Genomic DNA, 123,281 nt, shown 5'->3' with positions numbered 1-123,281 from the left:
GATGGCCTGTGAGAAGGTGTTGGGGTAAGGGTGGCCCCAAAGGCTGAGCCCCCCCCTTCTGCCCTGGCTCCAGCTGGGTGCCCCCAACGCTGGGGTCCCTGGCAAGGTCCTGGTCACTGTGGGACACCATGTCTTCCCCAGCCGCCTGCCTCCCTCGTCTGGGGTGGCTGCTTTGGAGGAGGTGCCCAAGTTTTAGTGACAAATGGTAGGTGAGATGTTTCCAAAATGTTTTCTTCTTTCCTGGAGTGGCAAAACCTCACAGAAAAATAATAGAATAAAAAGATAACTGATTTAGGGAAGAAACAGTGGCAATGACTCCTCGTTCACTGCTGTCAAGTGCACAAAATGAAGCCAGCCGACAAATTACCTCTCTCACTTGGACTTTCTGTCCCACGGGGGTTCATGATCTCATCGTTAATAAGCATCCTGCCTCTGTTTCACAAGTACTAACCAATATTCCTTTCAGATAATTTCAGAGATTAATATAATGTAAATTTAGAGCAATTTGTTCTCAACCTGCATTGAAAGTTTTTGCCCTTTTTTTAGCCCTGGTAAAGGACTTATGTGCCTGAAATTTCATCGTTTGGGTTTTTTTTTTTTTGGTAGGGTTTGCCATTTTTCTCCATCAGTCTCATAAATGCTATTGCTTCATCCCTGCAAGCTTTCTCTCTCCAACACAGCCTAATTGAGGAAGCAGGAAGACATGTCCCATCTATTCTCTGCTTAAACGAGTTTGTAGAGTTCAAGCGAAATAGATTATAGATCCTGGGGCTGAAGCATGGCCTTTAAACTGAAGGTGTCCTTCTATCCATGCCTCCGGATCACCAGATTTCTGTTAATACCTGCTGGTCCAGCTCCTTTCTTGTTCTGGAGATGTATGTGGCTCCAGGACCTGGTGGTCAACATCTCATTTCCAGCTCCGATCCTGATCTGCTGTATGACATTTAGCAAACTTATTTGCCTCCTCTACTCCCTGTTTCACACCACTAGCCTTTTCTCTAAATATCCTAGTTTGCTGGGACAGGCTGGCGTGTTGCTGGTGTTTGCACATCACCCAGCACAGGGTGGGGTGCTGCATGTGTGGGACCTGGACAACGGTGCTGCTGCAAAAGGGTGAAACCCACTGACAGCCCTGAGTTTATTATTATGACCGTGGTGACCTCTGTGTTAGATGGGGAACTCGCTAACCAAGTTGCTTGGTAGCGCAGAGCTGTTACTTAACTTTCTATGACATCCACATCCCTGTCCCATGCCTGTGCCTGGAGCAAGGAGGGAGCAGAAGGTCATGCTTGCGGGTACTTCCTCCCATCTCAAACATAACTATTCACCCGTGCATAACCAGACGTGGGAGATCAGGAGGTGGCCAGTGCTTTTGGGGACCACACACACACGTGCACTCACACATGTGTGCACACAGTGAGGCTGCCGTGACCCACGCAAACAGACTTGCTTCACATGCCTTGCAGGCTGACCTGTGCATCTACAGCACATCCAAGACAACCTCAGTGAGTTGGACCTATCAGCCTCCTCTCGTTTTCATCCATAAAAACACAGGGGCATGGGATAATTCAGGCTGGAAGTGGCCTCAGGAATTTTCTGGTGCAACCTCCTGACATGGGCTTGCACATCCATGTAGCTCATGTCGGGGGGGGGGGGCGGGGATTGCAATAACCCAGCAATTCATTGCTGTTCATCATGGCTGCGGAAATTTAGCAAAAGGTAGCTGACTCAGACAGGTAAATAAAATCTTTTGGAACAGATGATGATGATGATTTTTTTAAAGAACCCAGAAAATGTCTGAGAAACCAGCAAAAGCTGTAGTCTTAACCCAATCTTCAGGTTATCCCAATAACCTTTTATATTAGGAGCAGAGACTATGATAGATGTTTTCCCTCAGTATTTAACATCTCCCCGTATCCTGGGTCCAAAATATCTCAATAGACGTAAGGAGATAGCCTTGTTGACACCACTGGACAACCTCATGCACTTGCAGCGTTTTGAGGAATCATCTAGAAGAGGACCCAAGGCACCAGCCACACTGGGGGCTTTTCCCTCACCAAGGGCTGATGCAGGAAGAGGCCAAGCGAGCGGCCATGTGGAGCCTTGTCTTTGGCATTTGTGCAAGGCCACTTCCCTCTGGAAGAGTCCTTCGCTCCTGCCAAGCGTAAGAGGCGGTGGAGCATGATGTCTGCCGGCTAAAACACGAAGGGAAGCGAGCCAGCTCTCTCATTCACAGAAGCACTTGCATGATTTCACTTACTCTTCAAGAATAGTTACCAACATCTCTGTATTGAGGCCACAGTCAAGCTAAACTGATTGACCTGCTAGTGTCCAAAGGGGAAGAGTTAGAGGTGTTGAATATTTCTGTTAGGACATGGTTGCCACACAGGGCCTAAAGGTTGTGGGCATCACTTGTGTTTTATAAATATGTACAATGCACTCTGTAATGATTTCTCCTTGATACTTGGTTTGCTCCAGGCCTTGTTTTGTCTGGGTTTCGTAGTGGCTTCACTGCAAATGTCAGCAGTTGCTTGAGGACAAGTACTCCGGTAGCTGCTGCCAGTTGCATTCAGTTAAATATTTCAGAATTTAGCTATTCTGTGACCCTACATGGGAGAGGTGTTTTCAATACAGAAATTATTTCTCTGCACTTGATTCTCTTGTCACAAACTATTTCCTCCTCCTCCTCCTCCTTCTCCTCTTCCTCCTCCTCCTCCTCAGTATGGAGATCTTCTGCAGGGTTTCCTGCTGCCCCGGCGGCTCGGATGGGCAGGGGGTGGTATGCGGTGAGCCGGCTGGGGAGGGAAGGGACAGGACCACGCTGCCGATGTGCACAGCTGAGGCTACACCATCCCAGCGGAGGGTTTGGACAATGAGCCCCCACGGTAGGGTCTGGTGAAGCAAGAGCGACCTGTGGAGGGCACGGGCTGGTGGTTGCAGCCTGGACTCAAGAGGACCCCCAGGGATCAGAGGGCAATGCCAGGTGCTGGATCCCAGTCACCCCACCTGCACCAGGGTGCCCCAACCTGCTCCCTTGGATCGTCGGAGGAGAGTGGTCAGCTCGTGGCTCCGGGGTGAACCCCACCGAGGAGCCGGTGGGGCCACCCCCTCCCCAGGCTGGCAGAGGTGAGTGCCTGTGGGGGCGTGGGACTCACGGGGGGCTGCAGGGGAAAAGCATTTGGGGATGTTGTACAACTTCTTATACGGTGTTTTAAGGAGGTTGTGGGAATGTGCAAGACTTGGTATGGGATGTTTAGGGGAAGGATCAAAGGCAGGGAAAGGGAGGGATCAAAGTGGACTGGGGTTAGGATCCAGTGTGAGAAAATAGAGGGAAAAGGGGATAAAAGGGGCTAGTCAGGGTAACTGCTGGCTGGTCAGTACGCTCGTCTGACCAAGCCCTGCACCTGGCACATGATCACCACAGCCAGCCCTACAGTCTTACTAAATATTTGTATGTAATGATGTAAATAATTATTACTACTAATAATACTAATTATTCTTACATTCTTTCCATCCACCTTCTGTGTGGGCACACCCTCTATTCTGAGCTTGTGTGAGAGACCACCAGCAACCTTCAAGCCAGACTAGTGGGCAGCAGCATGAGAGCTGAGTGCCAGCAACTGGAGCTGGACCACAAACCTCAGGGACTGGAGGGTGCCGGTGCCAGCACCTGGGGAAACCAGGCCTGAGGCCAGCTCTGGCACAGACTGAGTAGCTAATGCCAGCCACCGGAGAGACCCCTTTTCCATGTGTGAGTACGTATTTCACTAGCAAACATCGATCTTGATCAGCCAGAGAGGAACAGTACCTGCTGCCCGCGCTGTTCACGTGTGTGCAAGCACTGTGTGTGAGTGGCTACCTTGCAACATAGTCAGCAAACAGTTTTGAACAAGAAGGGTTTTTTTAAAATGTCAAGTGCCCCCTGGACAGCTTGCACAAAAGATGTAGTGTAAAATTTTCTGAAAGAACTTAAGGTGGGGGAGAGATGATCCCCCCAGATCCAACTGGAACCACCAAGGGGTCAGTCGCCATTTGCTATGGGAAGCAGCTCGTGTGGACACCCGACCTCACAGCAGGCAATAACAGCTTTGTTAACGCAAGAGCCTACTTAAAATGTTTTACCTGAACAAACTGGTTTTATCTGAAACACCATTGAAAGCACCACTGAACGTTCCCCTAGCAGAGCTGGGGGGCTGACTTGGTGGGGGTGGTAGGAAGGAGGCAGGGCTGCACTCAGGTGCTTTATTGGCACATCTGCTTGGGAGAGGGACGTCTGACACCATGTCCACCAGTGCCTTTGACTTGAGGAACCTGAGGTGACCAGGCAGCCAAGGAAGTTCATGCCGCAAACTCACCTTTTCAAGCAGGACTTGGTCTCCACAGATGGTTGGCATGGAAGGATGCTCTTCATTGCTCAGGCCTATCTGAATACTTCCAAGGCACTGCTATCCCTCTACTAAATATCCAAATACTTGCAGAAATATGCAGCATCTAAATGACATCATACTTTTCCTGCAGAGATAACATGAGGAGTCTGGAAAGTCAACTTCAGCAGAGTCCCTGGGCTTGGGCTTAGTTTAAATGTGTAAGTAGTCCCAGAGAAGTCCCATAAGATTGTTTATGTGCTTAAATTCCTCACTGGGCTGGAGCCCATGTACCTATTTTCTAAATAAATTCAAAAACGTAGCAGATGTTCCCGCATTGCTGGAAACAATTGATCCCTATCAAGTTTCTATTTACAATTTTAATTTCTATTACAGACACCTATCTATTGTTTTATAAAGTAGAGACTTTTAAAATATTCTTCCATTGTGTAAGAACTAAGAAAAAGTATCCAGTACTTATGCATCCTGCCCAGATTTAAAAAAAAAAAAAAAAGAATTTGTCCAATAAAATATTTGGCAAAGCCAAAGTCTGAATATTTTACATTTTTTTACCTTGGGATATGAGTTTACAGTACACTTGTCTGAGGTGTGTAAATTCAACAGCATAGTAATTGGTTTATTACATAGAAACTGGAGGCTCCAACTTTGCCAAGAATTTTTACTATGTAAATTCTTCACTTTTCTCACCTTCGAAAAGGCCATAAAACCACAGCTCTGCAAATGGGTCTCTGTGAACAAAAGCCCAGCCCTGCCTCACGGTCAGGAGACCCACACGGTGCGGGTGCAGAGCAGGTCCCGTTGTAAAATGGGTCGTTAGTCCAGGCCCATCACTCCAAGGTATTTATAGCCTTAATATAGTCCCCATACTTAGCTTTCTGTTAGGAATGCATAGGCTCTCATCTCATAAAGGGATGGATGCACTCAAATCTGATTTTCTTCTGCAGCTGGTACAGAATCAGGCCCTGAAACCTATTTATTTTGAAATAAACTTGTTTTATTGGGGTTTATTGCAATGAAGGGGAGAAGATGGGATCGGCTGCCGAACTCCCAAATGCAGGGGACAACACCTCTCTAGCTTTCAGGTCTGTGTCCCCAGCTGGGCTGTGAAATACCTCCAGAGGAGGGACAGGAAAAGGACAGCCCTCGGGAGCAGGGCAGGGACAGAGGTGGCCAGGGACACTTGGAGCCTGGATCCAGGTTCAGAACAAACACTGATCTGCTTCTCTGTCCTTGAAGCATCCCAGGAGACATATTGCTGCTTGTTTGCAAGAAAAACAGTTCAAAAGCATCTTCTTCTGAATTGTTTTCTGAAAAAAAGGAAATAATCTCACTGTAGGCAGCAGTTCCTCTGGGTCAGAGCATCAGACCAGGAGCTGGCACATGGGTGGACTGCATCCATGCCTCTGTCTGACCCTCCTGCAAGACCTTGGGTGCTCGATCCTCTTCCGTGGGGCTGTTTCCTGGCTATACTTTAGATGTATGGTCCATGCAGGACGTAAGGGGTAACTGGTCTACTCTGTCCCAGACTGGCAAACTGGTAATAGCGGGTGACGAGAAGGCTGAGGTACTCAACAACATTTTTGCCTCAGACATCACTAGCAACCTTTCTTCCCACACTTCTTGAGTGGATGGACTGCAAGACAGGGACTGGGGGAGCGAAGTCCCTCCCACTGCAAGAGACGATCAGGTTCGTGACCACCTGAGGAACTTGAACATATGTAAGTCCATGGGACCTGATGAGATGCATCCCAGGGTCCTGAGGGAACTGGCTGATGGACTTGCCAAGCCACTCTCCATGATATTTGAAAAGTCATGGCAGTCAGGTGAAGTCCCCGGTGACTGTAAAAACGGAAATATTGCACCCATTTTTAAAAAGGGCAGAAAGGAGGACCCTGGGAACTACCAACCTGTCAGCCTCACCTCTGTGCCTGGGAAGATCATGGAACAGATCCTTCTAGAAGCTATGCTAAGGCACACAGAGGACAGGGAGGTGATTCGAGACAGCCAGCATGGCTTCGCCAAGGGCAAGTCCTGCCTGACCAGCCTAGTGGCCTTCTATGATGGAGTGGCTACATCAGTGGACAAGGGAAGAGCTACAGATGTCATCCATTTGGATTTCTGTAAGGCCTTTGAAACGGTCCCCCACAACATCCTTCTCTCTAAATTGGGGACATATGGATTTGATGGGTGGACCCAGATGGATGAGGCATTGGTTGGATGGTTGCATCCAGAGGGTAGTGGTCAATGGCTCAATGTCCAGATGGAGATCGGTGACAAGAGGCGTCCCTCAGGGGTCCATACTGGGACCACTGCTGTTTAATATCTTCATCAATGACATAGACAGTGGGATCGAGTGCACCCTCAGAAAGTTTGCAGGTGACACCAAGCTGAGTGGTGCGGTTGACATATCTGAGGGACAGGATGCCATCCAGAGGGACCTGGACAAGCTTGAGAAGTGGGCCCATGAGGTTCAACAAGGCCAAGTGCCAGGTTCTGCACCTGGGTCAGGGCAACCCCCGGTATCAATACTGGCTGGGAGATGAAGGGATTGAGAGCAGCCCTGCCGAGAAGGACTTGGGGTACTGGTGGATGAAAAGCTGCACATGAGCCAGCAATGTGTGCTCGCAGCCCAGAAAGCCAACCGTATCCTGGGCTGCATCAAAAGCAGCGTGGCCGGCAGGTCGAGGGAGGGGATTGTCCCCTTTATTCTGCTCTCATGAGACCCCACCTGCATCCAGCTTTGGAGCCCTCAGCACAGGAAAGACATGGACCTGTTGGAGGTCCAGAGTCCAGAGAAGGGCCATGAAGATGATCAGAGGGATGGAACACCTCTCCTATGAAGAAAGGCTGGGAGAGTTGGGGTTGTTCAGCCTGGAGAAGAGAAGGCTCCGGGGACACCTTATTGCAGCCTTTCAGTACTTAAAGGGGTCTTATAAGGAAGATGGGAACAAGCTTTTTAGCAGGGCCTGTTGCAATAGGAGAAGGGGTAATGGTTTTAAACTAAAAGAAGGTACATTTAGACTAGATACAAGGAAGACATTTTTTACAATGAGTGTGTTGAAATGCTGGAACAGGTTGCCCAGAGAGGTGGTAGATGCCTCATCTCTGGAAATGTTCAAGGTCAGGTTGGATGGGGCTCTGAGCAACCTGATCTAGTTGAAGATGTCCCTGCTCATTGCAGGGGGGTTGGACTAGATGACCTTTAAAGGTCCCTTCCAGCCCAAACTATTCTATGATTCTGTGATTCTACCCTGGTCTATCCTCTCCACCTATATTTAGACACCTAAATTCAGCAGACACGGGCTCTTTCCAAGGAGCTTTAAGGCCACTTTCTTCTATCCATGCCTGTAGAGGGAACGTGGGCACTACCTATAGGAGGAATGATTCATTAGTGTCCCAAAGTCACAAATAAAGTATATGCCTAATCCATGGGAGGGACTAGATCCCACCCTGGAGGGAGAACCTGCCTCTTGACATGTGGATCTTCTACACTCTCGTCTACACTCTCTCATAGGAGAGTGTCCATCACACCTGGAGTCATCAGTTAATAGCGGTGTAAACCACCAGTCCCTGATGCTTCTTGTATTTCCAGTGACAAAGTGGGCCCGATATCACGCTTGTCACCTTCATTGGAAGAACTCGCCATCCTTTTGTTGTTGCAAGCACCCTGCTGTTTTTGTTTCTGCCAGTCTCTCGTGCTTTGATCTCCTACCCAGGTGACACTGGAATAACTCAACTCTGCAAGGTGGTTGTGTGTGCGAGACCCAGCAGGCTGGGGTTTGGTTCCAGCAGGCGAGTCCGTGCAGAGAAGCACAGCCATTTTACCATGAATTTCTATACATCTGCAAGTCAAAACGAAAATGAAAATGTCTCTCATCCTACAGCAGTGTACTGGTGTACTGAAAAGGGACTTCAGGACTGGACCACATTTAGAAGGCTCATTCCTGGGATGGAGAAACCCAGCTCTTGCTATCTCCTGAGCATCACATCCCTGCTGGACCCCAGCCAAGCTGTCTGAGTGTTTCCTCACTCAGTGCTTGGAGGGCATTTGGGCGAACACCCAACAAACCCAAGATAACGCATCAGGTTTGAGGCAGGAGGCTGGATTATTTTGATTTATTTTCCTCTCAGCAAATGTGGTTACAAAATAGGTCAGCCCAACTGTTATGGATTCAGCCTGCTCCCTTGCTGATGCTTCATTTCAGCTTTTTTTACGTGGGTGTTACTGATTACATGGAACTGACAAAAGCATGCACCTAAGATTTCTTTTTCTGTCAGCTTAGCTATTTCCAAAGGAAAAAAAATTGCATAGAATGATCTTTTTAAACAGAAAAACAAGCCCTTCTTACAAAGGTGACCTAATTTTTAAAAGAAATAAACAGACAGAACAACAACAAAAACCAGCAAGCAAAAGTTTTGTGTGAAAATCTTGGAAATTCATGATTTTCAATCATGCTTTCATATACCATGAGACTTAAACTAGAGATTTAGTGACACATTGTCATGTGCCCACCATTTTGACTGTTGGCTGAGGAATATCCACGTCCAGCCCAGCTCTAACATCCCCCAGAGGGAGCCGTCCTTGAGAGCCTCCCCGGTGGCCACCAGATCTGGGCGGTTCATTGCTCGTGAACACACAGAAACACATCAAATATTGATGAAACTGATGCTTTTAACAAAATTGTCCAGAGCAGCAACTCTTTCCAGAGGTGGGAAGGTGAGGACAGGGCTGTCCCATGCACCCACTTGGGGATGGGACCATCCATGCGGGAAGAGCCTCCCTGCAGCATCAGGGCTGGAGCCGGCACTGGCTCTGCCTCCCTTCTCCCTCCTCGGGGGCAGCCAGTGGGGACGTGGGAAAGGGGCACCAGCTGTGGTGGCCTTTGCCTCCTTGCACAAGTGACACCTCTGCATTTGCATGTAGGTGAAGTTTTTTGGGTCCACGTCAGCTTTTGGCATCCCGAACCTGCTGGTAGCAGCAAGTTCACCACTGAGCTCTGCCTGCATGAAAAAGGCATCCTGGGCTTTTTTTCAAATCTGCCACCTGCAGCAAAGTGCTGATGAAGAGCTGGCTAAAATTGCAACCAAAGTGTCCCCAGGCCCAGGGCATCCAAAAAGCCCTGGGATCCAGATGTGGATAGGTCTGAACCTACGTACTGCAGGACCTTGTCCTCCTCAGGAGGCCGGGTTGCATACAGCCTGCTGCTTTTCCTGAAGCAATTCAGTTCATGCTTGCTTTGAGTAATTAAATCTCTGCTTTTCAATACAGAGCTTTTTACTGGTTGAGGGTGTGGGGGAGAGGTTTTTATTTGCCTGAATATCAGGAAGTGGATGTGTTTTGTAGGTAACATTGACCCTTATACCAAAATCAGTCCAGAATGATGTTATCTGAGTCCTTTATTTGTAGACTTACCATATGCAATTGGTCTTAACCGGAGTCTGAGCACTCCATGAACACAAGCACGTGTGTATGAAAAGCTCCATATACTTATGCATATGTGTGTATTCATCTATGTGCACAGAGGAGGAACATGCTCAGCATTGCTTATTACTTTCTCTCCCATTCAGAGGTTTGCTCAGACCGTTAGCAAGACCTGGAGGCTGTTGCCCTCCTCCCGCCGCCCCCGACACTTGCACATACACTCTCACAATTAGCAAACAGCACAATGAGCTGTGCGCTGTGGGGTGGTTGCCCAAATCGTTGCAGAGACACTGCTGGCTATGGAAAAGGGCATCAAAGAAAGCAGGCTGGGCTCACAAACAGCAGATAATTTATTTGCAATGAATAATTCATCTAGCTTTTGCTGTGAAGCTGAATTAAATACAGAGCATTAAGCACACCGAGATCCCCAAATAAAGGGCACTATTCACTCTTAGCACAAAGGAATATTATTTACTATCATTAATTAACTTCCGCACAAAGCCACAGCCATTTCTTTAGGTTCTGAGAAGGAGTAAGGGGGGGACGTGAGCACAGAGCTACTATAATTTCCCTTCGGTTTTCTCTCTCTCCGCTGACACACACTGGCTGCCGGCTGAGCTTGGCTCACTACAGCATTTTTGGCAACACCATCCCTGTGCTGGAGCGCAGGCAGGTCGCTCGTTCCAGCAGGGAGGGAGGCACCACTGAACCCACCACCCCCTCACCCCTCATGACCAGGCTGTGCCGGGGGTCCTGCCCACGCAGACACAGTGCCGGGCTCGGAGAGTGGTGGCCATGGGCTCGGAGAGTGGTGGCCATGGGCTCGGAGAGTGGTGGCCATGGGGCAGTGCCCAGGCCTCCCAAGACTGATGCAAAAAGCTGGTAGGTGGTATAAACTGGCATTCCCTGAGCGTGCGCAGCTTAAAGGATTCAGATTGCTCTGAATAAAGCCTAAGGAGGCAGAGATGCGTTTGCCTTTGGGAAATGGGTTAACAGCCTGGATGCTCCATCCACCTAGTGAGAGTAGTTTTTAGCATTTAATGAGCCTGTGTGCTAATTAGTTCTCTGAAGCCTCTCATTTGAAATACCAAGCTTTAGGATAACCAGAAATGCAAATTCTTGGCAATATTGGCAATTATTATTACTGCTGCAGTAATGACTAGAGAGCAGCTCTTTGCAAGCAAAAAGGGAAATACAAGGCTTGTGTCAGGTGGTTACGGAGCTTGTTTTCAGCAGTTCCATTGTGCTCTTTGCAGGTGGTGTTGTAGATCACAAAAAAAGCTGGGTGGAGATTTTTGGCCAAAATATTTTTCTGTTGGAAGACAAGGGTTTAAGTTCTAGTGAAACATTTCATAAATACATATAAATTTTGCGTAATTGTTTCTGTTTAAAAAGTGCTGAAGCCCCGTTCCCTTTATCCATGGAAGTCCACATTTTCTTCTGACATTTTAGATGAAAAAAGCAAAATGAAATTCTATATCAGATCTTGCTTCAATTTATGACATACTTTTAGAAAAGTCAAGAAAAAAGCCCGAAATTCAGTATCTCAGGTTGAATTAAATGTTCCATTTGATTCCATGAGATTTCCTTCAACTTCTCTGTTGGTTGAGAAGCCTTCAAGGCTTTGCAGCCTGAGCGATCTGCTGGGAGGAGGACATGGGGTGGCTGAGCAGGGAACAGAGCCATCAGCGATCACAGAGTGCTACACTGGCCAGCCCGGCCTGAATCTGGAGACACGCCCTGACAGAGGGCAGGACAGGGGGATGTAAAGTGCCTTTTTTAATTGAGAAAATATCTGTCTAAGATATAGCTATAGAAAAAGGCCTGGCTCTCTGCCCTGAGTCCAAGATGGTCAGATAGTCCTCCTGCACTGTGATCTAGACAGCTATCCCACCCTGGATGTCCTACAACCCCTCATGGCTGAACATCATCTTCCTGATATCTTGTTACTACTCCAGTGTCATCAGGTCTTTCTGCATTTATATCTTCCTGTTGGGATTCACTTCAAGATTTAGACTCCTAATTTCAGGTGTCTACGCATGCGCGAGGTGTCCCAGCTCCCACTGCGGTCAGTAGAGCGTAGACAGCGCCTTGGTCAACAGCTAATGGCCTGGAGAGGGGGTTGCCAGGTGAGATACGTTGTGCAAACATCAGTTATTTGAAATGTGCTAGGACAGTGGATGCACCTGCACAGGGCCAGCAGATACCACGCAGGGTGTGCAGCGTCCCTGACCCCCTGGGACAGCATCTGGAGACCAAGCAGGGTCTGCAGTCTCCAATGTGGCACTAGACACCTACACTTTGGCAGCCAGATCCTTTCCTGGTGCTTGCTTTAGGGGAATGGAGTCACGCTCTGGACTCCGCTAACCATGTTGACTGGATCCCCAGCAGCTACTGTGGGAGCTCAGGACTTAGCTCACATGTGCGCACCTGTGTATACACCCCTGAACCTTGGTGGGCACCCAAAGAGCCCGCATCCAGCCTGAATCCCAGCCTGTGATCCCTTTTACCTTAGCATTGTCTGCAAAAGCATCTTCTCAGCACCAATCTCCAAATGGTCTTAAGGTACAGGGGCAAGCTGGGAAGGACAGACCGGCTGGAGCCCCTTCCAGTGCAGACAGCCACGGGGCCCCTCATCTGCTGGTGACTGCTCTCCAAATGCAACTGTTTGTCCATGCCATATTTCCCCTGTTCCCTGTAAGCATGCCATGCTGCTTGGCATCAGAACTCAAGATATAGAGTATCTACTGCCTCCTCCACCTCCTTTTACCCAGGTGACTCTCAGAGTAAGAAATTAATGAGAGGGCAGAAGAGACAGGCAAGAAGCATTTTTTACAATAGATTTTTCTGAATCAAATCATAATTTTTTTTGAATTTCTATGTTTGAATTGGGCAAAGTTTGAGCAGGAGAGAGAAAGGTTCCTGGCCAGCACGTGTGTGCATGCAGGGCAGGAGAGCTCAGCTGGGTTCACCTGGGGAGACCTGCTCTGCTCGCAAAACCATCATTACTCTCCCTCTCAAGGACATTATGGAGAACTTTTCACCAGAACAGTGGCTCGGGCTTTATTAATGAGTTCTGTCTAGTCAAATGAACTCTTCCTCCTTAATTAGGCCATCGAGGAAGTGCTTCTACAATAACCATCAGTCTGCACCCTCAGCAGCCAGTGACGCACCGAACAGCATCTAACAGGGCAAGAAGAGCAAGCCTCTCTCTGCATCAGACAAATTAGCTCAGACAAGGAGAGCGAAGCAAGCTGATCTCGCAATGCTCTAAAACATGAAGGTCAGAGCTCTCCATTCAGCAGCTTGCTTTAGGAATAATTATTGGAGGAGTTGTTCTCATTAACCGTCAGGGACAGATAACCACAGCCCAGCTTGGGATGGGGGATAGCTGATCTCACACTGAGCACACCGGTATGCTGGACTCGTGGTCTTCTCTGGGGGGGTCTTCAAGCCCCTCCATTGTTCCTGCCACCCCGCAAGCTCCCACCAGGTTCCTGCTCCAGAGCAAGCAGTGTGACGAGTGCCAGCCCCCACCTCGACCCAGCATGCTGGCCTGGGGACACAGGGCACCCGTCCCACCACCCCACACACCCCGCAGAGCTGTAGGGCCTCTCAGGAATGATGTCCGTGCCCCCAATTCATGAGCTGGCTCAAGAAAAAGCTGCCTCGCAGCTGAAGGAGCTGCACGACTGGATCCAGCCCATGTTTTTCTCTAAAGCTGTATTTACCTTGAAGCAGTTCATTACACAGCTTTGGACTCCAGCATGGCGTGACAAAAACAAACACTTCACCATGCTGTGAGGCTGTGCTCAGACGTCGGTGAGGGGGAACTGATGCTAACATGCGGCAGAAATAGGGACGTTGCCTCTTGATACTCCTTCTTGAGATGATGCACTATTCTTCTTTTCTATTTCAGAGCTCCTTTTCTTAGATGTCGTTGAAGGGTGTCAGGAAGGACATTTCCATTGCAAGCTGTACTCAACAGCTCCCCACCCAGGAGTATGAGCTGTTTGGGGAAAGGGAAGGGGAAGGGGAAGGGGAAAGGGAAAGGGAAGGGGAAGGGGAAAGGGGAAGGGAAAAGGGAAGGGGAAGGGGAAGGGGAAGGGGAAGGGAGGAAGAGCTAGCTCATGTGGTACGGCTGTGCCAGAGGCAACAGCCAGCAATGGAGGTACAGCTGCTTACTCCTTTGCCTGCCAGTCTTCGTAACTGCCAAAAGTCTTGTTTTCTAAAAGAAGATCATTCCAGGGAAAGTGTCAAATGCTCCTGTAACATGCCCTTAACCAACCACATCAATCCAATTTATGTACATTTCTCAGATCCTTCCCTCCAGAAGAACCACGCTGGTTTCTGGCTGGAGAGTTACCCAAGTGAATCTCTGGCTTTCTCTCTCTCTGCCGTAGGCTAAAGAAAAATTGAGCTGCCATTCTTTCAGCCCATCCCCTCATTAGTGCTCACAAGAGCATGTTTCACCTTCTCAGGGTGGCTGCAGGACTTTCTGTAGCCCGAATGGTTTCTGTGCTCATTAACACCCAGGGTAGAAACTCAGGATTCCAGGGGCAGCGAGCAAAGAGGGTGGGTGCCCCTGTCCCAGCTCTGCTGATTTTATGGGTGCCAGACTTTCTTAACCCCTTTAAATTTAAACTTGGGCTGACACCAGTCAGCCAACATGTGTAGGACAGAGGTGATGTTCATCCATCTAGCAGAGAGGTCCTTCCTAACACGACTCATTATCTGTGGGGTCTAGACATTTACAAAAGCGAAAAGACTTTACTGATGATCCTTGCATGTAGGACAAGAGAATAGACCAGAGAGTAATGGTAGGAGAATCTGGGGCTCAGTACAAGATGTGTGCAGTAATTGAGGGGATACAAACTGCAATACAAACAAGACAAAGCTGCTGAAGGTGCCATGCGTTGGAGACCTAAGGAGGACTGTGGGATAACATGTGCATCTGTAATTTCCACATTCTTCAGACCATCCAGTCATGGCCACCTCAGATTTTCTTCTGAGCCATCCTGCACCCTTTTTACTGAGAATCCAGCCTAAGGAAGTGCTGCAAACCAGGGTCCTGCCATCCACGACAGCCTCAGGGACCACGGTGCAGAGACAGGACATTCATGACTACCGAGGAACAGGCCTTAATGATACAGGAGACTCCCAGTCCTCAGTGATTACTCACAACTCCATAATGATTACTCATTTTGTTTGGGACAATCACACAGGCAGTCCCAATAAGGAGATAGTTATGGCCTTAATGTTTAATGAGTAAACATGCAAAAAATGCATTTTCTTTAGCTGTACCTACATCAGAGAAAAAACGCAGGCTCATTGCAGGGAGTTTCCAAATGCAGCTGTTGCTTTCTTCTCACTAATGAACCAGGTCATTTACACACAGATTGGGTGTCTACTTTATGTCTATTTGTGCCTGAATTTCAAGCTACTAACTGAAGGAGAAGGAAATGACCCACTCTCCTAAAGCCCGGGTGAGATTTCAGCCATCCAAGAATTAGTGTGAGCTTGGTGTTGGGTTTCCTCTACAGTTGAAGTATCATTCAGAGGTGCCTCCTCCCACCCCGAGCTGTTCTTCATGGTGAAATGAATGTCTCCTTCTCCAACCCCCCCAAAAAGTAGTCTTGACTGCTGATTTAGTCCCACCACCTTCCTGCCAGGTGGATGGAGGTACATCAGAAGGTACTTCCAAGTACAGCCAAGTGTACCATGACACCAAGGCTCCCACACAGTTGGTGGGGACTCAGTTGCCAGAGTCTAATCCAGGACACATGAAGTTAGCCTCTGGTGCTCTCTGTTCACCATACACTGAGCTCAGGTGCCTCCAGAGAGCAATTTAGACCAGCTACGCTAGGTGCTAACCCTTCTCGTTCACTGTGCAGGGAACGAATAGCAAAACACCTCCTTGGGATTCACTCCTCCTACCCCTTAAAGGAAATAGCTGGCTTCTGTTGAAAAAGTGAGCGGCTTTTCCAGAGTTACAGGCAACCCTCTGGACTGCAGTAAGCTTAGGTGCGAGAGGACCACCCCTTTCCCCCAGAGCAGGGCATCCCAGCATTCACCCACTCCCAACTTCAGGCACGAGGAAACTGAAGTTCAATCAAGGAGACATCTCCTGAAGTAGGTGCCGTGCCACACAGGAGGCTCAGTGGTTCTCTAGGATTTAGGGGAAATTTAGGCACCTTTAGATGGAATTCAGTTTAAATCCCATTTTAGGTGGGATTTAGAAGGACCAGTTCTAGCCATGATTATCTCTGTTTTACTGTCTGAAGTACACTGAAGGGCAGTCACAAACCCTCTAGACATGACTTAGATGTGGTGGGGTGAAGTAGGAGGGGTTTTTGCCTTGTACACCCCAGAGGTTGCCTAAAGCCAGAAGCACTGCAGCCCACCCATTGGCAGTGGCAGCCATCGCCAACCACGTAAACCCTGCTTTGAACTACCGAGGTGGCCACTGTGTGCACAGGTGCCCTTCGAACCCCTCAAGCTGCCTAGGGGTGACCTTCTCTCAGTCTTGTAGAGGTAAGAGCAAGGTGTGGATGGGTGGGGGGAATTTCACAGGGAGAAACCTGGCATGGAGCAAGGGTCAGGTTTTCTCCTGTTTGTCCTTTCTGGCCCCATACAAGAGCCCCATCATCCCACTGCGCTTCTGAGACAGGGAACAAGCAGTGATTTTTAAGAGTAATTGCCTGCAGGAGATATTAATTCTATTCTTATCCTTCCCTGTAACAAAAGCTTTCCAATAATGTCCTCACCCCTCATCAGCATTACCCACTAAATACATTTAAATAGCACAATTACTGTGTTATCCTTTTTACTCCCTGCTTGCTGCTTGATATTTGGCCCAATAAATAAATGCCACATTTCTATTTCCAACCCTATCATATTTATATGCTCTCAGGACATCTTCCAAAGATCATTTCCCAGGATAGAAAGAGTCTCTGTTGTGAAGAGGACTGTCCTAACCTGGAAAACAAGAAAGCAGCACACACTCACCTCACCAATCAATTGAAAATGCATACTGTACAAAACAAGAGATTATGCATCAGTTTGGGTGGAGCTTCAAATTCCATTTGAACAACAAAGATTAAGTAGAGAGGATGTATTAAGGCACCTAGTTGCGTAGTCCCTGATAAAGCTGGGATTAGTAAATATTTTGAGCATAGAGATCCATCAAATATAAGATGCAAAACCACCCTAAGCCACATCCAGGCACAGCAAACCCTCAGGGAGCAGAAAGATCTGTCAGGAAGTATTGGGCTGGACCTAAGCTATCACCCTTCATTAATGCACACCTCAAAAAAAGAAAAAAAAAAAAAAGGCTGCTACCAGAGATTACAGGGAAAGAAATGAACCGTAAAGGCTCCTCAGATCACCCCTCATCCTGCATCGCCATTATGGACTTTACCAGACAGAAGGTGTCGGAGGGACATATGGACGTAGGTGCCTCAGTGGTCACAAGGCTGGCAGCGTGCCCCCGCGCCGCCCCTGAGCTGCAGGCTCCCACGATGGGCAGGACAAGGCAGGGCAGTGCAGGCAGGGAGGGGTTACACAGCCCTGGGGGCGAGGTGCACCATGTCAAACTCTCTACATGTAGACAACCAAAACGGCCCTTGATCCGCAAATGGAGAGATTAAGAGTCAACCCTTCAGCAGTGGCAAATGGACCTAACTGCAGTGATGCAGCCACAGCCGGGGGGTTTGTACCCTCTGAGGCCCAGCAGAGAAATTCCTTGCCCATGATGAAGATGAATCATGGAAAAAATCCTTGGATGCAGAGCCAGGGGTGATTAAAAATGTCTCTAATCCTCCCACTCTAATTTCCTTAATCTCCCAAGACAAATGATAGCATCTGAGTATTTACATAATTCATGCAGACTGACAGGAAAACAGAAAGACCCATCTTCCCACCCAAGATCATAAGTTTTCTCCTCCTTCTTGGTGTATCTTGAAAAACGTTGGATAATTACAACCTAGCCAAAAGATATAGCCTTGAAATAACTTAGAACTATCTTTTTTACCACAACCTCTCTGGCCCTCCAGGCACCTCCCACCCATTCCACTCTCATCACCAGAAGCAAGATACCTCTTGTCCAACCAACACCAAATGGAGACAGACCTTGCCAAAGCACACACAAAACAGGCTGATACAGCTCTACAATGTGTCCTTATGATAGAAGCACCAAAAGCCACGGGTGATAGTCATGCTCAACCAAAATGCTTTTGTGGAAATTATTTGGGTGAAAACTAAATGACCATTAGACACCAAAACTGACTAACTGGGAAAGCTGATAAAGACCCAGAAGTATCCAGTTACCCACAAGAAACATGAATTCACAGCACTCCATTTCTGGGTCTCAGCTTCTGATTCTCAAGGAATACAACTACCTTCAAAAGGTAAAAGTTGGAAGAGAAATTCATAATTAATTCAGACACTAAATACCATGGACTCCATGAACATGGCTATTTTTCCAGCTGAGTAGTTTCCTAACAATTACTATTTCTCCTTCTCAGCCTTGATCTCTGAAGAGCTTTTTCAGATTTTTTTTTTCTTTCACTAGGACAACAGTTTTGCCTCCTAGAGCAACGTGTCCCTGTGGTGGCCACTCAGCTCACGTCAGGGCAGGACACACTGGGTTCACATATGTCACACCAGAAGCTCAACACTAAGAATAACCCTGGAACTAACTCTTCAACTAAATCATTGCTCCTGGGAATTATATTTATAAAAAACAGCAACAAACCCACTTTCATAGCCCAAGATCCTCCAAGTTAACCAAGCAGATGGGGACAAAATTACTGACTACAGTTTAGGGTAAATTTTAGATTTATTGGCACTTTGACTCTTCATGAACAAACACCATTGAGAAGCAGCAATCTGATCCACGCTTAGTTGTCACTGGACTTTTTCTCTACGAATTGCCTGAATGTCAGCTGACTTTTGCTGGTAGACTTCAGACCAACAGCTCCTTCCTTTAAACCTATTCTTACTGTTTTCACCTCTAATACTTTTTACCGCTTAACTGCTCAGTCCACCTTGTACCCTTCCAGTCTGTGGGTACCAGCAAGTCCCCACAGTGGCTCATGCCCTCAAAGGCACTGGAGACACCATTCAACATGTTGCTAAATCTCTCTGTTACCCTACAGACAAGTCAAGGGTTGTCTAGTGGCTGCCTGCTGCGGACTTACAACCACTCTGCCCCTGGAGCTGCAGCCCCAAGAAGCCCTTGGCCAGGAAGATGGGATCCACACCTCAACTTCTTTTTGTTTTACTTGTCATACTTCTTGGGATATTAGTGGAAAAAAAATGTAATTTTTTTCCCTATAGATAAAGTTGAGAAAAAGTCCCATGTGGGCAATACTCCTGATATCATACTCGATTAAAAAAAATGTTAATGACAACTGTTTTATAATGTACAGGGAATTGTTTAACAGATTAAACCAATGAAGTCTGTGAAAACACACCAAATTTCAATACAATCAATTTCCTCAAAAAATCTGGACAAGTTCTGCAATAAGTTTATCAGATACACTAGAAATTTTACGCAACAAACTTATCAGATGCACAAAGTTTATGCAGTTGCCTAATCAAGTACGCAGGGGGCTGGAGTAGGTGACCTCTGAAGGTCCCTTCCAACCCAAACTGTTCTGTGATTGTGTGACTTCCCAACTCAATATCCTGGGTTTATAGCCCTGTGTCGTCATTTTGGAAAACAATGTAATCTTAGAAAAGATCTTTCAGAGCCTGTGCTATAGAAAGACTTAAAGACAATTTCAGTAATTATCAGATTTGGAAAATTTTATGAACAAGCTTACCAGAATTAAATGGTCTCATGTGTAAACCAACAGAATTGATTTTCTGCACATGCCTTTTAAATGAACAGCTTTCACTGTATGAAGAGCTATAGAAAAAGAAAAATATTCAAATTTCACACTTTTTTTAAGAAAAAAAAGAATTGTTTTAGTCAGCAATTTATTTCACACTTTCCATGAGAAAATAAAAGCAGTAATTGTGAAAATACTGTAGCCTGAAATTCAGTTTGGAAATCAAAAAGCTCCCAGCCAGGACCTCAAGAACTTATCAGCAGTGGGGATTTTTTTCAAAAGCACTAATATCAAGGCTATGAAATTAGAAAAAGAGCACATTGGCATTACAGATGGCATCAGAGCTGCAGATAACCTGGGAGAAAATGGAGAAGCTGGCTCAAGATTTCTGCTGCTTCACCTCTTCAGAAGTAATTATGATAACTTTTTTCTAAGCAGGCTATCAAAGTTATAAGTAATAGAAGCGAGAACCGTGCCTGGCAGAGACAGCACGCAAAGGACGCAGCGCTGGATGAAGCTGTTCAGACATGAGGTTTCTAAGTAGTCACTAAATCGCCTCTTGCTGTACGCTCAGCTATCCAACGTATCTTCAGCACTTTGCAGGAGAAGCTTTGGCGAAAGCCATGCAGCAGAGACATGAGGTTTTCTGGTGTTGCACGGCCCTGAGAACGCGTGCTCCACAAATTCATTTTGGCTGCTCCCCTGCAGCCCCGTGCACCGAGCCGTACCTCAGCGTGGCGCCGGGGACAAGCCCTGAGTTCCCCCCACAGCTCCCGGGGCCCGAAGAGGGGCCACAGCCGGTGCTGGAACACAAGGATGCGGCACTGGAGCCAGGAGCCGCTCCTGCGCCCTTTCCCTGTTTCCTCTGCCAGCTCCTGGAGGGGCTCTTATTTCTACCAGCAGCTTACCCCACCGGGATTCTGGGCATCACGGTGACTGAGAAAGTAGGAGAAAGCTGAGGAATTTAATGATGATTGAAACGAGCACAGTTTGCTTTTAATGCAAATATTGACTTGTGCGGTAAAAAGGAAATTTTTGCAGGATACCTGATGTCCCTCTGACAAAGAAACACCATAAAAAGGACATAAACGGAGCAGAAAAAAACCCAAACCAGATGTACGCACTGAGTGAGTGGAAGTCTTGAGGAGCTGCAGGCGATGGAGCTGGAGGGAAACAGCCAATAAATCAGGGGCTCTCTGGCAGGAGCAGCATAGGAAGTAGAAGAGGAGAGGGTTGGGAGCTCAGCGCACATGCGAGCCGGCCCTGGCTAGGTGCTTTATTTTTGTATCGAAATATTCAGCGTGCTCTGGAAGGAATATTGCTGTTTTCACTTCTGAAATAGTACTGTGACTTGTATCAAATGTAATTTGTTTCAACATTTTTGCTAAACCGAAACATACCAGTCTGTTTATTTTGGAGAGGTGGGGAGCAAGAGGCAAGGATTGGCTAAAGGGTCTTTTTCTTCCCTTGTGTTTACAGAATCAGACCTGCTGTCAGAGCAGCATCCACCCGAATTTGCTGTCAGGAATGAACTCCCTAAATAACGCGGGTCTCCTTTCAGGCTTAAAGGTAACCATGAGTTTTCAGCAAGTGGACCTTCCTGTGTATTTCTGAATGCACTCCAGATTTGAAGGAGCAAAAAAAGCCCTATCGGACTGCAGAAACCATGAACTGCTGACTGCGTCTGCATTGTGCAATATGGCAAGTGCCAGGGCAGTTGTACCTGCACTGATTATTCTGCCGCTCAAGCTCACTTCAGGCTTGGAGCTGGGATTCATTTTTCACTTGCTAGCAAAAAGATTTGGGGAAATTATTTTGCCAGTGAGCAAGAATTTCTGGCACCTGACCCTTGGAGGAAGGTTGATGTTACAAAGTTCCTGGGATCTAGAGCCATTATAGGGGCTCTTCAGCTGGAAGGAAGCAGAAATGGATAAAATGTATTATTTATGGTGAAGGCAGGGCTTTACGGTAAACCAGTAGCAGCCTAGTGCTGGGCGGCTGACAGCACTGATTAACGGGTTATATAAGCAATGAAATACCATAGCAAATAACCTGCGGTTACTCTGTAATTTTATTGTAAGAATTAACTCCTGTTCCCCGGTAATTGGGTTTCCCCCTTCATTTCTGTGTGCTGCTGTAAAGGTCTCTTGATGTCTTGTGTCTCCTTTAGGCATTTTTACCTCTGAAAATAAGTACTGTAACAGGTAAATCAGAAGCTATATTTTCCCATCCTTCTTATCCAGAGACAAATACTTCATAAAATGCAAAAGTGGTAGAGAATAAAGACTGGCAATGAGGTCTTCAGTTAAGGTCATTTCTAATGTGAAGCTCGTGTTCAATGCTCAAACAATGGCTGTTGGAGTTGGAAATACATTTCCTGTACACATCACTCAGCGGAGGAGGATCCCAGTCTCCTGAGCTTCCCTGCCAGGACAACATTCACCCTCAGGGCAGCTCTGCTCTGCTTCCCCAGACCTTTGCCTCAGAGGCTCCTGTGCTGCCTTTCTCCTTGAAGGAAAGCCCCAGAAGGGCAGGAAACTTCAAGGCAAGGGACATTGATTGTTTTTTCTTCTCCATGCCAGGAAGAATGTGTTTTTCCTAATTTTCTGATGAAAAATCCAATGGCTGTGATGATCATAACAGCTCAATTAGGCTGAAAGAAAAAAAAAAAGTGCTGAAATCTGAAGCAGAGACTCTCCTGCTCTGGCTATCCCCTGCTGTGCTCCCTTCTGACAGTCATCAGTCCCCTGGAACAGAACCACACAGCCTGAATGAGCTTCCCCGTCACTCTGAGCTACCATATGCCTTGTCTCTGTGACACCATTTGTTTTCTTTTACAGCTATTTTCATCTGTTGTTAAACATTCCTCTGAGATGAGACCTTCTACCTTTATCTCCAGCCAAAACCCAGCGCTGGCTCCCTGGGTGGTATATGCCTGCCTCTCTCCTGGATCCAAGAGGCTGCAGCTGCATCACTGTGATCTTGCGTCAGCTCTCCCCCTCTCTCTCTCTATCCCCTCCAGTCAGTTTTCTAGGAAGGCAATGCCCTTCTTCCAAACCATTACCAGTAAAGCCTGTGAGCACTCACCAGATCAAAAGCCAGTGCTGGCTTACCTGTGCAAAGCAGGGCTGTTACTTGAGAAAGGGTAAAATGAGAAGGAGCTGCTAACCCACCTCTGAACCTGCTCAGATGCATTTGGATGGAGTAAGAACATCCAACTTGTCTGGATATTTGTTTGATCCAAATCTGGATCCTTAAGGAGAGCCATTTTTGATCAAACACAGCCCGAAGGAGAAACGCCATCTATGGCCTGGCATTTCCTTCAGTGGGACGGGACAGACTTCTCCAAACCCAGAGATTTCAGCCCACCAGCTGCCAGCGGCAGTTTGCTGCTGCCAGGGTGAAGAAAACCGACCCAGCTGTAGCTACAACCTGGGTACAGCTGCCACAGGCGTCTGCAGAGTTCTCTGGAGTATCTGGAAGCAGTTATTTACTCAGCACCAGTGTCCCATGGCGTTATCACTTCTCACGTGTAACGCATCCTCTGTTGCCTGCTGCAGCGCTGGAGAAACCAGGAGCACAGATGCCCTGCCCTGTCATTGAACAGTGTTAGGTTGTACGATTGACAGCTCATCCCTGCGAACACGAAGGAGCAGAGGCACCACGACAGGCAGGAAAACCTCCATAACCTCAGCAGAGCCAGCTGAGCCCCTGATGCGGCTGCTAGCAGCACTGTCACGGGGAGCCACCAGCCCCACGGTGAATGGCAGAGGCTCCCCATCAGCTCACAGACAGAGGGGGTTGCTGCCTGCAGGGGCTTGGGGCTCGCCGGGCAGAGGCCTGGCACCATGTTTTCTGTCTGCGTTGATTGGCATGGCCCATGCACGTGCGTCTGTGCGTCTGTGCATCTGTCTGTCTATGGGACTACATCCTCAGCCTCGCTGCCAGCTGGGCACGGGTGCCCGGAGCCGTGGCAGCCTGGCCTGATCCAGCAATAGCTCTTTTCCACTATAACACGGAACCCACGTTTCTTTCACAGCTGTAGGCATCCCAGCCGGCTCCACAGTAACCGGCTCCGTCCGAAAGCTGTAGCTGCGCTGGGCTCACACGCACCGCTGCTTTTAACGCCCTGCGCTGCTCCCACGGCCAAAGTTGAATCCCCGCGGGCGCTGCGCTGCGGGGATTGACCACCTGGGGTCAGCACCAGCGGAGAGAATTTCAGACCGCATCCTGTTTTCTAGCACAGACGTGCTCTAAAAGAGCCAGAAATGGGAAGGGGAAAGCTCCGCTGTACCTGAGTGGACGTAAGGAAGGTTGTACCAAGTCTGTTCAAAACCCTTTTTATCCTTTCTCCTCTCCAGCAGATGCCAGAGATGCAGCCCAGTGCCTGTTCGGGGAAGAAGGCGCAGTGCTGTGGAAGGGGTTAGGCTACAAGGGAGATTACGCTGGCCGGACTGAGATAACACAGTTGCTGGTGGAAGCACACAAGCAGCATTAAACAGTGCTCAAAATAACGTTTTGGCTGCTGGGCTGGGGTCAGGGGAGCTTCCAGAACCGTGGAGGAGGACCCCAGAGATACTCCTCTAAGCACAATGAGGCCACAGCTTTAGTTGAAGAGATTTCCCCAGTTGCAAATGCTAAATCACTGCTGGTCAGAAATTACTTTTAAGACATTTTTAAATTTGGACTGGTTCACATCAAAAAAGCATTTAACTTCACATAAAAAAGGAAGTGGTGGCCAGTAGATTAGAAAGTAAATCTCAGTTACTTTTAATGCCTGTTGTTTTATGCATGAACCGCCCTCCTTGCTGCTCTCCTGGCAGTGCAACAGGGAGAGAAAGAGCACCAAGGCACTACAGCCCAGAGCAGCACATGGATCTACACGGCCACCCATAGAAGCAACAGCCTCCCCCCATGATGCAAGAAATCCCTGTTTCCCTTTCACATTTTCAGATCATTTGAGGAGAAAGCAGCTACAGCAGCTGCAGCCTCTTCCCAACATTTTCTATTTGATACCTCAGCAATTCAGCTTGAGTTCCATCTCTTCTCCTTTAAAGATTTATTTCTCCTTTTTCCTTCCAAGGAATCAGCATTTTCATTTTGTCTACCCTGTCTTTGTATACCACATTGTCCTCTGTGAGGGCAGAACAGTCAGGCTGTAGGGAATCTTCCCCATGCCCTAGCCCGGACCTGCGAGTGAGGGAAGCACTGCCATTTTCACTGCAGCTTTTTTGGACATGGCCTTTTCAGCTTACCTCCAACTGGGATGTGAATTTGGTTTGGATACAGCTACCTTCAATCTTTTGGAGCCCTGTAGCCAAAAATGGTGAACTTCAGATTTAGATTTCTGTCCAAGAAGTAACAAACTGCCTGGAGAACTTGCCTTCTCCTCTCCCCAGTGATGGCTTGCAGTCCAGATGATGGAAACTTCCCCCAGCAGAACAAGATCTAGTGACATGGGAGTGCAGGGCACCTCCTTCTTTCCCCTTCAGACATCACACAAACATACACACACAAAACGTCACAGAAATGGGGACAGGGACTACTGGCTCCTACACAGAACAGAAGCCAGTAGGACACCAAACGTGACTGGGGTTTAAGTGGGTGGAGGGCAAGGGACATGACCTAGAGCCACAGACACACTTTCCCCCCCCACTCTCAGAAAGGCAGAGGGGACTACAGGACCTTTCCTTTTGCCAGAGGGTGGTTTTGGCCTGGCTTCCTCACAAAACCAAGCAAATCCAAGGGACCTTTCTACCCCCATGAATCAGAAGGCAGTGCCCCCCACCCCCCAATGCTTGTGAATTAAAGGTCTGTTTCCTCCCCAGACTGCAAGCATGTGTTGTAAAGCCAAGTTTAGAAGCAAACGAACAGTCAGTTCTCATTTTCTCCTCATTTTTGAGGGGAGAGAGACAGAAGAGACCCACCAATTTCATGTTTTTACAGAGAACAGAAATGCTTTTAGAAAGCAAGTTACCTGTAAACTTTATTTGGACAAGGAAGTAAATATATATTTAACTAGTTTTGATGCTTTGTGTGTCACTGCACAATAATTCATACTTACACTTGAATGTGCATCATTAACTGTTAAGTTCCATTTTACATCCAGAAATGCATTCAAAGGCTTGGAGAAAAAGGGAAGAAAAATCAATACAAACAAGGTGTGTCAGAAAGTGGTATAAAATAAGATTTATTTGCAAATCATTTTGACAATAAGGAAACAAGTATCTCTGAGCTGTGCATTTTGGGGATTACATGTCAGTTCCTTTGCCTTCCGAGATTTCCATTTGCATGCAATATGGGATACCTCTAGAATTCAAAAAGAACTTTCAAGTGTCCTTTTTTGCCTTGCTGTGCTAAATTCCTTCCACAGGCACACTATAGGAGAGTCAAAGTCTTTGTTATGAGCAGCTGTCACAGGAAACACACAACAAAACAACCTTGGCTTAGGAAGGAAACTGTCACATGAGAGCTGTTTCACATTTGTTTAACACAGTGTTAAGCGCTTCAAGATTCCCACATGGAGAAGTGCCTGGTGCTGGTCGTAAAAAAAGGAAAGAAAAAAGAAAACAAACCCAAAACAAAACCCAAGAAAACCCCTAAACCCAAACACCAACATCTGCCCCTAAACCCCACAGCTATACCGAAACCTCAGATTTCTTTCCGATGTAAGAATGCACAGTACATCTGGTTACGACCCGAGTTCCCTCTCTTGGAAGCTAAAGAGCCATGTCTCTCATTAAAAAAAAAAAAAAAAAAGTTCAAGATTTAGTAATAATTACTGCATATAAATGAACTCAGGACAAAGGCAATACAAAGTGAGAACTGATTTACCTTAGCGCCTGATTGTGGGAAGGTAACCTCTAAATTATGGTTAGAGTCACAGCAGTTGAAGAGGAAGACAGCAGTATCTTCAGAACATTTCTTCAATTTATTTCCATCCTCCTCCCTGACCTCACTCTCTGCGTCTTTCAAAAAGCCAGGAAATTTCAACTCTGAAGTAATATTTTGAATTAGATGAGATAGGAAGTGTATTCTGAAAACCCTATATGATTAAGTTCTGAGCAGAGCACATTAAGCATATCTTGGTTTAGGGGAAAGTCCAAAGGGAACACCAGGAAACAAAGTAATAGCCACTCAGAAAGGAAATCAAAGAATCTGAACTAGATCTATTTTCAGTACAGTTCTAGAAAATATTTTTTTATAACAAAGGAACTTCTTTTTTCTTTCCTCTTTATGAAGCTCAAAATAATCCCAATATTCGACACTGGAAAAAATAATATTTTTTTCCTATCTCCCATAAATACAATAATAGAAGAAAAGATGTCTAGATGTCATTGTCACCAGTTCAAATAAGGCATTAATGAATGCATTAGATCATTCAAATGTAAACAAACATGTTTTTTATATAAATACACCCAAAATATTAAAATAACCTTAAAAGGGTAACAACTACTCTGTTGGTGACAGCCATTTTATTTAAATATTTAGGCAACAAAAAATGGAGAGAATAGTAGAGTCTTAAAGACATTATTTTATTTTGGTCTACTTTAGAAAGATTAAAAAAAAATCCAACTGAAAGGTCTTCATCATCAGTCCACACACTATCCCACCATGGGGGTCTCCCTACCCCTTCTGGGGAACCTAGTCCATCATTATGGAATAAATATACTTGGTCATTTCACATCAACCATTATTGAAATGATCCTGAGAGCAAGGCCCAGAATCTAGGAATCTCTTTAAGCTGAATGCCCTAGCTAACATGAGACTGCCTCCTGAACAAGCTCAAAACCGAAAAAGGGATAAAGATTTCAGAACAAATCTTATGTTGACAAAGATTGCCATCTTCAATCCCAACTCAGCCATCTCCAGAGAACAGCAAGAATTTACTGTTACCTCCAGTGGTTATGCTGTCCCATTAGGCAGCTCCAAGGCTTTACTCTCCTAAGTCATGTGTATCCCTGTATTTGTGGTGTAGCCAAACGTAAATACAGTTGAGGTTTATTGACTTCTGATTTGGGCAACAGAGATGCACTGCAGCAATTAAACTGCAGGTGCCAACATTCTGTATTGGCCCCTAGATCTCATGGTTTTAACAGTACTTTTGCAAGACTATTTGCCACATTTCATTAAGATTCCAAAGTTTGGAAAATCCCTACCCTGAAAATCCACTATTTGCTGAGGAAGTATCATATATACTGAGAACATGAATTAGCTCTGAGCACACCATCTTTAATGGCAACACTTTAAAGAGACTCCATGCAGTCTTACAAGTTTTGTTCTCTTGCATATCCAGGTCTGAAACCTAGAAACGCCAGGGGTTTTCAGAAGTCTTGTAGACATGATCCAGTTCTCAAACATCATTAGAGGTTTTGGCAGAAAAATGTCATATGAAATCTGTAGTACACTTGCTAACATTTATAATCCAATGATCACTTATAAGAAGTATTATTGCATTTTAAGCGTAAAAATATAGGAGGTTCTATAAAGAAAATTAAAATAGCATTAGTCTAATATTGATAGTCATATAAAATAACTCACAATTATGTAAGTTTCCATATTTAATTACACATTTAAAAATAAGTTATAAAAATAATTAAGCTTCTTTAAAACCCCTAAAATATTTTCTTTTAGGAGTTTTTACTCATATCTACTGATTGTCTAGCATCGGCAACAGCTTCTGGTACTCGAACCGTCATATCATCCATCGATTTCTTCAAGCAGATTTGGCAGCCTAAACGTGATCTGTAGGGAAATAGGACATTGTCATTAGTTCTAGCCAATCATATATCCAACAGCATTTACCCCCTTATGCCTCCAACGTTCAGCCATCCCAAACACATTACGATCTAGAAACAGCCACTCTTGTGCCTGTTCGTAATCAAGACCCATAGTGAACTGCACACATCAATGCAAAGATATACATAGCAATAATCATGATTTATGTTAAGTAACAGAGTTCAGTACATTGGAAAGTTGTACAGCAAGTACTTCCTACTTGCTGAGACAACATATAACAAGGGTGACCCTTCCATTTTCAACGGGTCACTAATAGTTCAGTCGAGTGCAGGGAATGACACTTGTTTTCAAAATAAACAACTCAAGATTGGGTCATTAAGCCAGAAAGGTAAGAGTGAAAAGACAAGAAACATAGGAAGGAGAAGGATAAAATACTCATGGCACCTGAGGAGATGCAATCCTTCATTTTTCTACCTATCATTCAGCATGAAAAAATGTTGTATGTGAGCAATTAAAATCAAAATATGTAATACTACAACAAAATTCTGCAGATATCACAAGCCACTTTTACTGCTGGGATATCTTTAATTCAGTGTCCATGCTGTGGTACTTAAGTATAGAATACATCAGCAAGGATGGGCAATGTTCTGTAGCACCAGTTGAATAATTTAATCAGTATAGGAACATAGGCAGAGATATTATAAAAAAATGGTACTACATTAATATCTATACAGAGCTCTTTCAAGCATGTAGTGATCAACTGTTGCTAAAGCTCCCAATTCAGTACTATACTTGGAAGTAATACTTCTATGTAAATGACTGTATACATCAACTTCAAATTACTGGAATGTATGTATAAATACATACGTTACCAGAAGATTTAATCTCATGAATATGCATCCATAAGAATAGCTTTAGAAATGAAATCTATTAGAGATTGTGATTTCTGATATTTATATGTATGGCCATTGCCCATAAGGCTTAATTTTACTGAAGTGTCTGTTTTTCACTAAAGACCAATGCTAACTGCGTATGTACTCTGTAGTGTGGCAATGGATTCGCTTCATGTGAAACAGCACTGCCCTTTGTTTTGAGCCTGCTACACAGCAGTACAAAAAACCCTAGGCAGTGCTAAATAACACTGTGAGAAACAAACTACCTTCTCCTATTCAAATTCTTCCACAGCATTTACAGTTTTACAGGTATTTAACCAGATTCCCCCACCTCTTGAAGCTGAAGAGCCTTGGACCCCCAAAAAGATGATTTAGTCAATCCCTGCATGAAAGCCATTCCCCCTTTAACCACTTCTATAGGCCTTCCCTTTATTTCCTCTCATTCTACTACCTTAACAAAAGGGAAAAAACAACAAAACAGGAAGTTGGAGTTGCACAAATATAAAGATATAGTGAATCCCCATTTTATCATGTAATGGTATTTTCTGGTTTTCTACCTGTTCCTACCTAATATTGCCTATGTTCCATTTACCTTTTTGAGTTGGGATTTTTTTGTTGGTTTTGTTTTTTTGGGGGGGGGGGGGGGTATGTTTTTTGTTTGTTTGGGTTTTTTTGTTTACACCAAACCTTAAGCTGACATTGCTGGAAAGACACTACCTAGCTGACAGACTATTTCTAGTATGCAAAGTTACCACTGTTCTACCCATCTCTCCATATGCGTTTATCTGCACCTTTTAACACCAAACTTCATCTCCTATCACTCAACAGCACAAAATCTTTGTGTGTGTCTTCACTGACAGTTTTCGATTTTACCCCACTGTCCTGGTTTCAGCTGGGATAGAGTTAATTTTCTTTGTAGTAGCTGGTATAGCACTGTGTTTTGTATTTAGGATGAGAATAATGTTGATAACACACTGATGTTTTAGTGTAAACACTGCTCTGCAACAACTGTAAGTTTTTCAGCTTCTCACACCACCCCACCAGCAAGTAGACTGGGGGGGCACAAGAAGCTGGGAGGAGACACAGCCAGGACAGCTGACCCAAACTGGCCAAAGGAATATTCCATACCATGTGATGTCATGCTCAGCATATAAACTGGGGGAAAGCTGGCTGGGGGTTGCTGCTTGGGAACTGGCTGGTCATTGGTGTGCAGGTGGTGAGCAACTGCATTGCACATAACTTGTTTTGTATATTCTAATTCTTTTATCATTATTTTCCCTTCCTCTTCTGTCTTCTATTAAATTGTCTTTATCTCAACCCACGAATTTTGCTTTTTTTTTTTCCTTCTGATTCTCTCCCCCACCCCACTGCAGGGGGGGAAGTAAGCAAACAGCTGTGTGGTGTTTAGCTGCCTGCCGGGTTAAACCATGACACACACTGAATAACATAGCAGTATACACAAACTTTACTCTTCATTTTCTTTTCCCAAGTCTTTCACAAATACGCTCACTACATAAAACCTAGCACTGATCACTTTTAGATCACACTGTTGATCACAGAGACTTACCAGACAGCCAAATACTTCTACCCTGTTAAAAAAAAAATGTGGGTTTTTTTTAACCAATTACCGATCCTTTACAGGGCCTTTGCTCTTAACCCACTCCAACTCAAAACTTAGTAAAGGATTTCTGGACCTAAGTAAACTACATGAACTGTAAGATCTTTCTTCATGCTCAGTGACTCATCAGAAGAGCTCCCGTATCTGTTACATACCTCTACAAAAGCTCTGTTGAATTCTTTCCTTACCATTATGTAGTAGAAACTATAAAAAAGCAACAGCCCATACACACATGATTAATGCATCCAGTATGGAATCAGACTCACTGTTCTCCAGTTCCAATGATCTCATTTTAAAAGTTGTTGCTACCTTCCATTCCTTTGATGTGGAATCAGTTTTAACCCAACTAACTAAGCCTTACAGACAGTAGTTCAGAAATGTCATACTGAATTCCTGTAGAATGCCTGGGTGAATACTACCTAGTCATTACCATTTGTCACTCCTCATTTTACTTATTTGCTGTAATACTACTTCTATGGACACATCAGTTTGAGACAGATACTGCAGGAAGACCTCTGCGAAAAAAGCTTCCAGTGCATGGATATCCCATAACATCTCTAGAGATAACAGTGCAAAAGACACTTTGCTTTTATGTTATCTTTTTATATTTTAAGTGCACCTTCTACATCACCCATTGGCTCTTCATGCAGACAAGTTTCCTGCTTCTGATAGGTTAGAAAAAAAATATTTTTCTACTTTTTAGCAAGCTGTTTCTCAGCTTATTTTTTTTTTCAGTATTCTTTTTAAACACTTAACTTGCCAGTGTTTGCATCCCCCCATCTTACTACTTTTAATAATCTCTACTGTTCTGCAGTTAAAACAATTTTGTTTTTACCTAATTAGTCCCTCCTTTTAAAAAACATGAGCTTTCACGGCAGCTGCTAGCTGAAACTTTCCCAAATACAGAGAGTCACTGACAAGAAGCTTTTATCCTTATACTTATGACAGAGCATAGCAGTACATCTCCATTACACAAGTTGATATCAACACAGGAGACCAGGTAACCTATAGCAAACACCGGTCACTTAAAGCTCTGTCTTCCAGAAAAGTCAACCTCCCACACACATGAAAGATCCCTGGCCAAAGGAAGAACACATGATGTTAGGAAAACCTGATAGAAGAAACAAGAGCCTTCAGAGGGTCTAAAACTTAATTTGGCCTGAGGAACCTTGAGAGAAAACAGAAATATTTAAACAGAGTGCTCTGGCTTTCTACTGTTTTTCAGTTCTTCAGTAAAAACTCCTTGCATTAAACCTTTAATTAAAGATTGCCAAAGAAAAAAGTTTTTTATTAGATCATTGGCCTCCAGAGCTATTTAGGAATTGGTTTGGCCCAGAGACTAAAAGTTACTCTTATGAGAATTATGGTAGATAGTGAGAGTGAAGTAAATTTGCACTTAATAGGCTTATGATTTTTTCAAAATTGAAAATGTTTTTTGGCAGACAGGAAAAAGGATAAAACAAAAGAAACTGAAACAAGTTTTGCATAGCTTGACTTCTTTGCCTTCACAGCCTCCCAGAAAAGTTAAGATTTGGCTGAAGTGAGAAGAAGTATAATCTCATGTAGAAACAACTAGTACAGGATTCAATTACTGGTATAAGGAGATAAATGAGTTAATTCAGAGTACTTCTTTGCAGAGACATAAAAAACCCTATGCTATACAGGCCAGGTATAAAGCCCTCTGACACTGGAGAGATTCTCAAAAACTTCAACAAGCAGTTCCACTGAAGCATGAAGGAAATGGCTTATGAAACCTTGTAAGGCATAGCTGCCTACCATTCACGTGGGTACGTTCTATGATATAGGCTACATGTACACCAGCAAGTAGTGCAACCCACTAGGAATGGGTCTGTGATGAGAATGTCACACCCTAATTACAAGGCATGCGATGGTGGAGGAGATGTAGAACAGAGGGTTACTTTAGACTACCACTAGTCTAATCCTATGCAGTGAAATGCCCATTAGCAGTTAGACCACACTTTAGGATTAGTTTCACCCAAAAGGGAATCTAGCTTCTGTGCACCAAGAGCACTCTGACATGAGTCAAAGCATGACAAGTGGGGAGACTGCCATGTGGGACACTGTTTATCCTAGAGAAGGCTTGGGGGGAGGATCTTATCAATGTACATAAATACCAGAGAGGTTGTAGAGTCTCCATCCTTGGAGATTCAAAAGCTGTCTGGACATGGTCCTGGGCATCGGCTCCAGGTGGCCCTGCTTGAGCAGGGGGTTGGACCAGATGACCTCAAGAGGTCCCCTCCAACCTCAACCCTTCTGTGATTCTGTGAAAAGAAGATCTGACCAAAACTAAAATACTAACGTAAACACATTTATTAAATACATTAACTAGCTACAGACTAATGGAGACAGAAAACAGAAGGGAAGGGAAACAAGAACTAGAAAATTCACACACGACAGCAGTGGCAGTTTTTGTTGAAGGAACTGGGTTTTTGGTCATACTTCAATATCTGACACTTCTGCATCAGACACCTCTGAAGAACAAGTACTGAGAACTACCACTCTTCAGTTACAAAAACAATACTGACATCTTTTTAATATGAATTCAGATAAACAATATTTAAACTTGGCAGTCCCATTTCTGTAACAGAATCCAGCTATTCATTAAAAGCTGATTAAGGCATTCTAAGAATACTGGACTGCCCCATCTGCAAACCCTTCCTTCCATTCTTTGATGTAGTGAAGTATTATGTTGCCTTACGTTTCTGTGAGGCCATATGCCAGGTCCAGCATGTCCATCTCTTCATCAGTAATTGCATCTAGTTTCTCAAATATGTGGTCTTCGAAGATTAAATGACAAGTTGAACAGGCTAGCGTTCCTTCACATGCACCTAAAGGAAAAAAAAAAAAAAATCAAGATAACAGAAAATCCAAGTTTCAAATTACAACAGAATTACAGCAGAATTTCACAAGAAATCCTTCATACTTCATATATGTTTGTCTCATACAAGAAGTATCTCTATTGATTAGTAAAATTGATGCTTCATATATTCCCATGTTCACATATCTACTCCGCATTCAACTGTCAATAGCACTTCTAGAGTTCCTACAAGATTAATATTTACTTGAATGGTGTCATTAGTTAAAATACTTAACTAATTAATTCCCTTTCCACCATTTAAAGAAATAAAAGGTTTCTATTATAAGAATGCAAAAGCAGACAATGCTGTGAATCAACACTACTTAATTTATTTCCAAGGCTGATCCTTCCATCCCTCTCTTTCCCATGGTTTTGAGAAGGTTTCTTCAAGAAGTTCAACAGAAGACACCTGCTATACAAAAAATTCCTCCGAAGTACACGAAGGAGGGATTTTATACGTGGTATTTCTTCTCACTCAACAGAACACTAATTCACAGCAACAAAGGTAGTCAGGCTAGAGAGATGGTTTTCTCTGTGTTAAAAGAATACAACATATTACTAGGCAATTCAGCCCAAGCCAAGGATCTAATAATTTGCTAGGGTTGAACAGAGCAAGCATCAACTACATCTACCTGCTAGGTCATCACAGAACAGCAGAAGTTTGAACACTAACAAATTTGTCTCTGCCACTGTACAGGGCTGACACCAAGTTCTCCACTTTGTTGAAGAAGAAACATGCAACTTCAAGAGGAGGAGAAAGCTGAACTCTTCATACTTGTGCAGAAATTGGGGTTGAGGCACACAAACCCCCACCACTGATTTGAACTGATAGAAGCATTAGCCAAGTTTCATTTATTTACTCATTTCCAGGGAAAGCAGAACCAAGAGTATTGTGACCACATCACCTTTGTACTCATATGGAAACAAAGGGAAGCAAGGCTCCACCGCTATGGAAAGAAACAGTGGGATTCATCATCAGACCACAAGAACCATACAGAAAGCACCGTGCTGTTACATGTTGTAATGGTATCAACAGCATATATTCAAAGTGAGCATGACACTGTACTAGAAGACTTGATTTTTTAAAATATATCACGTCTTCAAGTACATACAAATGCATGTGAAAAAGTAGAGTTTATTTAAAGTGCCAAATAATGTAAAATTTGTTGTATCAGCAGTTTAAGCATTTTAATGTTGGGGGAGGTGAGGGGAGAAGGGGGTGGGGGAAGAAAGAACACTGACCAGTCCATTTGAACAGTGGAAGATATTTCTGCAACTGTAAAGCTAGCAGCAGCAAACAGAATGAGTGCAGCTGAATCATTCAACAGTTTTCTAAGTCTTTATACAATGATATTTCTATTATTACTGCACACGGGATGCCCCCTAGTGATAGGAGTAAACAGGTAAGGTTTACATTTTACTTTTTCCCCCCCTCAGTACTTTTTTCTAAAAACAGAACATACATTTTTACATTATTTATACTGCATTATTTCTCTGCCCTAGTATGAAGTTTCATTAGCAAATGATTATTTAAATGGGACTAGCACATGTTATAATTAACAATTGTTACAGCAACTCCAAATTTTAGTTTGGCTTCTGTTTATTGACAGCATTATCTTTTTTCCACTTTACCATAATGCTTTAACATGGCTGCTATTTACACAAACCAAGAGAACATTTACTGTAGAATACAAGAAGACTAGCCATAAGCCTGTATGACACATTTAATAAGCAATACATAAAGCTAGTTATTCCAAAGCATTACAATTTTTAAGAGGCAATTCTTCTTCCCCAGATGTATGCAACTCTAGACATAACTGTTATCTCAGACGTAAGTCTGAGATTTAAAATCTTTGCAATAATTTTATTACTAGGAGTGAAATTTATTTACACTTAAATAAAACATACCTCAGATTTCAAACTGTGCTACACTAGCCTACTACTTATTTTTTTCCTCTAGTTGCTCCATGCTATGCATTCACTCATGCAAATTGTACTTCGTCTTCCTGCTTTAGTTTGTACTATTAAATTCATGAAGCACATGTTCATGTAAATATCTGTCCTGAGGTACTTAATTGCCATTACCAAATACCACTGCTTTGCATGGGCAGAATCCTACAACTTCACTGGAACTAACTAACTATGGAAAGTGCAAAAGTTTGAAGGAAATGGGAGGTGTTGTAACTTCCTCCTATTCCGACTTTAAACAGAACTTGTACCGAGTTAGAATTTTACTAGGACATTGGTCTACTTCACCCCAGTCCTTCAATAAGAACCAAACTTTTTCCTCTTCCCTGCTAACTGACATGAATTTGATCGTTTCTTTCACTTAGCAGTCAAATACTACAGCAATTTGTGCCACAAAAAGCCTGATAATAAATAGAGACAGTATGGCAATACAGAAGTAACCAGACACTGTTAGAAATACACCAGTTTTGCCTCCAGAACCTTTCAGCTCAGAAGAGTATGCAGGTGGCATCTTTCAGATTCCACCTTGACAGCACTGTCCACATTCCACTCCTTTAACATTCAAGGAAGGCTCACCACAAACATTTTTTTAGAACTTGACCCAAAATTTTTATGCACCTGCAGGAAAAAAACAATGGGGAGAAAATCCAAATAGAGTACAGCGAGGTTTTACAAATAAATTAATAAATAAATATTCATTTATGGTTGGACTCAATGATCTTAAGGGTCTTTTCCAACCTAAACGATTCTATAAATATTTATGAATAAACTGGTAAAAGAACATAATTTCTAGACACTGAATACAGTATTCAGTGAATCTACTTACCAAAACCATCTATGTCTAGATTATTATCAACAACAACATCCAGCAGTGAATCCCCAGGTTTTCCTTTGGCTGTTAGTTTGTCACCATCACGATTTATGAAATGAACAGTTATTTTATCTTCTGAGCTGAAAAAGAAAAGTATATAATGGAATTAAAGAAAGAATTCTAGATTTTTTTAGATCTTTAAAATTGATTGAATACTACTAAACCAGTAATCAGTATCAACTCTAAGAGCACAGAAACCTAAGTTACTGGCTTTTAAAAGCTGTAACAGGTACAGGCATTTACTGCTGTACATTGAACAAAGGCCATGAAAAATAAGAAAAAAAGCTTGGTTTGTATTTTGTCACTAGAAGCTATATAGGATCCTGATGCTTTGCCTTTCACTGAAGAGAGTCAGAGCCATTTTATTTTAGGCACAATATTTGTATTTTTATCAAATAAAAGAGCTTATTTTAAATGCTTCTCTACATACCTTTCTGCAGACTCTTGCTTTGGATTTATGAAATTTTAATTGTTCTCATCATTATCATTTAGGGCCAATTTTAAATTTTCCTATTTCTGCTTAGAGTTTAAGACATTTTACTTTATTAGTTCCAAAATTTAATTCTCCTCTCCTCCCCAAAATAGAAATACTCCAAAAGCATTCTGCTTTTTTTGAGCACAGATTCTCCTAGGATTTCACCTTGTAAATATTAATTCTAGTGAAGTTCAAAGTTTTGACACTGGCTTCAAAGAAAGAAGGGTTTATATTTTCCTACCTTGCTTTTCAGACAATTATGTTTATTTAAGAAAAAATTATTTTGCAGCCTGCATAAAAATTTCTTAAGACTAAAGCTTTTAATATGGGAAAAAATAGAGGGGTTTTGTGTCCAATATGATGTTATTTCACATGCAAATTAAAGGAAAGCTTTTAATATACTAACAAATAAAATACAGTTTGTTTGTTTTTAAGCAGACTATTTTCTTTCCTATAGTGAGCAAAACAAGAAAAACTTGTTGGATGGACAGTGAAGAAACCTGCCAAGAGATGAGTGATACAAATAGAACAGCTGAAAGCTAATGCAAAAATCTATGTTTCAATGTGAAATCCATGTTTAAGAACAGCATGCTTAATATTACCTTTAATCCTTTTAGTAACTGTGGGCCTTGAGTGATCTATCCTATGGAACGCATACAAGCTTGAAAAATCAAGTCACCCCCGGGAAAACTCTAACCTGTATAGCTGAATATTAAAGCAAAGATTTGAAAGTGGTCATACTAAAACATCAGTGAACAGATTATTTTTAGAACTGGCTGTAAAAGGAAATGTGTTTTTAGCAATCTGAGTCCTAGCTTGTTTTGAAAAACAACAAATGTTTGTTGCTCTAGACTTAATACACTTGCCACAACTGTAAGCTCTGTTGGCAGCAGTACGCACCATGATTCATTATGATGTCGTGTTCAATTCTTGTCATATCATCCCTCAGTCCATTCTCTGGAAGGCAGCCACAAGCTACTATTAACTATAAATTCATTCCAAAATTATAATCAATAATGAAGGATTGACCTTGCTGATCTGCAGAATGCAACCGAAGCATGAACTATAATAAAATTCAGAAATCTTAAAGATATATCTTTACAAAATGTAATTGATGTTGTACAGTCACCTATGATATCAAAGGACCACCTCCAGCAAACCGTTCTGTGGGAGTTTAGGTTACCACTCTGCTCTTCTTTTTGCTCCTCTGCTGTGCCAACACCTCTCGGCACAATCAAGGAAACAAGCACCTACTTCTTAGATATACTAGTACAAAATTCACCACCTCCACTGGTAGTTTAAGACTGATGGGTTTAGATTGCATCTGCAAAGGTATAGATCCACATTCTGACAGCCAAAGTAAACCACTGACAGTGTAATTTTAAACAGCTTCAAAAAGCCCTTCCAGAGCTCACCAAAATACACTCTCATTTACTGAAATATTTCTGTCAACATGACAAATGCAACCCTGACAGGAGACACAATGCAAGATGTACTTGCATTTATGGGCATCATCTGCCCAAGGTATAGACATGACAAGTAGTAAATATTTGTTCAATATCCAAAACATACCCTTTCCTCTATTATAGGATGAGGAGATGACAAGTAACATGGACAAAACAGCAAGATATCTGGCCATCCATTAGATCACAGGAACTTTTGTAAAAGACAAGGCATCTTCCTCCCAGTTTTCAAAACACACCTCAAACTGTCTTCACCTGCAATTACACTTTAACCTGGCATAACACCACAGTGCCACAAGAAGAATGCTGCTGCCCTCCCTCCTTTGTGTGTTCTACCTCCAGCACTCACACTGTCATGCAGTAAATTGGGTCTGGAAACAAAACTGGCTGAAACCCAACCTTCACAGCTCAATGGCCATATGAATGTCAGAACCACTACTCGGGCATATCTGCCCCTTACATGAAATTTACATCAGTTTGAAACAACTGTGTTACTGCAACTTTACGATGCAATAACACAATCTAAGCTTCACCACCATCTTAAACCGATCTCTTTCTAATAAGAACATGGGTTTGGGTGATCCCCACTCTAAATCACCCTTCCATCATCCTTACACCAGTACTACTGCAAGTCAGCTCATTTTGCTAATCTGGCTGAAAATCAACCATAAAAACAAAGCAGTCCCAGCTGAACCAGCAAGCAAAACTGACAGAAATGCCACTGCCCAGAACAAAAATGAGGAAACAGGAGTGGGATCCCCTTTTCAGTAGTAACAGTCTTACATTAGCTTCAGCCAGTTGTGGAACTGCACTGTGGCTATGCATGCCTAACTGGTACAGCATGCAGCAAGGGGACAAAGCAAAGTACCACCACTAAGTCACTGAATTCTGTTAAAGATTGCCATAGTAATTAATCTTTTCTATGGGACCTAATCCACCCTGGGTGATAACTGAAACTAAAATTTATTTATTTGTAATAAAGTTAGAGACAGCCTTCTTAAGTCTTCCAGTAGAATCTGTTTTTCTGTTATTGCCATCTTTACCACTCTTCACATCGCCAAAATGTTTAATTTAAAAAAATCACTGAGGCTTTATTGCGCATGAGCCTGAGTGGTGAAAATACTTTCAGAAGTCTGTGTGCATAATAATCAGACTAGTCAGACATGAAAACACATACTGCACAGATATTTTCAATGACTGGGAGATACCATTATAAAAATAATAATAATCACACCTGCATGAAACAATATTTAGGCTTTATAAATGTCAAGAAACATGGCTTTTGTCTACCCAGACATTGTTTGCGCAAAGAAAAATAAAACAACCGAACACCACCATACTGTGAACTAGTCACAGGCAATTAACATGAAACATGTGCCAGCTCTATGCAAGTATAAATAGCCTCAGGATTATCAGGAAGAACAAAACACATTTTGTGTAATCTGCATAAAGCATAAATATCCCAATTCATGCTCAGATGAACCCTTTTCACCAGATGTAAAATACAATGAATTTCTTCATATAGTTACCACAGTACTATCAGCTTGGTTATGAAGTTTCACTAGGATACCCTAAATTAAGCATACTGCAAATACACAGAAGAGCACCAGAGAACTGTAAATGCTGTTCATTTTCCCTCCCATGCAAGAAAGAATAAGTACCCTAAAAATCCTGACAGCTACCTCTTTCCCCTTAAAAGAAGTACGCTTTTGAATCTTCAGCTATTACTTCCAAGTTAAGAATCAGCTCCTACATTCCTCCAAACAAAACAAAGATAACAACTGTAGCCTGGTGTTGCACATGGCGAGACCCAACTCTACTATTTCCAGATCTTTTATTAAATGGTAAATCTAACAGCCCTACCTAACTGCCTGAATAGTTTCATGAATGAAGCTCAGGCCTCAACTAAAATACAGAAGTTATAAATCTGAACTAATCTTTAAAACATGTAGTAATTATGTTGTGCATAAAAAATATCGTACAGCTATCTAAACTGGTATAAAAGAATTCCGAGATAACTACTGTTCAACATGAAATGAAAAGGAAGGATAATGGATAAAAATGGAGCAAAAGAATGAAATGGAAATGAAAACATAATGCCTGATGCTTCATTGAAACCCTTGGGAACCTCCGCTCATAAGAATCACCTCAGCTGATGATTTTATATAGCTAGGTCTTCATCCTATAGACACAAATACAGCTAATTTTACATATACAAACAATGATGTTATCTTTTTACTGGAATAATGCTGACTTATATGAAGTTCAGGAACTGGGTCTCAAGTAATAGGATGTCCAGAAATAGTAAGACTAGAGAAAATAACTGGTACATAAATGGAAAAAACACTGATATAGGAAAGAAATAAGGATTTTCTTTTTCTCCCCACTCACTCAGCCAGGTTACAACATGGAGTATAAAAACAATACATCTGAAATACTTGTTTGCATGAGCTTTTCTGTTGGTATGCTTGCGCAATGAATGTGAATAAATTCCAATCCGTACTCAGGCTGTTTGTGAAAGACCTGAGGGATTACAGGCCTTACATTACTATTAGGTAAGGAAATGTTTTCCCTTTTTAGTATTCTTTTTCCTCCCATTTTTACCTTGTTCAATGATTTTAATAACTTTAAAAAACTTGACAATACTTTACAAAGACCATTTGATTTTTTGAATTAAAAACTGCAAATCAGGGACCTCAAAATAACTGATCGCCAGGGCACACACTTAGTGGAGACTTATTTTTAAGTTACTCAGCAGGTTCACTCAGAGAAGAGATCTAAATGAGCAACTTGCCCATCTCATACTAGGGAGTCCTAGACTAAAGAGTTAGTTCGTCTCTCCATATTAAAAGCATCTGCTGGAACAAACTAACAGAGAACCTACAGGGGAGTTTAAAGGCAAACTACTGAAACAGTTTTGATGGCAAGGGCACTACCCAACCCTCTGGAAACAGGCTAGGCTACGCCCCTGACGTTGGGCAGCTGATTGCGGGTCCTGTTCCAAGTCAGATAAACTTCTGTGGCAAGCAAGTGAATTAAGCTTTTAAAACTTCTGTATTTTAAATACTGAAAGTTAACTGTAGACTCTGACCTATCTTTGAATATACAAGCTACAAGCCAGAAGGCTATGCATAAACAGTCTTTGACTACATGTACTAAGATGCAAATCTGTAGTTGTGGGCTGTGGAATATTAAATGTCTACAGATGTAATGCATTTTGAAACACCTAGTCATACATACTGGTGAGGAGAGGAGGGGTTCTGCACACTCAGATGCAAGAGTGCTCCTCAGTAAAGAAAAACTATACCAAAGGCAGAAGAGATCTTCAGATCTGCGGTACGGGGCTCTGCCTGATATGTGCTGTACTTATACCACGAGCCTAGTCAGGCTTTCACACACACACGTAAAAAAAAAAAACAAAACAAAAAAACAACAAAAAAAAACAAAACCGCAAGCGCTGCACTGCGTGGAAAAGCAACACTGATAAGGTCACAACCGTTTACAAAGCTAGTTTGAACATCAGGAACCCTGGTTCAGCTTTCCGTAACATTACAGTCTCTTTCAGCGGGGTTCCGGATCCCACAGGCCCTGCACCTTAACCCCGCCGCTGGGTCGGCGCGGTGCCTAACGCGGGCCGGCCCACAGGCACCTCAGCTAACAGCCCCCGGCGCAGTCCCGCGGGACGCAGCTGGCCCCGGCCGACACGCCGGGGGCAGGCTGGTGGCAGGTCCCACCGCAGGACGCGCCACTGCCGCCGCCACGGCGGCCGCAGGCGTGGACGGCGAGAGCCGGGGCGAAGCGCGGCCGTGAGGGGGCCGAGGAGGAGGCCGGCCCCCGCCCCGAGCGGGCCGGGCAGCGGCAGGGCCGGGGCAGCGGCAGGGCCGGGGCAGCGGCAGGGCCGGGGCAGCGGGGCACCGCGGCGCGCCGAGCGACCGGGGGAAGGTCACGCAGCGCCGGCCCGGCTCGGCCCGTCCTCGCCCGGGCGGCCCGCGCCGCAGGCGGCCGCCGGCCCCGGGTGCCCTCAGCGCCGAGGCCCAGGCAGCGGCTCGGCGCTGCCGCGGCGCACAAGGCGGCCGGCGCTGTAAGGAGCCCGCCCGGCGCCTCGCGGCTCCGGCCCCCTTACCTGAGCACCGCCCGGGCAGAGAGGCTGAGCAGCCGGGCCGTCCTCACGGCAGCGGCGGCGCTGCCGCAGCCCGGCCTCGTCCCGGCTGCCGGCGAGGCGGAGAAGAGCCAGCGGCGGGAGGAAGCGGCGGCGGCGGCCCGGAGCAGCCGGGCCGGCCCCGGGGCAGCCATGGCGGCGGCAGGACGGGAGCGCGGGGCCTCCGCGCCGGCACCGGGGGAGGGGCGGGGGCAAAGTCCCGGCGGTTACGCCTCTGGCGCGGGCTGCGGCGATTCTCGCAGCCGTCTACGCGGCGTATGTCCCGCCCCTTTTTGGCGGCGGCGAGCGGTGACCCCGCGACGGGAGGAGCGGGGTTACGCAAAGCGCGCAGCGATGCGCTGAGGGAAGGGGCCGGGCCTTACGGAAAAGGCGCAGGGCGCTGCTCGCCCCAGGGGCGGGCGGCGGGGAATGCCCCGCCGCCGCCGCCGGCGTCGTCTTCCCGTCGGCTTCCCTCTTGCTCCCTCAGACCACACCGTAGGCCGGTGAAAGCTCTCTGGTTCCGAAATCCAAGCCCTAGCGCTAGTCTTGCCGGGAAGGTGGTCCCGTGGAGCCCGACATGTCCTGCCTCCCTGCGCGGTTGGGTCTGTGAGGGATTTCTTGTCAGGGCTCGGGCCAAGGCGAGGGCTCAGCACTGCCTGGGCCCCGGCGGCGTCCCTGACACGCTGTGGAGGTGGCACCGAAGGAGCCGTCTCCACATCCCAAATGCCCCTTTGGGAGGCCTGGCCTGTAAGGGACTGGGCTCCTTGGCTCCAGGGAGTGCCAGAAGCCCGGCCCCAGGGAAGTGGAGCTGGCAGCTCTGGAGTCTCAGCTGTGTGCCGGGCTGTCCAGGCAGGACCACCGAGAAATTCCCAGTTCCTCATTAACTATTTCTTATGACAGAGGATCAGCTTCGAAAACCCAGGCATCAGCAAAGGGACAGCAATGCTATCGGAGGTTTTAATAGGAGGTGAGCAGTTGTGGCGAATGGCTCAAATATCAGTGTGCGCAATAGGAAATTTTGACATTTCTTGAGCAATTACAGACTGGACGTGTAGACTTAATTTGGCTCTCTGCAATGTATACACATTACCAGTTTTGATTAGCTGGTTGTGTAGATCCCCTTCAGTCTACCACACCCAGACTGGAGTGAATGAGGAAGAAATGGAGCATTTATTTCAAAATAATTCATTCAAACAGGAGTGGAAATAAAAGGGGAAAAGGAGGAAATGTTGTTTACCTCTGATGCGCTTGAGGTAGCTAAGATTGTTCTGATGCCTTTTGATTTTAGGAGTGGGTTTTTGTTGTGTCAGAGTAAGATCGAAGAGGGAGGTAACATTACACTATATAACTTAAACTGGTGTTTTTTCTTTAAGGACCTTTAAGAAGAGGAGAAGGTTGTGCTGGAAACGTCAAGAGCCTCCAAACTGTCTGGCCATAAACCAATTGACTTGAATGTGCCAGTTTTCTCTGCTTCAGGTATATAGCTTCTACCCTCTTAAGTTAGACTCAATGTCGTCAGAGGGATTCCCTCTACCCATTACAAATGTGGCCAACATAAGATTTTACATAGTCTGAATCTTGTCTTTTAAGCTTTATTTCAATTACTGCTACGTCAAAGTAGCTTTTATAGCACCTACGTTGCATGAATCCTGTTATACCAAACTTGTTTCATGTCATTATCCTTTACAATCCAGTATTCTTTCCATGAAAACAAATTTACTGCTGTCCCCATCTAGATTTAGTGTAGAATTTTAAAAGTGTTACAATTATCTAGATGCACAGTGTATCTCTACATTTCAGCTGACGTGAGGCTGACCATTTTTTCTAGGTAATTTCCTTAAAAACTGTACCTGTCGCAGAAGCTGCAGTAACTTTACACAGGTTGCGACTGTGTAATACAGGCAGAATAGCTTTCAGTTGTTCTTTGATTACTAGCAAAATAATTGTGTTTGTTCAAATATACCATTCATAGAGTAATATTTTTTAAATATAACTGAAATCAATGCACTCAATATGTTTATTAAATCATATATTAATATAAATGCAGTTAACATGTGAATATATCATAGAGCAGTCACTGAAATAAATAATCTGAGGGCACGATCCTCAGTATCCCCTCACCCACGCTGAGCTCTTTTTCATTAGGTTTCACTCTCTTGCAACACAAGAGAATGTGGCCACAAATAATACAGTTTATTTCAATATTGTCACTACAGCATACAGTCATATATACATACTCGTAAGGCAGTATATAGCTGCCTTACAACTTACAACTTTATGTGGACTTCTAATATTGTAAAGCCAAAAGATCACATCAGATAATCTAGTCTGACTTTAACCAGAAGGCTGCTTGTCATAAATTAATGGTTAATGCAGGAAATAAGTCTGAAAGGGATCCTCTGGACCTTCTAATGTAAACCTTTGCTGTCACATGCAACTCAAGTAACTGAACATAGAAGTATTTATCCGTTTCTTAAAGTTTTCTTGCTGGTATCAACTGCACTGTAAAACAGTCCCAAAATTTCACTCCTTGGAAGGGTAGAAGGCCTAATTATTTATTAATTAAATAAATTAATTTATTAGTTTAATTCTTAATATAGGATTATTTATACTGATTTGTCCCTGGCCAGTGCTGCCCATGAGTTTAAAGAGTTTTTGTTCTTTGTGATCACACATCATTTGTTGTGCCCCCTCCAGTGCTTTTATTTTAGTCTCTGTTGTAGTATCCTTTCATAAGACAGGAAACTCTTGCTATTCTCCTGATTATCCCACTGAGCCATTTGTGCATATGTTAGTTTGAATTCACCCTTGTTAAACATGGGTGACTAGTTAGTGCATTCACTGCAGGTCTTGTACAGTGTCTCTAATAGAAATGTGTGGTCCTGATACATCCTAAGGTTGTATTTGATTTTTTTTTCATGTACACATCAAAGTAGTAGCCTCAAATAATTTTGTGATCAGTTAATAACCCAGATGTCCCTTGTTGCTTCTCATTAATGAAGCTGTTGTTAACAGCAAGAGTTCCTGGTTCCCCCAAACTGAACACAGTAAGCTGTTTGAACTTTGCTTCGTCTACTTTCATGTTGGATTTTCATTCATACACCATTTTAATGAAGAAGGCCATTTCCATTAACCAACTTTACCCCGGTGTTGGACATGTTCCATAGCTCTGTTCCAGCCCTCGGACTGTCATGGCCCTGAGCTCGTTACCCCCTTGCAGAAGTTTAGTTGGCAGAGTCCAAGGTCAGCTCCTTCACTGATAAAAGCAGTTGTGAAAAAAGCTAGCAGCAAGGGCCTGCCTCTCCTTTCCCTTGAGAGCCACTTTTAAGCTGAGGCTTTGCGCTGGCCCTTACCTGTGCCACAGTGCAGCCATGCAGCAGCTCTATTTGCACCGTTTCGCATCTCTGCAAGTCTGGCCCTGGTCTGGACTCGCTGACTTGGCATCCTGGCTTGGCCTCAGACCTGCCTGGTCACTGCAGCCCTGCTGGGTGACCACTGGACTCTGTCTGACCCTGAGCACTGTCTCTCAACCCAATCTTGACCCTGGCTTGCCACTCTGCATCCTGACTCCTTGTTGGTGAGGTGACTGCTTTCACCCACCTTGGTATTGTGCTTAGCTCCTGGCACACCTTCTGCTGCAGAGCAGCCAACTCTTGTTGCTCCCTAATACCCCCTACCCCCAAACACAGAACCCTCCTAATTCCTTCATAATTTCTATATCATGTATGCTTTTGGGTGGGCAAGCTTGAAGAAAATGGTGGAGCAAATTAGGTCAGGATACCTTAATGAAGTAAGAGTAGCAGAGTGAAATAAAAGAGAAAAATTCTGAACAGTGTTTACCTAACATCTCTCTGAATCTCATCTTAGTTGTGTGCAAGTTTTTGTTGCTTGCCTCCATGGCATGTTCATTCTAATGGTAAACACTCTGCGAGAGGTGCTTCATCTTTCCCATGTATTCATATAGGTTCTTGCACATTGGGGAACAGATGTAATACAAACTTTTTTTTATAATTATGTCATCCAATTCTTTACTATTTTTTAAGTTTATATTTGTAGGAGGCTAACAAACCACTAGGTGGCAAACAATTTCAGCAAGATAATACACAGCTGTTCACACAGTCTTCTGTCCTCAGCTTCACCATTGAGGCCATGGAGTGTAGTCCCATGGCAATTTATAGAAATCTGGGATGAAGCTGATATGGTCCTTCTCCTCCCTGCCTTTCCCTCCCTTTTTCTGTCCTAGTGTTCATGAGCCAGGTTTGGGGTGGATTCATACAGGTGATCTATGCAAAAACTAACCTAGAAAAAAGAAAAAAAAGGAAAGGAAAAAGAAGAAAGAAAGTGGTATCCAGCCATTTTGGTTCCATCAACCAGCCTACAGACCCCCTGTGCAAAACAAGAAGATGTATTCTGGGAGAACAGCAGTCCCAGCTTCGATTGTTTTATGCTGCTGAGCAAAGGTACTGCATATTCTTCTATTTGGCATAAAATTCCAAGGTTCAGGATGATAAAAACATTACATATGTATACCAATGATCAGCAGATAATTTCTATAAGTTACTACAGAAGATCTCTCTGAGTCCTGGTTTTCTACCTACAAGAGACATGGCATGAATGCATATTTACAAAATGCAAATCCAGCTGTTCTAAAGAGATTTTTAAAATAACAAATCCACCAAGTAATCTGACTTCTGTATGTGATTAGCTTTTCTGGTCGTTATCAAAGTTCTATGTGAACATGTGTTTTAACCTGGATTTTCTTGGAAGCAAAGTTGTGTCAAATTATCCCTTTCAGTTGAAATACTCAAGGACATCCAGAGAAAGGAAAGGATCCATGGTCCATGTGGAGGCTTCCTTTTGTGATTGTCTCCTGTTAACCAGCATGGGAGCAGAACCATCTCATCCAAAGTTACTTCTCTAAGGTGGCGTGATTTGTGATATCCTAGGATTCCCCACTCTGGTTTTTGGCATGACTCTTTCAGTTCAGTCCTCTGGCTACAATTTGATGAGAAGAGTGCAAATAAGCCCTCTTAAAAAAAGACAGGAGAGCAGCGGGTCATGTTATTTCACCTTGGCAACCTTCATGTGACTGGGGGCAGGAGTGGTCATGTGAGTTGCTGACACAGGACATTTTCTACATATTTGTTCCTCCAAACTATGCCAGCTCTTCAACCTGATTTTTCTAATTCTGAGACCATGTAAATGACCAAGGTCTGTCTCTCCACCTGCCCCTCACAGTTCAGTATCGCAGACCTTGATCTAATTTTAAGCAAACTGAAATAAAATGTAGTCATTGATCATAGGAAGCTCCAACCAGTCAGAAACCGGCAGAGATTCAGTCTGTAGCTGAGTGAGTGGCAGACGCAGGCTGGGCACTTTGTTGTTACCTTCAGCGCAGGAGCATAGGACTTGAGAGCCGTGAGGTCTGAAGTAACCCATGCTTGAAAGAAGGCAGAAATGTTAAGGAGAGGTCATCAACCAATGAAGGATTAATGGGGTGGTTGGTTTTATTTGGGGAATTAAAACGGATTGTAAGCCTTTCTGTAAAAGGCAGGTAATCTGAGTACCATCAAAGTGTGTGTGTCGCTGCCAAGTCATTCTGCAGTTGAAGGGAAATTTGGGAACTTTGGCGCTTTGATGGTGAGGATCCGGTAACTGCGGTGCAACAGGGCAGGAGGGTGTTTTGTCTGCAATTGCTTTGTCTTTGCTGGTTTCACTATAGCACCTGAAATACAGCGGGAAACAGAAATGTTTGGAGTTTTGTCAAAGAGGTGGAGCTCTGGAAATAAGCCAGAGCTTGGTGTTAGCCACTCAGAGAGGAAAGCTGAGGAGGTGGGTCCTCTCTTATGACAGGAAGGTGAGTTACTGCCATGGAATTCTGCTAAAATGTAAATAATTCATTGCTTCAAAGCCATGGTTCTGTCATACATAAGAGACTGCAAAATCTGTTTGAGAATTTGCATCTCTGAGTAGGGGATTTTAAAGTGAGTTGTCTGAAAGTCTTGATACTCTTTAACAGAAAGATGTGTGAGTTTTTCCACAGGAAAACTTTTCTTACTCTTCTGAATTTCTGAAATACTTCTACTTCATGTTATGCATAACATTTCATAGCAACAGCTCCTTCCTATGATAAGTTGAAAAAGTGCGTGGACAGTTTAGTGTGGAATTTTCAAAACAAAGCAGAATTTGTCATCGCTGAGTTAGAGCCAGACTTCCATTGTGAATATTTGTCTCCATCAATAGGGGATCTTAAAGTGTGTTCAAAATACAACTGTAAAATGTCATGGAAGGGAAATCCACTGTTCAGGCTATTAAGTACAAAACCACCATGTCCAGCTCATGTCTGAAGTCCTTGATCTGCAAATTGTTGGAAGATGGGAACGTATTCTGGGTAAGTCAATGCTTGCTCCATTCTCGCATTTTTCCCAGGTGTCAACTTTCACAGTTGCCGAGACAAAATACTGGGCTTGAGGGACCTTTGGTATAACACAAAATGGACTCTTCTTTGGCCTAACTCCTTCCTAATTTTCATGCATCTAATAACACCCTGAAGTTGAAGTTGTGGAGTTCTTACTGGAGGAGAGGAGTTGGGGACCAAAATCCACCACACCTTCCCCGGTGAATTTGGGCTGGGGCAATCTTTTTCACTACTAGTGTCCCAACTCCTGATCAAGACAGTAATTAGAGTGTCCAGTTAAACAAAAAAAGCCATTTTCCGATGGCACAAGATTTGTGTTGACAGTGAATTACAGCCTGATATCCACTCCTGTTGCCTACTGGTGCCCACTTCTCTTCTCTGGATAATGCTGTTATGAATTATCAGTAACACATTTTTACTCTCTTCCCAGGAGTCTTTACAATTGTTTTGTAAGAACACATGCAAGAAAGTGTAAGCAAAATCTCTCCGTTAAGCAAGGATGTTGATTGCTGTACATGCTGCAAGTCCTGCTGTCCTGTCAGTAGCAAGTGGAGTGAGTGATGTATGAGGTCCTGCATGCTGGTCTTCACTACCTTTGAAAAATACATCTTTGTATAGCCCTCTAGGAAAGAATGTATTTGCTTTTAGTGGTAGCCTATTGGTTTGTAATGAGAAGCAGCTCAATTACAGGAGAATGGCTTTAGTATAAGATCCTTAGGGAAAGTGTGATGCACAGAGGTAGTGTACTAAGGCAGAAGGTTTGTGTGTCCACCAGGAGGCATAGCAAGCTAGGGCTCTGTCTTGCATACAGCCCTGAACATACTGCACGTACCAGCAGTGAAGGGAGGCTAAAGCTTTCATGAGATTTTTACATCCGGAAGTAGGAAATTAAGAGATTTCTAGAATAAAAATTAAAATGTGGAGAACTGGCAAGAAGGTGAAGAAATAAAAGGCATATATGTCAAAATGTTCTCTGGTCAAAGGCTGTAGTGTCAAATTTTGTTGCTGTCGTTCACAGTCATTGGAAGTCATAATTGATATGACTGAAAATAAAAATGCTAATCAGTGTATAAAGCAATGCTGGGGCTCAGCTTCTTAAGGTATACATCAGCAGTTGTGTAAGAGGCCAAATTAGATACTTCCATGTACATGTGGAGAAGGACAAAGTTTTGATGCTGCAAACATTTATGCATGTGAATGATCATATCTGTTATGTCTTAAAAATATAAAAAAGATTACAAAACCAGCCAGAGGCTTACCAGTAAGTACTAGCACATTTGGGACTCCCTGGAATCTGGGTTGTAATAAGCTTATCAGTTATGCTTCTCCTCTGACAGTGTAACTGGAGTTAGAAACAATGATCCTTCTCTCTGACACCCTAGGAGCATGTATATCACATCAGGAATGTGAACAATGGTGTTTTTAGTGCTGCTAAATTTTGTAATTTTTAAAGTATTGTAATCAAAGCCTTCTTTTCTGTCATTTCAAAACCAGGTAATTGGCTAGGAATTGGAAATCTAAAACCAAGCAAACAGAAAGTTCTCTTCCCAGGCTTGAAGAGAAACCTGAATACAAGAGCAAGGAAAGGAAATAAAAAGAACCCTGAACTATTCTTAAGGCCTCATGAGCTGGGTTTTTTTTTTTAATGCCAGTCTCATGACTTTCTGGGAACTGATTTATTGAAAGCCTTGGTTTGGCAATTCTGTGCTTGGCTAGCTTGGGCTTGACCCAGGTCCCCTTTTTTCTTGGCAGCAGTTAAAACAGTTGAGATGTAGCCTGTGCTCCTTTGTAATCCAAGATTGCTGTGTGCAGTCAAGAACCCTTAAACATGGGAAATGAACAAAGTGACCCAAAGCTGTGGGGCCCGGCTGGCAGTGCGGGCTGTGGGGCTGGGGTGAGGAGCCAAGGGCCTGCTCCGCTTCCCTGGGACCTATGCAGGTTTAGTGCAGCTGACACACTCCGACTGGTGTAGAAATTCTGTTTTACTTTTAAATTGCGCTAGTTTAGCTGACAATAATCCAACTGCTGAAAACTCAGTTGCATAGAGATAACTCGTCTGATATTTCCAGTTCTTCAGCATTTACACGAGCTGCTGCTGCACAACAAACAGACACAGTGTGCGGCCATCTCCTACAGCAGGTCATGTCCTGCTGGAACAGTGCAGCAGCAGCGCCAGGCATTTTCGTGACTGTTCAGCAATCTCAGCAGTAAGGCAGCAATAAAACAATGCTTCCAATGTATTGCACTGGCTTTGCCTGTCGGCTCTTATTTCAAGGCAGAGCACTCTGCTGGCATATATACATCATATAGTAGGTTTCTCTTGCACTGCTCCTAGGGCTCTTAGCCAAACTGCTGGCACAAGTTTGGAGTTAGTAACCCATAGCAGTACCACTGTCGTTCCAAACCGCTGAGGTAGTGCTCTACCCTATTACTTTTTTATACACTTCTGTTTTCTATATAGAAACAAGGGTAACAGAATCATGCAGTTCTCAAGCCTTAAAACAGGGCAAGTTCTTTGTTTTAAACTGGCACAGCTGTGAAGTTAGCAGAGTCCTGCTGCATTACACCAGCACAGAGCTGGGCTAACCATGACGATGCAGAGGCCTGTGCAAAGACAAATAAAGCAATGTCTAGCTCCAGTGTTTATGCCCTATGTGATTAAGCACGATACTTCTAGTAATCTTAAAAGCAAATGTTTTTTAAAGTTTCTTTGTAACATCCTGGTCTTGCTGACTGGCCTGTAGTTGGGATTTCAGGACTGGTGTTTGTGCACTTGACAGCTTTTATCTGTAGACTGGTGTCTTACTAAGGTAGAAGAAACTTGAACTATTCAGTTACATAATGGACACGCAAATGCTTTTCCAGAAATTACCATTTGTTTATTGAGGGAGGGTGGGGGGGTGTGGGCTGTTTCCTGAGCCACCATTGTTGCAGTCATTGCAGACCTGCTTGTGTCTTTGCCATTTGCTAGCTGGGACATCCAATTAATTAGACTGAACTTGTTTCTTTTTGTATCTATCCATCCTGGGTTAATAGTTTAAAGGGTGTGTGTGAAAGACTGAAGTTTCTGGCACTGCAAACTTATGAATAGTTTTATTCAAAAGACTAGTCTCACTGCATGAAAGACCAAGATGTCATCACACAACAGCTAAAGCAAAAATACTTGGATTTTTAAATCTGTAAATAATACAGATTTAATAATACGAAATGCTCAAATTTTACCCAAGCAAAAATACTTCAATTCAAACACAAGGTCACAGAGTTCCATGCTTTTATTTGAGTGTATTACATTTTGATAGAAGTACAACAGAAGTTAGCAGTTATAACAGCACCCCCTCTACACCGGAGCACAACCTGTGTCAAGGTATGCCTGTTCCTCATGCAGATGTCAGCCTCTCAAGCAGCCCGTGTGACACCTGCAGAAATGCTCACAGGCAGCCCATGGGCATCCTGTCTCTATACTGATGCAGTGTGGTGCCCAGAACAGAGCCCTACGTACTGTGAACCAGCCTCTGAGGTGTACTTGCTTGCTTTCAGATCCCCATGTGCTAGCAGGTGTCTTGATGTTGCACAGCTGGGTTTATGCCTGACAGAGTGCATCTATTCTAGAGCAAGAGTGTGGAGCACCCCTCAAAGGGCAGCTGAGATACACCCACTCAGACCAAATATGAAACCAGAATTACCCACATCCTTCTCTGCAGTATCAATGTCTCAAGTGCATCTTCCTCTGCTTCACAAGAAAAAAAAATCTGGGAGAAATCCTGTGTTCTCCTCCCAGATTTTTGCTAGAGTTCTGACACCTTGTGTAAAGAAGTATAATGGTCCCAGCTTAATTTGGAGTAAACAGTATCTTGTAATCCATCTTTGCTGGACTTGCAGAATTATCTTTCTTGTCCTACAGATTTGTTAGCGGCTTTGCCTACTGTGTAGGAAAAATACCAGTCCAGTGGTTCAGATTTCACTGAATCTGGAAAAATTTAGATCGCCAGTTCTGCAAACTAAAATGCATATGAGCAGTTCTTTGACTAAAATGATCAGGACTACTAATGAGACTCCTAAGTCTTGTGAGACTAACTTTACTCTGTATTTTAACTTACTGCAATAGAATGTAGTGAGCCTCTGAGTAATAGGTTATGTTAGGTACTACAGTTATTTTTGTAACTGATTTCTGAATATATTAAGATACAGATGAGCAGGTTGAGTATCTTAAACTGATGAAAAACATTAGCAATTAAAAATCTCTTCCAGGGATTTTGAAAATGTGATGAGAAGCAAATGACATCTAGTTATACTAACATCTTGAAGAAGGCCTGAACCTTCTATATAGCATTGCTCTGAAGGCTCTTGTCTTGCTGAAGCAATTTCAGCAGCAGTTCTTATGTGGCAAGATGAAGAAGCGAACACAGAATGCGCCTACGTCTCAGTGCAGGTGACAATGCAGCTTCTGGTTTTACTCACAATATCTGGATTAAAAGCCCCTAGGCAGACTTCAGATGTATCTTCATTTCGCTTGTAAAACCACTTTAACAATACAGCCTCCCTTGCTGTATTTTCCAGGATGTGGTGTTTCAGTGTTATAAAACTACTAATGAAAAAGACACGTAAGCAAAAATGTTGTATTCTGCTCTGCTACTATTAGCAGTAATAGTGTGACTATGCTACTATTGAAGGATAAGCAGGTTACACTAAGGGCTGTATTCTCTTCTTCCATACAGAGTTGTATAGTAGGACTACTGCCATCAGATTTTGTATGTGCGGGAGAATAAATATCAAAACGAGCCTTTGCAAATACAGTGAACTTTAAAGAATCTTGGGTGGAACCGTGACAGACCCTTCCACAGGGAATGGTAGCACTTTTGAGGATCTCAACAGTTGGTGATTGCATTTTAAGTTAGAAATTTAATTGCTAAGCAGAGCTATAAACAGGAATCTAACTCACCATTTTCATGGTCTGTTGCATTTGTGAACAAGGTTTTCTGAGCCCCAGTAGTTGTACAGTAACACCTGAAATGGACCTCTGCATAAATGAATTTCCCCAAAGCCTAAGTTGCGTAGAACTGACTTCCTACAGTAATGAAGGATTTTCTGAACAGTTGTGTGACATGTATTTCTTACATTCTCCTAAAGGGAACTAAAAATTGACCTTTCAGAAAGAGGGAGTTTCGAGCAATTACTTGCTCTTCAGTAGTCTCTTTGAAACTTTGCTTTACAGAATTAAACCTTAGAGATTCCTCCCCTTTTTTTCCTCAAGGCATGTATAGTTTGATCACTGACATGCTCTCTCTGTGGGCTAAACCTAGTTTTATTTCTAAGAAAATGTGGAACTCACTGGAGCATATAACTTGCCACACTGCATTATGTTCATTTAGCCCAGTTGTGTATCTCTAACTGTTGTCAATTCCCAATGCTTCTGAGAAGATGCAAAACCAAAACAAACCCAAACACATTTTCGACAGAATTGGGGTGATGGAGATTTCATCGTAATTACTGACTTGTTTGAACTTTGTGTTTCAAGCTGGTTTTTTTTTTTTTCTTTTAATACCTCTTATATAAGTAACAGGAATATCCAGAAATACAGTAATTCGGGACAAGGGAATATTGCCCTTCCTCTTAGACTCTTGCTGTGCGTTTTGACTTCAATAAGATCCTGGAACAGTGAGTTTCACAGTCTATTTTGTTCTTTGATGAAAAGACAACACTCGGTTTCAAATATACGAGTTGTCAGCTACACAGTCTGCCTCCTCTTGTACTACAAGACTAAGAAAATGAAAGCTCACAAACAACATTCTCTATTCTATTTTTATGTTTGCAAGCCTTTTGCTAGATCTTGACCCAGTGTTTCTAGGGAATATTTACTAAAAAGTGACCTACATAATACTGTACTTCCCATTTACAAACAGCTTAACAAAACAGAACTTAGAAAGAAGGAAAGTAAAGGAAGGGAAATGGGACAGCAACTACACTTTCCCTAAAAGACAGTAGTTTTAATTTAGACTTGTCCTCTGATTTCTTAGGGCAGGTGAAAGCTACTTACCTCCTTAGGTAGTACTTTATTCACTGCTACTTAGTGTCAAGTCCAGTGGATTGACCACCTGCCTCAGTTTAGGCTGTTGCATGCTGAAGTGTCAACATGTAATTTGGGTTAGTTGCTCCGAGTCACCTGGTATCCTTTCGTACTGACCATCCTGCTGGCTGTTTCTTTTCATTAGTTACTCGTTAGTGATTTTGTGCTTTTTCATAGGAGATTACATATAAAGACAGAAATAAACCTTGTTGCCCAAGGAAGATTGGTTTTTACAGAGCTTTCCATTCCACTTCTAGAAGCTGCTGCAACCCCAGGCTGAAAGGGAGGTTTTAGATTAGGGTGACTGCTAGCCCTGAGCACATTTACACTGAGTTAGTTTGCCCAGGCTTTTCACACATTACTGTAATTACATCACTGTTTCAAATTTATACCATGCTTTTTCTCAGTGGCTGACTTGTTAACAGAAATACAACAAAGCAGAAACTTCCAACAGAAGGTTTCAAGCCTGCCTGTTTCTGTTCAACTCCTTTTCTATCCACAAGATGCCAATGGAGCGCTCACCCCCTCTTGGTTTTCCATTCCTCTACAGTGCTCAGGAAAGGGCTGCTGTTTTTTTTTTCCCTAAGCCTCAGGCTTGCATATTTGAATCTCTTCTTATTTATTTCATTTCTTAGGCAAAAAGCTCTAATTCAGTTAGAGGGCATTTTTTTGTGCCCCTTCAGTGTCTCCAAACATCTCCTAATTCTGTAGTCTTTTAGGCTGCAACAATCAGAGCTGTACACAGATTTCATCTGAGGTTGTATGATCTTACATATATGAATCTTAAACATTTTGTTAATCACAGCCACATACTGTACTGTCTACACTGACAGCTCTGTCTTCTGGAAACAATATTGTCAACATATAATGTGCAAGATTAATTTGTTACATTCTCTGCCTTCTGCAAACTTCATTTGCCATTGTGTTCCCTTTACACCAACACTGAGGAAATTCCCCCAGTCTTTTGTAGGTTGACAACAGAAATGAAGTTTGCAGGGCTCAGCTGAAGCAATGAGGAAAAAAATTCTCAACTGTACTTACATGATAGGAAATGATGTAAAGAAGCAAGAAAGGGCAGATCTTCAAGCTATCAAACCTCCATTTTCATGCAAAGCCTTTGTGGTTTTGACTGGCTTCATGTAGAAGAAACTCCATATAGAAGATGATGAGCAAGCAGCAGGGCAACCAGAGTAACTCTCCTCTTCATCTGTTAAGTGGGAGCAAGGAACATATTTTGTTTAAAAGAAACAAAAAATGACCAAACCAGAGGTCTTAGCAGGAGGAATGCTTCATCTCATCTAATTAAACTCAAAAGATGAACATCTGAGGTATAGAGATGTATGCAGCAGACAGATGTCCAAACTAGTCCCAGAATTCAACTCCAGGACGTAACAGAATTTTGAACTTTCAGATGGAAAAAGTAGTAACCAAATCTGCTGGTTTCAATGTAGGCTGTGAGTAGCATTTTATGCCAAATGTTGAACTTAAAAATGTGTTATCTACTGTCTAGTCTGAACATTAGTTCAGGGTATCGGAAAAAATTCTTCATTGTTCAACAAGATGAATGACTTGGACTGGTACTTCTGCCTTCATAGTGGATCTCAGTTTTATAACTATGTTCAGCCCAGCTTTTGTCATCAAACTAGGTTCCTCTGCAAGTTACTTGATAACTTTAAAACCTACTAGCCAACTTCAACCAAATGCAACAAAGGTAGGGGCCTTGAAAGAAATTAGTATCCTACAAATTTCATGGAAATAGCCATCAGGAAAGAAGAAAAAGAAAACTGAGGTGTCCCTAGCTGGGAAGGATTGACTGAGTGACCTCATAACTTCTCAGTCAGCAGGGAATCCACACCAGGCAGAGCTCTCAAGTTCACCTCAGCCACAGGAAAGAATTACAGCTACACCAAGTCAGTTAGTTATAGCGCTCTGTTTCCAAACACATACAACCTCAGTCAATCTAGTTTCATGGAGCAACTTACCTATTTTGTAATTTCAACTTCAGCAGCATCTGAAGTATAAAATCTGTCCTTATGTGCCATCCTTTCAATCTCTGTTCACCAGTCAACTTCATGAATGATGTGTAATAGAAAACCATTAGTAGAATTGAGACCCCTAAGGGGACTAAGTCAAACTAATTTCCCATTTCAATTTAATCATATTTCATTGCTTTGGTACTCTTGTAGTATTCTAGCCCATCTGATTCTTCAACTGCCTTTGAGGTGTGCTTAAGGATAGCCAAAGACTGTGTCTTTTAATATTTTTTCTAAAAGAAAATAAATACTCTTAAATCTTTCAAACCTCCTTCATACACAGTGAAATGAAAAAGGAGCAGCCTTTAAAAATATACTTGGGAGACATACATAGCACACTGAAGTTCTTAGCATCCTAGAATTATCTTGCATTTCTCCCTTTCATGTCTTATGTTTCTCTTTGCTGAACTTTAATAGCAGGTGATTTGTTCTGGTAAGGTTTGATTGCAACACAGTAACTGCTGCACAAGCAGGTGCCCTCTTAAGGCTAAATTACCTTCCAGACTCAAAATTGCATCTTTGTAGGTGTGCTGATGATAAAGCCTTGAGATTAATCTAGATCTGCAAATGAAATGCCTTGATACATTCCTCACTTGCCATGCTTGTGAGGTGAAAAAAAAATCAGACTGTGGGGGTATCCGCTTCAGCAATAGAACTGTAGCTGGTTTCAGTGACACATGCTTTTGCTAGTATCAGCTCAGCCTTTTTGTTCCTAAATTCCTTCAGAAGCCCAGAATTGTCTGTGGACTTACGACCTTGTACTCAGTACTACTAGACTAACTCTGAAATAAGCCAGTGATTTCAGTGGAGGCATAACATTTAAAATGAGAGGAATTGTATTCAGTCTCTACTTCATTACATAATGTTTATGCTGGGACTTTTTTTTGTTTTTCTTCAGCAGAGTTTCATGATTAAGGGCTACACAGGGTTTAGCTGAAAACAACTTTGGCAAAAATTGCTGTCTGTTTTCTTCTAACTAAAACATTTTCTTAATAAAAGTGGGTTGGGGAGACTGTTGTGGAATATCCCCTTTAAAGAGGTGATGGGGCGTTTCCTTTGGTTCTGCAGGCATTTTTTCATCTTTTTTGATGCTACTGGCATGCTATCAAAAACGTCCCATATCTGGAAGACACAAAACTGAACAGTCTACTTCAGTTTTCACTCTTTTTTTCTAAATATATATAAATAATCCAGGAAATTCCCATCTTGAAAAAGGAGTCTTAGCCACTCTATTTGGCTAGAGTTGAGGGGAAAGGTGGACTTCTATGAGGTTTTGACATGTCCGTTTTGGTAGAACAGGGAGGTGACACAAAGTCTTGAGAATATATTTCCCTGAAAAGTTGTAACTCTCCTTCCACAGTCTTGCTTATTTCTGCTTGTTAATAAGGAAGCAAGTAAATGCAGTAAAATTAGAAGGGGTCAGGACCTAAAAATACTTCAGTGACAGATTCCTAGTAAAAAGCGCTACTTTTTAATATGATTTTGTTTATTCACAAAGTTGTATGGCTGTATTGCAGAACAGTGTACATGTGCCTTAGGAAAAGAAAAAAAAACAAGCCAAAAGCATTTGCTGTGGCTCTAACAGCTGTATATATTTTTCAAGCTTTCAAACACTTGCATCCAATTCCTTGGTAACCATATTCATTTTTTTTCCCACAGAAATAGTTTCATCAAAAAAGTTGTTGTCTGGATTGCTGCCTTTAACTCTGCCTAGTACCTTACATCCTATTTTATTTCACTATAAATACTTAACATTATTTCACTGAAGTGAATACCTTCGTGATTATCAATGACACTGATTTCCAATGCCACGGACAGGACCCAGCTGCAGCCACATTATAACTAAAATAAACGCTGTCACTAAAAAAACAATGCTGTCACTGTGGAACAACTTGCACTTGTCATAATAATTATAACTATGAATGAGATAAAAACATTAAGTAGCCAGAAGCAGGAACTGCAGCTAAGTGTCAGCTGTTAAATGACAACCTTATGTATCAGTGAAGGCATGTTTGGGTGACATGACACGAGAGCAGTGACACGAGCAGATATGTCCCATCTCAGATTCAGGAAATCAGACAGCTTGCCCCAACCTTAACAGCAAAGCAGCTTAATTTGTTAACTTGTCTCTTGTGCAATTACCAACAGTTACAAAAACAAATCATAAAATGATAATGGTGATTGAAATAATAGATGGAACATAAGGACCGCATAATACATGCTTTGTGTACAAAAATTAAATTAGGAAATTATTACCACAGAGATGCAAATACTGATTCACTTAGAATGAACTGGTAAGATCCATACCTGACACTGTTAAATAAACACACTCCTCTACAAGTGATTTTACTATTTCCCATCTTGAGCAGAAAAGGTATTAAAATTTGGCCCTGAGGTAGGCTGATGCCACTGTGGTATCTTTGCTGTAGTACCAGAGACTGAATACCTAAGAGAAAAACAAGGATGTGTCATTGGAAGAGGTCATCATGTGTGAGAGATGGTCAGTGGTAAAGCCTTTGGGCTTCTCACTCACCCAGGCGCTAGGCCAGGGTAACGTGTCTGCTTCTGGTGGGCACAGTCATCAAGAGAAGCAATGTTCTCCTGAAGTGTTTCACCGGCAGGAATTCACTGGGCCGCAGGACAAAACTTTTGGAAACAACCTTACAGATTTTCAATGGTAGAGGTGTCTGCTGGCCAGCCAAGTTTCAATGTCAATGTTGGAGGCTAAGCCTCTTCAGCTAGGTTATTAAAACAAAAGGTAGAACAGCCTGACACCAAGCCAGCTGCCAACACAGCAGTTCATTAGTAGATTATCCTGCTGATCACTGTTTTTCTGGTGTTTTGATCAGGCTTTTGGGTGCTGGTTTATCATTTCTGTTGCCTGTGTGTCCCTGAAGAGGAGGGTGCATCCCCTTTCCATATAACTTTTTGCACGCTACGTCTGTCCTCCCTCATCACAACACTGGTGCTGGGGAATATCCAGCTGGAAAGTCTTGGACCTGGCCTCCCCGACATCTTCCCTGGAGCCGAGGCTCGTGGAGGTGCTGCCAATTGCAGGGTCACAGCACTGAAGGACACCTAAGTGTTCTATAGTATTTCAGAAAGGAAAAGGACAAATCCCTCCGGAGTCGGACCATATTTTGCCTTTTGAACTTGATCAAAGCTGAGACTATATATATGCACGCAATAAAGGCAACTTGGAATGCTCAGTGTTGCTACTGGAACTCTTATATTTTTATTGAAATCTGGTATTTTAATAATGCATGAAAAATACTTTCTGGAATTAGATACATTTAATTTCAAATGACAGACAAATTTAACAACAGACATAGAAACTATTACTTCAGACATTATTGTAATTTCACCAAATATTTAAAATATCTGTGAATTGGATTCATCTAATGACCACAAATTCTTTCAATTCCATTTGTTTCTAGCAAAGAATTTAAAAAGCAATCTAACATACTTGTTGGAAAAATAAGTACAATTAATGTCCATTAAGGTAACATATCCTATTATTGTTATTCAAATACTAATAAAAGAATAAACAATCTGGTTTTAGACCACACGATTAGTAATAGTAAAATTATCCTGCAATAATTTTAGATTATGTAAGGTCTGCTTCTGTAAACATATTAATAGATGAATATGTGTGTGTTTAGTCATATGCATAAATATTCCCAGACAGAGTGGCTAGCTTCCAGGCTTGTAGACTAAGTCCATGTGTAACTTTTCACGTTAGGGGCATGATACGGGCAGAACTACACTTCTATCCTAGCTGATGGCATAAATCTTAATTGAATTAGAGGATAAAGTAAACGTGTTGCATACCATTTAAGATGCCAAAAAATTCAGAAATTCCTCAAGGTGATTTTTTTTTTATTAGTTCTCCTTTCCAAAATGCTTGTCCAGTAAATGCCCCTTGGATTGTACATTTAGCTTTCATAAAAGTAGAGTCCAACACACAAGTGGGTCTTCACTAATGCTTTATGCCTTTGCAGGTACACTGAAAAAGAAGAGAAGCATTGGCCCAGAAATCTTTACTTTCAAAAGCGATTCTAGGATTGATTCCTCAGATAGGGCAATGAAAGTTTAAAATCTGTTTTTTAATGAAGAGCTGTATTTTGGCATTATTGCTGGAAGACAAACTTTTATATCTTGCAGTTTTGGCATTCTTATCATAAACTGCAGTTACGGCATTCTTGTAAACTTTATCTTTATAACCTACCTCTTAAAGAACTGTGTAATTTAAGTTGATATGGGTATCTGAAAGCTCTCTTTATTGCCTGTAGTTCTTTCTGTAGTTTCAGTTTCATGGCTAAAAAGAATACGATCTCTAACTACACTTTTGTTTTTACTGCCCTGTTTTATCAGACAAACTGCAATTTTACACCTTGTTAAGGAAGCAAGGTGAGAAGAAAACCACATTATACTGTTGACAAGGAGGATAAGACTATTATTTACCTTGACATTTTTGAGCAATAATATTCTTCATGTAACAGCATAAGAGATAAACCATATCCTATGGTGATAATGCACAAACTGAAAGGAACTTTCTTCCACATGCTATCAACACTAGTAAAGAAACCATGCTCTAGTGCAATAATCTTGTATTTGAGCCAGTTCACAATGGACTATTCTGGAAGAAAAGCGAGCCTCTAATTCAGTCAACTAAAGTAAACACATTTATCTGTGCACTGCACTGAATCATAGACAATTTCTTTAGGTGACTGAATGAAACAGAGTTTGGTTTTTGGTGGGGTTTTTTTTTTTTTTTTCATTTCCCTTGGATCTTACTCTGACCTGCAGGAAAAGGCTGTATGAACAGGGAAGAGTACGTCGCATATTAATGGCGGCTGGTCAGTGGCACTGTGTATCTGCAGAGGCTGCAAGACACTTCAGAAGTTTAATGTACTGCAAAATATTCTGTTTCAAGCCAGGATGCTCTTCAGGATGAAGAACAACAGAGAGAAAGACGAATTAGCCACTGTCACTTCTTCCTTGGAGCAAAATGGCATAAACAAAGCTGGAATTGAAATTTTAGCCCGTGGGAGGAAATTGAACATACCTTTAATAGACTGAGATGTTCAGGTTCTGCGGTGATGACTGCAAGAGAAATGCCAGTTTGAAATACACAATAAAATGCATAAAATCATCACAGATTAAACTCATTAAATGCCTTTAGAAACAGCAATTAAACTCAAGCTTATATAATTCAATTTCATCATAGTTTGTATTATGTAGTCATCTAGTTTATCAGAATGTTCTTTAAATTTTGTCCAAACAAATTTAAAAAAATTTAGTCAGTGAGGCTCCCACAGATTCTCGGAGATTATTCCTTGCTGTTTGCCAGGCTACTCTCCTCTTCTTCCCCTTCTCCTCACCTCCAATTCATCCTAAAATGTTCTTATTATTCTTTTTGAAGCAGCTTTAATTGAAAATTCCTTTTTGTTCTTCCCCCAACCTTTCTTTATTTATCAGACAGCCAGAGGGCGAGGTGTATTAATAGCAGCTGCATGACTCAGAGTTGGTAGCTCAAGTGGATCCCTTTGCACTGAGCTTTGCTGTTTGGCCTCCCTGGCTATGTCACCACCCAGCTCGGGGAGCACCTTCACTTTCTTACAAACAAAAATAAACTGCAAAAGCACAGAGGGGGCTGGGACTCAACCTCGCTGTCCTTCAGAAGGATTCTCCTTGTTGCTGTTTTTTTCTCCATCCCCATTGAGATTGTATACAAAAAAATGAAAATATGTATATGAAAAAAAAAGTCTGATCCCATCCCCCAGCGTGACTCTTTCTCCCACCTGAGTGATCAAAAAGGAGCAAGGGTCCCATTACTGCAATGAGAGGGAAAAGGGGAACAAGGTCAGCGCTCTCCACTCAAACTGCATTCCGCGCTCTTTCTCTGAAAGCTTCCCTCTTCTCAAGGGCCATCACAGCTTGAGCCTTTCCAGTCCCCAGCTCACCACACCACAAGCCCTGTTCCTGCCTGCTGCGTCCCCCGGCTGCTGGCATCCCTACCTGCCGAAACATTTGGACTCCCACCGTACCTCAGCTGCGCCTATCGGACCCACAGGGCCTCCTGAAATACATGCCTGGCTTTTTCTCCCCACCCAAGAAGGAGGGCACGTTATTTCCTCGCGGGGCTTCGAATGTCAAACAGCCACGCTGCCAACTCCCCCTGCCTGGCTCAGGCTTTACTGACATTTTCTTTTGCCGGCTGCTGTTAGACCCGGCTGCCCAACAGACGAGCTCTTTCTCCTCATCTTCTCCTCACTTACGTGACCAAAGAGTTTTTCGAGGACAGCTTTACTGCTAGGCAGCTATTACAAGCAAACGCGCGGGCAGAGCTGGGCTCGGGTGATTTCCGCGGGACACTCGTGTCTCCAAGCACCGGCTCTGCCCGAGCCTGCAGGACGCTGCGAAGCTCCGTGCGGGGGGAGCCGCAGCGCGGTGCCGGCTCTGGCGGGCCTCGGGGCCGCCGTGCTCCGGGGGCCGCCTCACAGGGTGGGCGCTCGCCGCCGTCCCTTCGCAGGAGCTCCGTCTCTCACCCTCCCTGTCCCCCAACGGGAGCCCCTGGCGGCCGCCGCCGCCGCCGCCCCCTCAGGGCCGCAGCACCGCCGCCTCACCACGGCCACGCACGGCTCCTTCCGCGCCCGCGCGCCGATCGCGCGCCGCCAGCCCCCGCGCCCCTCCACCAGCGCCGGCACTACGGGCAGCGGCTTCGCGCCGCCCGACGCGCATGCCCGGCCGCGCCCGCGCACGCCCAGTGCGGGCGCAGGAGCAACATCTGATAGGGGGGGAAAATCTGAACGGCGGCGGCCGCCGCCATATTGCGGAGCTGTCAGCGGCGGCTGCGCCTGGCGCCTCGTCCCCGGCGGCGCCGCGAGCAGTACGGGGCGACCCCGCAGCGCCTCCTGCCCCGCTGTGAGGGGGGGAGCCGCGCGGCGGGGGGGGGGCGGGCGCCACCCTGCCCCACGAGGAGCGGAGAGCGCCGCGCTCAGCACCCTACCCGGGGGTCTCGTCCCCGTCCCCCCCTCCGCCCGGCGCCGCGCAGCGCCCGCCCCGCTCGCGGGGGAGCGGAGCCCCAGGTGAGGTGGGGGCGCAGGGAGCGGCCGCGCCGCCGCCCGGGCCGCGCCGGCCCCGCGGGTCGCTGAGGCGAGGGGAGCGCGGGGGCGGGGTCTGCCCTGCCGCGGCGCCCCGGAGGGCAGCGCGGGGGCGGCGGGCCGGGGCCGTGGGGGGGCCCCGCTCCCCCGCCGCGCCGGCGGCAGCCTGAGGCGGGAGCCCGCCCGCAGCCCTTGGGGGGGGGGGGGTCGGGGGGGCACCAGCGCGCAGCGAGGCGACTTGTTGCGGCGGCGATGCGGCGTTGTAACGCGCCGCTCGTGTCCGGGGCGCGACGCCCGCCCACCCCGCCGCCTGGGAGGGGGGCCCGGCTCGCCGACCCCGCCGCCGCCTGGGAGGGGGGGACGGCGGGCGGGCGCTTTGTTGGGGAAGCCCCGGGAGCGCGCCCTCGGCGTGCCCGTGCCGCGCAGCCCCCTCTGCATTATTCATGTCGCCGAGCGTCGTGGCTCTTGAGGTTACCGTAGACATGTGGCAGTCGGGTCGGCCAGCTGACTGTGGCGGTGTGGAAGAATAATAAGGAATTACTTCATAAACAAGTGCTGCGAAGCATCTGTTGCTGTCTATTGTTTTCAACAAATGCACATTTTTAGAGTCCTTAAATACTGACCGACGTAATGGGCACAGCGGCCCTGAATGAGCCTTTGTGCATTGTTTTTTTGAATGGATTAATGTTTTGCACAAGTCGTGGGCATTTGTAATTAACCTTGCCGCTTAAAGACTAGCGGCAGATAAGGGGCTTTAGTTTCAGCTTTGTGGAATTCATTTCTCTTTTGTCGGTTTTCTTAATTCGAACGTGAAAAAAATAACTCTTTGGACTCTATGCCAACACAACTAATCACATCAGTTGTAAGGTGCTGTTAAGCTGTCTTTTCCAGTCTATGTAACACCCTAGACAAGTATTTCATGTTCCTCTTTCTGGTACAGGCTTTTAAAAAGGTTCCATTTTTTTTTTAACTGAGTTATGGGAGTTGCAATTCTGAGTTTTAATTAATTCTGTCTTTGTGACTGGTTTGTGTCAGGCCTCAGACATGTCCCTGCGTCTTACTCTGTTTTGTTTTCATCAGAGATGCTTGTTATCGTGTTTATGTCACAGAAATGTTTTGAGAATGCATCTGCCTGCACAGCACTTCACATATTCAGAAGACTGGAGAAATACCATTGCTGCTGTCAGCTCTTACATTGGCACAATGCTGCCGGGCAATATGTGTTGTGAGGGAAGATGCAGAGTTGGTATACAGTAGCGTTATGGGTACTGTGATGAAGTATTTTTTTGATCGTTAAAGAGACAGGTAGTAACTGTTTATTGGATTGTAAGACTTACCTCTATTGATCTATTGATTTAGTGTAAGAGGGGGTGTGAGAAAAATAAACTACAAGTCAGTGCAATGTTCCCAGATAAGCAACCTCCCAGCAAATGGCAATTGCAAGGCAGTGGCATATTTCCAAGCTTTGTGCCGATGTGACACAGCTCTTCTGTCAGGTTGGGAGACTAGAGAGCAAAAGTACAGCAAACAGCTTTAGAAAAAACACGGAAAATGACATGGTATAACATGTCAGGAGCTGTCCAGAGAGTTTTCCTTGGGTGCTGGCCGAAAGAAATGGTGTAAAAGTGTTTGTAGAGACGACAAAAAGAGTTGTGGGCTGACTATTTCTGCCATTGCAGTAGAGAGCATTGCAGGACTTGATAACAGAACTGCCAGAAAAATGTTGGTACACAGAAGATTAGGTAAAGCCATAGAGTGAGAATATGGATCCATGTACAAGATGCAAAATTAGGGGAGTAAGAAGTGTAGAGGTTATGATATTAGAAGGCAGCTCCTGGTAAAGAAAGTTACTTTCGTAATTGCCAGGATAGGTATATAGCCTTTCTTCTTCAACAGTCTTGCTCCTCTTTTTGAGAAGGGGTACTTCTGTTGGCAGAGGCAAAGAGGGAAGTTGGTTAAGGTATTCTTTCTATTGGATGTGTTAAATACATCAAAGCTGTCCTATCACTTTACATTAGGAGTCTGTGGGAGTAGAAGAAAGGGAGGATTTTCAAGTCTGTAAATGTAAACAAAGCTTTATACAAACTTCTGAAGAAAGTCCTGATTGTTGAAAGATAGTGATCCATTAAAACAGCACTCAGTGTATCTTGTGTGCTCAGCGAGTTTATGCCAGAGCTGAAGGGGCCTAGGTAAACCCTTTCCTTTCAACAGTGAAGGGCTGCATCTGTGGGCTAACTTTACCAGTAGGTTAATTCTTAGCTGTGTTTTGAATTTAAAAAACTCTTTTTCCTTTCTGCTTCAGACACTTACTAATCACTCTGTGAAATGAAACCTTCAAGTCACGTAGTACAAGGAAAAACACATATTACATTGGCCCCAAAAGGGAGTTAATAATCTTTACACTAGAACATTTTGATTTAAGACCTCTAGCTACTCTATATGGAGACTGATGCAAGTGGCCAGTTCATGTTCATAAGTTTCCTTTATTTTATGGAACTAGTTCTAAGAGACTTAACAGCATCATTCAGAAAATAGAATACCTGGTTTTGAAATGGGATATACCCAGAATTTTTATTACGTCATAATTCGTTGCTAACTGTATTTTTAGAGAAAGGTTTATTTCACTTTGAAACAACAGAGTACCTGCATCAGTCATGCTTCTTAATTTCCCTGTTTGCTTGTATATCAGATGTAAATGGGAATACTGGCCATCCTGTCGTGGTAGGACTCTTCAAAATCTTAGAGTTATTTCAAGTGGTGCAGCTGTGGGTACTTTGAAGCTAAAATTTGAAGTTAGGGTTACTAAGCTTAATAAATACTAACTGTATGTAAATTGTATAGCACATCTATAGCACACCAGTTTATTAACTGGTAAAACGGCAAGTATTGCATGAATATTCTTTGGCTGGTCTGTGTTGCTTTTTGTTTAACTACTGTGTTGGCAACTGCCAAGTTTTCACTTCAGGAACTCCAGTTTAGAAGAAACACTTCACTCTTCAAAATATATTTAACTATAAATACATTTACTGTATAACAGTTGTACTGGTTATATTGCAATTATTTTTCAGAGAGACAGCAAGCCTACCTCAAGTGTTTCAGGGAAGGGAGGGTTGGGGGGAATGGTGGTTTTAAGAAGGTAAAGATACAGTACTCAAAAAAAAAAAAAGTATGTAAAACTCTGCATATGATATCTAGCACTGGTCAAATCTCTATTATTATGTGTTAGTTATAGAATTCAGGTCTCTATTTTTCTTATTTTCCTCTTTTGTGAGATAGATGGCTTGTTTTGGTTCCCCCCTTGGTTTGCTTACATCGCAGACAATTGTGTAGACGACCTCTCTGTCCGTCTGAAAAAGATGTATGCCGAAGTAAAGTCTGTGGCAAATGAACTTCTTTATTGAATTGCAGCAAGTGTGTCATTAGGGAGCTGTTAGCATAAAAGATGATTGCCCTACAGGCATTCACAGGCTGCTTTGGAGTAGAGAGGCAAGGTGTTTTTGTAGAAAGCTGAGACCAGTTAGTCAGGTACAGTAGCCTGTAAGTTGCCTATTGCTGCCTCCCCAAAGACCTAAAACTTTTAGTTATCACAAAAAATGGAATGGTATAAGACTTTGAAAAGAAAAAGTATATTAATTTTAAATAAGTTCCTGTAAATAAATGAGTTAGTTGCACTGCTGTGGCTAAAGCTCTGTGGTCCCTGCCATCTGTATGTAGGAAAATAGATGATGAACCTCTTGCTAGAGCTTAGGAGGCACACTGCTGAAGAGACTGCTGGTGGGAGAAGATCCTAAGCTGTGAGATAGGGATCCTGCTTTTGAGGGTTGGTTCTCTGCCAGCCAGGCATCCTGCTCAAGCCTTCTGCCTCCTGTCCCATCCTCACCTGACCTCAGACCCATGGGTGTGTGTATGAATGTTTCTTTTGAAAACAGCTGCTGCATAAATTATTTGACAGAATTTTGGCATCAAGCATTTTATGCACCATCATTTTCCAAAGAAAGCTTTCTTTGTCATCTTTCAACAATTGCTTTATTTGTTGGCTTCTGTGGCATAACTGGAAACATGGATGATACTGATTTAAAAATCCTAACTGCCTTGTAGTGAAATGAATTAAAATCACAGTTCTTCATTTCAAGTGAATTCTTGAAGTTCTGGATGATTTTTGTTTGTGTTGTGGAGCCTGCTGATATTTTGGTAGTTTGTTCCAGAGTCTAGATTACTGCATATGCTGTGAAGGTCTTGAGGGCTGGAGTGTTGTAGCAGTAGGAACTCTGCAAAATTACAACCCTGCTAATCCTGACTTGGAAGAGGCACCTTTGGGAATTGAAATGCCAAAGTGATGAGCCTTTATGTCTAGTAGGTCACAAGCTGGTTTCAGAATGCAGGAGGAGGCAGGGATATCATTCCCAGTCCCAGTTGACTGGTTTTTTTTGCCTCTATTTGCAATGCCATTTCATGTGAGTGTTAAGATAAAAGTATAAGTAATTAATTGTTTCAAAGATAAACATTTACTAAAACTGATATGGTTGCATCCACTAAATATAAATTCAGTGGAAACACATAAGTAGCAGAAGTGAACTCCCACTCCAGTAATAATAGCGGAGATGCACAACATTTTGCCTGGCAGTGATTTTTGGTTTCTTTTGGCCAAATATTTTCCTTATATTTGTTTTGTTTTTAATGTTAGCTGGTGCCAATAACTGTGAAAGATAGGGTGTTATTTTTCTATTCAGTGCTTATTTGATTTCATTTTTTGCAGTTTTAAGATCTGTGAACTTCTTGATTTTTATATACATGCAATACTTAGTTGCAATGCTTTTGTGTGAGTTTATTGTTTTGAAATTGCATAACATTTTGAGTATGAAAGCACATAGACACAGACTGTGTTTTGCATTGTATATGAAATGGAAACAATGGTCCATGGATTTAAGTTGTAGACCCTATCATTTGAGTTTGATCCCCCCCTTATAATATGGCACAAGGTCTTTATTATCTGAAATAGAAAGAAGTTCAACATAGTTGGCTCTAAATCTATTAAATTTCTTTTAAAAAAAAATAGTTTTGTTTTTTTTTACTCTAGTAAAAGGTATTACAGCAAACACTTCAGCAAAAAATACCTGGGCTATTACTTGTTTTGCATAAATTTTTTTCTGTTGCTCATGTACTGTGATAATTTATCAGGCCCGTGAGATCTGTGGGGCTGACAGTGAGACTTCATTTTTATTGAGTTTTGCACAAGAGGATTCTTACTTTCAGCTGAGATAGCTTTGTTTTATTGCATGGGAACAATAAATGTTAATTCTGTAAATTCATTTAAATTACATGTCTACCAATTGTGATTTGATGACATAGAACTATCCTATAATACTTCATGGTCGGATTTCTGATTTTAAAAATTACCGTAAGGTTTTAAAATATGTTTTCAAATAAGTAATTTAGAGTTGATAGCAATTTAACAAAATGTTTGGGTAAAACCCAAAGCAAAAAGTTGGATCATATTTATGGAAGAATTTGCAGTGATAAAATGTATCAGGGTATAACAGTCATTTTAGAAAGAGATAGACATGGTCTTTCTTAGAAAGACCTCAGAAAGTAATCAGTTGATAACATGTATCTCGGCCTTGTGCCATATGCTCTCATTTGTCTCCTGGAGGCTAGACTTAGTTAGCAGTCATCTTAACATACCCCTTCTTTTCAATGCTAATATAACTATAGGCACATAAAAATAGTTGTGCTACTTTCTATTCCTTTTAGTACTGTTGAGTTGGCATGTTTATAAAATGGTGGATGAGAATCTTAATTTAGCTTTTGCATCGTTAATTAACTGAGTTTAACTCTAGGGCTTCAATCTGCCTTCAGTTTTGCAAGCAATGAGCCTCTACTGTCGAGAAGGTGAACGCAGGGATTACTACAGCTCAGAATCCTGCTTACTGTTAGCAGATATTACAGCCAAGCTTGTTTTGCTTTTTACTAGTCTTCTAAATTTTTCTGAGGAGTACATTTGGGAAAGGGGGGAGAAGAGGGGGCAATCTCTTCTGTGAACTGGAAACATGCTGTTGGATTTTATCAAAAGCCAGTGTTGGAAGCACCCAAACCCCAGGTTTTTTCTTTAAAAAAAAAAAAAAAATGGAGGGGGGGGAAATTGCGGAAAAGTGTATTCCTATTTTTCAAGAATATATTGAAAAATGTCTTAGAATAGTAGTCTTACTCATACTGTCCAATACTTTAGAATATCTTCCATAATTAAAAAAAATAATCTACTGCAATGTAATTGTCTTTATGCTAGGCGAACATAGTATTATACCTTTATAGTTGTGCTACGTTAATAATATCGTAATGAATATAACTTCAAGATACTGTTTTAATTTTTTCAGGCTGATTTTTCATTAAACAAAATTTGCTCCATATCTGCATTATACCATTAGATCTCTCTTTCCGTAATCTTTAGTCTTAACATTCATCTTTCTTTACCAGCCAACAACACTGATGCTTCTTAAATTCCCTTTTCATCCTTTATCTTTGTTCCAGTTCCTCTTTTCAAACATATCTCTGCAGATTAGAAGAAATAAGAATGAAATGCTAGTGCACCTTAGGTTGCTGTGCAAATGTTTCTAATATTTACTGTATTTTTTTATTGCCAAGAAGCAAGGAAAAATAACTTCTTTTGTAAATATATACAATAGCTTATTTGCATTTTTCTTTATGAATGTGAAATCATTTATACAAAAGTTTGCTTTTGATAAATTAATTACTCTGAACATTTTGGTTTTCTCTTTTTTTTTTTAAGCACTTCTGAAAATTTTATTTACCTGATGCAGTTATGGAGTTATAATACTGGAATCTTGGATTATTCTGAGTAGTATGTAACTGTCATGTTTCTTAGCATAATTGTAATTCCAGTTTAGTATTATTTTTGAAGGCAATGCCATCTTTGGTACTCTTTGCAGACCAGCAGCAGCACTGATTCATGGAAGTCATTACTTCCAAAGTGTGTGAGAATGTGACTAGCTGCTTATTCTTTTTGAGTTAGAATGAATTGAAAAGGATGCAGGATGCTATCTACCAATAACAATGCAAGCATATTTTATTTCAAGGCATAAATACTTTTTTGGAACAGAACACAATAATGCATACTTTCATTACCATGTAGACATAACTTACAGCCTTTCTGCTTTTTTTTAAAAAAACCCCTCTATTATTTTAAGCAGAGCAGATTTTCTTCCTTTTTTACTGTGATGGTGTACTTGCATTTCTCTTCGTTTGGGAAAAGTGACTGTATCATTCCTTCACTTAGAGAAATGGATGCTTTTATAGACATGAAATACAGTTTTGATGCTTTAAAACTATGTTAGGTTTTTTCTTTGTTTTCATGATGTTTCAGGTTTGGCTAGAGTTGATAGATTAAATTGCAGCTTTTGGACTTCCCTGTACAAATTTTACTTCCTCATAAATAATGTTAAAGGTTTTTAATATTAGATGATGTCTGATATCAAAAGTGTTAAAAAGAATTTGTAGCACTTGGGGAACTGTTGTCTCTTCATTCTAACATTAGTGGATTAATATTCTACAAAATGTAGAGGTTACTACTTAAAGACCTGTAGATTCTGGTACTGGCTAACTTAGTTGCTCTTTTTTTATGTCATCTACTGAAAAGTATATTTTGTATATGTAGAGCACTTGTTTACCTGCTTTGGGATTTGTACTATTTGGTGTGATGTACATGAACTCTGTTTTAATAAATTTAAAAGCAACCCTTTTAATTTTGTTTTTGACAGAAGGGGACAAAGAGCTTGTAGAAGACTTAAGTGGACAAGAGACTAAAGAAAACAAGAAAAATGCCGAAACCAGTAAGTAGCTGTTTCCTTACTCATCTAAAATCTAACAGGGTTTTCACATTTTAGAGTTGTGATCTTATAACAGCTCTAGTTTTGACTCTGCCCTTTCTAAATTTCCTAAGATCTGCTAATGTACAATTAGAGTTGAGATAGTTTAATACCAATGTGAGAAAAGATCAAGAAAGCTCAGTAGTTGGAGCATGCTTGGAGATAGGGGCATTACTTATAAACCACAATGAACTTAGAGCCCATTTGGCTGGCAGGAGGAATGACTTTTCAGGAATTGTTGACTTTAAGATGAGATGACATGACATACAGCAGTTAATGGAGGCATAATTTGAGCCTGCCTCAATGTCTGTGAAAATCAGTGGAAGGATTTGCTGCAGGATCTGGCAGGGGAAGACAGAACATGTGTAAAGCGTCTGTGACAGCGACAGTGCTAAGTTAGGTGGTGGTTTTACCATAGTAGAGGGTATAACCTAGAAGGTAAGTTTTGAAGGGAGGAAATAAGCAATGTTTGTGGTCTCCTATTTATCTTACTTCAGCTGAGATAAAGGTTCATCCATTCTCTATCCAGGGGAAAAAAATAATCTCCAACTTCTGTTTTAATAACAGCTCTGTAATTCTTTGAGGAGATAATTATTCAGCAGCTTGATTCTTTTGCTGTTGATGTAATATTGGTTGCTTAGGATTTCACCTGCCATGTGTTAAATGACTTTTGGTTGTCTCTTCCTCTTGTATCCAGTGAGCAAAGCATTCAGAAAGGGAACCAAATTGTCAGGGGAGATTATTTCTATTCAACTCAATTGGTTTATGTAATAGCCTTCAGGCTTTCTTTGTTTACTGATGTTTCATTGAGGTAGTAGATTAGGAGCAGAGCAGATCTGTTACTAAAAATAAATACATCTGTGTGCATGTGTGTACACATATACATACCTATACATAGATGTGTAAAAGGTTTTTCCTATTAATCAGAAATGAATCAGTGTAAATAGCCTGTATTGCATGCCACTATTTGGAACTGGTATAGCTTAATGAATAATGTGAGCATGGGACTGTCCAAGGGCTAGAAGTTCTGTTCTGAGATTTGCTGTTGGTCTGCTGACCAACTGGCCATACCATACTGTTTCTGTAATTTCTTGTTTCCCCCCTGTGGACTGGGGGCAGTATCTTAGCACTTTCTGAAGTTGGAAGTAGTTATTTGTATCCTGCCCCCTTCTTGCAGAAAGCTGCACTATTAAGGGCAGGAAAGTGAATTAGCAGCATAATGTTTTCTGACCTTTTTGAGTCCTGGCTATGATAATTGAGTAGTGCCTTTGATAGAGCTGCTCAATTGGAAAACTGTGTTTTAAGAATAAGGCAAAAAGTCACTGTGAGCTCTTGTGGTTCCTGAGGCCCCCAACTCCATGCAGGTACAGAGCAATGAAGTCACAGAATTGATGACTAGAAAAAAAGACAGCCTGAGTAAGATTACTACTTTTTAAATTCTGGGATTGGAACCACGAAATTTACGCAGGCAGGGTTCCCTCTATTTTAAGGACCTGAGAGAATTGTAGGAAATACAGTTTTAGGATTGTTCACAAGGAAAGCAATATCCTTAGAACTGAGACTGCAGAGGTGTTAGAAAAGCTCACAATCCACCCTAGGAATGGAAATTAGCTACCAGATCTTAGGAAAGAAGCTGGACTCATGCCAAAGACAATTTATCTTTTTTTCCTTTTATGAGGGGCTTTATATATGGAGTTCTCATACGTTGGGATGTTCTCCTATGTCTCTTGATGATGTAGGCGCATGTGAGATCTTAGAAGGAAGCCAAGTGAAAGGAGCCATTAAGAAATTAAATTAAATTGATTACATTTCTCAATGTCATATGGATTTCTTCCTGTAAACTACAGGTTGCTGTAATTGTAATTTGTAATCAGTGAATGAATAAGTAGCACACGTGCCAAAGATTAAGTAATTTTACCTATAAAAATCAAACCTCAGATTTTGCTCTGGTTGCTTCTTAAATGGTAGATTGCTTTGGAGCGATCCTCTTTCTCTTTTTATTTATTTTTTTTTTCCTCCCTTCTTTGGAGACTGTAAAAGCCTAGTCATTGGTTATGGTTAATGAATCTAACATTGTTCTTTGAAGAGTCTTGCTGTTCTGCTAGGATTTGATAGCACTGGACTGTAGAAGGTCTTTTGCTCTGGACATTCACTGTAGCTCTTACCAGTTGTCTTTAATCCACAATAACCGAATGTACTTCTAGTCCGGAAACTATTTGTGCTTCAACTCCTTGTTCTTTATTTTTGACAGCTGTTGCAATAAGACTGTCAGTGTTCTGTAGTTTTATTTTTGGAGGTCTTCTAACTTGAAAACTAATGAAATAATCATGGTTAAGAACTAAGAAAACACAGTTAAAATAACTGGTGAGAATTTTGACAGTGTTATTTTATAGCTTTCTTATCTGTATTACTGTGACCTATTTAGTTGTTTTTTTTTCCCAGATTCTGCTGTAATGATCCAATTAATAATTTTCAGAAAATCTGGTCGTCCTCTAAATATGTGATCCTGTGCAATACAACTATAAGTAAATTCTCTCCATGTTTTTGGAATTAGTTTTTTTTGTTATGCATAACAAATAATTAAGCTATAGATCAGTTTAAATGAAATCAGTAGACACTAAATCACAGCAAAATCAATGGAATAAATTTGGGTTTAACTTTTTTGCTTTCATGTTGAAAAGTTATGTAGTATTCCAGACAAAATTAAGTTAATGAAGACCAGTAAAGGGTCTTGGCATAGCTGAATTTAAAGCAAGGATATTTCATTTTTCCTGGAAGTCTCAGTCTGCTACTGTGAATGATCTTCTTATATATGGTAGTAAAAGGTCATTGTTCTTATGCGTTTGGGATTTTCTCTCTTAGAGGCTACTAGGTTAAATAGCTTGAGTGAAAAGGCTATTTTGAAAGGGTAAAAGTGACTTTAATGTATTGTCCTGAGATATTAAGGTAATATGTGTCTGAAAAATATACATTATTGAAATGTTTTCTTGTTCGATTCCTTCAGTAGAAAAGTCTGTTTGTTCACTTTGGCTGTGTTTATAACAAAGTGGCTTTCCATTGTTTCAAGCAGTTCACTCAGCATCTCTGCTACTTTAAAAAAAAAATAGTTCTGAGACTTAATATTCTTAGTTCTGCCTAACAGTGCAAAATTAAGTTTCATTTAGCTTCTGTTGTGATTCATCAAAAAAACCCCCAACAACTGGTGACTTTTAATGAGGTCTTTGCTGCTGTAATCAAAATTGGAGCTGTTAATAGGGCTGTTTTCAGTGTGCTTAGTTTTCTGCTTACTGAAGAATAGAATACTTGTTGAATCTTACTTTCAGTGCTTTCTTACTAAAACAACAGATACAAAATGTTTCTCAGCTGTATGCCATTCTCCCCAATCTTCACCAAAAATAGAAACATAGAAACTAAAATTAGACATCATTAGTTACATAACTGTTAATCATTTCATAGGCTAAGAAGATTAGGTTTAATTGACTGAAATATTAGCTGCATTTATAGGGTGTAAGAGGAGTTAAAGTCATTAGCTGTTTTTGCTGGTAGTTCACAGCATTTTTGTACAAGACTACAAGGCATGAAAGAGAAAGCATTATGCTGGGTAGTAACGAGTAGATGTCAAAGTTACTAAGATTAACAGAGAATTCTCTTTTTAGACTTCAACATTTTACAATATAGTGTATTCGGAAGGAGTAGATATCAGATTCTGGAATAATGGATGTTTAAAATTTGAATTATCATTTCCAAGATCGAGTTAATTTCTGTGAAGTGGTTGAATTGACATAGTGTATACATTAATTTTTGACTAGAGTATTGTTTTACAGGAAAATCTTTGAGATGTGTAGTGCAGTATTTGAATTATGGTTTGAATATATGATTTATTTCTGCAGCATAAATAGATGATGTCAGTTTGGATGACTGCTTTTGATTTGTCTATTAGTAAAATCTATTTGCCATTATTCTGTAGCCTTCTGTTTCTAATGCTGTTTAATCCTTACCTTTTTATGTTATCTTCTTCATGCATTTTTCTCTTGCATCTCTTCCTATGTCTGCTTTGAGGTTGATACAGTGGGTGTGCTGTGTATATACAGTGTGTAAAGCAGTGGGACCAATATACTGCTACTCCTTAACACAAATCATTTGTGAACTTGATACAGTAATTGGCTGAACTAGTGTGAAGAAACTCTTGGAAGAAACCTTTTTTGCTATATGCAATTTTCTTATAAATAAGAATTGGAATGGTTTCTGTGGCTTTTACGTGTGACTAATTCATATTCATTTATTAAGACAAAGCAAACCGACTGGAAACCTTTTTCATGTAATAGCTTTGTTACTAAATACTGGTACCTACTCAGTTTTGGGCTTCCTGATGAAAGCTGAAGTGCCATGACTAATATCTGTGAATGATGGCTGAAGTACAGTAATAGGAAGTATTAGACTATTAAGCTAATAGCAGTTTTTGTGCATATTATATGGACTGTATCTACGTTTGAGGAGAGGTCCAAAGGTTAATGTGGTGACTGTGCAATATCCCATGAACTTGTGTGGAGTTGAAGTTAGATACTACAAGGAAATGTAGAAATGTTTTTTCAAATCCTCAAAGCAGTGAAAGAATACAACAAAAATATAATTCCCATATGAAATGTGTGCTTTTAATACGTGGACATGGATTTTTATTGTTCCAGGTGTGTTCATTAACTATACTCTTTATTGGTTGGATAAATTGCTTTAAACTGTTTTTATAAGTACTATTTTGTGAGCTGTGGCAGATGTCCTCATAACCCACTAGCAACATTTGTTATCAAAACATCAGTTGCTCCCTTCACAAAGAATAATCAACATGTATGTATGTATGGGTTCTTCCCCTTCCCTTGACCACGTTTAATCATTCTGAAGCAAGTCTGGTAAAATACAGATAAACTCAGACTGCTAGTTCTGATGCCAAGGACCTGGACAAGCTTGAGAAGTGGGCCCATGTGAACCTCATGAGGTTCAACAAGGCCAAGTGCAAGGTCCTGCACCTGGGTCAGGGCAACCCCTGGTACCAATACAGGCTGGGGGATGAAGGGATTGAGAGCAGCCCTGCCGAGAAGGACTTGGGGTACTGGTGGATGAAAAGCTGCACATGAGCCAGCAATGTGCGTGCGCAGCCCAGAAAGCCAACCGTATCCTGGGCTGCATCAAAAGCAGCGTGGCCGGCAGGTTGAGGGAGGGGATTGTCCCCTTTATTCTGCTCTCATGAGACCCCACCTGCATCCAGCTTTGGAGCCCTCAGCACAGGAAAGACATGGACCTGTTGGAGGTCCAGAGTCCAGAGAAGGGCCATGAAGATGATCAGAGGGATGGAACACCTCTCCTATGAAGAAAGGCTGGGAGAGTTGGGGTTGTTCAGCCTGGAGAAGAGAAGGCTCCAGGGACGCCTTATTGCAGCCTTTCAGTACTTAAAGGAGTCTTATAAGAAAGATGGGGACAAACTTTTTAGCAGGCCCTGTTGTGATAGGACAAGGATTAATGGTTTTAAACTAAAAGAAGGTAGATTTAGACTAGATATAAGGAAGACATTTTTTACAATGAGGGTGGTGAAACACTGGAACAGGTTGCCCAGAGAGGTGGTAGATGCCCCATCCCTGGGAGCGTTCAAGGTCAGGTTGGACGGGGCTCTGAGCAACCTGATCTAGTTGAAGATGTCCCTGCTCATTGCAGGGGGTTTGGACTAGATGTCCTTTAAAGGTCGTTTCCAACCCAAACTATTCTATGATTCTATAAGGTGAAGAAGATAACTGTCACAGTGCAAGGGTTTAAAGTATTATTATTTGGGAAAAGCTTATTGCAAATAGATTAAAAAAAATACGTATATGTATCCAGATATTGGGACAAAGCAGTTTTGTCAGAAATAAGAAAAACTATACTTTATGTAGCAAATTTTTTCCAAATGTTTGGTGATCCTTTTATGGTGAAAGGTTTCTGTTCCTGGCCACTTGTTTATATTGTTCAGTATAGGCAAATGAGTCAAGCTAAATAGTCACTTTAAAAGCTATGAGGTAGGTATTGGTATTCTAAACAGAGACTTGGTGCTCTAAAATAGAGCTTTGCAGTGGTGTTTTCCTAAACGTCCAGCAGGCTTTTTTCTGTGCTATACTAAACTTCACCGTGTTCTTTATACCCTCTTACAGCGACTCTGTTTATAAAAATGTACTCTTAAAGGTAGCCAGCTGAAGAAAACTTTGTGCTAAGCATTTTCTTCTTCTTAGGATTTTTTAAAAAATTAAAGTAACGCATTAAACTGTCCTTTTATCTTTTCCATTATGGCCTTTAAAATACAGCCTGTGCTTGTGTAGATGCTTGGCTTATGTAACTTAATGTATAGTTGCATAAAGGGAATGTATTCAGGATGGAATTCTGCCAGAAAGAGGCAAACCCTAAAGGTGTTCACATTTTGCCTATGGGTTGTAGGGGTCTTTCTTTAAATGCCACCTTCTTCCCAGCACAAGAGTGCACTTCTTGTCCCCGCTTTACTGGATGAACATCAGTTTAGTCACATATCTAAAGTGGGAGCTGAGAAGCTGTCTTACACCCTTTGCATTAAACCCGTATATAGTTCCATGGGTTGGGTGTTGGAAGTATTAGAGTTTTTTGGTTGTTTGTTGGGGGGGTAGGGAGGGGGTTAGTGGTTTTGGGGTTTTTTGGGGTTTTTTGGTTTTTTTTGTTTGTTTGTTTGTTTTTTTACTGTGTACGTTGCAGTGGCCTAAGTCAGTGATTTCTAGTGCTGGATGTAAGAGGGCTGGTCTAGGAGTGCTGTATTGCCTGATGTCAATTCTGGCTGTCATCGCAGAGAACTGCTGTTCAGGTATGATGTTGCCTGATCTGTGGAGGACGAGGGGAGGATCTCTCACCACATGGACCTTGACAGAGGATTTACAAAGTCTAAGTTACCCAGTTACTAAGCCTAGAATAGCATTTTTAAGTATTTCCCTGACATGACCACCATGATATTTTAGTATTTAATATTTGCATAGAGATCTCTAGGTCAGTAATAAGTGATACAAATTGTTAAATTGTGACACCAAAAATAATGTTTGCATATAGCCACTTTTTAACCTTAAAAAAAAAAAAGATGTTTACTCAGGCATACTACAAATTGCAGAACCACCTAGAGAGTTTCTTGATTAGTTTACCAGAGTAGGATCCTTAGAAGGCAGTCAAAATTACATATGAATATACCAAGTGAGACTTGTTGCAGCTCTTACCCTGAGCCTATGCACAGCAGAATGGGATTTGTCTCACGACTGAGCAGCTGAAGTAATTGTCTTAAGTCTTATCTAGTGCTTTGTCATAGTTTCTGAAGTTTGAAGGAAGATGTGTAATCCTGGTGAGAACAAGATTGAAAAGCAGTTGTTAAATGGGTCTTGTGGTATGAGTAGTGGTAGCCTTCCAACACTTGCTACAGGAAACCTTCATACATTTCTCTTGTCACTGTTGCAAGAGCTCCTTCCTATTCTGTATTCATGTGGTAAAGTCGGTTCAGGGTAATTATGTTCAGATTAGTGTCTGTCTTCATAATTTGTGGTTCAGATAATTTCCCTCTGTCACCAATGTCACATGAGGAGTGTTGCTTCAAAGTAGCTGGATACCCAACAGCAGATTGCATGAGTGACAGTCCGTTGCTGCATTTACTGAGCCTTCTTTCTCGGCCTGCGTTTTCTAAATTCCCTGCCTTATTTATAATGTGGAAACTACCCCCATGACTCTTCTTAATGTAGTTGGTTAGCTTTATTTTACAGACAACAAAACTTGACACCAGAGGTTTGATTTTGTTGAGAGTGTGCTGTGTGACTGACATTTGGATTAGATAAGTAAACCTTCTTGGCTCAGTCTCAGGTTTTGCCAAAAGTAACCTTCTTATTTCCCATGCCCAGAAATAACTGAAGCTATGAAACAATGTTACAAGGTTGTAAAAGCTTGGTATTTGTATGCTAAAAATCTAAGTCACTCCAAATGTCTTCAGAAGGAAAATGATCCAGTGTAGTGTTTAACTTTGTAAGTCTTTTCTTAAATAACTCATATCACAAAAGTTAACATTTTAATATTGCTATAATTTAATTTGTGACTTAGAATTGAAAGTGTAAATATTAATTAGCAGTCGGGTGATCTGTTAATCAGAAGTTCAAAGAAAAAGAAAATTGCTGAAGGCTTAAGCAGTTACTGTAATGCATATAAGTGACCAGGTACTCCTAATGTGTATTTGTATCTATTGCAGATGTAGCAGCTGTGTACTGTTACAGCACTCGGCTTTTATTTGAGGCAGTAACAAACAGAAGCAAACAGAATCTACAGGCTGTGTTGAGTTTCCCTCTGTATTACATCTATTATTTTACTGTTTGAGTATTTTAATTCTTGTGAGGTATATAGACTCTCAGGTAGTAATTATTGCATTTGTAGAAGATGGCATTTGTTACAAGGATATTAATGTAAGAAGTTTCTGCTGCAAGTCTTAAGTCTGCTGCAGTTAGTTGAACTGGCTGTGCTTTGTAGATCTTCTGTGATGCTTCTTGTTTTGGCAGTGGTGCTGTTACATAACAGTGCTTTGGCATTTAATAAAGTTACATTTTAGCCTTATGCTTTGTAACTTGCTTACTTGTAGCTGCCCTAAAGCAGGCTTTTTTTTTTAAATTGAAAAACTGCTTTAAAAAAATTAACTTCTTGTAATTAAGGGGCAGCCCCCCACACTTAAACCAGTGCAACTGGCAGTGAGTTAGACCTACCATTTAAAATGGGTTGTTCTGCTAGAGAATAAGCAATTTTTTTTTCTTGAAATGAGCAGAGTGAGAGAATCTACAGAAAACACCTCTTTTCCCTCCTCCTGACACATAACCTTTAATTTTTTTTGCAGTAGAAGTTTACTATCTTTTACTCCAAAGCCTTCAAGTCCTTTTTCTTTATCAGCGCTTGCACACAAAAAAAGTTTGTTAACCCCCTGGTATCTTTCTTGTTTGCAGGTCTATAACCTAGAGGTCCTCGGACTCCTGCTACTCTTGTCTTGTGTATCCAGCTCATGCCCAAAGTTGTTTACCTTGACACTAAAGAAAGGAGTGAACAAGCTTAATCTGTTGTACGGGGACAAACTTCTATGCAGTTTTGGGTTTTGCACCTTAGATCTCCCTTTTGTGTTCTGTATTGGGAGAGACTTTTCCAGACTCTCACTTCTCAAAGTATTCCACCTGGTGGCAAAATTAGGGAAATAGTTAATGGAAATGGTTACACAGGCATAGATCAAGTAGTGTAAGAACCTGTAATACAAGTCCTAATTTATTCATGTTCCATATTTTATAGTAGAGAGAGAGAAATTAGAATATATCTATGTGTCTTATTTAAGTTTCATGTTTCTGGTTTTCACATTTATAGCAAAGTAGATTTGACCTTTAACACTTTATGTTCCTATTCACTAAAGATAAATAAAATGTGATACCCTGGCAGTAGGAATGGAGAACCATTCTAACAGTGAGAAGACAGTACTGTGTATTTAGTACTTTGTTCTGTTTCATGAAAATTCTCACTTCTGTGTGTACCAGTTGAAGAGAAATTGGAACAGACTGTTGTACTTCCAAGTAAGATAGGCTTCCAGATATCTCCTGGAATATTTGACTGCTTGTTTTAGAGCAAATAAAAATAGTGACTGTCAGGAGTCATCTGGAAAATCATCCTCTACTTCAGGAGAAGGAAGAAGTTCATTGAATAGTGGTGTTTTTTTCAGTACTATAATAAGGGAATTGAATGGGATCAGTATTAAAGGAAGCTAACTTCTGTAGTTCCTCCTTCCACTGATGGAAAATCTGCTATTGGTCTGTCCTGAGGTGTACAAGCTCTAGCCCTATATAGTTTAAGACTGCTGAACCTCTTAATTTTAGAAATGGTGGGGCAGGAGGCTGCTTGTCTTTTTATATTGCCAAGTATAAATACCTTAAAATGATACGTATATGACTAGGAACTTTCTTTCGCACACATTTGGGAAGCCCACTGAAACTGAATGTCCCAGTGTTCTTTCAGTGTTCAGTAGTCACGTCAGCTATCCAATTTAAATTAATTTTGAACTTTGGTTCCTGGTTTGACCTTCAAACCTAGTGTTAAATATTATCCTGTATATGCTTTTATACTAAATACAAGATGAGATTTTTTGCAGATTCAAATTCTCCGTTTTTGTCTGCTGTGGTCTGTGTGTCTATAAGACCATTACAATGTTGAATTGACTTGCCATATATTGTTTCTTACAGGCTAATCACAGTATATAGAAGAATTACACTGTTACAGTAATATTTCTTTATTTTCTGTAGATCAATGTCAGAGTAACAACAATGGATGCAGAGTTGGAATTTGCCATCCAGCCCAATACCACAGGCAAACAGCTCTTTGATCAGGTAACTTATATGTGTCTCTGTGTATGTACGTGTACAAACACATAAAACTATTGTGGGTATTAAGGCATAGTTTGAGAAAGCGGAAGTGTTCTTATGTATAGATTACGTTTTTCCTTAGATTATCTAAGCTATTCTCTGTTTGAACTTCCTCATTACTTCTCATGAAATTTACTAAATTCAAAGAGAACTCTGTGTAAATAGGTTAACAGTGAGGCTTCAGCCGAATCATGTGTATAGCACTGCTTTGAAATTAATGGTATTTTTTTATGTCTAATCACATTATAGTTGCAACTGCGATACAATTTTTAGAATTATGTGTATAAGAAATTTATATAGCCTTCACTATTTAGTAATGAATGTAACAATAAAAGTCCATTAAGGGAAGCTAAGATCTTCTATTTTTTTTTCCCCAGAATGGAAGCTGTGGATACTTTTTTCACTTCTCAAATGTTAGAAGAGTAATGTTGTCCTATGATCCAGTTTGAAATTTAAGTTAATAATAATAAAAAAAAATTAAGTGGAAAAGTGAAAATGATGGCTTTGATGTGCTTGTGGGTTGCAGACCCATCAGAACTACACATTCTCACTTGATAGTGTCTCTGTTGTACACCAGTCAAATGGGCTAAATGAATGACTTCTTAAAAAAGGTTGTTCTTGCATTCATTTCATGTGCTGTTAGCCGTCAAAATCTTGAAGCAATTTTTTGATCTAGGTTGTGGACTGTTCTAGAAAATGTTAAGAATAGAAGCTTGTCAACGTGTTGGGTTTTTTTTCCTCAAGAAACCAATAAATACTTTATATTATCTAGATCCAAGTTGTATGCATTTAGTTAAAAATGCAGAAATATTTGAAATTACTCTTCAAAAACAGTTTAACTATATCAACAATTATGTCTAGTAGAACTGTTGTTTCTGTCCACTCTGTTAGAGATGCTTAAAGTATGTAGTAATGGGTATTATGAGAAAGTAACGCATTGAAAGAGTTCTTTAAGAACTCTTAAACTTTTAATTGATCTTTAAGAGTTGATTAAATGTCTTAGTATATAAGTTGAAAGGAGTACAATGTTACTTGTTTTGTAACATTGAGCTTTTTCTTTTAGATGAATGAAATTTCATTTGCAATTATTGTTTGAAATGACTGTCTGACTCTTAAAACTTCTACCCCCACCCCTTTCTCTGACATCAGTAGCAGTATATCTTCAGCCTCTACATAGGAATAGACTTCATGACTCTTACAAAGACTTCTTGAAGAAAGGAGCTGCTTTTTGTCTAACCAACACCACCATCAAATAAAAAGTACAGTATTCTGTGGCACAGAAGCCTCAAGCTGTAACTTGTCTTTTGCCAACCTTTGCTATCTTCTGCCATGCAGTATTGGGTGGGGTGACGTTCTGCTGTGTAACGTCTTGTGCCCAGGTAATCAGGTTCATCCAAATTGGGGCATTCACAAACAGGGAACAAAGATACAGCTCTGAATTCTTTTTCATGCTCTCTTCAGCTTTGTTCCTCAATTCACTGTGTGGCGTTTGGCATCTCACCAGTTCTTACAATCAACTTCTGGAAGTTTAAATTGAAAAATTGTTAGGTCAAGCAAAATCAGCCAGCATAGTTGTGTGTGACAGAAGCATTTTCAGCCCGATCTTAAACTCATATGCGAGTTCCACAGAGTAACATCAAGAGCTGAATTGTATTGCAAAACCAGCATGAAATTTTCAGACAAAAGTTATGCTGTTTCTCTATAGAAAGAGAATTGAATAGCACTGTTACTGAGATGGGTCTCTAAGGTTTATGCAGAAATTGTGGACATGACAGTAGACTTGTTGGTTATTGCTTGCAGAAAATAACCTCTCCATAAATTCAGCTGTTTTGTAGTGCTCCTCTATATTTTTGGTGAACAACTTGTCCTTTTTTCAGTCAGTGGTTCTTTTAAGCTTTTAATTGGTGTTTTCTGGAGTTGTTATTTGTTTCCCATTCCATTTGTGTGTTTTCATCATCTTCATCTGCTAGCAGACAAGAATTCATCATTTGACATGTGTGGCTTTCTCTTTTTCTCTTACATTTTGAAACTCAGTAAAGTTACTATTTATTGCACAGACCCGTTTTTTCAAAATTGCTCGTATTTCAGAAGGTGTCTTAACATATTTATCATTAGTCCTTCTGTCTATCCTGTCAGTGGTCAGAATGGGCAAGAGGGGATCTGTCCTCCTTCAGTCAATCAATTTAGCATCTATAACTTTCCTAGGAGGAGAAGAACCCTGTGATGGGTATGTTTCCACACACTGGTAATGGTGGGGGTTGTTTTCAATAAGGTGATAGCACTGAGCATCAGTACCTCTGGTTTACTGTCGTTGCCATTCAGAAAGAATGGGAGGGTTGTCTCCTTTATCTCAAGTTACAGCCCACTGTCCTTTCTAGATATCTTGGAAGCCTCCCTTATGATCTTTTGGAAGCTGACTCAATGAAATTCTTGCTAGGTTGTCTTTATGTGTATGTTTTGATTTGCTAAAACATGTCTACTGCTCTGGTTGCTTTTCTTCAAGAAGTTTTTACTGCCTATTAATAGTCAAGTTGTAGGATGTGATGGTGGATAAATCTGTTTTACAGATGTGATTGAAGACTTGCTTGAAACCACTTAATGAAACTTCTGAGCCAGAATCGAACTCCTAAGTTTCTCATTCTGCACTTACTTTTCATATCATACTAGTGCAGTGCATAAGTGCTTATATTATCTTGGTACAAAGTTACAGAAATTTTTTTTCTCTTTCCTTTGAGCTGAGAAGCAGTGATAGACGATGCTCTTTCCTTATTTGTGGAGTCTGAAGTAAAACAGACTAATGTGTAAGCTGGTTTTAGTGTTGGTTTGCAAGCGTGTATAACTCTGCATTGCAGTAGACAAGTTGTCTGTATGTAAATAATGTGCATCTCAGTTGAAGGGCCATAGTTAGCAGGTGAGAGCAAAATGTTTTGATGTGAGCATGAGCACTTGTCTCCTTATGCCTTATGGGCAGAGCTGTTGAGCATCTGCAGTTCTTACTGACTTCTTTTGCAGCTCAGAGAGCTGATCACGTACAAAGGCTCAGCTTGGACAGTTGCAAAGTAAAGAGCATTCTCAGTCATCTGATAAAGCCATAGGTAGTTTGATCAGCATTGTATAGGAGATCTGTGCCAAAAGAAGCAGCAGGTCTGAAATTTCTGTGTTGGGACACCAAATTTGATGTTGCTCAGTACCATAATAGTAACAGAAACTTGTTCTTAACTTTTCTTGTGTTCTAAAGTAAATGATGTAAGAAATCTGGAGAAAATATCTGTGCTTACTAAAGGAATCAGGCTGGATCTATGAACATTGCCCATTCTGTGCTTTGGAGCTTGAAGGTGAAAGGGTAGAGGAGGAAAAAAGGTGCACAGCTGAATGATTGTTAAGTAATAATACAAATATGCAAGGCATCAGAAGTAAGTTTGCACAGCTATCTTTTGACATTTTCTAATTTTCAAAATCTTAATTTTGCAACCCGATAGTACTACTTTAAAAAGGAGGAGGATCTATGTGTAAAATTCTATTTACTTCACATGCATCTGAATGCTTCCATAAAACAGCCTTCAGTAAACCAGCTTGCCAGCATGGTCCAACCTGAGAACATACGTAAGTACTGCCATACTGGATCATTTGGAGCCAGAGTTTACAGTTACTTAATAATCCTTGCTGGACCTTTCTGATTAATTGCTTATTGAATCCATGTGTACTTTTACTATGCAAAAGACTTGTAAGATAATACCACAGTTTCATTATACTCTGTGTAGTAAAAGTGCTCCTTTTTGTTTGCTTTGAACTTGCTATCTAATGATTTCTGTTGATTCTCTTAATTCTTATGTTATGAGAAATAATGAATAATCATTCTCTATTTTTCTTCTTCATGCCGTGCAAGTCTTATAGACCTATATCATTTTTCCTTTCCTCATTTCTCTGTCAGTAGCCTTAGTTCTCATCTTAGCTATGCAGAAGATGTTCCATGTCACTGATCATTCTTTTCAATGTTTCTGAAACATTTCCAGTGCTGCAACATCCTTTAAGTTGGTGTGACCAGTCCATATGTAGTATTAGAGATTTGGGAATACCTAGATGTGTATAGTAACATAACAGCTTTGTTTCTTTTTTCCTTTACAATGAGAGCTTTGTTCACATAATTAAAATTGTTGTCTTTTATGTACAGTATTTTTTTATTAAATATCATCTTTTATTGAGGTTCGTCTTCCTTTTTACTGTTCATTTGCAGATCTTTATGGAAGGCTTTCTACAGCAGATTGTCACATCAGTTTCATTCTTTTTTGCAGATCACATATGAAGTCCTGGGGGACTTACTTAGTGGTTACACTAGAAGTCTGTTGTGAAAACTGTTTGTTTGTTTGTTTTGTTTTTCTTTTTAACTAGTATATCCATAGAAAGACCTTCTCTCTGTTCAAAGACAATTTTATTTCTTTAGTAGCCTTTGGTGATAGACCTGGTCACAAATATTACAGGAAATCCATGTATGGTTTATCAGCTAGATCATCCTTACCCCTTTAATCATTAACTCTTACAAAATCTCAAAAATATTTGAAGGAGGTGATTCATCCTCATCACTTCCTATTTGTCCACAAGTATTATTCTTTATTATAGCTTCACTGGTTGTCTTCTGTTGAAGTGGACTTACTTGTCTGTAGGTCTGCAGATCACTTCCCAGACATGCTTTCAAATATCAGGGTCCTCTTTGCTACTTGTATTCCTCAGGTGCTGAGTTTGATGTAAGCAGTAAGCTGCACACTCCAGTCGGTAGTTTGGCAACACGGTGTTTGAGTTTTAGAACTCTTAAGGTGAATCCTTCCCTGAACCTGATGTTTTGCTACTATTTTAATTTTTTTAATTCTTGTAAAACTTGATTACATTTCAGTTTGAGATGGTTTCTGTAGCTTAATTACCATTAAAAAAAAAATCCTGTTGTAGTGATTGCTGATTATTATGGATCATTTATCTTTAGGTGGTGAAAACTGTTGGTCTTCGTGAAGTCTGGTTTTTTGGGCTACAGTATGTGGACAGCAAAGGCTACTCAACTTGGCTGAAGCTAAATAAAAAGGTAATAATTCCTTAATATTTAGGCAAGTGTACAGTTTGAAATATACTTTTATAAGGCTTGCTGCTTTAATGTTGTAGGTGAGATATAGCTGGCTTCAAATTTAGTTGAAAAGTTGCTTATTTGATTTAAATGACAAAATACAGTGTTAAGTTTGGTTAGTTATAAAAGAATATGTAAAGCTATATCAACATTTGAGAAGGAGATACCGATTCCTGTATTTCTAGTATCACGGTGATACTAAGTTTTCATTAGGAAAACTTAAGTTCATATGATTGTTCTGTTTTCATGTAGCAAAATATAATAGAATAAATGTTTTACGATTGGGGCACGTGTGTGTATGAAGTATTTGAGCTTCAGGAATTTGCATGTATACAGCTATAGATCTTTAAACAAGGCACCAATAATAGGCTCCTAAACTGCTGTTTAGGTATCTAGTAAGTAGATTGTAGGATAACTTTTATCTTGTTTTTCCCCAGCAACACTGAGTACCTTGTATCTCCCAGCTATTGGGAACCAGGTTATTTTACTTCAAATTCTATTTATGAATATGAATGGTCACTTTTTATTTTAATATTGGCTGTCAGGTTAGTGGCACTGTTTAGAATAAAGAGGTTTTTTTTTTTTAGTTCAACTTAAGAATACCTTTTTTCTTTTTTTTTTTAATCTTCAGTATTAGGAGGTAAATTGGGAGGTTTTTAGGAGCAAGTCCCACTGTCTGCATTTATATAATCTTTCCTTCTCTGTGGTAAATCCAGCAAGTTAAACCTGCTAACCACCAAAGCTGTCTCCTAGAGTTTCATGTGTGTCTTGTTTCACATGCAGTAAATGTTGTAGTGCTACAAATATTTTGTTAGCCCTAATGGCTTGCCTGCAGTGATTGGAGACTACAGGATTTGGTGCATCATTTGCAAAAAATACAGAAGACATTGCTCTATGAAAGCCTTCAGCAAGTTAAGTGGCTGGTGCAGTTCAGGAGCAGCAAGGGTGTGCTGATTTCTTTAACTTTGACTAAGGCAGTTATCCATCTTTTTTTTTTCTTTTTTTTTAAAAAGCTTGTAACATTTGGTTCTTAAATGCATCATCATAAACTGGCTCTAACTTCTAAGTTACTATTTAAATATTTGCAGTAACTACAGATAAGATCTGATAAATAACAAAATAGATGTGCAAATAAGGTTTTGTTACGGCCAGAGCACAACTAATCGTTCGCTGGTGAGGTTAGAGTGAAATACTGTGTATGTAAATCAGAAGCAGATGGACAATAATGAAAAGCGAGCAAAACTTAAAATTTACTTCTGAAATGTTGAATATAGTACTTATGCTGCCTTACGTACGTGACTAAATGGTTGCATTATAGTTACAGTATTTGATACTTCCTACAAGTCAAGCAAACAGATGCATCATTTCATGCGTAGTGAAGAAGTTCTAGAGGGACTACTAGTGCACATAAAATTAAATGTGTAATAAAGTGCTGGAGGAACTGGGATATATGAGATTTATTTTATTATGACTGCACCTTTTAGCAATCACAGTATTTGATATTAAAATTCATTTAATTTTGAATGTTTTTGCTTTAGTCATAATCAGTGCTGAAAGCTGAACCCAAATGAAATGGAAAATTCTACATAAAAATGAGGTTTTGTCGAAATTTGAAGTAGATGCTTACTTAAGATGACCACATCTGATCTCTTCACAGAAATGATGATTATAAGGCTTATCCATTCTAGAAAAATAATGTGATTAATGGAACTATATGTTTTGCACAGGAACAAAGCACATGTATTTAGTTCAATAGTTCAGAGACTTTTAAAAGAATCCAAATTTACACTTAGATTGAAGAAATGTGCTGTAGGTCTTGCTAAAGAAACCTTGTTAGATCCTAATTTGTTACTTCCTGCAATTCATCCTTGGATATATTTTATTTATTTATTTATTTACTTTAATATGTATTACAACTTATTTTTTTTCCAGATCTTTATTGTGATAAATACAAATTCACACAAGCCTACAAAAATGCTCTTAAACAGCCTTTGAGTAGTGTTTCAAAATTGTCTGATTTATCCAAATTGGTGTACTTGATTCAGTGCCATGTGAACCTTTAGTGAGTTCCACAGTGGGCTTGTCAGGATGCACTGGGTTTCAGTGTAGAGGAGCTAAAGAGTTCGTTACTACCGAGTTAATTATATTTAATATACCATTTAGTGCTCTCTTTATTTTGCCTTTATTCCTCCCTCTCAGGTAACACAGCAAGATGTAAGGAAAGAAAATCCTTTGCAGTTTAAGTTCAGGGCCAAGTTTTTTCCAGAGGATGTATCAGAAGAATTAATTCAGGAAATAACTCAGAGACTTTTCTTCCTGCAAGTCAAAGAAGCTATCTTAAATGATGAAATATATTGCCCACCAGAAACTGCAGTTCTTCTGGCTTCTTATGCTGTCCAGTCCAAGTATGGAGATCACAGTAAGGAGATACATAAACTAGGCTACCTAGCCAATGACAGACTTCTCCCTCAGCGGTGAGTGAGACTGTTTTTTGCATCATGTGCTGCATGTAAACTTGATTACAGCACGTTTTTAATGATTAAAATATTAAGTGATAATGTGCATTTAATGGTAGCTTTCTTAAGAGTACATGTTTTGCTAGTAAAATTTAGAGATCCTAATTTAGACTTTAAATAACAAAGAAGTGTCACAACCATGGGTTTCTTGAGACCCATTTCCTGTCCCATCCACAGCCATCTGCACAGATTTAGTTGAACCAATTTCCAAAGTACTCCAAAATGATCTAATGTTCTTGGAGACTTGCTTCTGCTAAATTAAAGTCAAAATATTCTAATACAGAAGTCACTAAGATTAATTTGATACTCACTTCTTTTCTTCAGTTCTTGATGTTTTTGTACACTTAAATGATAATAATTTCCTGAAAATAATTATAAAGTCTATTAGAAATAAAATATATTGCAGAAAAATGCTAGCCTGGACAGAAAATTTAGAAACTAAATTGTTGCTATTGCTGTTGAGTATAAACTCTTTTGTATCAGTCACTCATCTAATTGGTTAGGAAAAGTAAGCACCAAGATTATAGTTCTTTTTCTTTATGCAACTGAAACCATGCTCCTGGCATGTTTTGGCAGTGAGAGAAGCATTGCAACAGTAATGTACAAAGTTAGACAATTTTGTTAGTGTAGCTCAATCCATAGTGATGTATTGTGGACAAATATGTGCTTACTATATATGTAATATTAGTGCATCTTCAAAGAAATAAGAGCCATGGAATAATTTGAGGTTTCTTTAAAAGTCATATGCTTTGTCTCTTTGGTTTGAAAATGAAATGTGGAAACTCACTTATTAGTGTAACTAAGCTTGAGAATTTTCTAGCAAGCAAAAAAGCATTTCAAAGGATTGTGATGAAGTATTGAAATACATTTTTTTTTTTTGAAAATGTTTCAGATTTCTAAAAATCCTGGCCGAGAGTTTGGTTTTGGCTGTTTACTTCCTTCTTGTGACAGTGAAGTCTATACCTCTTTCTAGAAAAATACCCTTTTTTTTAGTAAGGTAGGGAGATGTAGAACCAGTAAAACTGTCGTTACTGAATATCTTAGTTCATGAATCTTGGGTTTTGCTCGGTTATGATGATAGCCTGTGAACACTGGAGTGCTTGTATATGACACATTCAGATCCTTAAGATGCTCCTTTTCAGTAGACAAATGTTCAGATGACTTCCCAGCATATGCTTTCAGCCAGTCGTGTGCTAGTATGCACTGAGTGAGCACATATCTTTTGTATTCATTCAAACACAATTATTCCTGTTTTGCCTCCTGTCACCAGGAGATTTGCCAGAAAACTAACACATACATCATAAAAATACTTCAGAACAGTATACAACATAATGTCAAAAATGCTTACTTGTTTCCCAAAGTAGACTAGCTTTGCAAAATTTTACTGAAAAACATGAGAAGATTTGCAGTTCCTGGTAATTATAGAGTCTTAATGTTCACCTGTCAAAACTACTGCATATTTCTTGGCTCAAAACTATGAGCTGGGTAGCAACAAGGCATCAAGTCCTTGCTGAGTTATTCTGTTGCAATAGTCCTTGCATATCTGCTAGTGATGTTTAATCAGTAGCATGCGAAGAGAGAATGGAGGGGACCAAATTGGCTATTGCCAAAGACATCGCCAGCTTTGAGGATATCATAGAAATGCAGAATCATCTGAGTTTGGAAGGGGAGCTCTGAAGATTGTCTAGTCCAGTCCCCTTACTCAAGTAGTAACCCAGAGAGGTGGTCGGTGCCCCATGCTGGTCAAGTGTTTAGAGGCCTTTGGACAATGCCCTTAATAACATGCTTTAACTTTTGCTCAGCCTTGAAGTGGTCAGGCAGTTGGACTAGATAATTGTTGTAGGTCCTTTCCAACTGAAATATTCTATTCTAATTACAGCAGGTTGCTCAAGATGTTTTCCAGTTGGGTTTTGAATATTTCCAAGGATGGACTTTCTGCAACCTCTCTGGGCAACCTGTTCTAGTGTTTGACAACCTTTGCAGTAAAGAAGTAAAATAAAAAATTGTGTTCAAGTGTATTTCACTTGTGCCCATTACCTCTTATCTTTCAACTCAAATTCAATACAGAAAGAGGAAAGTGCAAAGAATTTCTGTAGAAGTAGAAATTTAACTTAAATTGGAAAGCCTAAGAAAGCACAAGTGTGGTGGGTTGACCCTGGCTGGATGCCAGGTGCCCACCAAAGCTGTTCTATCACTCCCCTTCCTCAGCTGGACAGGGGAGAGAAAATATAACAAAGAGCTTGTGGGTCGAGATAAGGACAGGAGAGATCACTCACCAATTACTGTCACAGGCAAAACAGACTCAGCTTGGGGAAAATTAACTCAATTTATTACAAATCAACCAGAGTAGGGTAATGAGAAATAAAACCAAATCTCAGAACACCTTCCCTCCCCCCCCTTCCTTCTTCCCAGGCACAACTTCACTCCCGGATTCTCTACCAACCCCCCCAGGGGCACAGGGGGATGGGGATGGGGTTTACGGTCAGTTCATCACACGTTATTTTCTGCCGCTTCATCCTCCTCAGGGGGAGGACTCATCACACTCTTCCCCTGCTCCAGCGTGGGGTCCCTCCCACGGGAGACAGTCCTCCATGAACTTCTCCAACGTGGGTCCTTCCCATGGGCTGCAGTTCTTCACGAACTGCTCCAGCATGGGTCCTTTCCACAGCGTGCAGTCCTTCAGGAGCACACTGCTCCAGCGTGGGTCCCCCACGGGGTCACAAGTCCTGCCAGAAAACCTGCTCCGTGGGCTCCCCTCTCCACAGATCCGCAGGTCCTGCCAGGAGCCTGCTCCAGCGCAGGGTTCCCATGGGGTCACAGCCTCCTTTGGGCACCCACCTGCTCCAGCGTGGGGTCCTCCACGGGCTGCAGGTGGAGATCTGCTCCACCGTGGACCTCCCTGGGCTGCAGGGGGACAGCCTGCCTCACCATGGTCTTCCCCATGGGCTGCAGGGGAATCTCTGCTCCGGCGCCTGGAGCATCTCCTCCCCCTCCTTCTTCACTGACCTGGGGGTCTGCAGGGTTGTTTCTCTTACATGTTCTCACTCCTCTCTCCGGCTGCTGTTTCCCATCTGTCCCAACTTTTTTTTCCCTTCTTAAAAATGTTATCACAGAGGCGCTACCACTATCACTGATGGGCTCGGCCTTGACTGGCGGCGGGTCCATCTCAGAGCTGGCTGGTATGGGTGCTCTTGAACACAGGGGAAGCTTCCAGCAGCTTCTTACAGAAGCCACCCTGTACCACCTCCCCCCCCCCCCCCCCCCCCGCTACCAAAACCTTGCCACACAAACCCAATACAACAAGTTACTGAGGGTGACCAAGTGCTTGCATAGGTTGCTTGGAGAACTTGTGGAGTCTTCCTCCTTAGAGATATTCAAAAGCTGTCAAGACACAGTCCTGGGCAACTGGCTGTAGGTGGCCCTGCTTGAGCAGGGGGTGGACAAGATGACCTCCAGAGGTCACTTCCAACCTCAACCATTCTGATTCTGGGAAGGGCAGCTTGGGAAGAGGGTTTTATTTTCAGATGGGCACTTGTGTGACAATCCTGGGGTAGTGTATTTCCCAATATCTTGTTTTGTCCTTCATTTTTTTGATTGTTAGCTTTATGTTATACTGCTATGAAAGCTTTTGAACATTTTGTGAATATCTACTGAAGGAGTAGAAGAAATAATGTTGGAAAGCAGCTCACAATGTAAATATTGCAATGTAAAAAGCAGGCCTGATTTAATTACAGAACTTCTTTAATATTAACATTGTCCTAGAAGACTTGGAATTATTTTTTTTTATGTAATAGAAACTTTTAAATGATTGCCAAGATGCTTTTAGATTATTACAGCCAAAGCAGACTGTTCTACTTTTTGTGTTCTGTAACAGGCTTCTGTATTATGTTTAGGGCTTATATCTATATTCAACATGAAAGATGAGAAAACAAACAAAAAGGATGTCTTGTCATTGCATGTTCTTGTATCATTTAGCTGTGAACACATCAGCTTTGCGCAGGTGCAAAAACTAAAACCTCTGTCTCAGTTTTGAGGAGGAAAGCCTGTTGACAGGGTTGCACACTAAGCAAATCAAGATGTGGTATGGCTACCACTAAAAAGTGCACTTCACTAGATATTGGGCAGAGTAGCAAATCGAGTGACAGAAAGGTCCTATAACAGAAGAAACACTGCATTAGTATCTTCTGCATCACTTGGTGTATTCCTTATTGTACTTTGCTAAAAATGTAGGGAAAAGTAGTAAATCCTTACTTCCCTGAGTAAAGAGAAGGGAAGGAAAACAACTGTTCTGACTTCCTTAGTAAGATTATCTTGCAGTCTCTTTTTTGTTTTTTAATTGTCCTTTAAAATAATTTCTCTAGGAATGCTTTGAAATGCTAGGTGCGTGGAAAAAAGCATAATAAAGTTGTTATATGCATTTGATTTCTTACTGCAGTACTACCTTTAAAGTTCTAGTAGGTCAAAATATAATTCCATCATTGCAGCCTGCTGTAGATAAACCTCAAATAGATTTCTGAAACTGCTTCACTATTGATTTTATTTATTTAAAAAAAAAAAACGCCAAACCAACCAGCAACCACCAAAAAAACCCCAACAAACTAGTCTGCTAAATTGTCTTAATGTGTTACTTTTTCTTTCAAACAACAGCAGAATGAAAGCTTGAGTGTATCTGTGCATACCTAGAGATTAATTTGCAGCGTTATGAGTATGAGGATTTTATAGGTCTGCATTTTCAGGTGTTCCAAATATTACATTTTGTGACTTTACTGAAAGTTGAGATATGCCATGGTGTGACTTTTTATATTACAGAGAGTGTAGAATACCATGAAAAAAGAAGTGATTTCACACTATTTTGAAAGTGTAGTTATTGAAATACAAAGTTTCTGTGTCTGTTTGGGTTAAAAAGATGAGCAGTGTATAGGAAGTCATGTTTAAGTTTATTCAGCTAAAGCATATGCTGCATAAGCATAAAGTTATGCTGCGTAACCAAACTTATTTTTATAACTTGAGAGGTTCAATTGGTTGTCAGTGTCATTTAATAGCAACAACTTCTATTCACAGTGTGTTAGAACAGCACAAACTGACAAAAGAACAGTGGGAAGAAAGGATACAGAACTGGCATGAAGAGCACAGGGGAATGTTAAGGTAATTACATAAGACCTTTAAGGTTTTTTCATTATTATTATTATTAGGATGTATTTTGGGAGGAGGCATATTTGTTTGGAAACTGCTTTCTTTTATTCCAGCCAGGGTAGGCAGTTATCAAAAACTTCATGAAAGCTTCAGTGAGGGTTGAGGTTTCTAGTTAAGTTATTGGCTTACCTATGTGATTTCTGGTAAGGTTGTCGGCTGCCTTTGTCCACGATTGCCTGCCTCTAAAATATATTTAGTATTTCCTTAGCTTACGGGGTGAAAAGACAAAGTGCAATGACTGGATGGTAGTTGGGTATTAGAGTGTAGAGCTCTACAAGTATCTGAGTCAATGTACACATGAATTTCAAAGAGAGATTTAATTCCTAACTAAATTTACACTAATTAGTTATTCTGCAGTTCCCTTATTCTTACAGTGTACTTTTGATTTGTCTACACTATGCCACTTTTTTTCTTCTTTCATCAGGGAGGATTCTATGATGGAATACCTTAAGATAGCACAAGACTTGGAAATGTATGGAGTCAACTATTTTGAAATAAAGAATAAAAAAGGAACTGAATTGTGGCTAGGAGTTGATGCTTTGGGTCTGAATATTTATGAGCATGATGATAAGTAAGTGGCTAATACTCATTTTGTAGGTCTGTCGTAGGAGATCCTATCTGAGATTATACAAACCCCACCTTTATTGCATGTTCAATAACATCTAGCAAAACAGGTTTTCAAAGACCTAATCTAGGTAAAAGATAGAAAAAGAGAGATAGATGTTAACTGCCAGAATATCTGAATTTTAAAGTTTAAACAGGGATGCAAAAGAAGGGAAAGGAAGACCAGTTCTGTGGAAACTTAAATTTATGTTGCTTAATATGGATGTATGATAGCTAGACCATCTTTATATGGCTTCTTTCTGTACTTTTCACTCCCTCAAGACTTCCTCTTAATTCAGAATGAAGAGGACATTGAGAAGCTGAGCAACATATTTAATGAGAAACATTTTCTAAGAACAGTGACAAGGATTATAGCTGTTAGAGCATAAAAACTTTAGTATCTAAAAGTGAAACCTTTTAAGACATCAAAGAAAATATATGAATCTTGTGTCCTGATAGAGATCAAATATTCTCTCCTACTTGAAGAGGGATAAAGCTGAAATGTACAAAATCTGAAGACTCTGAAAACAGAACAACAGACTTAATCTTTTGTTTCTTTCCAACCACTTGTTAGTAGTATCTGATGTCAACAGTCCTTTCACAGTGATCTGAAGTTAAACATGATGTGTCAAACACTGGATAACAGCTGTCAACTGAACTGAAATTTAATGCTCTTCGATGTATATATTCTGTAACAAAATTCTGTAAGCCTTAATTGCCATTAGATGGCAATATAACTCCTGAAAGAAGGAACTGTTCAGAAAATAATCAGATCAGATTGAACAATCAACCACTTTTTGGTATTCTTTAACTCTTGATAGCAATCAAATACTTAAACATTTTCTAATGCTTGTAATTAAGATAATATGAATTGAAAAAACTTTCTGTGCTCATGGAGAAAATTATTTACAGTTATGCAGTTGGTGCATAACATTAATGGTTTCTGAACTGAATTTCTTTTGCTTAAGATGCAAGGGAAATTTAACTTGAACTAAGAACACATATCTTGCATCTCAGTTAAACTGAAGTACAACATTGCTGAAGGCTAATTTAATTTCAGTCTTTGAAATGTCAGACTTCTCAAATTAAAATAGTTATTCTTTTCACTGAAAATAAAATTATCAATAGCTTATAAAGAATCGGTACACGATTGTGATGTTTAGCATCTATTTAATGGTAGTAGAATAAGTCACAAATAGAAATTCCTTCTGTAACAGTGCCATGTAATTTATTCATTGTGTAATTGATTCATTTGATGGAATAATGTGTAAAAAAAAAAACAAAAAAACCAAAAAAAATCCAAAAAAACCCAAATTGTCTTCCAAAATATGCTTGAACTGTTGCTATGTTTTGTAAATATAACTAACTGTGATAGTGGAAATGGTACGGAGTTAAGACTTAATGGACATAAATAAATTGCACATCTTTGCTGCTTCTAATGAGAACTTTTTTCTTTGAAGGCTGACACCCAAGATTGGTTTTCCTTGGAGTGAAATAAGAAACATCTCTTTTAATGACAAAAAATTTGTCATAAAGCCAATTGACAAAAAGGCCCCTGTAAGTAGTGTGTAGAATAGTATGCCTTTGTATATGAAGAGATTTAAGCCTGCAGGGACTTGCTCTGGCATTATGGCATGAGTAAATATTTTGTGACATTTATTATTCTTATTGCTAGAATAGTCAGTAATCAAAAGGATTTTTTTTTTTTTTGAAGTATGGTGTATTTATTTTCTCTCTTTTCATTCTGGTTAATACTGTTAAGATTTTTAATTTAAGTCAACTAATATTTTGTGATGTGTTGAAAAGCCACAGTGTAAGATGCTAAATTCTCTGGCCATCCACCTCTGTTTTTCTTTTTTTGTATTACAGCAGCGCATTTCATGAGACTTTCTAGGTCAAAATTCTTCAGAAATAGAGTAAAGAATAGTCTCACTTTTTTTAGAAGTTTGAATAAATAATTTTGTGTAAACTAACTAACCTCTGGAGGAATCCAAGTGTAATTCTGAATTTATCTTGCAAGTTCCTGCCAGTAACTAGATTTATAGATTATGGTGTTGGCTTGCTCAGAGGATGAATATCAACATACTTGTAAGTTTAAATTTAACAAATGCAAGCACGTAGTAATGCTTTGAGTCTTGTCACAACTGTATTTTTAGATTAATGGATATGCTGCAATTATTTTTGCTAGGATTTTGTTTTCTATGCGCCCCGTCTGAGAATTAACAAGCGAATTTTGGCACTGTGTATGGGAAATCATGAATTGTACATGAGGAGGAGGAAACCTGATACAATTGAAGTGCAACAGATGAAGGCCCAAGCTAGAGAGGAGAAACATCAGAAACAATTGGAAAGGTAATTAACAAACTTCCATGAAACAGAAAAAAATTCTTCTACCCTTTCAAGAAAACTAAGTCGTAGCATATCAGACATTGGCATTCTAGAAGGGAGCACTGCTTTTCTTTCTGTAATATGTAAGTAGGTTTGTGGATTGGCACGGCTTACCTGTCTTAATAGAAAGCCGTACCTTTTTTGAGCTTTCAGCATAGTAATAGTAGCTGTACCTTTGTTTCTCATTATGTTTTTGCGAAACAATCTTAACTCTCTGTTGCTTGATCCTTAGGGACTTTTATACTCTACAGATGAACCTTTAAAGCAAGTTCAGTGAAGAATGTCATGGCTTACCTTTTGTATATTTAAAAAATACTGTTACCATTTGTAGCCCAGATGAAACATCAGCCATGTCTAAAATGCAGGTATAATTGTGGATTTACCTGGTTGAACAATAACCAAGGTTTCTAATCAGTTCTGTTCATAAATTGTTTTTTCTGTACGCTATTTTGAAACAAACTTGGTGGTTCTTGCATTGTAAACTGAATTTTAAACATTTACTATTACGTGCTTCTCTGCTACCCGAGTTAACTGAAAAATAGGCTGCCAGCATTCTTAGAGTAGAATTTAATCTGTTTGAGGTTAAACAAACCTTTTACTATTTTTTTTTCAGGGCACAATTAGAAAATGAGAAGAAGAAAAGGGAGATAGCAGAAAAGGAAAAGGAAAGAATAGAGCGTGAAAAAGAAGAATTAATGGAACGCTTAAGACAAATTGAGGAACAAACAATGAAAGCTCAGAAAGGTGAGGTCTTGCTGGTCCTGGATTTCTTGTATCTGATGATAATGTTTAGTTCAGTTGAGTAGTTCAGTTCCACAATTCTCTTGGCATGTGTGGTTTTTTTGTTGTTTTGTTTTGCTGTGGTTTTTAAAATTTATTTTACTACTAATAACAATAACTTAGTGGTGTATTATTTGAGACTTTTTTTCTCAATTTTAAGAGTTAAAGATGGTGTGCGCGCATATGGGTATATATTTGTAATATAAACCCAATTCCTAATATAGGAAGAATTCCAACTTTCTTTAATAAACAGGAAATTAATGTGTATGCAGTTCAACTCAGGATTATGAAATGCTTAAAGTGCTGAAAACCCGGAGTTGGAGGGAGCAGGGAAATTAGAGAGGAAGACCCAAAGTACGTCCTCTAGGATTTTGTTGAATTTAGCTTTTCGTTTGGAAGTTCCTTGTTCCTTCATTTTCCTATTCCCTTGTAAGTTGTTTATTTTGTGGGGTTTTTTTGGTTTGGTTTGGGTTTTTTTTAGAATTTTAAAAGTAAAATCTTGTCAGATTTTAGTGAATATAAACGCAGTTTCACCAAGCACAGTTCTTTGTGTTGAACCACACAAACAGGAGTCCCTGCCTCCACTACTTCCCAGTCCCTCCTCTCCATGTTCTTTTTTTGCTTCAGGTTTGGTTCACATTCGTAAAAGTTTTGTTCCTCTCTTCTGTTCATAACTGTTGGCTTCAGGCACGATAGAGAGAATCACTGACTAAATTTATGCACATAAATTACATATGCCTGGCACTGTTCTCCAGCTCTACCCTGACATTTTTCAGTCTTTCCATGTAGAACAGGTTGGACACATCCAGACAGGTAACACACGAAGTATGCCTCGGAATTGTTTGAGGGAGAGCTATTTAGCCCAGGACAAAGCAGTGTCAGGGTGATTATAAAGGTTTAACAATGTACATTTTCTCATAACTTTTGTAAGCAATATAGCCTAATTTCTGATGCAATAGTGTTGCTGTCTTTTTAGCCTTCTATTCACATACGGAAAAGTGTTTTTATAAATGGTGTCTGCATTCTGTAGTTTACTTGGTAGTTAAGTGTTCTTCATCTTCACAGGAAGATTTTGAGTGGTGTTTTTAAATATTTTTGCATTTTATTTAATTTTGTAAGTACTGCATTTGTACAACTCCACATCCCTGTAATGCTGTTCGTTTAATTATATGACTGAAGTAGGAGGCCTGGGAAACCAACTGAAGAATATTGATTACATGAGACCTAGTTAAAACTACAAGTGCAGAGATTAAGCATGTGTCAGCATACCTGGGGAGATGCTTTTTTAGTATTAAAGCATATGGTGAAGGGCAAGTGGATCATTCCAACAACTGAGCAGTTGTTTAGGTTTTCTGGTGAAGGAATCTATGGCAGCTATGCCTAGACAAAAACATAGTGGAAAATTTATCATTAGAATCAGCAAGGAGCTTCGGAAAGACATTTTTCATCGTCACTTCATTTTGCACGTCAGAGGAGTGTATTTTGCCTGTGTGAATCTTACCTTGCAGTACTGGTAGATTATTACTACTTCCTATTTCACTCAGGGTTCTGCCCTTTAGATGGCAATATTTTGCTAACCAGGCAGCTAGACAACTATTGCCCTCCTTTGATTTAAAATTTTCCTGTTTGCACCTTTTTGGCTCTGTTTTACAGGTAACTTTTCTGACCCTTCCAATGGGTCTTAAGTTATTTTGCTGGAGGCATACACCTAAATTGTCTGTTGCAATTAAGAAGTCTATCGGGCATTTCAATAGAGTAGAAGAGTGTTTTGGTTTTTTACTGTAAGAGAATATGATTTAATGCATATAAAATCTCCTCAGTAGTAAGAGTGGCGGTGTATGTGCATCTATATGTACGTATATTTGGGTGTTTAGTTTTATCAGTGAGGTGGTAATTTTCTGAAACACCAGGCTGTCAGAACTGTCAGGTGAGATGAAGTATATCCAAAGTGAGTCTTAAAGAGGCGGGGGGGAAAGATCAGACACGGAGCATAGCTTCAGGTAACACGCTCAACAGCTCTTCTTAGCTTGAGGCAGCCTTGTAAATATTTGTCAGCTTTCTAGGTTACTTTGAGCATGTTAACAACTGTTACCTGTGTTACATATGAGGAAGAGCTAGGTAATGATGTCTTGTGTGCAAACTTTCCTTTTGGCAGAGCTAGAGGAACAGACTAGAAGAGCTCTAGAACTGGATCAAGAACGAAAGCGTGCAAAAGAGGAAGCAGAGCGCCTGGAAAAAGAACGTCGAGCAGCTGAAGAAGCTAAAGCTGCTCTAGCCAAGCAGACAGCTGATCAAATGAAGAACCAAGAGCAGCTAGTAAGAAACAAATTGTAAAAGATAGTTGGAAATTTAGCCTTTATTCTTGGTTATATCTGTTTTGTCAAATGGACAAGTATGTTGAAACATAGATAAAAGTATGTGAAATACCATTACAGATTGTTGTGGGAACTTTTTTAGAAAATTACATTAGATTTGCCACTACTTGCAAGAAAAAAATGAAACTCTGGAGCTGTAGGAAATTAAATGATGGAGGAGACATTTCAGACTGACAACACTCACTACATTCTCTTTCTAATAGTGTCAGGCTTATCCAGCTGAGAACAAGAGTAGCTTCCTTCTGCAGTCCACTGGGAAGCCTGTTCTCTGAGGCAGGTCTGTTCTGAAGCTTGGTGGTGGTGGTGGGGAGTTGGTGACACTGTGGTTTGTTGGGTTTTCTTTTTGTTTTGTTTCGGTTTTGGTTTTCTGTTCTGTCCCCCCTGCCTCACCTCTGTTTCCAGCATTTACAATATCTTCTCACATTCTATGCTAGACTACTTCTAATTCAAGATCTGCGCATAGTAACTGAGAAAGGCATGAACATAGTAGAAGAAATGATTTCTCAACTATAAAATAGCTTTTGATCTGCTGTAAACTTAGCACACAATTCTGAAGGCAAGGTTTAGCTTAATAGCACTGAGATTATCCAGAATCGTAATCTTATTGGTGGAACCATTAAAGCTGTATTAAACTGAAACAGCCCCAAATGCTAATTTGTAACTACAGTTTGCTCTTTCCCGGCAAGCTTTGGAAGTGCAGAGGATAATTTTTTTTTTTTTTTTTTTCTGGACTTACTTCCATCAGACAAGAGTACTGATTCATTCTCTGTCATGTATGCTTAAAATTTCTATTTTTAGCAGAGAAGTGATGGATGGTAACTAACTCCTCTCAAGTCAGATCACAGCAAAGGCTCTGCTTTCTTCCACTGCAGAGCCAAAATGATACCAAATTAAAACTTCTACTTATTTTTTTTGTTTGTTTCAGGCAGCCGAACTTGCTGAATTCACTGCCAAGATTGCGCTTCTAGAGGAGGCCAAGAAAAAGAAAGAAGAGGAAGCCTCAGAATGGCAGCACAAAGTAATGAGCTTATGTTGTGTGAAGTCAGAACTTCAAAGAAACTCAGGGAGATGAGTGGAAATCCCACTGGAAGTCCATGGGGTTGAATCTCTCACTTAGGCTTCAGAGAAGCCTTTCTCAAAGATTTTTGTTCTCCAGTCTACTGAAGCCAGGCTATACTTCTATTTAACTAATTTCTTAATATTAAATAGTCATGAAGGGGGGGAAATCACAAGGTATGGTCAAAGATTTGAAATGGCTTCCTTATGTATGGTGATGAAATAGATTGGAGCTTTGTGTTGGAAAAGAAAACACCTTAGGGGGGAGGTATATAAAATCGTGAGTGGTGGTGAAAAGATGAACCAGAACAATAACAAAAGCGCATCCAATGCAACTAGACAATAGTTTAAATCAAAATAGTATTTCTTCACAAAATCAGTAATTAGCTATGGAATGTGAATGCTAATTGCATGCACAGGTTCAAAAAGTGATTGAACAAATTCTTATAAGTTCTGGTTGAATATGAAATTCAACGACATCACCTTTGATTTAGGAAGTCCCTCAAATTTCAGGAGGCTAGGAAAGTTGGAAAGCAATCAGTACAACTGCCCTATTCTCTCACTCTTCTCTTGCCTACTGCTGGAAATAGCTGGGCTGTGGTACAGCTGGTTTTGGGTCACATCTTTTTTTACCCTGTATTCCTATTTGACAATTTTCAGTGCGTAAGCTAGTCATGTCGTTTATAAAGGACAGTTTTCATGTGTCTGAAAACATCTCAAATATTTATTTTTCTGACTATTCATAAATAATTTTAAGAGATGCTAAATACTGTTTACTGTATTTAGGCTTTTGCAGCCCAAGAGGACTTGGAAAAGACCAAAGAAGAACTGAAATCTGTGATGTCTGCTCCTCCTCCACCTCCTCCCCCACCAGTTATTCCTCCAACAGAGAATGAACATGATGAACATGATGAGAACAATGCTGAAGCCAGTGCAGAACTGTCTTCTGATGGTGTCATGAATCACAGGAGTGAGGAAGAACGGGTAACAGAAACACAGAAAAATGAACGTGTTAAGAAACAGCTCCAGGTAATGAAGATTCATGGTTGTATCGACATAATTCAGGCTTTGGGTTTTCATTCTTTATTTGTCAAAACTCTCATTGAAATTATGGTGTGCCAAGAAAACAGCCTTTTTATCATTTACTAGGTTTATTACTAATTTACCAACTGATATAATTCGTAGTGTTCTAGAAGTGGACTAGATAGAAAGATTGGATGTAAGATTGTGCTTTATAGCTTAAAAGTATTAGTATGTTGTCGCACTGGCCAGTAAACATTTCTAATAATTATGTAATATCCAGGACACTGAATGTTAAAATGTAATGCTTTCCTTTCTTAATACTGAAATTCATTAAGTGGTATGAACAGATGCTTGCTTAATAGTATTCATGTTTATTTGCAATCATTCACAGATGTTGTAAGTGCAAAAAGTAAATTATGCCCATTTTGGATTAATCTTATTTCCCTGAAATGGAGCATTTCCTCCTAGACTAGTCTTACCCCTCAAAGTATCATAATCCATTTCCGTGGTAACCCTTTGCCTTGTTATGAAATGTCTATTTCGGAAGGAATCTTAGCAGCATGTATGTGTAATATCCTTTCTGTTTGGCCAATCACTGAAAAGGATCAGGGAGATAAACAAGAGCTGTCTTTAGTCAAGCAAAAATTGAAAAATAAGGTCATTTTCCTCCTTTATTCTGCTGGTCCCTTTCTTCTTGGATGTTATGGTATGAGGCCTTTTTTTCTTTAGTTTGATACCCCCACTTACGTAAGGAAGGAATCCTATGCTCTCCTTCTCTTTCCTTCTGCAGTCTTTCTGATAGACCTCACAACTTGAGTTAGTGAACAGCACAAGTACTTCATAGGTTGGCATTTAAGAAATCCTTATCCAAGTTGCAGAATAGTTGTTGCCAGAAATTCCAGAAGCATTAAAAGATTAGTCAAAGTACTTAAATGCAAATATTTTATTCAACAGGCTTTAAGTTCTGAGTTGGCTCAAGCCAGAGATGAAACCAAGAAAACACAAAATGATGTCCTTCATGCTGAGAATGTTAAAGCAGGCCGTGATAAGTACAAGACTCTTCGACAAATCCGACAAGGCAATACAAAGCAGCGTATTGATGAGTTTGAAGCAATGTGAGAGCTGTTATTTTGCATATATGTTCCTCGTAAAGCTGAACCACCAACAGAGAAAAAAGCGGGCCTTTGCAGGTTTGATGGATTGCACCCCACTTTGCCAAAGCACTTAATACCAGTTTGACTACAGTGGCTAGAAGACAAATTCAGGGGAAGCTATTCAACAGTAAGGCAGTCTGTCATCCCTAGCTTTTGGGGGGGGGGGTGTGGAGAATGATAGCCGTTTTTTTCCCCGTCATGTTTTCAGTTTCATTTTTTCATATTTTTTTTTCTTTGGAAACTGATGTGAAGTATATAATGACTGGCAAGTGTATATATTGTTTAAACATTAAGAAATAGAAGAATGGAACTGAACCCAAACGGGATAGGTACTATTTCAGTATGAAGTTCGAAATTACATTTTTCAATGTAGCTACACCATTAAGAGTTTGATATTGCTGACTTTCAGTTTTGATTTTTTTTCCTCCCAAGTGAAATTCTTTGGTGTTTCATGTCCTGTCATCATTGATGGTTTTCTTTGCCTACCTGTTCACAAAGGTCTGGATGGCAGGTGGTAGTTCCAGGAAATATTTTTAAATGGAACACTACCTGTGGGCAGCACATGGCTGCTGATAGACTTGAATAAGTATTGCTTTTCCTAGGTGATTCTTTTAGATGCACAAAATGTTCTAATGCAGCAAAGGGGAGGAAGAAAAAACCCAACCAAAAAACAAAGCTTCATGTGCTATTTGCTTGTAATTATTTTATTTGCAGTAGGGAGACCTGGACCTTTCTGGCAAGGGAGCATATGAAAACATCAGTCCCAGGGAGGGGACAGTATCCTACCTCACTACTATGTACATGATGACTGGTCCTTCAAACACCATGAAAAAAACTGTTTAAATTGACTATCACTACACAGTGGTATCATAGAATGCTAGGAGCCCTTACTCCTAGGATTTGTTTTACTTTAAGATGGATTTATAGTGCTAAATACTGTCTAACTGCCTTTTGTTGAGTTTAAATTGTAAAAGCATCTTGTGTGTTTTAAAGCTGTAACCTGTCACTGGTATACTATCTCCTGGGAGGGGTGTAGAATGTGTGTGTCAGTTTGGTTTTGGTTTTCCAAACACAAAATGAAAGTTCCCCGAATTGGAGTAAAAGTGTTTGTAGCTTCAGTTTTCAGTGAAGCTAGTATTGTAATTGTTGTATATGATGTCAGATCATTGTTATTAAGTCCTTTCCCTCTTGAAAAGGAGACCTGCTTTTTTGAGAAATTTGTTTAGAAATTGAACTTTAGAAATAATTTTACAGTTAATGAGGACTGCAGTTATTCCTTCTGTTATAGTACCCTAGTAAATATCTACAGTGGAACAATCCTGCTTTCTCTGATGGTGGTTCAGCTCTTTTCTGTTTGATATTATGCACTCATAAATTTACACATATCTATTAAAATTTGCCATTTTATTAAACATTTTTTCATGCACAATAGGTTTAAATTTCTTATGAACAGTCCAACTAAGTTTTTTTTCTTTTTTTTGTTGGAGTTAAAGGTTGGCTATGTGGGGTGACATCATGAAAATAAAATAAAGATACATTAATATATTTTTGGTTTGTGGGGCTAAACATATCTGGTTGACCTTGAAGACTGATGTGCAGATGGTGTGCACATGCTTCAAAATGCTGCTTGGTGGAAGCTGGTGTTTCTACTTGCAGTGTGCTGTAAGAACAGTTTTTGTTTCACAGGCTTCATACACCGAAGCTTAAGCAGACTTCTGAAGTATTTGAACAGTTTGCCATAGCAGGTGAAATACTGTGCTTCCAGTGAGTCTTCATTTTTCCCTGGAAAGTGTGCACTAATACTGATACATCAGTTTCAGTGTTGAGAAAAAATACCAGTAAAGTTTGCTGTTCATAAATCTACAATATATAGAGTAGGGATAAATGGATTAGATCCATTTATAAAGCTGTGTGATTTTTTTTTTTTTTTTCTAAACAACCAGGAACAACCATTTGTAATACAGATTTTCACAATGAACACAGTGGTAAAAGCTGCTGTCACCAGCAGTTGGGAACACTTACTGGTGCGGAAATACTAAGAATACATTTAATGATTACTTGGTGAAGTAATTTTCCACATGCTTTTTCCTTTAGCATCATGTTTTGTGTTGTACAATTAAGCTACAATTACATCTACTATTTTGGATAACATTCATTGGTTAACAATAAAGAGATACAGTTAATTTCTCTGAGGTCCATTGTTGTTATTTAATGCCCTTTATTTCTGACAGCTTTACTAAATGCACTGTAATAGCCTTTTCCCAGAGCAATGTACAAATTTTGACTATCTTTTGTTTCACACTGTGGTTAAAATGAAGTTTAAAAAAAAAAATTAAAATTGTATCCCTAGAGAATGGTACTGTGCTTAAGAAATTACCACATACAGTTGGGAGGAAGCACTGGTGATTGATTCAAAACAGGATGTGAATCATCAGAGCAAATTGGTTGTCTTGAGAACAGAGAGTAATTTGCCACATAAGAGCTCTATGGGTAATGTAAGAACTTTCAATCACTGCCTACATATTGCTTAGCCCCAGGTTAAGTGAAATTCAGTTTAATAGGTTGATGTCTTAAGCACTGAGAAACCTTGATGGGGTTTTTTGATACTGCACATTATAGTGGACAGTGCTGTCAAATATACGCATGGCCATATGTTTTAGATGATGGTGAGTTTGTGGGCTTTTTCACCTGTGTAACGCACTTGGAGAAGGCAGGAACAGTCATGTATAAATACATATACAAATTAATCTGCTAAGCAGCTCTCACATAAATTAGACCTCCTCTCAGGTGACATTCCATTCTATCTTGTATTTGTTTGGCCTTGCACTCAGTACAAGCACGTGACCCTTTTTGTTACTCCCTATGGCAGGATTGCTGTGATGAATTAAAACCTGTACTTGATACTTTTAACTGTGCCTATTTCTAGTTTTATACTTCTCTCCTCTTGGAGTTCTCCTGCTGAAGCATTAGATTTGAGATTTCTCACTTGTTAGAGAGCTTCTGCATAGGTATGTAACTTGAGAATATTGTGCTTGAAAGGGGAGGTAAGTGCTTTAAAAGCTGGGGTTTTTTTGGTTTTGTTTTTTTTAAATGTTCTCTTGAGGTGGAAGGAAAAGGATGCAAAATAGTGCCACTATTTCCAGGCCAGGCTAATACAATCACCCAGAATGCCTCAATGTGAAAGAAGATATTCTATCTTCTTGAAGTAGTCTTCTCTGCACATCAAAACCTACATTTTCTGTTGGTTGTACTCTTTGAGCACGTTTCTTGTATACTCTGTTTATTTTGTCCAAAATGGAACAAAATTCATGTCTGCTTTTTTAAACCCAGTTTGGAAAGCACTATTGTTCTTTTGCCTCTTTCTTAAATTTTTTTCTCTAGGGCTGTTCAAGTTACCTGCTTAAGCACTGTTGAGGAAAAAAGACGCTTGTTCTAAATGAAGTATTTTAAACTTCTGAGGAGAAAGTACCTCAAGTATGTTTTCTTAATTTTTTCTTAAAGAAAACAGAGATTAAAATGATTAGTTAAAACCTTTTGCTTTTGAAAGGGAACTTTTATGCAAGCTTTTTCCACATCTGTTCACATGTGGATAATCTAAAAAGTTGTTCTCAGGACTTTGGATTGGTTTCAAGAATCGGGGATTTTAAAAAGATGATGTATCCCAGCGGGATGAGGTGGTTGATGCTAGTGTTCATAAATGTACTTTCTGAATAAAAATACCAACATAAGAAAATAGAAGGCTTCCTTACGAAAGAGCAAAGTTCACTTATTAATAGAAGTTGTCTCGTACATATAACAATGTATCTTGGCTGGGTGATAAGATTTTCCTGGAAAATGTAGTAGGTGTCAATGGATCAGCATACAAACTGTGGTAATTTCTTTGACTGCCTCAGAGCATATTCTCTTGTCTGTGCTTAGAGATGGAGGGCACCTGCCTCCCAGCTGGAATGCTGTGCTGGCTGGTCAGCTGGGTGAGTGGCTGGGAGATGGTTCTGGCTGGCTGCTGTGGGACCTGCCAAGCAGCTTGTCCCTCTGCTCTGCTTCTAAGCAGGCCAATGCAGCACCTTTCCTCCCCAACCAATTGGTCTGCAAGCATGTGGGTTTTACAGGACTGGTTGTTTTCCCAGTTTGGGGACCCAGTCAGCAGCAAGGAGCAGCTCAGGGCTGGAAAGGATGGCATAATGGTGAAGAGTAATGGTAAAGGGCTATAAGGAGAAAAAAAAAAACAACAAAAACAAAAACAAAAAAAACCCAAACACAAATGTGAGGTAGAATCCTTAACTGGCCCATTTATTCACTTGTGTTGAAGACTCCTTTTCAGTGTACTGTTGCAGCATCCACAAATTCACTATGTGAGACCAATGATTTGTTTAGCAAATTCAGGAGCCAATTTGTTGGAGGGAGTTGCGCTTTTCATTTCATTGAGCTGAGTCCAGATCTATAGGCATAGGCCAGTTATCTGATTTTGTTTTTATTCATGGAGCCTGTCACTTGCGTTCACTTTTACCATCCGCAGACTGAGTTGACAAACTGCTCCTTTTGAGTGCAGTTAGAGAAACTTCGGCTTGTTTTGCTTTTCCTTCCTTCCATGCAAAGAGATTGCTGACATATCAAATGTGCATGTTTCATTTAATGTGAATGAAGTGGACTCACCAAAGCCCAAAAAGCCTTCCCCCCAAAACTCTAATCCCAGACCATCAAATTTCTTCACAAGAAGAGACCAAAATATTTGCAGCAGTGCCTGCAATATTCTAGATACTCAGGAGGAGATAGATTATGCCCACATAGCTCATGGTTTAGGGAAAGACAGAGTTAGCAAAGGGAAATGGAGCTTTTTGAATTGCTGGGATTCCATTAGGTGTTCATATTGGCTTTTGTAAATAATGCATCAGAGTGTTTTTGTTCACAGCAGTAGGCTTTAGGCAGCAGAAGAAACAAGGGGACATGGCAATGCACATCAAAGGAGGCGGCCTAGTCAGTGCAAATATTCCTAATGCACATGTGTGTAAGAGTTAATGTTCCCTGTGCTCTGGATAAGTGGATCAGGTGAAAAGAGATCAAGCTCAGAGGTAGGAAAATGGCATTGCCTTTTTTTTTTTTTTTTTGCTTGTTTGGGGCTTTTTTGTTTGCTTTTAAACTACCTTATTTACATGAGAGGAATTGCCATTACCTGAATATTTAGCTGAAGGCTTTAGAAAGCTTGCTATCCAGCACTAAAAGGTCTTGGAGTTCTTAAGGCCATGTGTACCCAGACAGGCCTCTATAATAGCTTGCTAAATTTCAGCAGAAGACGTCCTCTGCAGTCTGATAATTTTGCCTTGGAGCATTTCTGCATTGACAAGATAAGTTGTGTACATGCACGGTTCTAGCTGCCCCACTGCTTGTTCCAGCAACGCGAAACCCATACGTACCTATGTGAAACAGTAATCGCATGATAGGCTCCGTGACTACATATGCTGAACTCTGCGGGATCTTGTATCCAGTCTACAGCTCCCTGTGGCCTCAGCTTTCATGCTTCTTATTCACCCTTGGATTTCTTCATTAAACTTGATACAGTATTTAACTACTTAATCTATAACTTCAATAATATTCTACTAAACTGAGCTTCCAGTAAATGATTGACTACAATGTCAAATGTTTTCTTAAAATACATTATACTGATGAGTTGAAATAGTTGCACTTTACTTTTATTTAAGCAGCACTTCTGATTAATTAATAATCTCTATGAATATGGTAATTGCAGTTGTATTGCCAGAAAGAGATTCATTTGCATCGGGGCTGAGGCTGAAAACTTTTCTGCCAAGTGCACTTCGATCTTCAACAAAGTAAGTTGAGAATGCATAGGTAACATCCAGAATACACAGACCAGTCAATCCTGCTGCTGCTGCCTTTATTGCTGGGAACAAATTAATTTATGTTTGAGTGAGCAGATTCAGTGTTTAGGGATTTGCAGCAGGACAGCAAGCTTGTTCACACATCAGAAAAATTTCTAAAAATGATAAGAAATCTTCATATCATTAATTGGTACTTCTGCTGTATATTTCCTGTCCTTGATAGTTTTTCTTCAGTTTAAGTCACGTTTTGAATTCTTGGATTTCTTGTCTTGCAAACAGTGTTTCGGGCATCCATCTCGCTGCTGACTGCCAGTTGTTGTACTTCTGTACCATATAAAAACACAGCTTTTCCTCTTTGTTCTTTTGCATTTGGGATCTTACAGTGTTGCTTTCAAAGCCGGCGAACTCATCATATTTAAATTTAGAACTATTACTGCTACTTCCTGGAATAATCTTTGGATTAATCTTGGCTACATGTTCTCTTATCAGGCACACATAGTATATGCCACCTTATAGATGAAGTAGCTGTATTGAGTAGTTAATAATTGCTAGGAGCATTCTGGAGAACAGAAAATGTCAGAAAACAAGTATATTAATGCATGCAGAAAACTGGGGAAGATCTGAATCACAGCGTTTATACCCATGAGGTTCAACTTTGAGCCTAGCCCTAGTCACGCAAGGGAGCAAGTGGGAGAGAAATCCTGTGCTTTCGTTGTGTAGCTTATCTGTCTGTCTGGACTATGCAAGAGAAAGCACTGGAATAGGATGGCTATGCCCGCTCAAACAGCAGAGTAGTTGGGCACAACTGCATGGTGCTATGGCTTTGCTTTTCTGCACAACAGTTGTCCTGGATGTAAAAATACTAAAAAGAAAAAAAACTATGAAGTAGTTGACTTTCTTAAATGAGTCCACAGGAAAGTTATGGTCATATTCCTGCCTGGCTTCCAACCTTGTCTGCAGGTCACCCTGGTAAAAGCTGAACTGCTCTATAGCTTAAGTGCAGACACCCTTGTGGACTTAGGTATCCAGTGGTTCTTCAGCCCATCCTGACTTTAAGAAGCAGTGGCAGGTGTCGGGGGGAAAAGATCTCATACCCGTCTCCATTCATTTTAATACAGGGCTGTGAAAATAAATTCTGGAGAACCTTCTTTCTAGTGGTGGCTTCTGTATGCTTTGGGTGGCCCTTTTCACCTGTGTTTTCTCCCAGTCTTTGAACTGGTTCTTACTTCTTGCCTTGCTTTACTGCTGTTGGTTTTTTGGTGGGTTTTTTTTTTTTGTCCTTGCTAGTGTGTCATGTCATTTATTTAACCTGAAGAATAGATTTCAGTTTAGATCATTGAGAGCTTTAATGCAATTAAATAACTTTGTTTAAGTATGTGAATGCAAGTTTAAGACAGGGAAGGAAGATGTTGGATAATTAGAAGTTTAAAAACATTGTGGGGAAAAAAGCTTAAGCCTAAAGACTGACCAAAAGAACTATGTTGCATTAGCTGACTAGTTAGACTACAGGGTGAAAACAAGAGGCAGGCAGCTACGTACGGCAAGGTCGACTTTTTCTCAAACTAAATTTATGGTAGCAAAGTACTTTGGTAAAATTCACCAGGCTATTTATTTATTGATATTTGCTGGATTTTTTAGAGAGCACTGGAGAAGAGAATACCATATATTTCTTCAGTCATATTTTCTTTAATTACTTCTGTTGTGGCTCATTCTATCAATTTAAGAGTAAAAATGCCTTTTTCCTCCCCAGCTATTTTGTAAAATTGTGTTCTGCCTATGACACTGCAACTAGCTTTGCAGTCTGGAGCTTAATGGATTAAACTATTTTCTGAGGAAAAGGAAGTATCATTTGCTTTGCGTTTAACTGAGCGTGGTAATTTATACACATATATAAAAATATATATAGCATGGTTAAACTGGAGATTTCTAATATAGTATGTGGCATCAGGCCTTGTAATGGCTATATTAAAGTGAAATACACAAGTTGCTACTTATTTTTGTATAAAACTTTGATCTTTAATAGTTTTAGAAATCAAGCTTTTTAAAGCTAACTGTGTTTAAAAAATTATTTAAAAAAATATTACAGCATGCAGAGTAAATATGGTTCAGCTTTTTGTCCTTGATAGCAAAATTGGATCTATTTATCTGCATGTTTGTTTTTGTCCTGCAAAAGCCAGTTGTTTCTGAGGATCTCTTAGTACCAGGAGACATTTCACTGGTTTCAGTGGTACCTTCCCACTGTACAGTTTCACTCACTGCCAGAAGCCCGTTTCTTCTCCCCACCCCTGGCCAGGAATTGCTGTCAGCTTTTAAAACACCAGGGTAGTTTTAGTACTTCTGAATCTTAACCACATGTCTTATTTGCTTATGCTCAAGCCCTGGAAGTTCCCACTGACTTTCTGTGCCAGAAAACTATTTGTGTGGGGAAACAGGCTGTGGTATAAAATTCGACATGACATTCCTACGTGTTACATGCTGTAGCTGCACTTGTAAACGTAAAAAAGTGCTATTGAGGGCTTCTTACTTTTGAATAGCAACTGATGTCCTATGCTTACTGAATGACAAAGAGAATCTGGTAATTAAGTCTTTTTCCTGATTCCTTTTGAATAAAATTCTGATTTATTAATACTTATAGCTGAAGTGTTTCTCTAAAACAATGGGAAAGAGAGGTTTGCACTGTAGGAAGGGTGAATTTAAAATACTGATTATTCTTTGCCTATTCATGATATAATATATTAAAGGAAGTCATTCTCTAAAAGGAAAATATTTTTCAAGCCACTTCAACAATGAGTTTTCATTAAAATCAACATGGAAAATACACATTTTTGAAATGTATCTTCACTCGGGTAAATTTTGACTCATTGTAAAGATTTCCACCAGAGAACTTTAAAACTTTAGGAGAGAAATAAATTTGAGAGAGATTCTTTATGCTGTCCTTACCTTTTCTCCAAAACGCTCATGCAAGGCAACAAACTGAATAAACTAAACCCCAGAGTTTGTACAGCAAACGGCACGTGTGCTGTGCTAAAAAGATGTCTGCAATCATATTGGCTGTGATTGAATGTTCTACAGATATGTCCTATATTTGGTGTATTTATGCACAAGGCATCTTATTTCAGTCACCTTTGGGAGCAGTTTTAACACAGTCTTACCTATGTCGCACTCAGCTGTGGTTTGTGTCATCTGCATTAGCAAATTAGCCCTTTAAAACTACTCCTGGGTGGATTTTAGGTTAGGTTCTTTATAATGCTAAAATTTGTCATCAAAACTGTACTGGTATCTGTAAAAATTTGACTCTGGCATAGAAGAGAAGTTAGAGAGTCGGACCTGCTCTTCAAGCTGAAAGACAATGAAGATGGGTTCTGGGTGTCCTTGGGGGCCTTGGCCACAAGAACCATCTGTTTCTTAAATCATTCTTTTTCTGATGCTCCCTCATTCTGCTGATGTTTTAGAAACAAAATTCAGTTGGAGATTAAATTCAGAATAGTTACAGGGAGTGAAATAGGGCTCTTACAATATTGCTGCATATTTCTATTTATTGTTTTTGTTTAGTATCCTTTTGCTAAATCTACTTGATCTCTCTGTGTCTTTTTGTGCAGGTTACAAAAGTACGATCTCTTGCAGCCCTTAGGATAGGAACAAGGTAAAGATCAGCAGAAGACCTGGGGTCTGCCAAGGCCTGCTATTGTGCTTCTCTAACTCTGGACAGTTTACAGCGCTTTAAATTAGGTGCTGCCTGGTCCATGAAGAGTTTTTTGGAAGGACCAGAAGTGCTGTTATGACATTTTGTTAATGTTTGGTTCTCTCATGGTCTCTCTAAATCTTTCCTTTGTTGTCTTTTCCCAGGAGAAAATTAGCTTTTTGAAGTATTTAAGCCATTGTTCTTCCCAGAAAAACAGGAAATAATACTAATATGTTAATCTTTAACATGTAATGGGACGTGCTAGAGTGAAATGTGATGTGACCCTTCAAAGTGCTTGGAGGATCTTGTAGGCTTTGCCCACAAATGATGTAGTGTGGGAAGCCTGACTCTATATCCAGCCTGGGTAAAGTGAAATAAGAGTAGATACTTTCCAAGTTTTATTGGTTTTCTACACAAATCCTAATAGCCCTGATGATACATGAATAATGTCAGATAATTTTCTAATGTAAAACTCCCAATTTAATATGTCTGTACATACATTCCAGTGTAAGCACCCGTTGCTACTTGCCTTTTTGTACGCTAATAGGATGTGCATACTGTGTATACGTAACTGCGTTGAATTGTGCACCCTGCACAAAAGCCTGAATAAATGGGTTTTAACGTTAATCCAAAGAATCACTATTCATTTGATGATCAGTGTTGCTTATTGCTAGTGAAAATTTTTTTCAGTTCTCTGAGAAGTTTACTTCATTTTGTGGCACCAATCCAAAGTGGAGTTTCCAGGTAAATGTCTTGTCCTGTAATCAGGTAAGCCATGGGAGGCTGGATTTGCAAAGAACGGATCTTTCTTGAAGGAAAAGGTGGGAGCTGGTAATTAAGGAAGCTGATAATTAAGTAGATGGACCAAATTCAGCTAGCATCCCCTGGGAATATACCAAACCTTGGAAACACTTGTGTTTCTCACGGTGCCTTCTTGCACAACGGCCTCCTGCATTGGGAACCGTGCGGGTAGATCCATCGGAGGACTTAGATCTGAAACAGCGGCTGCCAAAGCCTTAACAGCATGTGTCCAAAATCATTAGCTGACAATTGCCCAGCGAGAGAGCTGCCTCAGCACTTTGCAAGCCTCCCACTGAACTGGGACGCTGCCTGGGTGCTCGCTGCTGTGCCTCCTGCGGGGAGCAGCTCTCTGACTTGGCCGACGGAGGAGGGGCTGTGTGCAGTGGGCTCTCCATCCTGGCAGGGTTTTGGAGACATGTCCCCCAGACCTCAGGACTGCGAGTGGGCAGGGTGGGCTGTGGGTCATCGCCAGCCTCCTGCTGAAACCCCTGCAGAGCCAGGGGGCTGCGCAGAAGGAAGCCTCCCTTGCCTCTAACTGGTGGCGGGTTACACTAGGGCACCACCAGTTGAAGCAAGACCCTGGCTCAGCCCTTGGAGGACAAGGTTTGGGTTCAGGATGCCGAGAGGAACGTGAAATCCAGAGCTGTGGGATTTCAGGGGCTGCTTTGCACATCTAGGCCAGCACCGGGGCGTCGGGACTGGCTTGCTCAGCACTTGGGCGATTCTTTTAAAATTGTTTCTGCAGCCTCCCTTTACCTGCGTCGCCCATGTGAGGGGTTGGAGATGCTCCTAGTGCTCAGGGGAACCAAGGCACAGTGGCCTCCATGAATCTTATCTCTAGCCAGATTTTCAAGTGTTTCTGCAATAACTGCCACTTTGAAGTAGCCTTCTCTAAGACTGTTTGCTTCAGGTACTAACAGTGAAAGGTAATAAGACCCTTTCATGCAAATGCATCTTCAGTACAACTGCAATATGTTCCCAAGGATTTTATTTACTGTTGTGCTGCCTTTGCTTATGTCTGCCTATGATGCTTTTTAGCTTCTGTTGTCAGTGTTGAAGTTCTCTGGTGGATGTCCTGCAGAGGGGGAATTGAGCAAGATGAAGTGTAAGGTACCCTAGCAGCCAGAGCTAAAAACAGAAACCTGAAAGAAAGTGATTTTGATGTAATGAAAGCTTTGGGCTCTTTTTCACTGCTGATGATAGCTTTGTTCAAAATGTAGCTGCTCTGGTCTTAGCTGTCACAGATCAGATTGGCTGCTTGTTGTTAGCTGGAAGGTGCAGGTTTGCATCCACTGCTGGTGGCTGGCGGGAGCTGGTCTGGGAAGGCAGCTCCCTGCTGGTGGCTGCTGGAGGACCTGGCCTGGGCACATCACCTCCTCTGCTGCAGCTGCTTTGTATAAGCTTGATGGCTGAAAATTGTCATGGTGTTCCATGCAGGGTGACAATCATGCCTGTGGGAAGACCACAGGAGGTTTCTCGGTCACCTCAGGGGGTGTCAGGATTTTGCCCTGGCGAGGATGTTGTTGTTGAAATAGCAGATTGGTATTTACCCGTAGGTAAAAGTCTGTCTGAATTATTGTTGTAGCAGAGTTGTATGGTGAAAAATGCTGTCCTGCAGGGAAGGAAAGCGTGAATTCAATCATGCCTGTGAATACCCAGCATGCAAGAGCAGTGCCTGGTCTGTAAGGCAGAAAGCAACTTGATCACCACTTGAAGTGGTGTTTTCCTTCCTTGTCCCCCTCGCCTCTGTGCTATTTCCACACTTGGTGGCTGGCCAGTGACTTTGCTGGTCCTTGTGAAAGTTCATCATGGGTTTTTCCTCTAATTTCACAAGTAGCCTTTGCATTTGTGGCTGCAGCAGGGTCTGGCTTTGAAAGCAGCTGGGCTGCAGCTGGTGGGGGGCAAGCAGGCACACAGTGGCTGGGGTGCAGACATCCTGGGTCCCAGGTCTTGGCCGCCTCGCTGCCCCAGCTGCGGAGGACAATATCGTAAACCTACATACATTTGGGGTTTTTTTTCCCAGTTTCTGTGATGGCATGACTGAAGCTCTGCTGCTGCTTTGCTTTCAGCAGTTGATGTGTGCTGGCAAGTTAGTGAATGAAAGCCTGCATGCCTCCCCAACACTGGCAGCCTCCTATGGCAGTGCTTGCTGGCCCTCAGCAGGGGGGTGGTATCCCACTAAATTAGTTTTAAATGTCAGAAGAAAAGGGTGGGGTGAACAAGTTAACTTTCATTAAAAGTCTGATCCAGGTTTAGAATAGGGTAGCAGCCCCATTTCCTGGCAGCACGTGGCACGCTAACACTTGCCATTTTTATCATGCTGACATTTTCCTTTCTCTGAAATAGTTCTATAGATGTAGCCCGTGCCAACCACGAGCAGCTCTGCTGTGTCCTGTGTGCACAGAGTTTCAGCATTAATTAAATCGCTTTGTTGCAGAAGGAGCCAAGGGAAACTCATTTCTTCTTGTTATGTTTGTTTGTTGATTTATTTCATACATCATCCCTCTCTGCAGTTCCTGGAGCATCTGCCTCTCCTTGGCCATGGTGACTGTGATGATACCAGGGCAGAGCCTCAGCCTGTGAACACGGGGGGCAGGTTAGTGCTGAGGGCCACTGTGGTCTGCACCCCCCCAGAAAAACATTTAACTGGGTCTGAGCCCCAGCAGGTCAGTGGTTATAGTCAGTCTTCAAATAGGTGGCTCATGCCAGAGTCACCAACAACTGCTGGAGCAGCAAGAGCTGCTGCTGTGGTCTGTGAGGTGGGGGAGCAGGTAGGAAAACACACTGCCCGACACAGGGAGTTTTGCTACTGAATTCAGTTCTTTCCCCCCCAAGGGAAAAAAAAAAAAAAAGAATATTTCTATTTCTGAAATTGGCAAAATATAAATTAAATCCATGTTTGTGCGTACCTGAAAGCTTTGTATAGGTGGATGAAAACCAAATTCCTTCTCCCTGCCTCCCAAGCACCCCTGGCAAGACCCCAATGCAATTTTCCCCTTTTCAGGCTGCATGTCACCCAAACCACTGTGACAGCTCCGGTTCCAGGGTGCAATTGGGGATCTCTGTAAGGTGATTTCCTTAAGGAACCTGCCTGGCAAATGCTCATCTCCAGCTCCTTATCTCCCACACTCCTTTTGCTTATGCTTCACCCAGCTCATGTAAATTAATAGCAGCGTTTGATTTCTGTTGTACCTACCTGCTGCTGTTGGCAAGTTCAAGGGGGGGCAGGGGGAGGAAAAAAAAAACCAACCCTTCCTGTGGAGGCCATTAAATAGAGTGACACCAGGAACATCTTCTGCATACCTACCACGGGGTGCTCTTGCATACCTCCCAGTACCCAGCTGTTGGTCCTGGTGAGAGTGGGGCACCCCTGCTCCTCTACCCACCCCCAGTCCTACCCTGTGGGACTCCAGTGAGGACTGGTCTCCTGGGTCAAGCTGGTCTTAGGCAGATCCTCCTCAGCCTGGAGTTTCTCCCAAGCTCTCCTTGGAGAGCTTTGTGGGTTGGAGACATCCCCAGGGATGGGCAGAGCGATGCAGGGCAGCAGCTCCTTCCTGCTGGTGGCTGTAGGACTCCCTCTGGGAGCCTGCGGTGTGGTTGAGAAGGCGCAGTGAAACAAGGGTGTGCGATAAACCTGATCGGTGCAGGAAATGTCAATCATTTTCAACACTGCTGCTGCTGCTTCTGCCATGCTGGGTGTCTCAGGTGTGGGTCCTGAACACAACTCCTCTGTTGTTACGCTGAAGAGCAGATGATGGTGGTATTTAATGCATGTGCTCCTAATGTGCCCAGTTCCTTGCCAGCTTTTCTCTACAGTCACAGCAAACCTTTGGAGCAAAGGGGGCAGTTCACGTACTGGAGCAGAAAATCTCTCATCCATTTCTTCAGTGCAGAATGAGCTCAAAGATCCTGCAAGGCTGGAGAATGCTGCCCGGAGCAGCCAAAGTGATGCTTTGTCCTGCTTGGAAATGGTCTTGCAAGGAGCATCCCTGTGTGGTTGTACAACAGCCTCTCTTGTAGCTCCTCGAGACAAGGTCGTGCGGGTTGTCTAGTTCAAGTTTCAGCTCCAGGATGACTGACAGAGCCCCTTCATCTCCAACATAACATCACTTCAACCTGCATCAGGAGCCACTGTGATGCCTGTCAGGCTCACATGGACTTTTGATAAAGCCATCACAAGAGAAATTTGTAACCTTCAAACAGACTCTCCAAGTGGGCCTTGTGTGATGCAGGCAAGCAGATCCTCATGGGACTTCTTAAAAACTTGACTGCACAGGGGAAACTCGCTTTCCTTGGTCAGCCCAAGGGAGAAATCGGAGCTACGGAGGAGAGGCCTCAGGCAGTCGTGTGACCACCATCCAAAGAGACCAAGCCAGATTACACAAGCACCAGCAGCTCAGTGTCTTGAGCAACAAAAAGGCTGGATTTGGCATTCTTGAAGCAATCTCATAAAATGAAATCCAACCTGTGCCAGCAAACCACCTATGAAGAAACCAGCATGTCCAGGGACGTGCCAAATCACGCTTGCGGCTTTGCAATTCCTCTGAATTATCCAGCATACTGGTTTCCTCAAAAAACAAGGAATGAGCACAACTGGTAGTGGCTGTGAGGTCTCACTGAAGGGGAGTTACAACTGGGAATACTGATGTTTAAAGCAGCTCGGTCAAGATCAGCACTTCTACTGCACTTCCCTCAGTGTTTAACAACACTGCCACTGATGAGCATACTGTATGGATCTTTACTTCTGTGTGCTGCAGTGGGCTGAATGCAGCATCACAACTATAAACATAAGCCCTGAGTTCAGTAATTATGCAATTTTTAGGGCACTTGCAGCCAGAAGCTGGGCTCTGGAGGTGCTTGCCCCCCTCAGGGGAACGAAGAGCATGATGGTCACCCAGCATCCCCCACCAGGTACCATCCCACAGCTCAAGAGCAAAAGCTGGAGCATCCTATGGTCGAGAGTCAAACAGGGAAGTCAGCAATGCAACCAGGGAAGCAGCAACTATCTTTCTTTCCTTTATAAAATAAATAACTTCAATGTGCTAAACAACTAAGTGGCAGAGAAAAGTTATAATGTGTTTATTAGATTTTGTACTGGGCTTATGACCCAAGCTCTGGATGTGCTCCAGGCCCCAGGCTTTCTTTGCAGGGACAACAAGCTGATGGTTGTAGTTGGGCTTTGGACATCCACCCAACCCTACCTTCTGCTCCTCAGATCCTTGGAGTTGCAACTCTCAGCTTTGGAGCACCACAATGTCAACGTTATCTCCTGCCTGCAGTTTGCTTCTGCATCAGAAATGGATGAAATGTGTTTTTTTTTTCTCTTCCCTTACCCTAAGCAGTGTCTTCAAGAGAACAGTGACTTGCAGGAAAAGCAACCCGTCTTCTCCTTAGCTCATCTGGGTGGAGGCTGCTGGTCAAGCAGAGGAGGATGGGCCCTTTGGAGACATGCACATAGGGTCTTCAGACAGTGCTGCTCAGCCTGATAAATACAGCAGAACTAACTTGCACCTCTGAGGCCATAAAGTGAGTCCTTCCTGTACTTGTGCTTTGTGGGATGGAGCCTCTGCCCTCCAAAATTGCATTTTCTTGCCAGGTGAGTAGTATGATACGATTTCTGAAAGTGTAAGGGAAAGTGTGCAGACCATGCTATTTAATTAATTTCCTCATCTACTGCAAATAATAGAAGATTTCTGGATCTATCATGTGGAGTCACAACGCAAATGCTTTAGAGAGAGACTTTTAAGCAGCTGGCCAAAGAAACTGATGGCGCTGTGCAGATCAGCAGCCAAGGAAACCACTTCAGGTCATCGATCCATCTCCTCCTGCTGGAGACATCATCATCCACCCTGAGCCTTCTCTCTGTTTACATACACAGTCTTTGCTCAAGCTCCAAGCACTGATTTACTGAAAAGTAGCTGCGACAATTCAAACAGAAAAAAATGATGTATGTCCATGTGGCGAGCGTGAAGGCTCAGCTGAGCTGAAGGCAACGGGAGCGCCTGGGCCAGCAATACCCCAGCCTGACTTCTGACAACAAGGCAACAGAAGTGCTCAGAGTCCAGCAGCAGATCAGAAAAAAGCACTGCAAGCACAAACCGGTATGTTAAGAGACCAAGCAGCCTCACTCCGGCGCTTTGCAAAGGAACCCCCCTCTGAAGCCACGCAGCGTACCGGGGGTGGTGCAGGCAGCACAGGTAGTTCCTGGGCTGGGACCACCTCACCCCACGAGCCAGGGAGCGCTTCCCTCCCTCCCCTCGCATTGCGTGCACGCAGCTTCCCATCGCTCCTCTGCTCCGCTGCCGATGGGATCAGTCACGGTTCGTGCGCACCATGATGAGTTTTGAGATCAGCATCCCCGGAGGTACATCGCTGTAGTATTTCCACCCAGCTGCTGGGGAGGGACCGTCACGTTTCACTCCAGTGCCTCCCTTTGCCCTGAAAGGAGGCACAGTCGCATGATGCGCTCAGGCTGGATACAGTAAAACAGCAGATGTTCACAGCTGTGCAAAACATTCGCATTAAGCAAATTACCAGTGGTCACAACTGATGAAGGGCAACACTATGGGGTTTTTAGGCCAACTGCTCATTCCATCTGCACCGGTATCTCCCCGCTTCGCTCCTTGTGGCAGGGCTGGCACGCTGTGCCTGTGCCCGTGCCTGTGCCCGCATGTAGGGCTGGAGAGGGAAGGAACGGGGTCCCAGCAAGTTTGGCATGCTGGCCCTAGCCAGGCACTGCAATCTGGCAAAAATTCAACAGCTCCGTGTACTCTCAGTAGTCATTTTATCACAGCTTATAGCAGCTTCTGCTGTATCTTTGCATTCATCAGATGATAACTATTCTATTCTAAATTCTATTCCATTCTATTTACCCCATGATATTCAGAGCTAGGCCACTAATAATTACACAGTGGAAGATGAATAAATGTGTAGCAGTACTTGAAAGGAGACCAGGTCCACTGGCACAACATCTAAATCCAAATTCTGCTACTAAATGACTGATGTGGCTACTTAACCCCAGAGTTTTAGTTTTCTTAGTAAGCAAACTGAGAGGAAACAGCCTATTAATTACAAATTACAACATTAAAAATGAACAGACAATCTGTAACCACTTATATGTTTGAAACTCCCCGAGTAAACTTACTGAAAGTGAGCAGTTTTGTTGTGCAGACAGGAACACAAAGCTGTCTATAACTCACTGCTCTTGAGTTTTTTTGTGGTTTGTGGTTGTTTTTTTTTTTTTTTATGAAACAAAACCAGCCCATCAATAAGGAAAATGAATCTTTATTTTTTTCTCTAAAAGCAGAATCCATGTACATTTTTTTTTTTTGTATGGTGTAGAAGGTGGTTTTAAGATGTGAATAGTCACATCACAGAAATAATACAGAACAACCAGTGAAGGAATGAAGAGCCAGTTTGACAATTGCTTTATCAAGTAGTCCAAACATTGTTTTTAACTAATGTTTTTGCTGGAGTGGACTTCAGGACAGTATTAAAATCTTACCTACTCAACACAAGTACAGAGATAACGAGGGGGAAAAGAACTACAAAACACAATTATTGCTGCTGTATCTGCATTTCTGTTTCCTTGCAGGATGTTCTGTAATATGCTGGTAAAACAGTTCTTAAATATCAGTTTCATTAAGAATGTCATTCAGATAAATAAAAAGTAACCAACCAGCCAACCTAACATGGTAAATTAGACTTCATCTGAGACCAAAAGAAAAAAGGAAGTTCTACAAAAAGTGGAGCGGTTTTGTTTTACAAGGTGAAGAGTAGATTGTTACACCTTTGAAACACTGAAGATGGATGTGCTTAAATATCTAAGTAGATTTGGGTTGTAGGTGGTCCCAACAACCACAACATGCAATCCCGACCGAATGACCTGTCAGCACCAGTGAGATCTCCCCTCCTTCTGGGAGCAGGCGCCTCCCCAGCTGTGCTCCAGCCTAGCCCTCCCACACTTAAACACACACCAGTTTTACTCTGGGCTTCTCTAATGACACTAAAATTAGCCCATGCAAGTACTTGGGCTCAAGTCAGGCATACATGTAAGTGTTCAGGAAACTGGGCCCTCCAACATCTACTAAGTCCAAGAGAGGGGACGAGAACTATTGCAATTTAGCTTAAA

The 123,281-nt window shown here is 41.4% G+C and overlaps 2 protein-coding genes and 1 long non-coding RNA gene across 10 annotated transcripts; 1 reads left to right on the top strand and 2 right to left on the bottom strand.

Annotated features, from left to right (window-relative positions):
- Positions 1-25,809: 25,809 nt before the first annotated feature.
- FDX1 (ferredoxin 1) lies at positions 25,810-42,951 on the bottom strand. Of its 3 annotated transcripts, none has more exons than XR_008238930.1 (5): positions 42,672-42,951; positions 36,566-36,690; positions 33,613-33,742; positions 33,029-33,190; positions 28,187-28,388 (listed from the first exon to the last, which is right to left on the bottom strand). XR_008238930.1 is itself a non-coding variant. In XM_052812614.1 (4 exons), exons 1-4 carry the CDS (start codon positions 42,839-42,841, stop codon positions 28,274-28,276), a joined length of 540 nt encoding a protein of 179 aa, XP_052668574.1. In that variant the 5' UTR covers positions 42,842-42,935; the 3' UTR covers positions 25,810-28,273. The 3 variants fall into 3 exon arrangements, 1 of the variants encoding a protein (XP_052668574.1); XR_008238931.1 differs by having other exon boundaries at positions 33,029-33,175; positions 42,672-42,950; XM_052812614.1 differs by lacking the exon at positions 33,029-33,190 and having other exon boundaries at positions 25,810-28,388; positions 42,672-42,935.
- A 9,414-nt stretch (positions 42,952-52,365) lies between these two features.
- Positions 52,366-63,819, bottom strand: LOC128153538 (uncharacterized). 4 transcript variants are annotated; one of them, XR_008239005.1, is made up of 5 exons: positions 62,270-63,819; positions 61,033-61,207; positions 57,151-57,236; positions 56,210-56,375; positions 52,366-55,444 (listed from the first exon to the last, which is right to left on the bottom strand). It is a non-coding gene; the product is annotated as an uncharacterized LOC128153538 (long non-coding RNA). The 4 variants fall into 4 exon arrangements; XR_008239007.1 differs by having other exon boundaries at positions 52,366-53,689; XR_008239004.1 differs by having other exon boundaries at positions 52,366-56,375; positions 62,270-63,810.
- A 183-nt stretch (positions 63,820-64,002) lies between these two features.
- Positions 64,003-114,976, top strand: RDX (radixin). Of its 3 annotated transcripts, XR_008239003.1 has the most exons (17): positions 64,004-64,292; positions 72,080-72,151; positions 82,516-82,599; positions 87,611-87,706; positions 89,945-90,219; positions 95,323-95,406; positions 95,879-96,025; positions 97,518-97,614; positions 98,246-98,409; positions 99,059-99,189; positions 101,381-101,541; positions 102,526-102,618; positions 103,443-103,685; positions 104,634-104,794; positions 109,743-109,902; positions 110,577-110,658; positions 114,267-114,976. XR_008239003.1 is itself a non-coding variant. In XM_052812967.1 (15 exons), the coding sequence occupies exons 2-15, from the start codon at positions 72,140-72,142 to the stop codon at positions 108,267-108,269; spliced, it is 1,803 nt and encodes a 600-aa protein (XP_052668927.1). In that variant the 5' UTR covers positions 64,003-64,292; positions 72,080-72,139; the 3' UTR covers positions 108,270-108,284. The 3 variants fall into 3 exon arrangements, 2 of the variants coding, with proteins under 2 accessions (XP_052668927.1, XP_052668928.1); XM_052812967.1 differs by lacking the exons at positions 109,743-109,902; positions 110,577-110,658; positions 114,267-114,976 and adding an exon at positions 108,215-108,284 and having other exon boundaries at positions 64,003-64,292; XM_052812968.1 differs by lacking the exons at positions 109,743-109,902; positions 110,577-110,658.
- Positions 114,977-123,281: the final 8,305 nt, after the last annotated feature.

The sequence above is a fragment of the Harpia harpyja genome, chromosome 17, assembly GCF_026419915.1.
Source record: "Harpia harpyja isolate bHarHar1 chromosome 17, bHarHar1 primary haplotype, whole genome shotgun sequence".
NCBI lineage: Eukaryota > Metazoa > Chordata > Aves > Accipitriformes > Accipitridae > Harpia > Harpia harpyja.
This window is presented reverse-complemented; position numbering and strand designations above follow the sequence as displayed.

What these genes read in the sequence shown, in the direction of transcription:
- RDX (XM_052812967.1), top strand. An exon ending in CATCAGAAACAATTGGAAAG is followed by an intron (nt 98,410 to 99,058) that starts GTAATTAACAAA and finishes TTTTTTTTTCAG; the next exon opens with GGCACAATTAGAAAATGAGA. An exon ending in AACAATGAAAGCTCAGAAAG is followed by an intron (nt 99,190 to 101,380) that starts GTGAGGTCTTGC and finishes TCCTTTTGGCAG; the next exon opens with AGCTAGAGGAACAGACTAGA.
- FDX1 (XM_052812614.1), bottom strand. Translation starts at nt 42,841, where the DNA reads ATGGCTGCCCCGGGGCCGGCCCGGCTGCTCCGGGCCGCCGCCGCCGCT. An exon ending in TCTGCCCGGGCGGTGCTCAG is followed by an intron (nt 36,691 to 42,671) that starts GTAAGGGGGCCG and finishes TTTCTTTTTCAG; the next exon opens with CTCAGAAGATAAAATAACTG. An exon ending in TCTAGACATAGATGGTTTTG is followed by an intron (nt 33,743 to 36,565) that starts GTAAGTAGATTC and finishes TTTTTCCTTTAG; the next exon opens with GTGCATGTGAAGGAACGCTA.